The sequence below is a fragment of the Amphiura filiformis genome, chromosome 8, assembly GCF_039555335.1.
Source record: "Amphiura filiformis chromosome 8, Afil_fr2py, whole genome shotgun sequence".
Lineage (NCBI taxonomy): Eukaryota > Metazoa > Echinodermata > Ophiuroidea > Amphilepidida > Amphiuridae > Amphiura > Amphiura filiformis.
The window spans coordinates 18035339-18179517 of record NC_092635.1 but is presented as its reverse complement, the minus strand read 5'-3'; the positions used below and the strand labels follow the sequence as shown (position 1 = coordinate 18179517).

Sequence of the window (144179 nt, the reverse complement as noted above, 5' to 3'; positions counted from 1 at the left end):
ATAATGTTTGGATGGATCAATCCAGAACACAGGTTATCTACGAATGTTTCCTCTACGACTGTGAATGTAACATATCTATTGTAATATTTGGATAGATTAATCCAGAACACAAATGCTTCCTATACGACAGTGAATGTAACATATCTAACATAATGTTTGGATGGATCAATCCAGAACACAGGTTATCTACGAATGTTTCATCTACGACAGTAAATGTAACATATCTATTTGAATGTTGGATGGATCAATCCAGAACACAGGTTATCTACGAATGCTTCCTATACGACAGTGAATGTAACATATCTATTGTAATGTTTGGATGGATCGATCCAGAACACGAATGCTTCCTCTACGACAGTGAATGTAACATATCTATTATAATGTTTGGATGGATCAATCCAGAACACAGGTTATCTACGAATGTTTCCTCTACGACTGTGAATGTAACATATCTATTGTAATATTTGGATGAATCAATCCAGAACACAGGTTATCTACGAATGCTTCCTCTACGACAGTGAATGTAACATATCTATTGTAAAAAGAAGAAGGAAAAACAATTAAATGAGGAATTAGTATTTATCAAAGTAATTCGTCATTTAGTTTGTCATTCATTGATTTGTCATTACAGGAATACCGTATTAATCAATCTCAAGAGACTAATTTGTTATGATGAAAATTTATTTGATATTTATACTATATTTGTTCTCTCAGTATTACAAATAATATTCCAGCATGCATTACATGATAATTCTTGAACTCGAAACCCGTTCCATTTATAATTCATAATCATGATAATGATATCGATGCATCGCTAATGTTTTGAACGCACCATCGGATATACAGTATCTAATCAGAGCACTTTGTTTAATTTGTAATCTATTCATCTATTTTAGGTACGCATAAAAACGCACCCATGCTCTTTGCACATGAAAATATAATTGTAGATATCTAGAATATAAATGAAGAATAAGCTCCAGAATTATATATTTATGCTCACCCCCTGATAATACTGTATTGCAGTTTGTAAAAAATAATGTAGACTTAAAAACGAATCTGTTCCAACCGCGTAAGATGGTTTATAGAGTGCATATTCTATATGTTTAAAGATATTTTGTTTTCACTCAGATGGGCATGGTAAAAAAGTAAAGTAATTCAAATAGTTACCATGGCAACAGGATGTCAGATAAGAGGTATTGTTTTAAAGTAGGAAATAGGTACAGTACTTAATCGAAGTAAACCTCTGCGGATAGTTTTATGGGATGACGAGGGCTATATGATATAACAATTTTGTAGTACAATAAGATTTGATTTCATCGACCTTAAATCTAATTGTGCGAGTGGGTGAATTTGTTTCGGATATGGATGCGAGTGAAAATTAAACCAGAAGGGGCAAACAGACGTGTTATCAATGCAAGTTGAAGATGGTTTACAATCATTATTGAATAGCATAGGAAATACCTTAATGGACAGGCATATAGGCATTTATGCTGGGCGTACCATTGCCTTAAATGGAATATTTATGGTAAACCTCTTAAACCAAAGAAATGCACATTGTGTGATTTTGCGCTCATTACTGGTATTACTGTTGTTGCTTCTTGCTTAAAGAATTTGTCCTTTGTTTTCGAACGAAAGTGGTATTAATTAAAAATCCAACACCCTTGAAACAGATAGATCAAAACAACATTTAAGTGCTCCTTACGAATGTTTCCTCCACCAAATGTCCACGACAGTGAATGTAACATATCTATTGTAATGTTGGATGCATCAATCCAGAACACAGGTTATCTACGAATGCTTCCTCTACGACAGTGAATGTAACGTATCTATTATAATGTTTGGATGGATCAATCCAGAACACGAATGCTTCCTATACGACAGTGAATGTAACATATCTATTACAATGTTTGGATGGATCGATCCAGAACACAAATTACCATTGAGAGCATTGAATGTTATTTTATTACGAAGTACATCTGTCTGAATTTTAAAAGGTGTGATATAAAAATGTAAAATAAGCCCTAAATTGTAATATTCACATCAATTATTACGCTCTTGTTCAATTAAATTTAGTGCAAATACCTCAAACTGAGCCCAAACTGGGAGACAGTAGGTACCAATTCAGCAGATCTATAACTCAAGCCACTTAAAATAAATGTTGGCATTTATACAGCGCTTAGTTTCACGTGTACCAAAGCCTTTTACATTTTTTCCACTGTCGTTAGAATATGTCAGCTGTCATGCAGTGCCCAAGGAATGTTCACACCATTGGGCACCTGAATATTCATAACAGCTCTCCATTTCACACCTGGGTAGAGAGATGCAAGTGAAGTAAACCGCCTTACACAAGTGCACAACACGATGGCACCGCCGCGCCGGGGCTCGAACTCGCAATCCATCAATTGCAAGGTAAACCGTACCGCTGCGCCACCGTGCCCCCAACTTATCTTAAGAAGCTCTAAGATACCCGATACTCTACCATAACTCCTTGCAGCATGCCCCTTAACTTTATACTATATGCCCGTATTCCTAGCTGTATCAAATCTACCTGTAATGCTGAGGTATCAGACACCTTACTTGAATCGTAACACCATTTCCGTATACCGCATGTCTTGTCAATCCAACAGTCAACAGTACCACGTGACCACTGGTCTTAAAGTGACACACCGTTATATCCCAATCCTATATAACTTTATTATATCCTAATCCTTAATCATACTCTAACCCTAGGCGCCAGACATGCTTAATCCCAACTAAATTGCATCTATAATCACTTATAAACCTCCACTGAACATTAAAACTAAATATGTCACGTTTGCCATCACAGGAGGAGGAACATAAACATAATGAAAACTAAAATTATTTTACACGGAATGTTTGACTAAATTGATTATTATCAAGTTTGTACAGCCTGTCTCAAAAAAAATTGTGCAAGTGAAAAGCGCCCTCTATGGCAATTAGAAACTACTGATGTGACATAATGCTTACATCACCGTCAAGGGCGTAGTCTTAGCTCTGAAATGCCGTTTGTTCTGTTCAATTGGCTTGGTTTAATCTCGAGATATGTTTAGTTAAAGACGAAAGGGTAAATAAAATCACAGTTGTGCCACTTTTACTAGGTAAGAGGGTTTTACCCCGGGGGGGGGGGGCACTTCCATGACAGATATGCATCATGTGCCTCAGGATAGACCCCTTTTTCAAACCGGCTTGTACCCAATGACCCCTTTTTGTGTTATGGTCCTACATATTACCCAATGACCCCCTTTAAAAAAATTCATGCACTCAATGACCCCCTTTTTCTATTTCCTGCTATACCCAATGACCCCCCTTTTAATTCCCAAATTTAGGTGGTATTTGTATTCTCCTCCAGAAATAATGAGATTTTTCACATTTCCAAGGTGGCCAAGTTGTTTTTACGCAGTTTGGCACGCACTTATTTATGTGTACTTAATGATATTCTTTTGGCAATCCTGTACTCAATGACTCCCATTTTACTTTTTGTTACCCCAATGGCCATCCTTTTTCAACGTTTCATACCGAATGACCCCATTTTTATTCAGGTTGTGTACTGAATGACCCCATATTTTTGTAATTGTACATTTGACCTGAATGCCCTCTACTTTTAACATGGCCGAGGCACATCCCTGCCATTTCAGATAGGGAGTGCCTCCCCCGGGGGTTTTACATGTAACAGTGATAGCATCAAGTTTATCAGGAGTTCCTTCGTGAAATCAAAAGAATGCATCAATTACACAATACAAAATTTTTTGACTGTTTTGACTGTTTTATCATGATGCATGAATAATGATTCTCTTTTCCACTTAAAAGAGATTAAAAGATAAATAAATATTCTGCTGTAAAAATTAAATACATGTGCATGTCAATGATTTTATCATGGTAAATACTGTTCTCTTAGTAACTTAAGACATGTTAAAGACAAAATTGCGCACCTATACATGTTATAGGTTAATGAACGCGTATTACTTGTTGGGAGAGATATTAGACAAAATAATGCACGCGTGCTGATGTTGATGCGTCTAATGTATGCGCCCCGAAAGGGGAATGCATTAGACGCATCAGCATCAGCTATCATTGATTTACTATTATACAGCTCCCTTCCCTAGTAAAAGTGGCACAATTGTGATTTTACCCTTTCGTTGTTAAATAAACATATCTCGAAATTGAAACAAGCAAATTGAACAGAATCAACGGCATTTGAGAGCTAAGACTGCACCCGTGACGTTGATGTAAGCATTATGTCACAACGATATTTTCTAATTGCCAAAGAGGGCGCTTTTCACTTGCACAATTGTTTTTGAGACATGCTGTATATTTAATCCATGATCCTGGTTACAATAAATGTTGAAATATTGAACACAACAGATATTACTGTTAATGCAACATAATAATATACTATTCTTCTGCACAATAGTGTTGCTTGAAAGTTATGGGTCGAAAGTATCAACAAACCTTTGGAGAATCTTGCTTCTTTTCTTAACAATTGCCTCTAATAATATATTTTGCAACCTTTATTTACATATTGACAACCTCGGTAAAATTCAATTTTCAGCGTTTTCAAAAACATCCCCCCAATACAACTGACCGGTTCCAGATTGACTCGCAAAATACATTTACAGTATTTAGATCTAAGACCGTCATCTGCTCAAACACCGCACTGGTTCATCTTCATTTATGTACCTTGACATCTTTTACTCAGTAACAGAATGTCGTTTTCTCACGACAAAGACGTTAATCCGTTAACTTCTCCGCTAAGAAAGTGCGACATTGAAAAGTCTCCAGATTCATTTTGCCCTTGGAATATCAAAGCTCCTCTCTAGAACCAGTGCTTTATGCAATTCAATGTATCTATTGCTATTCTGTTAACACAATAATTCATTTAATAACGCAACATTATCTCCTTTGTGTATTGTTCTGGGCATTAAGGGAAATGAGGGTTAATGCACGCGCACAGCATGTTAACGTAAATGTTACTCTAAGGAGGGTTTTAGTAGAGTAAGCTATAGAAAGAGACAATTGCAAATGTTTGGACAGTAGCAACATATGGAGGATATTAAGTGCAAGGAAGACACTTGGTGACCTGTATCCCATTATGGACGGATTGCACTGTAAATGGGTTGAAATATAGTGATTTTGAAGGAAACATTACAATATACGAGATATCTCATCTGAAGATGTTTGAATTGAGGAGAATCATTTTACTAATCTGTGTACATGTACATTAATGTCTTGCCATTGAATTCTCGCAGAAGGTTCCTTCTGAATCAAGTTTGTTTTCCAAACTAATATCACTTACAATTTATTACCGTCAAGTTAAATGAAAGAATGACACATTACATTTCCCTTTCATCCGTGTATTTTTAAGTCACATCAATATTACACTCTTGATTAATACAACTATTTGAATAGCATGAATCATGTGAATAGTGGACCAAAACGGCATCGACGAAGATTCAGAATGAGCTACCTAATCATACATCTTTCAAGTATATTAATGAATGAATGACACATTACATTTCCCCTTCATCTGTGTATTTTTACTCAGAAATAGAATGTCGTTTTCTCACGACAAAGACGTTAATCCGTTAACTTCTCCGCTAAGAAAGTGCGACATTGAAAAGTCTCCTGATTCATTTTGTCCTTGGAATATCAAAGCTTCTCTCAAGAACCAGTGCTTTATGCAATTCAATGTATCTATTGCTATTCTATTAATTAACGCAGTAGTATATTTTATATAACACATTATTGAAATTTTCTCCTTTGTGTACTGTTTTAGGCATTAAGAAAAAATGAGGGTTAATGCACAGCATGTTAACGTAAATGTTACTCTAAGGAGGGTGTTAGTAGAGTAAGCTATAGAAAGAGACAATTGCAAATGTTTGGACAGTAGCAACAAATGGAGGATATTAAGTGCAAGGAAGACACTTGGTGACCTGTATCCCATTATGGACGGATTGGACTGTAAATGGGTTGAAATATATAGTGATTGTGAAGGAAACATTACAATATACGAGATATCGCATGTTTGAATCGAGAAGAATCTTCTTACTAATATGTGTACATGTGAGTGTGCACTGCGAATATAAAATTGTGTATACATCAATAATGTCTTGCCATTGAATTCTCGAAGAAGGATCCTTCTGAATCAAATTTGTTTTCCAATCTAATATCACTTACAACATATTACCGACAAGTTAAATGAATGAATGACACATTCCATTGACCCTTCATCCGTGTATTTTTTTAAGTCACATCACTATTACACTCTTGCTAATACAACTATTGAATGTGGTCCAAAACGTCATCGACGAAGATTCAGAATGAGCTACCTAATCATTATTCATCTTTCTCATCACTCCGAAAATTCCTAACAGCTGCACTGTTATTAATATTATTTTATAAGTTGCCATTAAGGGCTGGGGTATGAACGTTTGGACAGTATTTATTTTGAGACATCAGAGCACATCAGACATATCGAATTCCATTCTGAATACGAAGAATGTCATTCTGATATCAAATAATTTTGATTTTTTGAAATTCGCAATTTAATACACATTTTATGACAAATCATTAAAATTGATATTTTTGATATTTAACAGTACTCGAAGTAAACTTTATAAATCTGATGATTTATACTTAAGGTGTATGTAGGTGGGATGAAAAGCCGACGATCAATTGAAAATTTTGACCTTTCGTATTGAAGATATGGATTTTTTTCCAAAACACCAAAAAAATTAGGTCTTTTTGGGAAAAAATCCATATCTTCAATATGAAAGGTCAAATGTTCAATTGACCGTCGGCTTTTTCCTCCTGCTACATACACTTTAAGAATATATCATTAGATCTATATAATTTACTTCGAGGACTGTTATATATCAAAATTTGAAAAATATCAAATTTTTATAATTTGTCATAAAATTTGTATTATATTGTGATTTTTAAAAATGAAAATTATTTGATATCAGAAAGACATGCTTCGTATTCAGAATGCAATTCGATAGGTCTGAGGTGCTCTCATGTACCACAAAAAATACTGTCGAAACGCAATAAACGCTCATTTTGGATCCCTTAACCATGTTAATTGTTAATGAAGATTATAAGCAGAGCTATGCAATTTTCTTTCGTGCAATAATTCAGGGTTCATCTGAATATATTGTAATGTTTAACCATCAGCGCGGAAACGCACTTGGTCCTAATGGGTGCATTCTTACTTCACAAACCAAATGAGCATTGTTAACAGTCAGTGGATGGAATGGACACATGACAACAACTTTCGTTTTGCTTTCAGTGCAATGTTAGCATGTTAGTGGATTGGTGACGGAAATGTTATAAAAATATGGATCGTATGTGTAGCGTTAATATCACGTTGATGGTTTGATAGGTGTTTAAAACTGAAATTAAATTGCCACATCGATGGGTGATAATCGTTCTGGTACACCCCGTATTCAATTTTATCTCAAGTCCGTGAGTGCTTTTAGCAATCTAACCCTGAAATGAGTAGATAATTATTTTATGAGGATGAAGTACTATTTATATTGATACCGGTTTAATTGATTTCATTGACAAAGTTCATCATTCATTACAAACACAGGTTGCTAGGTCGTAGTGGTCTTCATCTGGATCTGGATCTGTAAAATACTCTCAACGCCTTCGGGGATTTTATCCGTTTCCATATCTCAGCCTCATTTACTTGTGTTGGGTCACCAATATCCATATGGCAATCTACTTATTAAGAAGAATTACATGACAGTACCTGTCATGTCGCGAATTAAATTAGTATTATTAGTTCTACAATAAAATAAATTGCAATTACAGTACATGATAATTGATGGAGCAATCAGATTTAACCAAATGGTTAGTCAACCATTCCGAACCATCAACAGACCAGAACTGTCTGATCAGGAACATATGTTTTAGACGTAATGTTGGGACGTCAAATTGCGGCATGCATAATAATCATACAAATTATGATATCTCTTATTTGTACTGCATTGTTTATAGAGCTACCGTAGGGTACGAGAACATGGTGACTTTTGTTATATTTGTTAAGATATAAATGGCATACTTTTGTGCTCTACTTGTATGACGATTCACTGTTGTATAATGTGGTTTTTTTTGGACATAACAACTAATCGACATCTATGTTGTGTATAAGACATTGCAAATGGTCGGATTAAAAGGCTCATAAATTAAAATGACCACAAAAGTCCACAATAAATATCTACATTATAAACGGAGACGCTTAAAGATATATCACCCTTTTTCAGGCAATTACTAATCGTCTTGAACCACCCGTGAGCTTAATGCGGCTATATGAATTTAAACATCACAAGCACACAATGTTTACAGGTGTCATACCTGTTACAACGATACGATTATTGCCATCCCAAAATAGCTTCGCTTTTATTCTAATCAAGTTTATTAAACAGCGATTTTACTTTTTAAAACCATAATGTATACAATTTGCTTAAATTACTGAACTAATATTACTAATAACTGCAGGAAAGCTTTCTGACCATTTTAAGCGAAAATAACAAGGTAATAATAAAAAAACCCACCTTGTTGAGGATATGATATTAAACTTGCTCTGTTTCGCTGACAAACACAGCGAATTTGGCTGATTTTATTTTGGTGCACGTTTGGGACATATGTAAATATTACAAATACGCTAAAATATCAGGTTTAAAAAAAAATACCCCATTTCTTATTATAAGATTGTACATTATGGCTTTAAGAAAACTATTGTTTATCGAAAAAATTAAAGGGAGCATCCTTAGGAGATACGAAATCTTCTGTTTTATTCAACAGATCGTTAAGAATTCGGAAGAGTATTTTGAACAAATTTGAATTATATAGATAAATAATATATAAACAAATACATTTATTGTATGCTTGTGATTATGTTTCATTCGATATTTAAAAAAAAAAAAAAATTAATGATAAATCTTACCTCCCGACGTGGATATTGAAATTGTGATTTGGACGAATCGCGCTTAAGTGCGATTAATAAATTTGACCAAAAGAGGAGCTTTACAAATAGGTTGGTACATCGTACATTTTCAAAATATAGACATACATTCGTTTTTGTATCAACCCAAATACATAGCCTATTACACACGTGTATATCATCATGACCTACATATTACATCGCATTTGGCCTATCTCAGTTTTGAAACGGAAACATTATGCACCAACTGTCCTCCCCAAACAAGAATGAAAATTTAGTAGTGTTATTTCAATGCATTGGAACAGGATTTGAATTGAATTTGATTTTGCCCATTTTTCAGTTCAATTCAATGGATTCAATTAAAATGGTGTGGTTTTTTTTTCAATTCAATTTTAAATGCATAGAATCGAAATATTTTTATTCTTTCATTTCAATGCATTGAATCAAAATGTGTCTTTTTTTTGTTTTTTTGTTTTTTGCATTTCAATTCAATGCATTGAATCAAAAAAGTTTTTTTTTTCATTCTGCCATTTCACTTTATTGTCAGCTTATCAGTTACAATAAACTTTCTCTCCGAACTGCTTTTAGGCAAATGCACGGTAAAATGTATTAGTGTTGGCAATAAGAATTTAATTTTAATATGAATTGAATTTAAATGCTGTGGATTGGAATTGAAATTGGTTAGCAGATAATTTCAATGCATTGAATTTGAAATGAATCAGAGAAGAATTGAATTGAAATTGCATCAAAATGATTTTACAAAATAAGAATGAATTTGAATTGGATCGAAACATGTTAACTACAAAGAGAATTGAATCTGAATTGAATTGAAATTCTTTTTCTGAATCGAAATAACACTACGTTTTAGCTCCTAATTCCTGTGTTGAATTATTCTTAATTTCTTTTTTTAAATGCATTTAAAGCTGATAGATTTATTTGAAATTTATTACGGTTTGCTTTTATGAAACTATGATCAGGATTTCTTTTTTGTTTATGGTGATATACATGTTTATACATAACATAACAGAGGATAGGTTGGTGATCCAGTTGCGTTGCGTGGGTCATCATGGGGGGGGGAACAAGCAGTTTGTTCGGCAAATTTCCTATTGGATTTTTTTCAGATCGACTTGGTGGGCACGTGCCATCCAAAAATCCCACCCCACCCACCCCACTCCGGCTCGTGCCCTCTTTTTATGTTTTAATATTATGATGTGCATAGCTATAAGTTAGTGTACAGCATTCTTCAACATAGAGGTTTTTTTCATGGCAATGTATAAATCTATTAGTCCTACATATGATACGCGATTAAATCAATCTGCTATAGTCATCGAAATGTAAATAACATAATCCATTTGTATATGATTGGAAAAATATCTGATAGTTTGCAGAGGTTGACCAGTATGTGTTTCTTAATAATCATCCGGTGTCCCAAAAAAGATTACATGTAGATGTTTTAAAATGATACCAAATATATGTCCTTAACATAGCATAATCTATGTACCCTCTACTAGTACCCATGTGAATGTCAAGTTCACAACTTGCGTACTTAGGGTCTTTTTATCTTTTCAGTTTTCGTAAGTCTATTGTTCAGACACGAAAACATAAGGGATTAAGTGAGTTGATCTGTAACTTGAATTCATTGTTAACTTTGAAGTACCAATCAGCTTATTTCAAAAGAGGTTGATGCCGATGTCAACAAAGGCTGGAGAGACAAGATTATGAAACACCGGTGTTTTAATGGTCTAGGACCCTCTCGTCTTTGATGTTGTTAAATTGATTCACATTAATATGACAAAATGCCAATCCGAATGAAAAGGTCCACCTTTTTCTGTAAAAACGTTGAAAAAAAAGCCTTAAAATCACAAAAGGTCCACGTATAGGCTCTGCAAAAATATACATTCAAAATAAACCCAAGTCTTGCATATAGGCCCAACCAATTATCAGATTAGCTTGCCATTATTACGAATAAATAAAATGAATTATCTTTGCTCCAATGCAATTCTTTTGTATTGCATTTCAATATAAAACATGATTACCAAATCGCCACTTGTACGCGCCTCATTGGGATATATTTGGCTATTTCAGACACTCGTTTCATCGCCAATATGAAAGACATTTGCTTATAACTTGGCAACATGGTTAGTTTATTTCAATGCTACACTATTTTTACGAGCCACTCACGCCTAGGCGTAAGTGCATTATACACCAAACGCAAGTCAGTTGAAGCCGCGCCGTACAACTTATCGCGAATTTACGACCGTAAAATTTAGACACTTTTTGTCTAGATTGGCACCAACCCTCTCATCTCACGTTTTCATATGTCTGAAATTAAATAACTTACCAAAACGAAAACCGAAATTCACTTGCTTCAAATTATTAGTAACTAACAAATAGCTAGAATAAAAGATTGGTCACACCTAGCAGGCTAACACTTCAGAATAACAATGACTTACGAAAACGAATACGGAAACAGAAACTGAAAAGATAAAAAGGACCCTTAGTCCGAATTCCACGCATTCCTGAGCAAGGTGTTTACGTAACATGTAACACCAGGTTCATTACCACCGTCACAGCCATTTGGCGGGACATTTCAGTAGGCTCAGCCATAGCATGGCAGATGCAATTTTTCAGTAGTTCTGTAGTTCAGTTCAGTCAGAAATGTACAATATTCTTTACAGTATGTAACACACAGCAGCGATTTCAACTAAAAAACCCACACAAAGCCTAATTGCAAAAGATTGTTCTTAATTTTACTATTACTATGTTGATGACAGAAAATACAGCGTTCTGAAACGCCTTCATCAAAACTGTGTTCTTCTCTAATGACCATATATTCCTCTTTTTTTTATTCAATTTTAGAATGTTCCCGGGAGAATGTTTCTTTTGTGCAAAAGTTTGGAAAAATACTTGAAAAATAAAGAGTAATAAACACAAAATATAAAACAACAGGTGTGAATGTGTTCAAATTTCGTTGTGCGATATTTTGATGGTTAACCAGTCGTGACACTCCCATAAGAAATTGATTAAAATGAATTAAATGAAACGACTGATCAATCGGTAATAAATTAGGGAGTTGGGAAAATTGTTTGCAATAAAAATCAGAGGGTGGTGATGCATTTGTAAAATTGCATTTATTTACGAACCGCGAAAGACGGGTGACCGCTAGTAAGTTAAGTTGAGCAGACAGTTACAAGAAGGATGAATAAATAGTATCCGGAAAAATACATTGTTATACTGTCTATGGATGTATCACTACAAAATGCGGTTCATTTTCTATATGTAATAATATGGGACACCTTGTACATCCACGACATTTTCATCTAAGATCGTGTTTCTTTGTGATTTAAAAGATTCAATAGACTTACATAAAACAAACTTGTACCAGGAGTGAGTCTTATTAATGGGTAAATTGTTGCAGAATCTCAATTCAATAGCAATACAGATTATATTTATGATAAATTTTCAAATAATTGCTGGTGACATAGACTCACTAAATTCCTCTCAATTTCTGACCGAACGCGGATGTACAAAAACATGGATACGAGACAATCCCTGGTACAAAAGAGACGCGATTCATAGAATGTGTTATTGTGCTTTGTTCTTAGCGGTTATTAACCTCTGTGATTTTGACATAATGCAACATGGAATATTCAAAGTATTAGTAATTATGCGTGTCAATATTGTTTGACATGTCGCCCAAGGCTCAGACACTATAAATAGATAATATTATGTAAAATTTAAATTAAAATAAAGTTTGGTTTTGATAATGACATGTGCACAAATTTCGTATAATAGTTAATTGTGTGTTGTTGTGTCATGCATGCTCGCGTCAAGCTAAAACGTGTCCGTCATCATTGGTGAACGGAAAATTACTTTTTTGTTTGTTTGATTGTTTGTTTGTTAGAGTCGCTGATGACTTTGGCTACAGAATCCAATTGGCGAGTGTTGCTTGGCAAGTAGAGGTCTAATAATTTGCATTAAAAGGGCATTTCATGATCCACAGCCTCATCCCCACAATTTTCTGAAAAAAGTTGAGATTTTTACACCACTAGAAACCTCTGGCTACATAATGTTTATGTACCAAATATTTCTTGCAAATTAATTCGTTTTGTAAAAATATCGTCAAATTTGAATTTCAATTATAACACATTGTCTATGGACTAGTGTAATACACATAATCATGCATAACTCGCAAACGCAAAATCAGAATCAACTGATTTTTTGGTAATAAGCTTTTTTCGTGGATATCTATACTGAAAAATGTCCCGGGGAAAATGTCATAACACTAGTCACACTATATTTTTAAAAGATTGTATGCAAGTCTATAGATTAAGCGAAATAATAATTATTATTAGTGCTTAAGTTGAATGAATTTGGGATAAAAGCTGTCTTAGTTTCAGAATTAGTCAAGTCTTATCCGATGTACGAGGGTGTAGATTAACCTTCAAGAATTGGGTTTGACGTGACTGGTAGTGGTAAAGGATTGAGGATAGTGGTAGCAGTAGTGTTGTTACGGCTTGAATTGCGAAGATCATCGTTAAAAGGGCATTTCGTGATCCACAGCCTCATCCCCCCACTTTTCTCCAAAAAAAATTGAGATTTTTATACCACTGGAAACCTCTGGCTACATGTTTATTTACAAAATCTTTCTTGCAGATTAATTCGTTTAGCAAAGATATCGTGAAATTTGAATTTCGTTCTGGTATACCAGAACGAAATTACAACACATTGTCTATGGAGCAGTGTAATACACATAATCATGCATAACTCGCAAACGCAAAATCGGAATCAACTGAAATTTGGGGAATAAGCTTTTTTCGTGGATATGTACTGAAAAATGTCGTAAAAAGAGGATGCTAGGATCACAAAATAAAAATAAATGTTGGTATTTATACAGCGCCTTTCACATGTGAACATGTACCAAAGCGCTTTACATTTATTCCGCCGTCATTAGAATATGTCAGCTGCCATACAATGCCCAAGGCATGCTCATACCTTTGGGCGGCGCTCAATGGACAGTATTCATAACAGCTCCCCAATTCACACCTGGGTGGAGAGGAGTAATCGAGATAAAGTGCCTTACTAAGGGCACAACACGATGGGGTCGCCGGGGCTCGAACCCGCAACCTTCCGATTATGAGTCCTAGCCCGTTCCGCTCGGCCACCGTGCTCCCAATACTCCTTTAAATAATTTCAGGCAAAATTTCAACACGTGAAATAAATTCAATATAGGTCCTACCTACTGAAGATTACAATAACTATTATTACTCAATACTTATTATCATACACTGCAAAATTGTGTCTGTCACAGTAAACCCATGCATCTAGTGACCCAATATATACCAAAGCAAGAGACAACGCAAGGTAATAACAAAGCTGAGATATATTTAAGCTGTTTAAGAAACAAGATTCGTTCAATATAACAAATAGATAGATTAATTAATTTTAACAAAAGTTAACTTACCTCAACATTTGTCATTTTCTGTTCACCTTCCATGGTTGTCATAGCAAGGTAATATCACCGAATGTATAAAAATAGATGTATAAATTAATTATAAAATGGACGCATCACTTATATTCCAGCTGGTAGCTATATAGTCCTGTATGGTAATGAATCTTTGATTTCCACAGGGTAGTTAGTCTGCTATCTTTCAAACCTAACAATATTGCGACACACTTGTGGTATACACAGTTGCCGGTTTTGTGGTTTTCTTGATTTTTTTAAAACCCACATGATCCATTCGATAATTATCTTTCAGCCTTTTCCCGGGCCTTTTCCATACCCGTTTCCATACATATTGCAATGAATGCCTGTGAAAAAGCGTTATATACCATTACTTAAATATTCAGTTTTATGTATAACTTCAATAGAATTGTGTATCGTCAAAATCGCTGACCGTATCTGTCAGGAGACGATAATTAATTTGTTTTACGAGGCTTTGTTCCAATTAGATATATCACACGTGCAATGGCGAACTCAATCAGACACCAGGTTTGTGGTTTTCATTTAAAGAATACTTTTTGTGGTAACAATGAAAAAAACTTTCACAAAGAACTCAGTTCGGCCATATATTCCAACAACAAAATGTCATCTTTCAAAATGAAGCTCTGATAAAAAATTGGGATATGCAGTCGAAGCAGAATTTATTTTTGCACATTATGACACCTCATTTGTTAGAATGGCCCCAATATTGATGCCGTAGTCATGGTAGTATCGTACATTTAAATGAAAGTATCTCAGGATTTGATCCATTGAAGGAAATCTGTGCAGCTCTCATTGGGTTATTCTTTTTGTTTTGGTTCATGCATTTGGAGGGCCAGGGGATCAAAACATGTGATAATCAATAGCAATTATCATTTAATTCACATCATTATTTACGTAATGTCAAATTGAAAACTGAAGATTTTCTGTCCAACAAGGTCCTAAATGACTTACAATTCCAAGTTGCCTTTTTAGCATGTTTACTGGTAAAGTTAGAATCAAAATTTCCTGATTGGGAGGTGTTACCAACAGATGTAACCATTACTCTTCCACTTCTTGAGACCTTCTTGGACACAAAAAAACATTGAACTTGTCATGTTTTAATATGGGATTAAGCAAATGACCACTGATTTGAATAATGACATTTTGTTTTATTGATTATCACATCTTTTGAGTTTTGAAACAAGAAGAATAATCCAAATAGAGCCGAAAACATTTTCCTTCCATGGATACTAAATACAAGTTTTCAAATCTCGGGTTACTTTCATTTAAACCAGGATCTGTGTTTAAACATACGTTGCGACATCAATATTGGGTCCATAACAACAAATGAGCTATCACAATGCGCAAAATAAATGTGCTTCAACTGCATATTTCACATGTTTCATATTATGGCAAACCGTTTTGGAGTATTAAATGGTCATCCATTATTCGTTACATTGTTTTATATGAAACAAAGGCTTATTTTCGATATTATTATTGAGCCCAATTCGAAAAAAAAAGAACGATTTGAAGTATTTTTTGTATAGTTCTCTTATTGTATTAATAGCCAAGACATTCAAGACCCAGTCAGTGATCCCATCGCAAGTGTAAAAAAAAATTAAAATTGTTTATAAATTGCTTAAAAGTGAAGGATAAGTCATTCAAATTGTCATTTGGTATTTTTGAAATGACAAATTGGGCAAGAAACGAAGAAAACAGCAGTACTGACGAAGTTGAAGCCCCATTCAAATACAAGTAGCTAATTTAGATACTGTCAGTATCTATACAGATTCGTGCAAAATGTCTTATTTTGTCTTAAATACACGGCTTTCGGCGGAACCACTCGCAGGCTATGTTAGCACATCTATGACAATGACAAAGGTACCAAACTCTGAATTTTGATGATTTTTACGATCATCCGGATGAGCAAATCACTGAATGGGCCTTTAACCAATTTTCGACTAATAATATGAGCAATAATGTTTCAGCTCAAAGTGAATAGAGAGAATAAAGAACAACTTGAATAATTGCCTTTGCTATAATTAACATTAGGACAAGTTGGATGGAAGCATACTAATAATATGCCGAGGTGATTCTTCGCAATAACACGAGCAAAGTATTAAATCTTTAAAATTGAAATCCAATAATTTGTTGTTTGTTTGTCAGTTTGTGTTATTTTAGGAACTCAAAAATCCGTCTGTATTAACTATTAATTAGTTTCTGCTTTCAAAACATTATTAACTTTTATCATTTACCACCAAATTTTATTTTACTCTTTATTCCTTTGTAATTGGGCGCAATGTTGAAAACCTCGGCAATGGTACTCAAAAGTTCACTACTATCTTTGTAATGATCATGTTGTTTTCAATTGTTTGAAGTACCGTCCAACCAGTTTCCTCTCACTTTCAAGGCTAACATCGAGTATGTATCGAACATCCGTTTGCCAGCGTTTCAGATGTGTAGGTATACTATTATACACTGTTAAAATTTAATTAGTCAAAAAAGGTCTAATTCGACTAATTAAAGATTAGCCATGTAAGATATAATTTTGTTATTCAAGAAAAATAATGTTGAAATGATGTATATCTTTAAAGCTAAAAGAACATAGCATTTCATTTTAATTTGCATCATGCTGAAAAGCAAATACGGAAATCGGAACAGTCTCTTATCTTTTCTTCCTAGTTAGTCTTTCAAGTTGTTAAGTGATTTCACGCGCGTATACAAAGAACAAAGTTAATTAAAACATACATTATTGACACAAAACGAAAATTAAAAAAATATTTATAAATCATAATACTTAATAGGAGCAATTTATGTTATCGCTGAAACCAGGCACTTCAGACTTACAACAAATCGACAAATGCAGAGTGCCCCCCTGACAAAAAAATGAAAGAAAAAGTGCCCCTCTGACAAAAAATGAAAGAGAAAATCAGGAGGGCAAAGGAAAAGATTCTAACAAAATTCAGGGCCAAAATAGTGTAAAATACAAAAATTTTCCGCGCTACGCGCGCACATTGTAACAATAAAGCCCTTTTTTAGCCGGATAATGGGCGAAAATAGTGTAAAATACCTTTTTTTCGCGCTACACGCGCACATCATCCCAATAAGGCCCTTTTCGGGAAGCTCGAAGACATACAGTCTCTATGTATTGTATGATGCAACTGCAATTTTTTTTCGTCTGTGCCCTCAAAATTTTATTTTTGCCCCCCCTGACCAAGAAAGCTGGCTACGCCCCTGCTTAATATGATCAACAGCAAATGGAAAACCTCCATCGACAACTCGAGAAGTTTTTCTAGTGCATATGTTGGGTCTGACCACCAACTGGTCATAGCCAACCTACGGCTCAGATTCAAGACAAAAGCAAAACCAAATTATCCCAAACGATACGATGTACAAAAGCTCAAAAACTCCTATGAAGATGAAATCGGAGGAAGATTTCCCCATTGATGAATGGTGCTGACACGGATGTAGAAACTCTATGGGAACGCATAAAAACAGCATTCAACGAGACATCCAAGAAGGTTCTTGGCAACAGAAAAGCCCAGGTGGTTCCCCAATTAGGTGACGAGCAGCAGGTTAAGATAGAAACATGAAGGATTCCACCAAGAGTGATCAGTATAATTTCCTCAACAGAGAAAATTAAAAGGAAGATTAAGGGATGCAAAGATAAGTGGATCAAAGATCTATGTAAAAAGGTGGATAACGCACACCAAGCTGCGCAATCCAAGGAGGTCTATGCAACTATTATGACGGTCACAAGGCAATCAGGTATCAAAATGCAAACAGTGAGGAGCAAAGATGGACAAGTCCTGACTGATATATCTGATGTGAAAGATAGATGGAGAGAAAATTACGAGGAACTGTATAACAACACAAACTATGTCAATGTGGATGCAATTCAAATATCCCAGATGCCTAAGCTAGAAAATGTACCAGACATCCTAAGAGATGAAGTGATTAGTGCTGTTTTAACAGCACTAATCTTCTAAAAGAAGTTAACAGATGGAAAGGCACCGGCTTATGATAACAGCGGAAGAACTGAAAGCATCAGTAGAAACTGGAATAGACATTCTCTATAACCTATGTAATCAAATTTGGAAGGAGGAAGTCTTCCCAGCTGACTGGGGTAGTGTTAATAATCCCATCTTTAAGAAGGAAACAAGCGTGACTGTGGCAACTACAGGGGCACAAGTCTACTGAGCCACGCAGGAAAGGTATTTGCTTTAATTCTCCAACGTACAATCATAAAGAGGACAGAAGAAATTCTCTCAGACTCCCAGTCAGGCATCAGACCAAGAAGATCAACAACATCAACAGTACTGTTCACCCTCAGACAGATAGCAGAGAAACACCTTGACAAGAAGAAAATCATATTATGTTGTTACGTCGACTTGAAAAGGCATTTGATACAGTGTGGCAGGAAGGTCTTTGGCCAGCGAAGCAGTTCTTTGGATACTCAAACAAGCACATACAACGTCTTCATGCAATGTATAATCAGTCTACAAGTGCAGTTAGAGTGAATGGCGAACTGACAGAGTGGTTTAGAACAACGGTGCAGTGTACATCAGGGCTGTGCACTGTCTCCGCAACTCTTCACTAACATTCTTCTGCAAATCGTAATTCTATATGCAACCCATGATAGTACAATTGGCGTCAACATACAAGGACACCTAAAACAATCTTCGTTTTGCAGATGATATTGTACTGATAGCCCGAAATGAAATAGATCTGTAAAAGTGAACCTATACAGCTCAAATTTTGGCTTGAAAATTAACATCGCCAAGATAGAGGTACAAGTTATCAGCAAGTAACCACAGGACCTAAACATCAACATCAATGGGGTAAAACTTCTTCAGGTAGACAAGTTCATATATACCTTGTAGGTGCCATACTCAGAGAGGAACATGCTACGCAGACATCAGGCACAGAATTAGAAAGGCGCTAGGAGCAATTCAAAGTCTCAACAAAATCTGGTCTGCTAAAGATATCACTTGCTCAACAACAACAAAATCGAACTCTACAAAGTACTTGTCCTGTCCATCCTTATGTATGGCTCAGAAACATGGACACTGAAAAAAAGACAAAAATAGGCTGCTGACTTTTAAAATGATTTGCCTCAGGAAAATCATGGGTGCTAGACAAAATCAGGAACACCATCACCAGAGAAAATCTAGGTTTAAGGAGACATTGACAGAGTGACCACAAAAGACTGAAATACTTTGGTCATGTCAATCGGATGCAATCATCAATATACCCAAACATATTCCTGACCTCCAATATCCATGGAGACATACCACGTGGATGACCAGCCAAGAAATGGACAGATTGTGTAAAGGCAGACTGCGCAACTAGAAACTTGAGATCCCTTGTTGTCCCTATCTATCACATGATCGGAGGATCTGGCAAGCCATCCTGAAACAGAACCCATCACACATTCCCAAAATGGTTTTGACGGCTTAGGTCAAGGTAGGTCAGGTTTATTTACAACATTGAACATTTACATTTTTAAGATCTTTTAATAACCAGATATTTGATATTATTAAAATGTTTTATGTTATAACATTTAAAAAAATGTTTTTTAAAACATTAAAAAACATTTATAAAAAAATATGTGTTTGCTGGGACCCATATAAAGTGAAGCATGAATGAAAGTAAAGCATTATATTGAAAAAAATCATGTTCAGGTCAGCCAAGTATACGCTTAGAGAACTCTGTCTGTCAGTTCGCCGTTCACTCTAACTGCACTTGTAGACTGATTATACAGTGCTTGAAGACGTATGTGCTTGTTTGAGTATCCAAAGAACTGCTTCGCTGGCCAAAGACCTTCCTGCCACACTGTATCGAATACCTTTTCAAGTCGATGTAACAACATAATAGGCTTTTCTTCTTGTCAATGTATTTCTCTGCTATCTGTCTGAGATTGAACAGTTGATCTGTTGTTGATCTTCTTGGTCTGATGCCTGACTGGGAGCCTGATAGAATTTCTTCTGTCCTCTTTGTGATTCTACGTTGGAGAATTAAAGCAAATACCTTTCCTGCGTGGCTCAGTAGACTTATGCCACAGTCAAGCTTCATTGTCTCCTTCTTAAAGATGGGATTAATAACTCTACCCCAGTCAGCTGGGAAGACTTCCTCCTTCCAAATTTGATTACAGAGTCTATGCAGAATGTCTATGCCAGTTTATCCTGATGCTTTCAGTTCTTTCGCTGTTATACTATCGTAACCCTGTGCATTTCCATATGTTAACTTCTTTTGTTATACAGTTCCTCGGAATTTTCTCTCCATCTATCTTTCACATCAGATATATCAGTCAGGACTTGTCCATCTTTGCTCCTCACTGTTTGCATTTTGATACCTGATTTCCTTGTGATCTTTTTAATAGCTGCATAGACCTCCTTGGATTTTACAGCTTGGTGTGTGTTATCCACCATTTTACATAGATCTTTGATATACTTGTCTTTGCATCCTTTAGTCTTCCTTTTAATTTTCTCTGTTGAGGAAATTATACCGAGCTCTCTTGGTGGAATCCTTCATGTTTCTATCTTAACCTGCTGCTCGTCACTTAATTGAAGAACCACCTGGGCTTTTCTGTTGCCATGGACCTTCTTGGATGTCTCGTTGAGGGCTGTTTTATGCGTTCCCATAGAGTTTCTAAATCCGTGTCAGCATCATTCAGCAATGGGGAATATCTTCCTCCAATTTCAACTTCATAGGAGTTTTGAGTAATAGTGTCTTTGAGCTTTAATGTACATCGTATCGTTTGGGATGATTTTGTCTTGCTTTTGTCTTGAATCTGAGTCGTAGGCTGGCTATAACCATTTGGTGGTCAGACCCAACATCTGCACTGCATGGGAAGACATCTCGAGTTGTCAATGGAGGTTTTCCATTTGCTGTTTAAGCATTACCAGCTATTACCCAATTATATACCTGGGTGGAGAGCGGCATTGGGATAAATTGGAGAACCTGAGATAATGTTCTCAAGTTATTCCAGATAATTGGTATTACATGATTACATGCAAGATTCTGCATGCATTCAGAAATATCTCAATTGTTCCAAACCAGTTACAACTGCCATGACACCAAATAAATCACAGAAAAGATAATTACAATTTAGTCCCCAGGCCCGTACGCAGGGGGGGTGCGGGGGGTGCGACCGCACCTCCCCAAATTTGCCAAAGTATACAAAAAGTCCCAAAATTTAAGAATTTGCGAGCGTAGCGAGGAAAAAAAATCAGTTTTTTAACGGTTTTTTGGTCAAAATAGGTCCACATTTTTGGGGAAAAGTCCACTTTTCACAAAATCGCCCCCCCCCCTTTGGAAAAAAGTCCACTTTTTCAAAATCAGCACCCCCCAAAAAAAAATCCTGCGTACGGGCCTGCAATTTACCATGTTTACTGGCAGGCAAACCAGTACTTTATTAATAACAATGTACAGTTGGTATATTCTTGCAATCAACCTCAACAATAAAGTCTTCACCAAGAAATCTGTGCCAGATCATAGATAGTGGCCAGATTAAATATACACTATCTTCCTCTCACACCTAAATCATAACAAAACGTGCGGAAAGATAATAAATTTTTCACAAGATAATATCTTAAAGATGACAAATTGTATCCCACTTCCTTAAAATAACCTATTGAAAGCAATTGAAGAGTTGACTTAAATTAGAGGTATTCACATGAACATTTGTTCCAGATTGAATTGGTCCACATGAAACCGAAGTGAACTATTAAGCATCCGCACAGGCCAAGGCATCCATAGAGCAAATGCATCATAGTGTACTAGACAGAACTACATTAGCTTTGGATACATTGAAAATCTGCTTTATATTGTGAGTTACAGCTTTCTGGTTCTCAACCCTCAACATGTTACACACTGCACTATAGTTTGCAGAGTTTTTAAATAACACACACCAACTCATTTCTGATGTACATTGTGTACACAGTAAAAAGAGGTATAAGTGTTGAGTAACTGCATTTTCTATCCATTAGTATAGTACTATTAGGCTAAACTTGGACCAAAGTGGGTAAACTTTTGTACAAAACCTTTACAAAGTTTCTCAACATTGGGTAAAATCAGAAAATTTATGCAACGTTTTTGCAGTGTATAGGCATAAATAGTGTATGTTACCGGGTGATAAAACAATTGGCTTTCTCCTCATTCCACTTCCCACCTGTGTGGAGGCTAGATAAATATCAAAATTTGACCAGCTTTGGCTTATACAATAATAGCCGGGGTGACAATTTTAATCTCATTTTGTACCACCCATGCATAGAACACACCTACATTGCGCTGCCACCCAGTGTGTGTAGCTTCATAGGGCAATAGGAAAATTGCCGAAAAATGGCTTGTGCCCCCCAATCATGGTCGGTGCCCCCCCCATGTGATGACCCACACTACGCCACTGCTGCCACCAGATTATAGACAAACTCAATCTTCCAAAATTCAACCCAGTCCACAAACAACAACATCTTACATGGTTGCTATAATACATCAAAATAGCATTTCTCATTCAAAAACAGAACATACATGTTGACAGTGGACTGAGGGAGTTTTGGGAACACCATAAAATAATCTCCAATTTGGTCCCTAGTTTTGGGCCATGCATGCATTTCCAACATAGTGGAAATCTACACTGCCCTTTTCACAGCTTTGTTTACTGTGAATGAAGCCTTAGGTTCAGATTAGGTTAAAACTGGGGTCAAGTAATTGAAGGGTTATGTTAGAGTTGGGGATAACACATCTTTATGAGTTTGACTCTTATGTTAGAGTTGGGGATAACACATCTTGATGAGTTTGACTATTTGTTAAATGTATGTTACGCACAAATTCTCTAATCTTGAATTAGCGAAAAAGAGAGATACTGCTATACCACAAAGCACTGTTAAATAATTGATATGCTGCCCTCTGGGTCTAAAGCGCTAATCCCCTTTTCACTAATTCAAGAAATTTGAAGTGTAACATAAATTTAACAAAGAGACAAAAGGATGTGATCTATATAATTAGGGATAACATTGTGCCAGTGGGCAGGGTCTTAGCTAGAAATTGAGGTTTGCCTGTCATTTGAATAAAATTGCCTGTCCTAATTTGACCTTTAAAACATTACCAGACTTCTACAGCCCATTTGGGGTTCAAAAAGTTCAAATGGGTTGCTATGGCTTTGTTTTGTAAATCTAGTCTACTAAAAAGGTCAATAGCCTTTCTCAACACCTTCAATTTAAATGTAGCATATGTCAAAGGCATAAATGTTGCCCATCCCAGGAGCAAACTTCTTATGGGCAGACTAGCTAAGACACTGACAGTGGGTGTAAAGTGTATGGGCCAATATCAGAAAATATTTACATAATTTGAAACAACAAAGAGAAAATACTTACATGTGATATTTATTATGAAACACCAAATTTATTATTACCATGTTTAGAATACAATGATTGAAGTAGACAAACATAGTATCTCCAGACACTTACATCATGTACATTGTACATGCAACTTGGATATTTATATATAAATACGACTTCACAAATCCTGCCATAGTGAGCACCAGAAATCATGAAAATTGCCAATATGAATGCTACTTCTCTTGAAAATCAGATCTTGATCATTGTACAGGGTGATTTAAAATTAAATGTACCCAAATTCAAAAATTAAAATAAAATACTTACCGACATTTGTCTGTTTGTAAGCTGTAACAGGATAGCATGTTTCCTATTATTGGTGAAAAAATCATGTCTTTACCTCAAATGGATTGAAGAAAAGTACATTTTTATAAAACACACCAATTTTGTTACTGCAGTAGAGAACACGAATAAACTTAGTTCCATGTGTTGGTCTAAAAATGGGATGATAAATTGAAAATGCGATATCTTCGGACTAAAACCACTTATTATCAAAATCAAAATTTCTACTACAGAACACTTTATCACTGCTTTCTATGATAGTTTTTTGATATGTACAATCTCCGCGAATATATATAACAAATGGGTAAAACTGGGTGCAGTTCATTATAAATCACCCTGTACAGCTACACAATGACTTAATACCAATTTGAACATTTTAGTGCATTATAATTGATAGTGCACATATCAAATCATTTCTAACAAAAGCATCTCTTTGTAATAAATTAGTGTTTCGATGTAACCACACCATATGCTGCAAACATTGTCAATGACATGATAGGGTTTTATTAGCTTTAATAGTGTAACACAGCTGTCACATTGTTTTGAAGAACTTGGTACTGTATCAGGAGCAAATTTATATAGATCTGAAACATACTATGCAGCAGTCTTTTTTTTTACATTGAACTGGCCAATGTTATGTTATTTTGATTGGTGAGAAGCACCCACTTGTATCATTGCATGTTTTTAACGACGACCCTCAACTTTGTGACCTTTATTACTTTGCTTCCAAAACAGGTACTATATTCCCCAGGTGCTTTTATGCAGAAATGGCTGACTTAAAAGTCAGTCATTTCTCTGGGTGCTTATTATTGCGCAATGAAACCATCAAAACCAGACATTGCATTTTCTTTCGCAACACATGTCCAGATTCAATGCTTTTATTGTGCAATTAAGGACTAATAAACTAAACTGAATTGAAATTATGAAATGAAAGATACAAATGGGAATCTCCACACATAAACATTCAAACCAGTGAACTTGAAGTAAATATCATCATCCTAGACTCAAGTTTTGAAGGTATTTTCATTCAGCCATTTGATCGAATTTAGTTGTCCAGGTACATTGAAAAAGGGATGCTTAGGCAGCAAAATTGTGTAGAGAGGGGCCTTATTAGAGAGGGCTAATTACAATAATTACAGTAGAAAACAGTAATTGCTTCAACTCATTCATACTAATACTATGATCATCAATTTAAACAAACAGTTCAAGCCTGATCACAAGCATCACTGTTCACATTCTATTCGCTTTAATTTAGGCTGTCTTTAGGGTTTGCAGTTTGCACAGGTATTATTGGCCTTCTTCACACCGCCAACATTTCACTTGTCTTGCTGTTTATTGCTGTAATTTGGAAATGAAGTGGACATGAATTGATTCTAGAAATTCTCAAAAATGACCTAAATTTGGACAAAAATATGCAATTTTACATCGAGAATGACAATTCTCGTGATCGTGTTTTCACTGCATCAAAATTGCAACACATCCTCTGAGCGAACATCAATGTCCACATCTGTACACATTGATTGGTTGGTCACCTTACCTTCGGGTCGCAGGTTACAAAGGAACTGAGCTTTCTTTTATTCCTACATGCAGTGGTCATAAACTTGGGTTACAATATGCTTTCACTTAAGTTACTACAGGATGTCAGGTTTGTGGTTAACTGTAAATAGGGATCACATGGATAAAGCTGTGATCCACAGACTGTCCAAAGAACTTCTGTCCATAAATGAAACAAGTGACAAGAATCACAGGTATGTTTGAAAAAAATTTGTGTTATTATTTCTCACTAAAAGTAAAATGTATCTACTAAACTGGTTATGTGTTGTTTCACATTTCAGTTTAACATACTTTAATATGAAGAGAATTTGATCCCTAAATAACCTTGTACAATTACTTAATGTACAGCCCTGTTTTCAGGTTACAGATTACTCCATATAACAACAAAAAATATATGAGGATGAAACCAAACTGCATGGTTGTAACAATAGCAGCATTGTCAGTTGGTGACTTCTGCAGTGTATTTCACTATTCTTTGGTTCACCCCAAGTTTAGTAGTGACATCAATGCTCTTTCCTGGTTGCGCTACAAGCGTTCTGACAAACCGTGTACGCTCTGCACGCTTAACTAAGTGCATGATTTTATACTAAGACGAACCAATGTATAACATTTACAATGCAATGCACCATACGACCTTTAACCCATCATAAGTGCAAACCCATTATAACTCCACCATATAAATTCTATGCAAGTTACTGCATTGTGGGCTTACAATGGGTTTAGCACTTACAATGCACTGAGCTATAGGTAGAAATCCATACAACCTCTATTGAAGACATGACCTTAATTTTCCACACAGGGAGTGTGAATTTCAAATGGGGTAACCTTATGGTTGTCTCCATTTGATATCTACACCCTGTTTGACTAGTCCGACGAGTAGGACCTTTTATTTCTAAGTTACCAGACTATACACTTTTCACACTATGATCACTATCTCACATGGCGCAAGAAAGACGAATCGCGAAAGTCCAGTGACCGCGCCCCCCACGAGAAGGACCTTTTATTTCTAAGTTACCAGACTATACACTTTTCACACTATGATCACTATCTCACATGGCGCTAAGAAAGATTTAATCGCGAAAGTCCAGTGACGCGCCCCTCGGGAGGATAGTGGACTTTTGTGGTTAATCTTTCTTGAGCGATCAGAGTTAGAGTATAGTTGGTAAACTAAGAAAAAAACAGGTCCTACTCGTCGGACTATGTTTGACAGAATAAGTTCATCTCTTCCATTAACCCATTTTGGCTATTGGTGAAATACACCCTGGTGTTATTTTCAACTTAGTCCATTGTCTGACTTAGGTGTAGAGGGCATATCATACTAAGCAATCGCTAGTAGCGTACGATATTTTTTACGTCACTTCATTCGCTGATCGGCAGAGCGACTGCTTATCTAATTGATAAGATGCTAGCATCCTTGAACATCAATTCCCTAGCATGCCCGAGCATTAAATCACAAACAACCTGTCAACTTTGACGTTATGACGATTGCACACTGCTACTGATTTTTGAATCTCATGCTGACTGCTAGTATGATACAAAGCTATCATATAAATGCAATTTGGTGCAAATATTCCAAAATCAAAAATACTGCAGCATCTCATGCAACCTCTTTTTATGATGATTCTATTATCCTTATGTACAAATTAATTGGTCCATTGTCATTTATTATTTCCACTAACTTCAAAGTCACAATTAAAGTTGCATTGCACATGATTACATGTTCAATCTCACTATAAAAAGGTGGTAATCATAAATAGTATGCTGCATCCTTCCTGGGTGAATAGCTTACCCTCAACCAGAAATACATGGGCTCAGCAGTGCCTTGCTTATCATTTGAAGTTTGACACATTCATCTCTAAATTATAATGTACCAACCTTAAAATTTTTATTAACAACCTGGCAGCATCATAACATAGTGGGTCAAATAAATAAAACATCAGCCTTGTCAGGTAATACTAACTATTGGCTACATACAATAAACAAATCTTTTGTAGTGGAAATTTTCAGTTTAGAAAGAATTACCAATTAGTGTACAAATTTCACCTGAGAAGATATACCTGATGCTTCTTATTAATTTAATATATTGTGACTAATTTTATCCACTAAAAAAAGGAGACTTGAAAAAAATTGAAATTACTGATTTTGAAAATTTCCACTTCAAAACTGTAAGCTGTTTTAAATGAGACAAAAGTTGCATGTGATACTTGTATGATGAAAATCAAAATCTGATTTAAAAAAAATCCTAGCAGACTCTTTGTGAAAGGCAAAATGGCGAAAGATTCTGCTGGGATCATATTCAGGACACAAAATATTGAATGTTACAACACATGTATATGGAGGCATTGAAATCATTTTTGTAACTTGTGTTCCATACTTTTTTAACCTAAGGCCTAAAGAAAAAAAATTGTTTGATTGGCGTAACATGAACAAAATTAGGGTAGGTCGGTCGGCATTTTTTTTAAATAAATTTTTTACACACATTTTAAGCTGAAAATTGTGAATTTTCCTTCTTTTGTTTAATTTTAATCTTTTTATATTTTTTTATCCATTTTTGCAACAAAAAAAAGAAAAAAGACTAGGGTCGGGCCTATTTTTAGGGTCGGTCAGGTTACGCCAATCAAACAATTTGTTTAGGCCTAAGGTGCAACAGAATGATTATCATTTTAAAAAGACACAATTTAGCACCCCAACTTGTATTGTATCACAACAAGCAAATTTTAAAGTTGCAAATTGACTTCATTCAAGCTCTGAATGTGAACGTAATGCTTTCAACCAACCCAACTAGAATACCAATTGTTTAATTTACAATAACATGGTTTTGACATAATTTCTTACACAAATCCTAATTTTCTACGTAATAAACATACTTCCTATGTGTACATATTAACAAGTTTTCTTCCAAATGGTTTTCATATTGTTCCTCTGATTTTACTATTTCCCCCAAGCTACAATTCACTGTCGAAGTGACATAATAATCGGATTAACTATTATAGCAAGAGGGTAAAACAATTTTTGAATGTATCACGCTGCAGTACAAGTAGGTTGTACTCATCACCTGTGTATGTCTACAATCATAGATTGAATACAATGCCGCTTCAGCTTGTTATGGTTCAATGCAGTGGTATCGTGTGAACGTACTAGTGAAGTGCGATATTTTCAAAAATTGTTTTACCCTATTGCTATGGTAGTTAATCCGATTATTATCACTTTGACGGTGAATACTCCCATTCCCATTTAATCATTTTTGTTATTTCCCATAATGCATCATTCCATGGGGTACTTCCAGTCCATGTTCCAATATTTAGTCTTCTTGCATGTCATTCAAACTTGTGTGATGCTATGCAACCCAGTGGAATAATGTAAGATGGGATATACAACATTAATTGCTCAATGCTTCTTTGCAACAAACAAAAGTACAAGAATTAATTTTTGTGAAAAGATTGAAGCTCTCAAAACGTCTTAATTGTTTCTTAGCCTCATCAACCAATAACATGTCCCACTGATATGAAAAACAGTTATCAGTTTTAGAATATAGGTGGCTGAACCTGAAACAACATTATTATGTTGCCTTTAAAATAAATTTCCATACATGACATACCAAGTAAATATAAACAGTATGAGATCAGGCAAACAAGTCTATGGTCACTAAAATCAATTGTAATTTATGGCGGAAAAGACCAGGGAAAAATATTTCTTTGTATTTAGAGAAAATATCCAACATAATGTGGGCAAGAAAAATTGAAAAATGACTATTGATTTTGCATGACCAATGACTCATTTTGTTTGATCACTTCCCAGCAAACACAAAATATTTTGTTTTAGGCCAAATTAAAATAAAGGATTGTCTCAAAGTTTATTCACCTGCATTAGTAAAAAACCAAAAAACATTTTTTTCTTCTTTTCTTCAGAAAAAGTGTAAAAAATATGATCGAAATGCCGTTTTGACAATTTTAGACCCCTGCTCTTAGATAACTTCACTTCAATACAATAGCAGCATCACTTTATTGTTCAATACAACACTTCATACAGTCGAATAGGACTTTGAGGTTATTTCACATTTGAAAAAAAATCTTTGGGAAAAAAAAATAAAAAAAATAAAAACGCATTTTGCATCAGTTTTTCCCTGTTGGAGAGCCTTGAGACAAACCTTTTAAAATTGTTTTAACCTTACAGAAAACGTTTAAATGTCAGGTTTATACAAAGGGTGTAAGACGTTTTCATAACATTCAAAAACATTTTGAAAACTTAATGCAAAACATTCTATCATAATGTTATTTAAGTATTGACAAAATATTTTGTAATAATCTTAGCTAAGCAAAATTTTACAATAACATTTTAATATATTTTTTTAAATTGTTTTTGTAATGTTACTGGGTATTTAAATGTTATTAAAACATTTTGATCAAGACCAAAACGTGCTTATAAAATATATTCTGTTTGCTGGGTTTATTAAAATAGGACACTTTTGAGACCACTTTTTACATAATGTCCCTCACATCTCGTCCAATCTCAACTGTTGCATCCAAACCAAGTTTTCTTGAGTTTATAAATATCCTTTTTTAACTGTACATAATATTCTAACTTCCTACCCAGTTACACATGCATAGGCTAAATAAGTTGGAAAGGAAAAAAAAATATTTACACTTTAATATGGGCTTCCAAATACCAAATGTCTCTTGTTTTTAAATCACTTCTGGCAGGCAAATAGTTTGACAGTCCCCGAGAAAAATGCTTTATATTCCAGAAAACAGGTAGATTATTTAATTAAGGCCATACATGATGTCTGTGTTTAGCAAAGTGGATGCTGCTGATGTACAAAACCCTCTATTCATTCAAAGCCCTTGGAGATGTGTTCATTGCAGATGAATAAAAGAATCTGAGAAGAGAGATAAATGAAAAGACAAAAATAGACATTAATTGGTGACTGCTGCAATAGTAAATACCGTATTTCGTCAAATAAGGGCCCCCGGGGGCATTACATTTTCCCAAGGGGGGGGGCGTTTATTCAAGGTCAATTTTAGAACGATAATTCCCGTTAAAATCATTAGGTAAACTTAAAACTCGCGCTAAAATGACGAACTATGAACTAGAAACACTGACTTCTGGTTCACTTCCGGGTTTCTGATCCAGATTTTCGCCAATTATTGACGCTATTATCAACTATGTGAGCAACTTGGTAAGCTTACTACACAAGATAGCATGGAAATATCGGCATTTTTGAAACATCTTGGTTGAAAAAAGTGGTGGGGGGGGGGCGTTTATTTGAGGGGGGCGACTATTTAACGAAATACTTTAGTATGTGATGCATTGTACTCTATGGCTTAAATTTAAGCTCTGCAAGATCTACATAACTGGATATGTGTGATATTATTTGAATGCCTTGATCAATTTAATTTAGGATACTGGGATTAAAAAGTATTCTTTCTTTCTCTTAATTTAAAGAATATGCCCAAAACCTATGAAAAGGTTCTTGGACTGCGCATACCATATGTAGATATTTATTATGTACAAGGTATACAGTCAGGACAAGTTTCATACTTAGATTATTATAGATAAATATAAGTTATACCAAAAATATCTTGGTTTTTCTTAGGAGGAAAAAAGATGAAAAGGCAAATATCAGAAAAATGTCTTGCAGAAGCAAAATGTCAACTCTGGCTTTGGGTTTACACTAGACTTCTCCGTAGTCCACTTGCCCATTGTGCATACTCTGGCTATTACATTTAAGCATAGAACGCTGATTTGTATTAATTTGTGTGCAATTGATAGATTTTCACATCTGATATTTTCAGTCACCATACTCCCTCTGTTTGTTAGCTTCCCAAGTGGACTACTTTGGGTTGCGGTTAAGATTCTTAATACAGGACTCTATGGAGAGTTAGGCCAATTAGCCATGATGTAATGCATCTTTAAATGGATCTGGCTTGTGATTGGTCGTCCAGATCTCGCTATTGTTTATATCCTCCGGGTACGTGCCATTACCATTAACTACATCGTACACATCATTGATGGGATTTTCGGCACGTTTGTGGTGGCGCGAAAGTTAAACTCTCAGTGGGGCATGGACTAGACTATGCCATAGTCGAATTTTGATTTAAATAAAAAGATGTTGTTATTAATCATGATGAACGCATCCTGTTGGAACTCAAAATTATACTGATGTGTATTATAATTAACTAGGCGGTTACCCGTATTTCGCGGTGCTCGGCTGTCATAGTTATTGGCTTTTGCAGATCTCAAACCTGGGCTTCCTTGGCCAAAGTTACACCCACCGACCAAGTTTGAGCTCCAATGAAATCTTTGTTTTTTGACCTATGACCTCTCAACCGTAGGTCTGACAAAAAGGTCACAATGGAATTGAACTTTTGTTTGTTAGTCCAATTTCCACATACCCACCAAGTTCGAGGGGCAATTTGAAATGTTGACCTTTCTTGACCTATGACCTCTTAACCGTAGGTCTGACGAAAAGGTCACCTTGGAAACTTTTGTTTGTTAGTCCAAGGTCCACCCACCCACCAAGTTTGAGCTCAATGGGAGCAATTTGAAATTGTTACCTTTCTTGACCTATGACCTCTTAACCGTGGGTATGACGAAAAGGTCACCGTGGAAACTTTTGTTTGTTAGTCCAAGGTCCACCCACCCACGATGTTTGAGCTCCATAGGGGCAATTTGAAATTTTACCTTTCTTGACCTATGACCTCTTAACCGTAGGTATGATGAAAAGGTCACCGTGGAAACTTTTGTTTGTTAGTCAGAGGTCCACCCACCCACCAAGTTTGAGCTCCATAGGGGCAATTTGAATTTGTTACCTTTCTTGACCTATGACCTCTTAACCGTGGGTCTGACGAAAAGGTCACCGTGGAAACTTTTGTTTGTTAGTCCAAGGTCCACCCACCCACCAAGTTTGAGCTCCATAGGGGCAATTTGAAATTAGACTTCAATTGAACTTGACCCCGTCCTTGACCTTTGACCTTAAAAAATATAAACTCGTTCGGTCTCATACCAAGCTGCACCCACCCACCAAGTTTGAGCCCCGTATGACCTACGGCGGCCTCACATTAGCAGTCACAGACAGACCAACAGATCTACAGACAAACAGAGAATAGCGTATTATTATATAGATAGATAGTAAAATGTTCATAAAGAGCTTATATAATTAGTGACAGTAAAAGTAAAGTATACTTATGTTATTGAATGCAACATATCTTGCAAAATGGCTCACTTTAATACTGAACAATTCTAATTTTGGAATCTACCAGTTTATTCGCGAAAGCCTGAGTAAAAAAAATGGACTATGTACTTTGACTTTTAAGCAGAACTTTACCTTGGGACTTCGTTCTCTAAAACACGCTGTCAATCATACTTGTTTATCAATCAAATTTAACCACAAGCACTAAGCATGGTGGTACAATACGCGCTAGATGTACGTTCAATCGTTCATCCACCAACTTTCGCGCCAGCACAAAAGCGCTGCATTCCATAGATAGTTGTGTACCATGTATAGTTAATGGTAATGGCACGTGCCCGGAGGATTTAAACAATAATGAGATCTGGGCGACCAATCACAAGCCAGATTCATTTAAAGATGCGTTACATCATGGAAGAAAGAGATAAGAAGGAACCACAACGAACGCATTCACTTTGTACACTCCCTTTACCGACATTTAATTGACATTGTTATTCATGAGGATTTACTTTGATCAATACCCGCGTTAAATAGGTGATTGGTATTGTACTCCATGTATTTGCATGTCTTCTGGAGCGTGTCTGAAGGATGATTTGAACTAATGACCTTCCGTGCAAGCACTCTATAGGATTTTCTCTGGTGACGTGATCATCGGTCATTGATGGCCTACATCTTTTTCTTCCATTTCGCCCAATTTTCCGAACTTTGATGACTTTTTTCTCAGAGTTGGCAGTCTTTGGCACTGAAACGAAAGTTAGCTAGTTACGATTATACACATATAAACTATTAAATTAAACAGGTTTCATGTACCGGACTCAACCGAACATTGTACATTATTTAAGAATATTTTGCATCTATTTTCATCGAAAAAAGTCACCAAAATCTTACCTTATTTGCTAAAGATGAAACTCAGCAAAAAAGCGGCCGATTTTGATGACCTTTTCGATGTTTTAAAGACATTTTCTACATAACACGATCAAGAAAACAGTTTGACTGTAGATCCCAAAACAAAGCTACTATTCAAGTTCAGAGCATCAGTGAAATTCCATAATCTTACTTCTGGGTAGCGTTTGTTTGTTCTTGGATGGGTTTGTTATAGTTTTTTTTTTTTTTTTTTTCGCCAAGCATCGATCGCGGTAAATGGATCATACATGAAAGTAAGTACCATTGATAGCTTTTTCTTTTCATGCGTCAATAGATATGCGGATTAAAACTTGGCCGATCGAAGTCGTTGTGGTTCCTTCTCATCTCTTTCTTCCATGGTTACATCATGGCCAATTTTAGTTAGGCCAGAAATTGGCCTAGCTTTACATAGAGATCTGTGTTAAAAATGTTAACCGCAAGTCAAAGTAAGTAGTCCACTTGGGAAGCTAACAAACAGAGGGAGTACGGTGACTGAAAAGATCAGATGTGAAAATCTATCAATTGCACACAAATTAATACAAATCAGAGTTTTATGCTTAAATGTAATAGCCAGAGTATGCACAATGGGCAAGTGGACTACGGAGAAGTCTAGGCATGGACATACATTTAGCGCGTCATGAGCCATTATAATTATGCAAGATATGTTGAATTTGATAACTTTTATTGTCACTAAAATGACTTATCATCTAAACTCTTTATGACCATTTTACTATTGAACACTTTAATTTTACCATGTTTAAACATCAATATAATTTTGAGTTCATGAGTTCAACGGAATGCGTTCATCATGATTAAATAATAATAACATATATTTATCAACATTTGACTATTGCATAGTCTAGGTTTACACTTACCGATCGAATGTAAAGATCTGTGACCCCATGTGCCATCATCATACTGTAGGAGCATTTTTGAGTTCTTCAGGGAGGGGTGATTTAGGATGTTTGTTTTCAAAATGTTGCCTGTATGTCTTGGGATCAGGCATCAGAGTCTGAAACAAACAAGCAAAAAATAATATTTGTTGGACATTACAGCACTGAATTGTTACTTTGTAGAAAATCATAAGAAATTCTTATTCAGTGGGTGTGGCTTGTAAAGAATTCCATGTACATTGTACAATCCGGACCTCTTTTATATGGATCTCTCTGTTATCCGGCTGTGAATGTGTTTTTGATGATTTAACACCTTAATTCCATGCTCTGAATGCTTAGAATGGCATATCTATGTTGCATTTAAAGCACTCTAAAGCCATCTTTTAGTGCTATTATCCCATATTAGCCCAATCTTTTGTTGTCACAATTTCAGTTCTTGGTACTTTCAATACAGAATTACATGTAATTCACTTATCCGATTTTTCACTTATCCGGACAATGCTTGGTCCCATCATGGCGGATAAAAGAGGTTGGACTGTAATTTGATTGATTTTCGGGTGTATAAATTCACACAATAGTGGATACTGAGATGAGATAAGACAGCTCACACCGCCACACAAGCGGCGGCACCCTTTTCGATTCTCAATGATCGGGTGATAATGCGTTCGCTAAATACACATGCGGCAGCATAGATGTTTGTGACGTGATGTCCTCACAAAAGTAACTTTTATTTTCTCCTGGGAAAAAACCCAGTTTTCTTACAAATATTATACATCAACTGAATAAGTATGAGAATAAAAGATAGGATTTTGTCTTTTGCCTCAATGGATGTGCTGGCCATGCAATATTTTTATCGTAGTGGATACCGGCTGCGCTGGCATCCACTACCCAATTATTCTTTTATTCTTTAATTAATTCATGGCCTGTTACTGTCATTTTATCACAGTTTCTTGTCAAACTTACACTATTGATGGTTTGGCAGGATTAGCAAGAGTTTGTGACCATGTGTTTTGAACTCGCTATCACAAATTATGAATTTTTACACCAATTAAGATTCAAATTAGAATATCTCCACAACTACCAACCCTAAACTAGCAAAAGTATACATTTTTGGAAAGCTGAAGGCAAAAGCAATTTCAATATACACATTTCAACTCATTGTACAGGGTGACCTTGAAGTTATACAGGGTGGAATAAAAAAATTCCAAATAAAAAATGGGTTACTTGATGCATTGCTTATTACTAACTTGCAGTTATAAACTGAAAGTAAACAACATTGATTAGGTTAGGTTAGGGGGAGCCTACTGACTTTGGAAGAAAAAAAATCACAGCTGTTTGGTAATCGCGGAATACAGGGTGTCCCAAAATATGTTCACATTTGTTTACAATTCAACATATTTTGAGCTGAAACATTTTACCTCTAACCCATACAGAAAAAGTAACACCATATTTAGATTCCTCATCAAATGTATACTTTGACTACATAGGATAAGTAATTAAAAATTTACAGCAACTTTTAGATTTTGAAGACATCCGTATTGCTTACTACAATGTTTAATATGAAAACAGGTAGTTTTGTACGTAAAGGTTTGTATTTTATAGACTAAACCAATCATAAAGAGTTCAAAATGATTAAAAATAATGAGCAGAATTAATAATCTTTCAAAAGAGCTCTTAACCATGTCTGTAGCCCCTATGGATGCAATGATATGATCAGGTGATTCAACGTGCACACACAAAATCAATATTTCCTATAGACTTTGTACATACCGCCACCACCTCAACCACCACCGCCACCACCTCAAACACCACCGCCACCACCTCAACCGCCACCGCCTCAACAACCACCTCGGCCATTCTGAACTCAAACAACTGTAACTCCACTATTTTAGCTGATAAACTTGTCTGTTAGGGCACTTATTTAGCTACAAGAAGACACCAAACACACTACAATACCTTTTGTTTAAAAGCAGAGATACAACAATTTGAATGAGTCTCGATTTGGAAACGCGTAACAAAACCACCATTTTTGGGTGGTGAGTTCAAAACGTGTGGCCTTATAAGCAAAGAAGTCTACTGGTAATTCTACTGGTAAAGGAACAACACTGTACAACAAAGTAACAATATTGTTAGGAAGAACTTTCATACCAATCCTTCTGAACTTATTTTAGTTTTTATGTTACGGAATGGGCAGGCCAATTTGTAAATTGAACAATATATTACATGTTTTGCTCATAACATGTATTGAAATGGTATCTACATGTATCAACAATAGCAAACTAAAATACCAAAATGCTAAAAGAGTAATTTTTATGCTAATGACATTAAAAATGTTATTGATTTGCTTCTCACACCAAGATACAGATCTCTCAATATAAGCCTCATTTTATGTTTATGAGTCACATTTGCATGTTTGGATCACCTGATACACAAAACACACGATTGAGCAATACAGTATTTTCAAAAATCATTCTTAACTTTATCTATTCCCCGATTTCTGACGTTTTCTGGAGTTGTTGCATATTTGTTTTCTTTGCACCAATATTTTATCCCTGGGATGTTTATTTATTGAAAAAAACTCTCTCTTAGACACTAATTATATACGCTTTCATACATTTGGGCTTATACATGTACCATCACTTTGCTTCACCAGGACAGTTGGCTGTCCCATCAGAAGCAAACCATCTATGCCATGACAATCTTACTTTGCAAACGGTACATGAGAATTTGAGAGCTACTTTTGCTGCACTTTTCCCGTCTGATCCCTTTTGTTTTGCTAGTTTGGCTTTCTTTTCTGCAGCTTTCTGTTGAGACTGGATCTTCTGTTGACCACGGGCCATGGTGAATGAAAATTCTGTATTACAAAAAATAAAATGAGGTTAGAATCATGTTTGACACTTTTCTTCTTGAGCCCCTAGAAATACTGTAAAAGTGGAAATTTTCACACGATTCACTTTTTGTACTTTGCCAATTTTGGACTGTTTCCCTTGTTCTCAAATTTGTGACTCTAAATTTCATTACATTGACCTGTACACAAAAGGAACATGTAAGTTGTTATTTTCATGGTGACAAATTGGAACGCAAAAATAAATGTCGTGCAAAAATTTCCACATCTACAGTAAAATAATTCTTACTGTCTGTAGACCAATGTTGAAGTTGTGGTTTTTTAATTTGTGTGTTGTGTTAATTTTAAAGTACACCAATCACTCGTTTATTTCTACATGTACCATGTTTCCTATTTAACACCAGGCTGTTTCAAGTTGACCAGAAGCAAAATATGACTTACTTCTGGGTTCAAAAGATGGATTGTAAACATTGTTCATTTATCGGAACATTATCACTAAGTCTATAGACGCAATAGCATTAAAATTGTGCATTTTGATGCAAAAACATTTCTTTATAAATTCATTCTACTATTAGCAATGAACTGGATGAAAGTTGAAGATTACAATAAGTTTTGTCTATGCAAATTCACAATTGAATTGAGATGTCTAGCAAACATAGCATGTTCAAAAATTAAGCTTTATTCGTATGATAATTGATGATATGGCATCAAATTGACATGATCAAAATGTCTGTATAACACTTAAGTCCAGCTTAAGGTAGGAAACTTGGTTCCCACATGTCGGCAAGGAAAAAATTATATAAAAAATTGGCAGCAATTACTTAAATACATGCACACAATGTCAATGAGACGGCCAAGTCAGTTTGTTTTTTACGGATTAAGTGCGATTCCAGTGATGCCTCGATCTAATTTGGGGCATATATTTATTACAGGATAGGAAACAATTAAGAAAAATTTGAGGGAATTCTGTGCATGACATGATAGCCAACGATTCTACCTTAAGTGTAAAATCTTTATTAACAATAACAGCCTGCACATATCAAAAATAATTACATGTAACAGCTTGTATAAATAATAATAGCCAGATAACTGACTGCCATCTTATTGACTAGATCATGACTACATGAGTATTGTTTTATAGTTAAGGTGGTACTACACCCCCTGATGACTAATTTTGCATTTTTCTTAGTGTGTAGTTACTTTTGTTACCAGTGCAGTGTGTCTATTATTTTTGAGAACTTCATGTTAGTTCATGTATGTTAAATAACTTGCAGACCTGAAACTTTTCCTCTTTTAGCGGATTTCAGCTTTTATGTTGATCAAATTTATATGTTTTCTTTTACAAATGTATTTTCAGCCCAATTGGATCCATTTCACCCCAATTTTACACTGTTTTTCAACTTTTTTTGAGCATTGGCAGCTTTTTTTTCTTTTTTATATTCAGACCCTGCTTCAGGTGTGCACTGAACTTGAAGTTAGTTTTATTAAATCACATGTGGCCATAGTTTAGTGAGGACATGATTTACAACTCCTTGTTGTCCAACTTTGGGGAGAGTACCGTAGTATTCTGTTTTAAACAAAATGTCAGTAGTCAGTACAATGATAATGTTCAGTCTATAAGAAAAATATTTGAAAATCTCCTAAATAATATATATCTGTGAGGACAGGGGACGATATATATGTAATTTATTTTACTATTTATACTGTATAGCTGTCATCACATGATTTTAATAGACAAAAAGTATATAAGTTTGTAAATTTGGGTTCATAGGCATATACAGTAGTGCACGTTAAAATATGACCGTTGCTAGGTCAACCGGCTCACATTTTGTTTGTTACAAACCAATGATTGAAGTGATCACAACACCAAGCCTATGGCATCATAAAAAGCTGAAATCTGCTAAAAAGAGGAAAAGTTTCAGGTCTGCAAGTTATTTAACATACATGAACTAACATGAAGTTTTTATGATTTACTTTATATTGTCATTTATTTAACATTGTGACTTATGTGATTATTTTTTATTGTCAGATCAAACTGTAATATTTTTATATTTAATTTAACTTTAATTCCATGCAGCTTAATAATATGCATGGTGTTAAACTTGGTCAATCCCTGGGGAGTTGTCGATAATTTATGCACATTTGCCTCACTTAAAGGCATATATATTGGAATGTCATCAGAATGCAGTGTTTTCACCCTAAAATCAAATATGTTACACTCATTATATATACCTCAATAACACTTTTGATGTTATTGTTAAAACATAATTCTGTATTCTCATAAGCTTTTCAAATTATACATATATGTTTATTTCATGTCAATTGGATATATAGAATGAAAGTTTATATGTTCACTTGAATCAGAAATGGTGACTTTTCTCTCAATTTTCAACATGTAACTTTTTTTTTTGACCTTTCGTTTCAATGAAGACATTTTTTTCACCCAAAAGACAAACATTTTCGGTCTTTTGGGGAAGCTACATGTATGCACAAAGTACATTTATAAAGACAATTTACTTTGAGGACTGTTAAATGTCAAAAATATCATTTTTTAATAATTTGTATTATCGCCGCTCGCAATTAAAAAAAATAAAATTTGATATCAGAAGGATGTTCCTCAAATATTCAGAATGCAATTTGGTATACATGTCTGATGTGCTCTCAGGATAGGTCTCATAAAAATACCGTGCAAAGTGTGTGACACATTGCTATCCGAGCCCTTAACGTCAAAAATGAGTCAATAAATGTGTGATTAAAAAAAAAATATAACAGGAGACAACCCCACAGCAACCCCTTCCCATCCCAACAACCTCATTTCTGATGGCTGATCTTTAGATTTTACATTTGCTATAATTGAAGACCAAATTAAAAAGAGTAGTTTGTGTCTGACGTCAGGTCAAGGCGCGACGTCATTGGTTGCTGACCTGCGAGGCTGCGCAGTACAGCATTTTTGGTCTGGTTGACAGGACATCACTGTCGTCAGACGGAATTTCACGCAAACTAGGCAGTCTTCACATGTTCAATCATTATCATGTCAATTATAACGTGCAGTGACTTTTTTCTCCTAAAATAGCCCCTGCTAAAGTATTATTCAGATTTCCTTTTACAAATTAACCATCGTGTATACATAGCCATCAATCCTGCTCAGTATGTAACACCTATGCTAGCAACCAATACCTGACAGTACCACCCTAGCAGATATCAGATAATACCAGCCCGCATCCAACTCTACCAGAATGCTTTCTTTCCGCGCACCATAATCTGGTGGAATGCGCCACATCCTTCATCTAGACTAAGTGGATCCGGTTTTTTACTTGCACGATGGCTGTCATCACCATGTATATATAAGCACCACTGCACAATGGACTTTGCACTGCACCTGAGCATAAGTCACAATTCCTTGGCCGCGCGTCCAAATGGATCCTGCCAAGTATCAACGTAGACGTAGACGTACATGTAGACGCGACGTCAAGCGTGTGCATTATTGGACCATGCATGCATGTGCAAAATAATACGCGCTGGACGGCTAGCAGTACGCTTAATTTGTAAAAGGAAATCTGAATAATACTTTATTGCACCACCCTTATTACATGCCCGGGTAAAATGCCCAGTGTTATGACTGTGGGTTGTGCATACATGATCATCACTCATGCATTCACTGCTGCAATCTGCATTGCATTTAATTTGATCATGCATGCATGCCACTGCCAGTTCATGAGTTGATGCACACACATGCATAAAGTATTAAATTTTAAGTCTGTGAACCTCATTTCTATGCAATATTTTGTCCAAAAGTACAGTGATAACTAAAGTTAATTTTGACATTGGTATGAACACAGATCCATTGAAGAAATGGTAATTAACACTTACAAATTTTTCGCACGTTAAAATTGTCAACACTTCGTTCACACGCCGGAACCTTCTGTTTCGCAAACCGGAAGTATATCGAAAATACTATATCGCAATCACTGTTTTGAGACGCTAGAAGTGGCGCTGTGGAGGGAGGTGAATACACTGCTGGTACTCGGCGGCGTTCTAGTAACGAGACTATACAATAAGCACAGGAAATGACAGACGGTGCTAGACATGATCATATCCTGATCATATTCCAAATAAAGATTGAAAATGCGAAAATGAAAGAAACAGAAAATAAATAAATGAATAATAAAATTTAAAAAATCACAAATTTAAAACTGAAAGTACCTTTCCAGGATCTTTTGATCATTTCCATAAAGATTGCCCGAGGATAAGTGGGGGGGGGGGCATAGGCGTCAATCCAGGAGGGGGGATGTGTCCCCTGCTCCACCTTTCGGCAAAATGGCACATTTTTTGTTCTTTTCAGCCACTTTTTGACAATTCAGGCCGATTGTCCCCCATTTAAAAAGACTATTTTGAGTATGACACCCGGTCTACCAGACCAAATATGCGGCGGCCGTACTGCGCAGGTCAGCAACCCAATCAGTCGTCAGATGCAAACTAGGCTTTTTTATTCGGTCTTCAATTATAGTACTCGTATGAGAGTTGTATCCATATCAATGCTAAACATTTTCCACCCTGATGTGGCAGTGACTTCAATGCGCATTTCATTGGGTGCAGCTACAAATCGCTAGTGTTTGCTCAAAGCGCTAGCATACGCACACACTTAAAGACGCCGCATAGATGCACGCGCGAAACAGATGCCTCAAGGCCTTGACGTCACTGCCGCATCAGGGTGGAAAATGCTTTAAGTCTGCCAATTTACATACTCGTACCTGTGGTTCCAGACCCCCGTACTCATGGACTGGGACCCGCACTCACGGCCTGGGACCCATACCCGTACCAGTAGGTCCTACTCCCGGGTCCTTCTAATTTGTTATAATATATTTATTTGAGAGTAATTTGTATCACATGCTACTATCAGTTGAGGCTCTTTATACTTTTCCCACAGCTGACAGCTCTCAAGATGATATGGAACCAGATGTTCAAAGAGTTTTACCAATGGAAAATAAATTACAGGGGTGCTTTGTGATCAACAGCCTCACTCCTCCCAACTTACTCCAAAAATTTTTATACCATCAGAAACCTAGGACTACAAAAAAAAAAATTGAGACCCAAGTTACACCAAAAAGCCTCAAAATGCTCCCTTAAAATCTTGCGCACATCCCTGTACTCACAACCCCCCGAACATGACACAATATTATAACAGGAGACCATGCAGTTTGTTTCCACTGCAGAACATTTATAATGCTCTGTATCTTTTTAATATTACAATTGCATCCAGTTTTAATTACTTACTATATATTCAGCTTTTAGCAGTTAGTTACACATTACATTATACCATAAAAATATAAAAATACATTGTTAACCAAGGTGAGATTTGTACATAATATACATATGAATACATAGACTTGAAAATACAGTAATTTGGTAATGCACTTATTCAGAGTAACAAAATAATACATGTAATATACTTGAAGTAAATAGGAAGTTTCATATATAAGGCTAGAAATTTCTATTTGGTGGTGATATTTGACTTCAAATTTACAATTATCATTAATATTATTAATCAAGTACTTTGTACAAATTTACTTTTTCCAATGAGAAATATCATTCAGCCTTGAACTTTATGTACTGTTGGTATACCAAATAGTACTCTTGCATCATCATATAGTTTTATCAAAAGTTCAGTTTCACTGTAGAGCTACCACGGTGAATTAAATGGCCATTAAAATATATCATCATCCAATAATATTTTCACTACATCAAGTATTTAATTTGAATATTTGGGAAAAAAGCATTGCTAGGAAGAATGCCAGCTCTGCTTATGAGTTAAGAAATTATCACATTTTATATACTGAAGTAATGTCTAAGTAGTACATAAGTGCCCTAGAATGATGGGGTGCACATTGAGCTATGTCTCCCGGGTATGTCTCTGCATGCAAAGTGAATGTTTATTGTTGTTGTTGTGTGTGTACACGTGTGCACAGGTACGGTACAGCCACTCAATGACCCACACATACACGTGTACATTGTACGTGTGCTCGCGTATAAAAAAAAAAAAAGCTCAACTCGATCGTAACGTCAATCTCGTTTTACTTTTTATAATGCATACAAATGAAGTTTTGGAAAGGATAAATACATCTAAATTCTCAAAATGTCGAATTCCATGCGATTTTATTTGGAACTACTTTCTTGCTCCAGCTTACTGATGTCTGGTGAGTTGACCGGTCATGTTTACTTCTTAGTCTCAACCAAGACTGGCATTACTTGCCTTCGCAGATTTTTTACATGGGGAGCGAATATTTTTACATGGGTAACGACTAGTCACTATAATGGCGTCACTCTCTCGAGCAAGCGAATCGGACCATAGAGCTCATTGGATGAAATCTTACTGTTTTTATTCTTGGTGAGTCAGTGACATTGGCACATTGAGGCAACTATTTTGCACACATTATGTATGTGGCTCCTTTTACCACTTCTTATGTATGCCGGTGCTTTGAGGTTTCCCCAATGAAATATGACTCTTCAATAGGTAAAATAGTGTAGTCATTAATGTTAGGAAGTGACCGGTCATTTTGAAACCAGGCTTTCCACAAGTTCTTATTATCATTGCAGAATGCAGAATACAATTAGGACTAATCAAAATAAGATCCTATATGTTATACAAATATACCTTTTCATTTTGTACATTTAAAATATCAATTTAAAATTGGAATACATACGATTAATTGGAATACAAGTAGTACAGATTTGGTTGGTGTAAAACAAAGTAGTTACAAGCTCTAATTATTTTGTTAAAAAATTGATAAAACATTTCACTTACACATGATAGGAAGAAAAGAATGTAAGGTCACATGATATGATGGTCACATGATGCAGGACTTGCAGGTACGCCAAGTAAAAACTATATATCAAGCAGCTTAGCCTAATAGAATTATACCTATAGCAGACCTGCTAACCCCTGAAAGTCAGAATGAGGGACACTAAAAATGGTAGTTCGCACACACGGGCGAACGGATGGGGTCCAGGGATTGCCTTGGCTTAGCCCCTGGTAGGGGTCTATAATACAGATTATATCATTTGGTGAGTGCAAAAAATTTGTGTCCACCAATTTTGGTGAAAATAGATGCAGATACATGTATATGATTTATTATTAAGACATGCTTGAATACATGGATGAATTAAGTCATTAGGATTGGTGGAATAATGTCCATCACAATGTTCTTATTTGGTATCCAATTGATTGGTTCATAAATAAGAACCTTGCGATTGACATAATTGAATAAATATTATATTGCACTACAGTGTTCCCTCTAAGGATTTAATTGTTGAACCAATTTGAACATTTATTGAGATATTTGACCCAAGGCTTGAAATCTCAATAGATGGTCAAATTGGACTGAAAACATTTTTGTCCTTTTTCATCCCAGGAGGCTTTGTGCCAATTCTGGCAAGTCATACGCCAATTATGTACCCAGTCTAGGCCTTAGTGGGAACACTGTTGTACCAGCCAATTTATCATGTACCTCATGCTCAATGCTCTAGTCTTATTGGTGGGTGATGCATGAGGTGCACAATAAAACAGGTGACAGCTGCTTGAAATGTTTCAGCCGGGTTTGCATTTTAGTGGCAGATACAGAGAAATACCACTTGGTAAACAGATGCTGTATAAGGCAAACCTATAATCCTGGTGGAAATTTGTTGCCACATCTACACGTGCCATGCAATTGCCAGAGCTAAGTATGTGACAGTTCCCCATTATCTTTGTATAATAGTTGCAAATGCACATTCAGTTTACACTCTCCCCTTCCCATCCCCCATTTTTCAATGTTGGGAGACTGTAATGTAGATATGATGACGATGTTGTCCAAATCAACATTGCAATAGGGGAGCGGGGAAGGATGTTTGCCAATTAATGCTTTGGTGTGGTAACATTTTTCGCCAGGATTGTAGGTATACCAGCTAATCATCTTGTGAACACTTATATCAATATAAAATAAATCTTGCATAATATGATAATCTATAAACTTTAAATTTCAAATTTCTCTCAGATAAAATTTGGTTTTAAAAAAATCTGCAAAATCTTAAAACAAGTGAACAGCAAACATTTCAATAAATTAAACTACAGAGTTGTTTTAAGTTCATAACATCAGTCTTACAAATCAGATGGGAAACACTTAGTTTGGATATATCAAAAAGTCACAACAAAAATATGACAAGATATGACTGTGACCATTTCAATGGATGCTATGCAGAAAATTGTACACATGCATAGAACTCAGTAACTAGGATAAGTCTTTCTTGCAGGGTGGAAGTGGTAAATGTATTTCTTACTCTATTACTCCAGTAATGAAGCATTAATTCTACAGTTTAATCAGCTCATAATCAACGGGCCTCATAATGTCGCGGATTAATATCAAATTATTTTATTTAAAGAATCGCCTTGTGAAATCTCGCCAGAAACATCACAAATTATTCTTTCAGTCTTCTACTTTGTCTACTTTCTTCAACACACACATTATAGACCATACAGGCAAACTATATCACTCTAAACGTGGGTCTACTTTTCAGCGTAGTGGTAAAATCCTAACAATTCCGGCTGATTGCAAGCTGATCAAACTACAGACAATGCAAACCATTCCTGGCATCAGACCAATTCTTGGCCTGTGGAGCTTCAAATTTACTACATCCATTTCCACTGCACATGGAACACTTTATTAGGGTGGTCTTAACCCTGGAATTACGGAAACTTTTGGGTCTCATTAAATTGTTGATCTAAAGTATATAAAAGTATACATATTTTGAGAAATTTGCACCCAAAATGGTTGAAATTTGGGCAAAAATCAGGCTTTTTTTATAACTTTTTTGAAAGTTGAGCATTTTTCAACTATTTTTGGTGCAAATTTCTCAAAGTTGGTCAAAATTCAAATAAATAAAAAACTGGTCCTAGATGGTTTTATCAAGTTTTCAAAAATTAATATTTTTTTTTACTCAAGAATTGTTTTGTTACATGGTCTGAAAAATATTTGTGCAAAAAAAGTTTTTTTGGATTTCCCCCCAAAATATGAGCATTTTTGCCAAATTTGACCTCACAGATGAATTCATCAAAGTCTTTGCCATTCTAAATATGTATACTTTTATATATACTTTAGACCAATAATTTAGCAGTTATGAGATCATGTCCGTATTTCCAGGGTTAAGACCACCCTTAACTTGGTTAATTTTATTTTACTTGAACAGTAAATCTTGGCAAATATCTAAACATAAAATTTCAAGGTTATATGAAATAGTGCTTTGATTTACATACATGTTAGTAACACAAGGAATGACTTTTAACAAATAATTTGACAACTGGTATATATGAGTCTCCTTACCATCCAAATTACCAAAACTAAGAAATAATCTTTTTTTAGATTGGCGCAACTTCATTTTTCTGTAACTTCATTTATCAAAAATCTAAATGCTGGTTTCATTCTTTCCTGCTGCTTGCCGCTTCACCACTCTGACAACAATTTTGCTTCACTGTGGCAAGCCGATATCAATCACTCCACCGCTTTGCCCGAAGCTGCAAATCACTTTGACTACAATTAAACTCGAAAGCGGTGGCGCTCTGACGTAAGAGAACAGGTGTCACACCACGGCAAGCAACAGAATGTATGAAACCAGTATTACATTTTGACATGATTTAGTTTTCAAGCATGGTTGGTAATATGGTTATGACATCCCCAGAATGGCTCAAAAGTATCTCTTGGGTAATCACAATCTACACATATATGGGCTTTTTTCCAAAAGCATTTAAGATTTCTGAACTGGTTCTGTGCAACTTTGGTATTGAGACGGGGATACACAAGCATATAATATGTATACATCCCACAACCTGATATGAATCACATTATTTCAATATAACAAGCATTCAGAACATCTTATACAATCAAAACATTTGAGTGAAGCACTGAAATAATATACACTGGGCTCCGATCATATCCAAAGATCTTTCTCCCAGAAATGCATTTCTGCACAAATCACACCACTGCAATTATCACATGCCTTAGCAGAATACAATGACTGGCAGCGCACTGCACTGTCAACTTCTTAATTTGTACAGCCCATTGCACATATTCATTATTGTTGCAAACATGCAGAGCAGTGGTACAGCCAGGACTTTTTCAGAGTAGGGAAAGGCAATTTTCAAGAGGCAAAATTTGATGGGCTAAAAAGTACAAACAAATCCTAAAAGTCTTACATATCAGATGTCCAGCATCCCTAGGGGATGGCAAGACTTCTTGTAGGATGAAGCTGCCACCTGACTATGCCACTGAATGAACTGCAGGGTGCCACCTGTTTCACAAAGTGGGTGAATTCTTAAATCTGTTACCCACTATGTGCTCAATCTGTGTCTGTCTGCTTGTTCAATCTTGACCAAGTGTTCTGAAACTGGGAATCAGGGATTCAACATGTTTGAATATCATGTACATATGCATATATGCATATGTATACACTGCATTCTGTAATTACAAGCACTACAAGTGTGATATTATGACATGGCCATTGGCCAAAGTGATTCTGACCTGGCCTTGACAGCCAATCCTATATTAGCTACATGATACATCAATGTAAAAAGAAATAAAAAGGTAAAGTTTCTACACAAATTCTCCATACAGTGTATATTTACAGCATTCTAAAAATAAATAAAACTAGACAATTTCTTTATTTTTTATATCATTTGTGTCAAAAAAGAAAGAAAAAAAGTTCAAACTCTTCAAGTACTACATTGTATATATTCAATCAATTCAAGCGGAAGTCAGGAATAAGTTTCCAAGCTTTCAGAGTTCAAAACTTTTAAATACATAAACCACCTTCAGATGCCCAGGCTCTGTAAGTCTTTAGATTACCCACTTTTTAAACCAATGGGTTAGGGTTTAGGGTTAGGGTTACATTAGGGATAGGGTTACATGATTCAGCATTCAACCACCCTCCTAGCTAGCCATGTAGGCAGCCTGAGCTTTGACCTGCCCAGTGTACTGTAATGTAATTGAGCAGACTAAAAGGCTATACAAACCAGTTGGGCTGGTAATATTTCAAGTCTGACAGCAAATGTTACCAGCCACTGGCTGTCAGGCTGCTGTTAAAGCACATCCCTGCCAGGTTCAACCTCTTATCTGATTGCTAACTTATACATTGCATAAACCTCCTGAGTGTCTGCTGAGTCTTTGTTTGATGCACACATGCACATGCCAGTAGAATGTCATTTGTGAACTCCACTATGTCCTTTTGTGTCCTATTCGCAAGACATACTACTGCCTTGCAGAATGCCTCATTCAGAATTATACTACTGACTTGTACAGGTGCGTATCAAATAAAGAACACTAGTGCAGCAACCAAGAGTACCAACTTGCGACTTTACAATCATTTTGTGGAAGCAGGTTACAGTATGCCTTGACCCAGTTTGCAGCTTCTTCATAAATTATGACACAGCTGGAACAATATTCTTTGGTGTATCCTGTAATCCTTTTGCATATCTATGTGCACACCATTACAGCACACATTTGACTGGCCACGATGAGAGTGTGCAGCGATGATGTGCATCTTGCATGACTATGTGCCCACCATTACAGCACACACTTGACTGGCCACGATGAGAGTGTGCAGCGATGATGTGCATCTTGCATGACTATGTGCCCACCATTACAGCACACACTTGACTGGCCACGATGAGAGTGTGCAGCGATGATGTGCATCTTGCATGACTATGTGCCCACCATTACAGCACACATTTGACTGGCCACGATGAGAGTGTGCAGCGATGATGTGCATCTTGCATGACTATGTGCCCACCATTACAGCACACACTTGACTGGCCACAATGAGAGTGTGCAGTGATGATGTGCATATTGATGATAATGATGGATTTTCGGTTAAATTTGCAAAGGCTTTCAGGAACTACCAAAATGGTCTACTCCTAAATAGAAGAGCAGGTTGCATGACATACTCTACAGATTCCACCAGCAATAAGACTATCCTTGTCATTCATTGATGCCACTATTAAACACTGCATTTGACATACTAAATTCAAATAAGATGCAGCAGCCAAGGATATTGCAGTCATGTACTGTGGTTACCTGTTGCACCTGTAGTTGAAATAATGGTAGATTCTACAGCTACTGACTTCACACACAATGCAGCTAATCAAACTCTAGTTAGAGTGTCTTTTGATGCTGATGGTGGTTGCTCCTCATCAGATATCCCTTCATATGCCTGGTTTGTTGCAGCGTAATTGGTCTGCATTAAATCATCATCATTTTCCTGAAAGTTAATGTTATAAATACATTGTTAATGTTGGAGGCATGATTGTGAAAGTTGAAATTACTGATGGAGGAGAGAGCCAGAAATCTCCCACTTAGAGCAGGCGGAAGCGCCAGATTCCCACTACCTGTATGTAAATAGCATATTTAATTAAAATCACAGCAGGATGTCCTGCTGTGATTAAATAATTTCGAACCAACATCATTCATGTGTATTGGTATTTCAGTAAGAACCCAGAATGTTTATACTCCTGGTTAAAAACATCAACCCCGTCTAAATGAGTAGAACATTAAGGTCTTCAGTAACCATGTTATCTTCAGTTTGCAGTGATCCTTTTTTTTTGTAACTTATTCAATGTAAAGAAATTCTTAGCTATGCTAAATTTAAAATTTCATAAACATCGGTTGTCAACTTTTGGAGAAAAAGTAACATTACCACATGCCTAATTGTTTATAAGTACCGTAACCACTCGGGTATAAGCCCACCCCCTAGATGGGCAATTTCACTTCAAAAATGGTGGTGGGCTTATAACCGAGGAGGGGCTAGTACTTGAACTTAAAAATAAGAACAATCATCCTCATTTGTATATGCCCGATGTACCAGTAATTTTTTATCATCTATGTCACTTTTAAAATTATAAGTATGGAATGTTAATTTGATATCAACTGATATTTTTTATATGCGATGCGATCAAGCAAAATCAGTCGGAAATTGGAAATATTGATTTTGTTTCCTGCTGTTTTGGAAATTCTTTAATTGCTCATATCTTTGGAACTGGTTGTTCAATTTCATTGGGGTTTTCTGCAAAATGCAGCATTGTAAATGCTGTTTACTATCCTATAAGAAATTGAAAATTTAATATTGTCGAGTTCCGACTGAGTTTGCATCACATATTTGTTCTTAAATGTGAGACAAAAGCATTGATTTGATCTAAGAACTTAGCCAAAATTACAACTGGGCTTATACCAGAGTGCACCCTTGTTCACAGAATGTTTTGACATTGTTGCAGTTACGGTAAATATGACAATTATACAGTGTTACATAATCCATTTATCTCCAGATTGCACAAGCAATTGCACTGCAGTTTGCACTCACTAAAGGGGCAGTTCTGAGCTTTACAACCACAAAATTGCAGTCATGAACTTCTGGAGGCACATTTGCATTTGGATCGAATACATTGTATGCATTGTGCATGGAGTAAATAGTATCAGTGTCGCAGTTACAGAATTGTATATAGCTTCTTTTTCATATTTTCAATAAGACTGTGATCATGATATGACTTACCTCGGGGACAACAATCCGTGTACTCATTGACTCCAGTAATAAGCTATTTCTCCATATATCTTTGGGATCATTGCTAGTACTGCGTGAATAGTCTATTGTCACATTGTGTATGCTGTATGTAGGCTTGCGTTTATTATTAGTTCTGCCTGCTTTTAGAAGCCACCATATGATCACACCTGCAAGGAACATAATTATGTTGTCATCAGTAATTATCACCCCTTTGTGCTGATTAATTTATGCTTGTAAAACACGACTGAAATATTTTGTTGCTTGTGATGGCCATTGATTGACCAGTTCCAAATACACTGGGAACCCAAAGGCGTAAACGCACCAATTCAAATCTGCCACTGCATAATTCAGCATAGTTTCACTCTCAACTTGATACAAGACACACTATACATGTAGTATAACCTCTTTGCCTCTTGAACATCTTATCTGTATTCAAGCTTTTCCTTAAGTGGGTGCCGGGCGATATTTACCCCGTGGTTAGAGAGTTATAGTGTGTGCATGCTTTGAATGAAAATGACAGGTCCAGGCACTGGAAAAAATCCCCAGGGGGGCCACTTATATGCTTTTATGTGTTGTCATCATCAAGCAGGCCCTCAAATTTCACACCCTAAACACGGATCTCGAGCAGTGTGAAAATACCTACCCTAAACACTGACCTTCTTGTAAAAAAAGGGAGGCTTTTTACTGACCACTAATATTTAGGCACTCTTTTCATCAACCACCATAAAAGGTACCCTTTTCACTGACCAGAAATGCCAGAAAAGGTGGTCAATAAACCGGCCCTTCATGTCCTCCAAATCCATACCCTCAATCGCCGACCCCATGTCTGTGAAATCCATACCCTAAACGCTGACCTGTGTTAAAATGTATACCCTTTTTTCCAAATGGGCATGAAATAGCTACCCTATTCGCGGTCCGCGACTATGCGTGAAAAAAGTACCCTTTCCCGTGGATTTCTGCTCGGTGATGACAACACATATGTATTGAGTGGCCCCCCCCGGGAAAAAATCTTGCACAATACTGATTTGTGAAGGGGAATTTGAACTCAAAAAGATTGAGAAAGATATGAAATTGTCACAGTGTGACTAGCCACTGATGTGATTCATTCAAGACTGACAGAGGGCAGTATTTTTGTATTATTAATTAATATTTTGACCAGCAGGAGGTAGATAGATTACCAGGCATTGAATTGAAATGAAATGACAAGAGAATATGAAAATGGCTTCTAGTCTTGAAAAAGTAGCTTTTGGTTCTGGCATAATTTTGAGGGCCAGGAGCTCCTTTCGTCAGATATTTAGCTCCTGGTCGGTCTGGGCTTAAGGAAAAACTTGTCTGCATTGTATATGAAGCCACCTTGGAACACATGTGCTTTGCTTAGAAAAGATATCCTCAACAAATAGTGAAAATACTATAAATTTGAAACTTACACAATATAATAAGAGCAACAAATGTAGCTGCAAGAGCAACACCAATCCACTCAGCCATTGTCAATGGACCACCTTTACTCTTCTCCGTCGTTGGAGGACGACTCGATGGTCCAACTGTTGGTGTTGGCTTTAATATAACTACTCTGGATGAACTTGGCAATGAAGAAAGATCTGGCACTGTGGTGGTACTTGATGTCCTTGTTGGTATGATAGACGGAGATGGGCTAGATGATAAGACACTTGGGTATATAGCTGTTGGCACTGATAGTATATCTGATGATAATGGAGGAGTTGCTGTGGTAACACCAGCAGATGATGATGATGATAGTGATGATGACATTAAAAACTTGGTAGCAGATGGAGTGGGTAATAATGTTACCAAGGTACTCTTTAACATCATCTGGGTTGATGCCATATCTGGTATAGCTGAGTCTAGTGTTTCACTGGAAGAAGGAAACACATAACCTACTGATGTTGTCGGTGATGCACTAGGCATAAATATAGTTTCACCATAAGAAGTTTGCATAGTATAATGACTAGACATAGGGAATAGACTTTCGGAAGGTGAAAACATCATGATAGTTGGAGTGTACAAAATTGATCCTGGTATTTCTAGCGTAGGCATCATTGTTTGTTGCGTTGTCATAGAAATAGATGATGAGGATGCTGATGAGGATGACAACATTGATGAGGATGACGACCCTGATGAGGGTGATGGGAATAGCGATGCACCTGGTGTGGATACCAACATCATTTGTTGGGATGTTAAAATTACATAACTACTCATACTACTGTATAGATGGCTTGGGGTAGACATAATGGAAGAAGTACGGTTTAATACAAGTGTTGCAGCAGATGTTGCATTTGGGAGTTGTTGTACTGGTGTAAATGTTAGCGATGAGGGCACTGATGTTGTAGGCTCCAATATCTGTGCTTGCACCATATCACTGCAGAGCAGTAGTAGAACTGTATAAAAATGGGAAGAAAAACAAAATAGTCACCAGTTTAGTTTTTAAATATAACCAGATAAGTAAACATTTAAATTCAAAATGCTTGGCATAATAACGCAGGATTTGTGTGTTTATGATGTGGTCTCATGATGAAAATTAATTTTAACTCTCTCCACGCGGGTGTCGAATGCAGACGACAAGTTAAAAAAAAATTCAAATTAAAAATTTCAGAATTGTAAATTTTCATGACCATATTTGGAATCAGCATGAAAAATGCATTAAAATGAGTACAAACAAGCCTAGTATTGGTTCAGTGGTTCTTAAGATAGCTCTTGATATTTTCAGAAAATATCTTAAATCTTTGATATTTTATGTTGAAACCCTTGGCTAGCACGCAGAGCATTAAGATATTTTACTGTAACCTATTCTATAATGATCTTGATTTTAATATACACAATGTATCAACAAAGTAGGGAAAAGAAGTTTCAACCGCAATGGAAGAAAAGCAAACAAGTCCAAAGGACTTTAATAATTTTGACAGCAGGATAAATCTTTTTTTTTAAAGTACCAAATACTTTATAGTAGTTTTAGCACCACAGCACTGTCTGACTGATGCACCCCATTTCTAAAAACATGTCATTTGCCAATTAATGTATTGCCAGAATATTGACATTTTTATAGACTGATTTATGTAATACAATTCATAAATAAAATAAATATACACTAAACTAACAGAAGAATATTTGAGCGTGCACAAATTGGTGAATGTAAAACATATTACATTTGCTCGATCAGGCACCACACACTGAAGATATAGACCCTACATGTACATGTATAAAAAGAGATCTTAGAAAGTGGTTCAAGTTCAGCTCATGGTTTTATTTTGATTTTCTCAGCCAACTAAATATTTAACAATGAAGCACAAACAATTATGTTTCCTTACAGCCAGTCACGTAAAGGTCACGTCAAAGGTAAACAAAAACTTATCCTGCTGTCACTTATGCAGCCGTCAAAGGGAATCTTGACCCTACCCTCCTCAAGACGTCACCATGTCATTGGTGAAAATGCGTCTAATCTTTAACTTACAGGACAAAACCATAGGGTGAATCTTGACCCAATGACTTTTCAGATGCTGTGAATCTTCAACGAAACATATGATTGCAAAAGTGAATCTTTGACTAATCTTTACCCTTGTGTGGATTGTTATATATGCTTTTACATAGAACTAGCATTCACAGATCAGGTGAATCTTGACCTAATAATTTTTTTCTTGTGGTGAATCTTGAACTAATATTTTTGGACAAAAGGTGAATCTTTGCCTAAAAATATTTTTTGAAGGGTGAATCAAGGTGAACCCCTTGAGGAGGGTAGGTTCAAGACTCCCTTTGACGGCTGCATTAGTCAGAAAAACACAATTTATTTATGATAATAATTTAAGGAACTGTGACATACCAGTAGTGCATTGAGGTCGAAACCAAAGTGACTGCCATCAGATGATCAGCTCATCTACTGAGTGTTCCCATTTCAAGATATGACTGATTTCTAGCCCATTATTACTTTAACTTTTGTGGGAACTTGTCTTTGGGAATTTTAGTATAAATGCAGGTCTTCAAAAGATAACAGTTTTTTAATAGAATAGAACAATGCACATTGATAGCCAGATTACTGTACAGGTATTTTCAGGTTAAGCAGGGTGCAAATGCCCTAGCCCATCTTTATTTGGTACCCTGAAACTGCAAATTGAACTTCATTATAGGCCACAGAGTGCAACACATCCAAGATATTAAAAATAAAATCTTACAAATTTGAAAATAAAAACAAACATGAAGTGCTAAACTGGTATCCAGAGCAAGATGTTTAAAAGGTGGTACTACACCCCTTGATAAATTTGTGACTATTTTTGCATTTTTCTCAAAAAATAATAACACACTGGTAACAACAGTTATGTATATTATAAGGGCAAGGAATCCAGTTACTACACTGGAATTTCAGTGACTCAAGACAAGCGGTACGTTATTTATGATAAGAAAAGAGGTACCGCTAGAATGTACCTCATTTCTTAACATATATAATGAACCACTTGTCTTTTTTTTGAAAAAATGCAAAATTAGTCACAAAATTTATCAGGGGGTGTACCACCTTAAGGAAAGAAAATACTTGTACTTACCTTGAAACCATATTAAGCATGAGTTCCAATCCCTGGCATGGATTTGCACCAGTTGCCACACTGATGGCAGTAACTTGCTCTGCAGCCAAACTTGACCAGCCATTGTGTTTTGTCATAAAGTAATCAACATCATGGTGTAATTCATTTATTTTCCTGTAACAAAACCAAAGTAAGAAGTATGAATTAACAGGATTTTGCTTAACTCCTAGATATCCATAGATCTATTAAAAACAGAATTTATGTTCAGTCACTGAGTGGTAACAAGCCTTTTTCTTGTATTGGGAAAAGTTTTAACTTTTAAAAACTTTTCTAAATGCACTTCATATTCTAAGCTAGGCATCTCAGCTCATATTGAATTCAGGAAATAACTGAAAACTTATGATGCATCATTCATTTTTGTAATTATTTATAAACTTAATGAGTGATTTGCAAGATAAAACTCTGACCAGTTATATCCAACCATATCAACATGTATGATATAACAATTGAATCAGCAGTTGATTATCGAGATCAGTTCATCCACAACAAAGCCAGTACATGTATGCTCCATCAACAGCTCAATTTGATCATAGATTAGGATTTGATTCACTTTAAAAGTTCATGCCTGCATCACCAGTGTTGATGAGAACACCTGTCAACACCTGCCCAAACAAGTCTAAATACAGCAGGGATACCTCTGAATACAGGTAGTATAGAAACAACTGTTCTGCATAACAGTCCTACAAATATCTAGGGCTTGGTATGCAGTTGAACTTAGGATCATACACTCAATTTGCTTAACTTTACACTTTTGACACTATAAATTGGTTTCTATGGCAACTGGTTTTACTTCTGCAGGTGAAAAGGACTTTAACAATAGCTTCCAAGTAGGTATTCAAACCAGGATTCAAACATTCAAAAGTCTTTGCTGCTAAAAAGTAGAATGGAACCATTGCCAAGGTTAGGAAAGGATGGGTAAAGGTATTTTGCGAGTTGTGAGTTGCGAGATCGAGTTGCGAGTTGCGAGATGCGAGTTGAAAATCTGCGAGTTGCGAGTTGAAATTTGCGAGTTGCCAAAGGTAGTTGCGAGTTGATTTGCGAGTTGCGAGTTGGTATTTGCGAGTTACCAAGGGTAGTTGCGAGTTGATTTGCGAGTTGCGAGTTACCATTTGCGAGTTGCTAATTTGCCAAATTTTTGCAGAAATTGTTTTACCCCTATTGGAACTAGACCTTCATTGCCTGTGCTCTAGTTCCATGCACAACATTGGACATTACGTTGAGAGTTAAAATACGACCAGCATCTATATGATTCCCTGTTCAAAGCATACCTCAAGCTCAACCACATTACAGTGTTATATTATTTTAGATTGTAATGAGATGTAGTGGGGTATCAAATTTTCCAGACAAAAGGATAGAAAAGTTCAAGCAAGTTCTGCTGTAAACATTGCTTTAATTGAACTGACTAATGTGATGTCAATTCCAAACAGTTTCCGTTCTCAAAATTAGACAAAATATAATGTTCACCAGTTTTGTTATAAAAGAGAGCAGTCCTGAGAGAGTAGGGAGCTTTTTAAACAGAGAAACAATATCAACACACTCACAAAAATGTGAACTAAAGATTCATTTTGATCAAGTAAATGTTAGTGATTTATTAAATGTGTGCTTCAGCTAGGCATGACCTAATTATCAGCACACTTCAACAATTCCGCTGCCATTAGGATATATCAGAATATTTCTGCTTCACCAAGTCCGCAACTGATGCGCAGGTACTGTCAGCGACTTAGATTGTGATTACCCCAGCAGCTCCCCATTTTATACCTGGGTGGAGTAAAGCAATTGGGAATTAAGCTATCTTGCTCAAGGACACAACACACTGGCCTCAGTGGGGCTTAAACCCACAACCTTTCGATTATGATGCTCGCACCTGAACCATTGGGCCACCGTGCTTCCCATACACTATAGCCTACATAAATAGGACTGGTTGAAATTCATCTCTATTTGGAGTCTTTGATATAATGTTCATAATTTTAATTTTGAACATGGACTCGGACTGAGTCAGGACTTGAGCTGGACTCAGTTCGTATAGTTTTGCTGGACTCGGACTTGGCTCAGACTTGGCACCCTGGTCTGGAGTCCGGATACAAAAGGCCGGACTTGGCTCGGACTCGGATTCGAATCAACTCGGCTCCACTCAGACGAGGTAAACTCGGGCACAAGTCGAGGTAATTTATAACATGTTTGTGCAGATGTGAGAGAATCAATGATGCATGACACCACTAGAGCTCTTTCCTGTTATAGGCCTATATGTAGCACAGGCTCTGTGGTGTACTCTGATACTTATGATGATCCAAGATATATTCCACCAATAGTAGCCCTCGCTAAGCTCGGTGCTCGCTTCACTTGCAACCAAGATGAACGCAAGTACGCAACCCAGCTTTATAGTATACTAAAGCAACAGAGCCTGTAAGTAGTGCTACACTACATGTGTACTTGTAAAACATCACCCCAAAGTCACCTGCAACATTAACTTTAAAGATATCGGCCTATCATACATCATACGGAGAAATATTTTCAATACTCTCATGTGCATGTAGTCTTTAATTAAATCCCCATATAAGTAATCCAATTGAGGTGATGTGATTTCATTTCAGAATGTGAAGAATATTATGTTGACATGTGTTGAATTTGTGAACAATCTCGAAACTCTTCTTAGCAACTCGCAAAATTTCAACTCGCAACTCGCAAATTTCAACTAGCAACTCGCAAATTTCAACTCGCAACTCGCAAATTTCAACTCGCAAATGTCTACTCGTAACTCGCAAACCAACTCGCAACTTCTTTTGACAACTCGCAAATTTCAACTTGCAACTCGCAAATTTCAACTCGCATCTCGCAACTCGCAAAATTGAACTCGCAACTCGCATCTCGCAACTCACAACTCGCAACTCGCAACTCGCACATTATCCACACCCGGAAAGGATAAGGTCGTAAGACTGGAATCATAGGTATTTGAGGAACCTCAAATACCTATGCTGGAATCAACACACTGGTGGTAGCATGCTGGTAGCTACTGGTACCAAAAATATTCTAAATGAAAAGTTGGGCAGAAACCCAAGTTTATGCTTCAGGATGATCAATCTTTTGCGAAATGTTTATAAATTACATCATGCATTTTCTGTAGTCCTAAAAACACATAGCCTGCCAAGCACCTTCTTTCTCTCCTCCTTCACTTCCCTCCAGTCCACCTTTCTCTCTCCTCTGCATCTCTCACACTCTCTTTCATTCCCCCATCTCACTGTCACCTCTACCTGTCTGTCTGTGTCTCCCCTCTCTTGATATCTTTCCCACTCATTCACTCGATCTCTCTCTGTAAAATAACTGGTCCTAGAATAAAATACACACACACCCAGTAGGAAACAAACATTCACTTTGTCTTTGCAGAAGTGGTAGCGCTATGGGGGATCCCCAATTAAAACTTTGCAACAATCCCCCAAAAAAAAGAAAGAAAAAGAAAATCACTTGCCCATGAAAAAATAATTCCTGGCACTACTACTGCATTATTTCAGTTATTTATAATTCTAAGTGAGAAAGTCAAAACAAAATGTTCATCAGATGAGTTCATTGTCTATCTACATGTATGGTGAAGAAAAATGTTCAGCAGCAACATCGAAAGCCTAACTCCATAGAGACATTCTAGTTGTAATGGTTTGTGACGAGGTCATGACCTAAGGATGGGTTTCTATTTGGTTTCAAATCAATCTTGTAATAAGTAAAACGTGACAGCATTCTATGTGATCTTGTGTCAAATGGTTTCTTGAAATAAAATGAACATCAAAAGCGATCAAAACTTTTTGCAGTTGAAAGGGAACTTATACTATTGTAGCTAATTGTCACACAATATCATGTACTAAACTTGTGTCAACCTATAGACAATGTAGTTCTAGCAGGTGTATATATTTGTACAGATAGTCCGGTGGCAGACCAAGGTAGGTTGGTTTTGCCAGTTAAAGTGTTTTTGTTTCTGGATTATTGTTATGTGGGTAGTACAAAATGAGATTCCGAGGGATGTAAAATTGTCACCCCTGGGCAATTCGAGATATCCAAGGTCAAAGTTTATACAGGGGTCAAAATTATAAACTTGTCTAATTTTGTCCAAACATATGTCAAATTATTCCTCTTGTCATAAGGATTCAGAAAATATATAGTTTCACATATCTACGACTTATCGTTGCGGAGTTATGAGTAAAAGGTCAAAGGTTAAATAGAGAACTCCCACAGGGGTTGAAATTGAAAAATGCTCAATTTTGATGAAAATGGTCTCAAATTGGTCTTTCAGTACCACAATTCGAATAATGAATAGTTTGAACAACCTAGAATGACTTGTTGCCTTGGTAACACATCAAAATAGGTCATTGTCAATTGAGTCCTACTGATGTTGACCTACTGGTATTTCTCTGAATGCATACCAAGGTAACGAGTCATTACAGTTGTTTATAACTATTCTTTATTCGATTGAGATAACACTGCCAACAATTTAAGACCATTTTCATCATTGGAGCATTGTAGCTCTTTCAGCCCATGTGCTGCTTCAAAGTTAACCTTTGACCTTTTGGCTTATAACTCCGAAGCGATAAGTCGGAGGTGGGTCAAACTATACTTTTCTGAATCCTTAGGATCAGAGGAACATTTTGGTATGGGTTTTAAAAACATTGTGCAATTTTGAATTTTGACCCCTGTATAAACTTTGACCTTGGAAATCTTGAATTGCCCAGGGGTGACAATTCTACATCCCCCATAATCTCATTTTGTACCACCTATAGATTAACAATCAGCAAAGAAAAACACTTTAACTGGCAAAACCATCTAACCAAATAAAACAATAGTTTGCAGCCGGACTAAGAAGGGTTTTTTGTTCTTAAATTTTCAAGAGATGTTTATTCTGTGACGTATACTTCCAAAAGTGCTTATTTTTCCCAAAACCTCTAAATTACATAATTTGCAAGTTTATACACCTGAAAAAGATCTATGAAACTTATAAATTCAGAGTTGTATTACTTAGGAGCCATGACTTGTGATTTGAGGTCAAATGAGGCGACAAACTGGAGTGATATTCAGCTGACTCAACCCCATTGACTTTGTACAGTGACTTGACTTTAGATTTTGGGTGACTTATTACAACCCTAAATTTATTAAATGTTTTAAAGATCAATTACAAAATTCTTATGAACAATAAAAACAAGAGTTTTTTTTTTTTTTTAACAAAATGCTAATTTTGCAACTTTAGCAGTGCCAAACATGTTCTTGAAGTTTAGACCTGGTAAAAGTTATTGGAATGGGTCCACAATTCAGGGGCGGATCCAGGAATTTTCAATAGAGGGGGCGCCGAGCCACCGCCGCCGCTGCTCGGCGCCCACACAAAGTCAGGCGCCACTCTGCAAAAATACACAGAGTCAGGCGCCGATCTGCACAAAATAGAGGGGGCGCGCGCCGCGTGCGCCCCCCTCTAAATCCGCCACTGAATAGCTTTTGAAGCAGCAACAGACAATGCACGACCAACAAACATTTTAAAAATATTTCAAACAGAGCAATCTGTTGAATCAGGGGGAAAATAAGTCTCTTTTTTAAACCCTTAACTTGCCAGTCTTGCCTACTGTAGCCCGCCAAGACTCACTTTTCCCCAAAACTTTAATATATATTAGCCTTGGTAGAAAAGCTCTTACATGTATTTTCAACTTTGTCTGTTTACAAGGACTTTCTGTACAATCATGATCTTGGGTGCAACCTTAAGAATTACTACACCCTGTAGTAAATTTGTGACTATTTTTGCATTTTTCTCAAAAAATAATAAAACACTAGTAACAGAAGTTATGTATATTATTGGGGCAAGGAATTCAATTACTACACTGAAATTTCAGTGACTCAAGGCAAGCGGTTCCGTATATATGATAGGAAATGAGGTACATCCTAGCGGTACCTTATTTCTTATCATAAATAACGAACCGCTTGCCTTGGGTCGCTGAAATTCGATTGTAGTAATTGGATACCTTGCCCCAATAATATACATAACTTTTGTTACCAGTGTGCTATTAGTTTTTGAGAAAAATACAAAAATAGACACAAATTTATCGAGGGGTGTAGTACCCCCTTAAGATGTTTTTATTTTTACTTTGTAAGGGCTACAAGCTTGTCACAGTGCACCAAAAGTTTTCTGTTATGTTATGTTATGCTATAATCCACAACCTGAGATCAACTTTTCAGGAGTAATGTGACTATGCCATTTAGGATTGGGACTAGTTTGACTCAAAATGACAACAACAAACTCCTCAACTTTTCAGACACAATAATACATTGTGGTTATCAACCACTTCCACTGCACCATCACTATCCAATGCATGTTTCTTCTCATGGTTTTGTGGTTCAAAGCCCTGCAGTACTAGGCTATAGTTTCAAGATCGTTGTTCCTGGCATTGTGATTAAAGCAAAATTGCAACATTTCTATTTTTAAAAAATGATTCATAATTTTTCCAACAAATGTTAGTTTTCACTATAAATGTCTAAGTTTTAATTTTTATTTGGTGGTTCATTAATCACAATCATGTAAAAATCAGAATTTTGAAACAAATTGAGGGCATCCTCCTCAGCTGGTGGAATCATGGATATGGGGATGTGCAGCAGATTTGGGATGCATTTTCAGCCTTATTGATAACTTTCTTTGGATTGCAATTTTCTGGATTTAATAGAGATGGGTGTTTTGAACAATTTTTAAGAATTTGGAAAATTTCCAGTAATTTTGAACAGAAATTCTAAATCCCCCACACACACACACAAATCTGCAAAAATTGCAAATTCAAAATTGCACAATTTTTCTAGAAAATTTCAATTAATTTTGAACATAAATTATCGAAAATGATTATTTTTAGGCTCTCTTTTCCCCCAAAATAGGTATTTTCATATTTCAGGGCATGGTTTCAAACTCCAAATCACACGTCCCTACCCAAACCAAAATTGCTAACCCCAAGCAATCTACCCAAAAAGCAAACAGGAATAAAATGGGAAATAACTGAAAGTTGACACCCTTAATTAAAAAATTGGTTGATTAACTGAGGCAAAATGGATGGCAACCAATGTTGGCAATGAATGTAGGTTGGAATGGTTCACTGACCACCATTACAATAACAGTCTAGTTTGGATACCATTGTCTTTTTGACATACTAGAGTAATATTATGAAATACTTTTGGACCTACGTCACAATGGTGTGGGCTAGGTCACAGGATTATTAAAATTGAAAATAGACAGCAGAGATGACTGATAGTATCAAATGTATTAAAACCTGGTTTATTTTAAAACAAGAACTGTCATTAAAAAAGACAACGCCATAGATGAGATCATAAATAATTGAATAAAGAATACAAAATGTATAATAAAATAATCTGATCGGGTCACATAGGGTAAATTGTACAAGCCCCTAACATCAGCCGTGTTCAGACGGGCTTAGAGGCAAGCAGCTACATGTATTAACCTTAAATTCATAACTATCACTATTCACTTTTTAATTCAATTTAAAACAAAATACATTTTTAGCTGTATCTTTCATTTTCCCTACAGGTAAAAAATCAAATACCAGATTAGGGAAATACCACTAGCAACCAATCAGACTAGCGCACAATCATCGATGTCCAAAATACGAAATATGTTCGAATGTACATTACACAAGCATACTTTTAGCAATATATAATATAAGTCACCAGATGCGGTCATTATACTTACATTATAATACTAACATGCATAAATTTGTGTCCGCATATTTCAAAATTTTTAACGGAAGATACATTTTCAATGGTCTTTTCAGCAAAAAATTGTGTTATTTTCATATAAAATGGTGAGATTTTGTCTCCGTCAATAATTACTGTGAAAACATAGATACAGGTACATCGGTTTTCTCAGGACATGACAGGCTAAAACAAGTGCTGCAGGCGCTGGATGTTGAAAATGTGGAACTGGTGTGGTCATTAAAGCAGACCAAGAATAAAATCTTCTTGGATATATATGGAAAACACCAGTGAAACCGGATTTGAATGTTCGCGCTACCACAGTCACGTGTGAAAACCCACGGCAAAACCCACCATGTCAACATGTTTAATTGAGCACAACTGGTGCGGAAAATGCCACGCCTGCTCCATTTAACTCCTCAGATGTCACTGGGAATACTATTACTCTAGGAAGAAGAAAAAAGAAAAGAGACCGGAAAAGGTTCAAACTGCATGGAAAGCTAGGAAACTAAACTTTACAGGAAGAAGTCCCCTTTCCCCTTTACCTTTGAGGTGGTAAACTTGCAAACCCCGTCGGTGAAACCTCCCAGAGTTTCTCCAAAATCGACCAGACAGGAAAGTCTGTCAGGCGAGATTGAGATAACACCTGAACCCTCACCAGGCTTCAAGTTTGGTAAGCCTATTCCTCGTGAAGAATTTTCCTCTCCTTCAATTCATGAAGTTGATCCTGAATTCTGCCGCGCTGACAGTATTTGAATCTCACCGCTTTGCTGCCAGATCTGAACCTGAAACCACCTGAAAAGATCCCAGAAAGCTCCCCAACAAGCAAGTCTTTGCCAACCCCTCCCAGAACTAAGCCTGCTACCGCTTCACTTGAGACTGATTATATGTACGTGACTCCCCATATCTCCAAGACAATTGATCCAGATTTTGATCCTTAAGCGGAATACTGCCCCACCTGCCTCGAATTTAGAGTAAGATTGACTGTGATACCCGATGGAATGAGATGGCCCCTACTATACATTAAAACACTTCCTGATTTTGAATCTGAATCATCTGATACCGATAGTGATAATGATAAGGCCGATACTGATATAAAATTGGACGGATTGATTACCTGAATTTATCGGTCGAGCTAGAGTTTTCAAATATCATGCGAGACGAAGTCGAGCGTGATATTTGAAAACTCTAGCGATCGAGACTGATAAATTCAGGTATCATGCGAAATTATCCGTCCAATTTTATCATTATTATGTCTTCGGAATCTTTTTTTGGTCAAAAACATGATTTTTTGGTCAAAAATGTGATTTTTGGTCCAAAATGTGACTCTTGGTCAAAAAATGATTTTTGATGTGATTTTGGTCCAAAATGTGATTTTTGGTCCAAAATGTAATTTTTGGTCCAAAATGTGATTTTTGGTCCAAAATGTGATTTTTGGTCCAAAATGTGATTTTTGGTCAAAAATGTGATTTTTGGTCAAAATTGTGATTTTTGGTCAAAAATATGATTTTTGGTCAAAAATGTGTTTTTGGTCAAAAGTGTATTTTTTGGTCAAAATGTGATTTTTGGTCAAAAATGTGTTTTTTTATTTTTTGGTAAAAAATGTGATTTTGGTCAAAAATTTGATTTTTGATCAAAAATGTGATTTTTGGTCATGGCTTGTCACATCTATACTATTAAAGAGGAACTTGCCGATAATCGATACTTTGAAGAGGAACTGATCGATTCATCGGTATCATCTCGGAGATTATAGATAAATTATAAATTAATAAATAGATAAATAAATAAGTTCTAGCATTTCCAGATGAATGGTAAATGCATAGATAGATAGATAAATTAATAAATACAAATAATTATTTGGATTTATTCGGTAGATCAACCAATGGTGGCCCGCTTATTTACGGTCCGTTGCTGCGTTGCTATACGCGGATTACGCACAGGTCGTGGCAACTTCCCGACGCGCTAATGGTAACAAAACTTCCAGTTTCATCTACAGACGGAAAATATCACATCTCTTAGACGGAACTAACAAATTAATGGCTGAGACAAAGGTGGTTTTAAGTTACGTATTTTGAAAATAAATGGTCCAAGTGATCTAATAATTTTGAAAGTGATATTAGTTTATCCGTTCGTGGTGACTTTCGACGGAGAGTGGGCATTATGCGGCATGGTAACCGCAACGGCTATAATAATAAATCAACTGCATTCGTTTATGCAAATTATGACTTTCGGAAACTTCTTTTGTGATGACTTTTCGAAGATTTTAAATTCAAGGTAGGCCTAGGCATTATACGGTTACGCACAGGTCGTGGCAACTTCCCGACGCGCTAATGGTAACAAAACTTCCAGTTTCATCTACAGACGGAAAATATCACATCCTTAGACGGAACTAACAAATTAATGGCTGAGACAAAGGTGGTTTTAAGTTACGTATTTTGAAAATAAATGGTCCAAGTGATCTAATAATTTTGAAAGTGATATTAGTTTATCCGTTCGTGGTGACTTTCGACGGAGAGTGGGCATTATGCGGCATGGTAACCGCACGGCTATAATAATAAATCAACTGCATTCGTTTATGCAAATTAACTTTCGGAAACTTCTTTTGTGATGACTTTCCGAAGATTTTAAATTCAAGGTAGGCCTAGGCATTAGACGGTATTGGAAAGTAATTTGAGTTTATTCGTTTGTCATGTTGTGATGAATTTCGATGGGGAGTGTGGGACATCATCCAGATTATAGCATGGTATAAAACCGCAACCGCTAAATATCCGTGGCGTAGATTTATTTTTGACAGTAGGGGAGGGATGAAAACATTTCTTGAAGTAGGCATATTAATAGTGAATCCGGCATCTTTTGGCAACATTAACAATGGCGTAGATTTCTCTTGACATGGCATGGGGGATGGGTCCGTTTAAATCAATTTCTTGCAATAGGCCTACAGTGAAGCCAGCATCTTGGCGACAGAATAATTTATGGCAAGCTAATTAGGCCTACTGGTGAATTATATTGTGCAAAAGTGGAACAAATTCGCACGAAGGCCATAAAAATTGGCACTTTTAGTTTGGCCAAAAATGAGGTTAATTTTGTCAGAAACCCACATCTATTATACATGTGTGAACTTGGGGTGATTATACGGACCATTGACCTTATCAAAACATTGGGGGGTTATACCCACCCCAACACCGAATTTACGCTATGTAACTCAACCTTCTTGAAACCCAATGTTGCTATAGGCCTACTTGATGAAACAGAACACATATAAAAAAAGAACGAACGAAAGAAATAAAGGAACCCACATACATGCGTCAACATGGAGGCGATTCAGTAGATCATGCCCCTTATCGAAATATTGAGGAATTTATTACTCATCCCGGGATTTATGCCTATGTAAAGAAAGAAGAAGGAAGGAAGGAAAAAAGGAAGGAAAGAGGGGAGGAAAGAGGGAAAGAAGGAAGGAAAGAACGAAAGAAAGAAAGAAGGAGGAAAGAACGAAAGAAAGAAAGAAAGAAAGAAAGAAAGAAAGAAAGAAAGAAAGAAAGAAAGAAAGAAAGAAAGAAAGAAAGAAAGAAAGCAAGAAAGAGAAAGGGAGAGAGAAACGAAAACAAAGAAGAAATAGACAGAAAGAAAGAAAGAAAGAAGAGAGAGAGAGAGAAAGAAAGTGAACAAGCAAGAAACAGAAAGAGAAATGGAGCAGGAAAGAGAGAAACTGAAAGAAAAAAGGGAAAGACAAAGAAAAAATAAGTAAAAAGGGAAGGAAAGAGGGAAAGAAAGAAAGAAAGAAAGAAAGAAAGAGGAAAGAAAGAAAGAAAGAAAGAAAGAAAGAAAGAAAGAAAGAAAGAAAGAAAGAAAGAAAGAAAGAAAGAAAGAAAGAAAGAAAGAAAAGCAAGAAAGAAAGTGAGGGAAAGCAAGAAAGAAAGGGAGGGAAAGCAAGAAAGAAAGGGAGGAAAGCAAGAAAGAAAGGGAGGAAAGCAAGAAAGAAAGGGAGGAAAGCAAGAAAGAAAGAACGGAAAAGCAAGAAACAAAGAAGGGCAACGCAAGAAAGCAAGAACATCGTCTGCCAAGCAGAAGCAACAAAAAGGGAGGGAAAGCAAGAAAGAAAGAACGGGAAAGCAAGAAAGAAAGAACGGGAAAGAAAGAAAGAAAGAACGGGAAAGTAAGAAAGAAAGAACGTCGTTTGCAAAGTAGAGGCAACAAATGGTAGGCCTACCACATCACTAACCGCGTAATAATTGAGCTGTTAAAAGCGATACCAATTGACATGATTACCATTTCCATCGTTTATACTAACCGATCCCGTTTACTAACCGCTCCCATTTACTCATCTAGCGGGGGCCCGCGCGAAGCGCGGGTACCCGCTAGTTAACAACAAAACAAGAGCGATAACCGCACCTTAGCTGAACCATGTGGCTTCGGCAGTATATTGTGGTAGGCCTATACCACTGGCATCATTGCATTTAAATTTCAGCTCAATTGAAGCATTTTGAAAACTTGACATTAAAATTCATTTAAGGTCATTAAGGGGCAATAAAGGGGTCAAATTTTGACCCCTTTATTGCCCCTTAATGACCTTAAATGAATTTTAAAATATTTTAAACATGTTTAGAATGTCATAAGGATCATTTGCGTTTAAATTTCAGCTCAATCGAGCATTTTGGAAAACTTGACCTTTGACCCCTTTATGACCTTAAATGAATCTTAAAATGTTTTTAAAATGTTTAGAATGTCATAAGGATCATTGCATATAAATTTCAGCTCGATTGGAGCATTTTGAAAAACTTGACCTTTGACCCCTTTATGACCTCTTAATGACCTGAAATAAATGTTTAAATGTTTTAAACATGCTTAGAATGTCATAAGGATCATTGCATTTAAATTTGAGCTCAATCGGAGCATTTTCAGTTAAAATGACCTTTTTTACCCCTGTGACCCCAGGATGACCTCTGACGTTTGGAAATATTTTTATTATATTCTTTATGTTTTCCTCTTTCATATGACACCACTCATGGGGTCATACCTTTGTGGCATTTAGAGATATGTCCATTTCAGACCAAATGGTTAGACCCCTTAATGACCTTAAATGAATCTTAAAATGTTTTTAAAATGTTTAGAATGTCATAAGGATCATTGCATATAAATTTCAGCTTGATTGGAGCATTTTGAAAAACTTGACCTTTGACCCCTTTATGACCCCTTAATGACCTTAAATGAATTATAAAATATTTTTGCTGAACCATGAAATGGTATCAGCCTATAAGAGTGTATGTTACTAGCTTACTTACTAGCTTACTTACTAGCTTACTTACTAAGTTACTAGCTTACTTACTAAGTTACTAGCTTACTAACTAACCATTTGGTCTGAAATGGACATATCTCTAAATGCCACGAAGGTATGACCCCATGAGTGGTGTCATATGAAAGAGGAAAACATAAAGAATATAATAAAAATATTTCCAAACGTCGGAGGTCATCCAGGGGTCACAGGGGTCAAAAAGGTCATTTTAACTGAAAATGCTCAGATTGAGCTTAAATTTAAATGTAATGATCCTTGTGACATTCTAAACATGTTTCAAACATTTAAAAATGTATTTAAGGTCATTAAGGGGTCATAAAGGGGTCAAAGGTCAAGGTTCTCAAAATGCTCCAATTGAGCTGAAATTTAAATGCAATGATCCTTATGATATTCTAAACATTTAAAAAATATTTTAAGATTCATTTAAAGTCATTAAGGGGGTCAAAGGTCAAGTTCTCCAAAATGCTCCGATTGAGCTGAAATTTAAACGCAATGATCCTTATGACATTCTAAACATGTTGAAAATATTTTCAAATTCATTTAAGGCCATTAAGGGGCAATAGAGGGGTCAAAGGTGAAGTTTTCAAAATGCCTCAATTGACCTGAAATTTAAATGCAATGATCTTTATGACATTCTTAACATGTTTTAAATATTTTAAAATTCATTTACGGTCATTAAGGGGGTCATACAGAGGTCAAAAGTCAAGTTTTCAAAATGCCAGCTTCTCACGATCAAGGTATATTAAAAGCGGCAATTAATGAAACAGTCTTATTAAAATTAATACTATCCTGCACAGTATTGCTGCTTGATCAGATCGTCACAGTCATCCGCCTAACTTACCTCGTGCCCTTGCAAAGGGCACAGTTGCTCTAGTTTATTTTATATTCTTTACTTTTCCCGATTCATTAACACCATTCGGGTGGTCATACCTTCGTAGCATTTCGAGTTATGTCCATTACAGACTCCGGGTGACAGTGGTATAGGCCTACCACAATATACTGCCAAAGCCACATGGTTCAGCTATGGTGCGGTTATCGCTCTAGTTTAAATGTTTACAATGTCATAAGAATCATTGCATTTAAATTTCAGCTCAATTGGAGCATTTTGAAAACCTTGACCTTTGACCCCTTTATGACCCCTTAATGACCTGAAATAAATGTTTAAATGTTTTAAACATGCTTAGAATGTCATAAGGATCATTGCATTTAAATTTGAGCTCAATCGGAGCATTTTCGGTTAAAATGACCTTTTTTGACCCCTGTGACCCCAGGATGACCTCTGACGTTTGGAAATATTTTTATTATATTCTTTATGTTTTCCTCTTTCATATGACACCACTGTGGGGTCATACCTTAATAACATTTAGAGATATGTCCATTTCAGACCAAATGGTTAGTCAGTTAGTAAGCTAGTAAGTAAGTAAGCTAGTAAGTAAGTAAGCTAGTAAGCTAGTAAGTAAGTAAGCTAGTAACATTCACTCATATAGGCTGATACCATTTCATGGTTCAGCAAAAATCACACCAAAAGACCTTTACACATAAAGTATATGAACTATGCACTCTATGAAGAGGCTACAGATATGAAACTAGAGCGATAACCGCACCATAGCTGAACCATGTGGCTTCAGCAGTATATTGTGGTAGGCCTATACCACTGTCACCCGGAGTCTGTAATGGACATAATCTCGAAATGCAGGTATGACCACCCGAATGGTGTTAATGAAAGAAGAAAAGTAAAGAATATAAAATAAACTAGAGCAACTGTGCCCTTTGCAAGGGCACGAGGTAAGTTAGGCGGATGACTGTGACGATCTGATCAAGCAGCAATACTGTGCAGGATAGTATTAATTTTAATAAGACTGTTTCATTAATTGCCGTCTTGATCGTGAGAAGCTGGCATTTTGAAAACTTGACTTTTGACCTCTGTATGACCCCCCATAATGACCTTAAATGTATTTTAAAATATTTAAAACATGTTAAGAATGTCATAAGGATCATTGCATTTAAATTTCAGGCCAATTGAAGCATTTTGAAAACTTGACCTTTGACCCCTTTATTGCCCCTTAATGACCTTAAATGAATTTTAAAATATTTTCAACATGTTTAGAATGTCATAAGGATCATTGCATTTAAATTTCAGCTCAATCAGACATTTTGGAAAACTTGACCTTTGACCCCTTTATGACCCCTTAATGACCTTAAATGAATCTTAAAATATTTCTTAAATGTTTAGAATGTCATAAGGATCATTGCATTTAAATTTCAGGTCAATTGAAGCATTTTGAAAACTTGACCTTTGACCCCTTTATTGCCCCTTAATGACCTTAAATGAATTTTAAAATATTTTCAACATGTTTAGAATGTCATAAGGATCATTGCATTTAAATTTCAGCTCAATCGGAGCATTTTGGAAAACTTGACCTTTGACCCCTTTATTGACCCCTTAATGACCTGAAATGAATCTTAAAATATTTTTTAAATGTTTAGAATGTCATAAGGATCATTGCATTTAAATTTCAGCTCAATCGGAGCATTTTCAGTTAAAATGACCTTTTTTGACCCCTGTGACCCCTGGATGACCTCCAGCATTTGGAAATATTTTTATTATATTCTTTATGTTTTACTCTTTCATATGACACCACTCATGGGGTCATACCTTCGTGGCATTTAGAGATATGTCCATTTCAGACCAAATGGTTAGTCAGTAAGCTAGTAACTTAGTAAGTAAGCTAGTAACTTAGTAAGTAAGCTAGTAAGTAAGCTAGTAAGTAAGCTAGTAACATTCACTCTTATAGGCTGATACCATTTCATGGTTCAGCAAAAACCCTGTAGCTCCAGGTGACCGATACACAAATTTATCAGACAGCTGGGTTATGTACAAAGGTATAGGAGGCAAGATTCTGAAGACATAATAATGTCATCGATCTGGAACACGAAATAGAGCTTGATCCACTGTTTTTGCACCTGTGCTGCTGCACCTACCATTATCTTTGACTTTGTATAAATATAAAATATACAACAACAACAACAACAACAACAACAACAACAACAACAACAACAACAACAACAACAACATCAACAACAACAACAACAAAGATGTTTATGGTCATTGCATGAAATCGTACGGGTTTGTGTTGCTGTTGGGCCTCCATTGGGGAAAATTACCTCAGCCCAAAACAATCCTCTACCCCTACAACTAAGAAAAACTGCTGATTATCATCAGCAGGGGATGTCATCAGACATTTTGCGAGTTTCAATTTTGATTATTTTTATCTCAATTTTCAGATAATTGACTTTTTTTTATGAAAATGAAAGTTTTGGTCAAATTGAAAATTAAGGTGATGCGGGCGGGTGACGGGAAACTAATAATTTCATTACATACGTGTATAGGCCTTACCGGGTATGTGACACGATCAAGGGAAATGAGTCGAATGTCGCTAATATTGATTTTGAGATGTTGGCAAAGAAAGTGTTAAAATATTCTTTTGTTAAATATTGTTTTCAGCGATTGATAAATTGACATAACTTCACAAAGAAAAGTCGTACGGTACATGTATCAACATGGGGTTTTCAGTTTCTGAAAGCTCTACATTTTTTTGTAAAATTATGTCCTCTTTAGAAACATATGTGTAAAACTCATATTCGACCAGGGCCGACATGTGACTCATTCCCCTTGATTGTGTCATATTACTTTTCTAGACATGGGGTTGACCCATAATTTTCATGTAAAAAAGGGGGGCCCTGAATTTTTTTAGATCTGAAAGGGGGGGGGGGGCAAAAAAACCTAAGTGTTTGTGAATGGTCCTATAAACTCATGATACGCATCAGCTTTAATAGCCTTACATGTAGCATTGGTACACATAAACTGGGTATCTCAGTGGGCACACCTGACGTTGAAATCACATTGAAATTTCGACATCGAAATCAATTTCAACGTTGAAATCATGTTGTATTTGCAAATGGACTTCAACCTAGAAGTAAGTTGAAATCAGGTTGAAATTTCAATGTTGTATCAACATTGAAATTTCAACCTGATTTCAACTAGTAAACCTCCAGGTTGAAATCAGGTTAAGTCTGTGTTATGCACTTTCAGTTTCCCATGCGTTTGAATGGGAATTATTTTGCCTACTCGCCAAGTTTAGGGAGCACATTTCTTCAATATTTTGACAAGTTGACATCAAGTGTTCTATTCTATTTTGTTTGGGAATGTCTTTTGCCAATAGTACGTCCAAAGTTGTAATTTTGTGTTTTTTTGATCGCAAAGATCGGATATTTTTATTCCCGATTCCAATTCTACACTCTTCGCAAGGGTGGAGAATTCGGCAGAACTTTACAATAATTTTGCCTTTTTGGACACTAAAATGCATTCGATCCTTAACTTTGTTTCAACCGAGTCTTGATTTAGCAAGCACAATAAGGTGGGTATGGTACCCTAATTTTATAGGCCTACCTTTGAATTGATGAAATTTTGAAAAAAATTTCGAATATCTGACCTGCGCAAACCGTTAAGTGTGTATTTTCCACAGACAGACAAAATGGGGTGAGGTACGGTATGTATCGTATAGGACTGGCGACTGGCGAGCGAGTCTAGTTAAAATCAGGTTACAATGTAGGTTGAAACTTCGACGTTTAATAATACGGTAATATATCAACGTTGATTCAACGTCATAATTCTAACCTGTGCCCACTGGTATAAACATATGTACATAATTTAATGATAATACATGTAACATTACAAAATTTATTTTCCCATACATCATCATGATGAGACCTATAATACTAGTATTTCAGCATATTGCATGGACCCATTCCATAGCCACGTCGCGTCAAGGAATTCAACACCCCACCTTCAGTCCCCTGGCCTGCCATGTACTGTGTGTGTGCACGATCGATCAAACAACTTCACTCAGTTCAGGCAGATCGGCATAAACATCTTTACAGCTCAAAATCTAGCATTCTTGTGTCTTTCAAAATCCCCAGTACTCACCTATCATGGGTTACTTCTCTCGTTTATCAAATGGCACGAACTTCGGGTTTATCCATTTTCTCCACGATTTAGCATCACATCTATCACTGACTCCACTCCTCAGCTACGGAGCTACCTGGCTTTTTCAGTGCACCTGCCAAATCAACTTTCACCTGCTGCTCTGTGCAATGACAGAGGGCGGGCATCACAATACCTGGAAAACGCAAACCCGGAAGTGGTATAACCCGGAAGAAGTCTTGTGATGTTGTAAACAATGCAGCGCAATGCCAATGCAGCAGATGAGATCAAAGTCTAATAACAAGATTTTGTAGACAGAGGTTATTGACTTGTAAAAAAAAAAAACCATAAGAACTAGCGTCGGAAGGGACACTATCTTTTCCCCTGCATAATAAGTAAGTAATCCCGTGCTTTGGACTTGGTTGAGGAGTGATTTTTGTATAAAAGTAGAGATTGACTTTGAGAAACCGAGAAACTCATCTCATTGCTCATGTGACTGTAGACTGCGGAACTCAGTCCTCAATGATAGTCAGTCATTTATCTTTTGGTCGTTATATGACTATCATTTGAGGTGACTGTTGAGTTTGTAAGACATCATCATAATGCTATTCTCCCGGGGCTATTCTGTCGGTCGGGTTGTTGAATTTGACATGCTCACTCACTATAATTGGAGTGAAACTTTTCTTGGGGTGTCTATGGATGGAGTGGTCCTGAAGTTTACAATTATAAAATGTTTTGGACTTGATAGTGTTCAGTTTTCTTCAACTTCAGAGAAGATGTAAGGAAGAGGAGGTTGATCCAGCTATCCTCAAACAAACTATGTGTGAGATGAAATGATGAATCACCCTATTTAGCCGCTTTCAATAGAATACTACAATGGGGTTTGAACCCGGAACGGGTGGGATACACGCAACTACTTTTAGGGATAGGTCAGTGATACCATGCAGGCCCTGTCATCCAGTCAGATTTCAGATAAAATATGACTAAAGTTCCATAACAAATTACAATTTTTGTCGCTTGTTGTCACTTTCAGCCTCTATCATTTGTGATAGAGGATGTTGTCAATTATCAGAATATCTTTATTAGGTTTACAGGAAATGACCGGAAAATACATAAAAACTTGAAAATAGAAATGATCAACAATCACCACTATTCTAAAAAAAATCCTAAAAATTTCTTCTTTAGAAATGTATAATACTAACAAAAAAAGGCGGATTTTGGGGGAAATTTTAAAACACTCGGATTTATTTCTTGTATTATCCACATGTGGTATCCCATCCAAGCAGGAGATCCTTTAAATACATGTGTTTCATACTTTTCAACAAACTCTCTATAGAAACATTCAAAATATTTCCAATTTTGGAGTGAAAATCGGTCGACTGTGAGCGGTCTCACACATCACATCAAAGGCTAATGCAAGTGGATGTCTAACTACTTGAGAATAAAGGACTATGAATAGGTGCAACCGGATTACCTACGGGATTATCTCAAGTATATAATTCCGTTAACCCTCCTCTTCCTTACATCTTCTCTGGTAATACTGACCAGGGATACCCTGTATTGACGATATCAGCTCCAAACAATATGTAATTTAGCTGTAAAGAGAAATTTTATTGACTTGGTCATTCACTCCAAAGGTAATCATTCACTCCAGAGAGTAACTTGGAACAGCCATTTCTGACCAATCAGGAGCCAGAATTCCAATCTGTGACGTGTCCCCGACCGATAGAATTTGTCAGACTTCCTTCATACATAGTGAGCGTGTTTGTGGCTGTATGCGGAAAGATTATACTGCAATATTTATAACAATGGATTTCGCAGTACTTACGCTAAATAATGGATAACCTGACTCACTGTAAACAACTTCAGGAAAGTAACAATAAAACCTGGTTACATTTGCAAAAAAGAAAACTGTGAATATCCGATCCGTGCATTTTTAGTGGAAAATCAAAATCAAAACTTTCCTTCCGAAGAAAATGATAGCCCCTTACTTTGTATTTTGTCAACAAAGTGGTCACTTGCTCTCAATTTTCAGGAAATTTCTTTCAATTTTCAGGAAATTTGACTGAAAAGTGGGCATCCGGGGATGAAATGGGTTCAATTTACAATGTACTTCTAAATTTGTGAAATATGGGCCGGTACACTTTTAAATTTTGGGGGCACTTGAAAACTTTCCTTTTCCTCCCTTTTCAATTTTTTTCAGGAGGCACTCTGCTCCCCTATCATGCATATCCCCACTGGCTATGCAACTGCTCTCTCACTCCCTCTCCCTCATTCTCTTCCCTCCCTCTACATTCTCTCTCTTTCTCTCTCGCCCTCTTTCTTCACTTCTTTTTTTAAAGACTGGGGGCTGCAGCCTCCAAAAAAGCCCCCCCCCCCCCGACAAAGGTCGGTTCTTGATGCCTTCTGAACACTTGCATAAGACAAGGAAAGTATTGATATAGCTACTTGTATATAGAAACTACTAGAGTGAAAACAGGAAATCATTGGAGAATCCCTTGCAGGCGCGGGTCATCACATGAATTGTCAACGGAGGAGGTTCGGTTGTCGCATGGTTGTCATCTCTCAAAAAGACCTCCCTAGATATGTTGATTAGAAGTTGATTTCGAGGGTGCATGCTAGGTCTTCATTCAACAAAACTATTCATAATTTAGTAGCCCTAGAAATACCTTACTGTACATGAGAGTGGAATGAGCATAGTAACTAACTGGTGGAGTCCAGGGGTAATGTCCTGTGGCCTAGGGCTCCGGGGGAAGCGCCCCAGGAAGATCATGGATTTGAGGAGTTTTTAGTGGCTTAAATGGGCTATCTTAAACGCAGTCAAGTTAGCTCAATCAATAAGGCGTTCGACTATGGTGCGAGAGGTTGCGGGTTCGAACCCTGGTGGTGCCTTGTACGCTCTCGTGTAAAATTGAGTTAGCTTGAAATTCCCCTGGACAAGAAACTCACTGCTAATTTGTCTCGTTGTAACCCGTACGAAACTCGGGGAGCTGATCCTGGTTGCGATGGTTATTTGTGGAATGTCTAGGGTGTGCGCTCTTGAAGCAGCAAAGTCCCTGAATTGCTGTTTAATGGTTTATGGAATGATGTGAGGCCGTAGTGGTCAGCGACAACCTGTAAAGTGTGCTGAGGCTTGTGGATCAACGTCTAGGCGTTGTGCCTGTGCGCTTTTTTTTAATTAATTTTTTTATGTGCCAAATGTTGAGCAAGTGTTTTTGTTTATTTAGTACATTCTTATTTTCCTCTTTATAAACACAGTACGTATACCGGTACTTGAACCATGGCTTCTGACTTACCGCCATTACCCAAGACCTTTGTTGGGTCGGCCATCCTGCAGTTGGTTGCTGGTGCAGTAGCCCTCAATGCTGGTTCATTAGCACTCATCTGGGGGTGTACAAATGGTTACATTGCTACTGGCATCTGGGTCGGAAGTGTTGTGAGTATTTTGGGGTATTGGGAAGGTGAAGAAAACCTTTTTGTCATCCATACAGACATGTGCTGTGATTAGATGGCTATTACCGAGGGCTAGCTCAGTGTAACACAACATCATATTCATCTCCATTTTGAGTGACTTGAGTCTTTGTTGCACTACAATGTAGAGACTACAGGCTCATTGGAGATAAGTCTATGTTTCACTGACGACTGGTCTGTGGCTTTATTGGGGTTAGAAATGGAGTTAAAAAGTTTTGATACTAAAATTTCATTTTGCCAAAAATGGAGTGTTTCACTGAGCCTTCATTGTCTATCACCATCATTTTAAATAGAAGATTGACAACTTGATAAACTACTTCATTTAAAACAAGTAGTTACAAGACCACATTGCCATAAGTAGTCAATTACAAGTAGTTGAGCCTGGAAAGTAACTGATAGTGAAATATAATTCAAAATAAGCAGGCAAGACCAAATTTGCATACAATTACTTGAAAGGAGCATGATCACTGCATGCAACTGCCATTTTGTATCAATATTGCAAGCTCTTTCCACAGCATGTTCCATATAATACTTGGCATAAGGTTTTCATGTTCTAAAATTATCAAAATCTAAACTTGGATGAATTTATCACTGAGTGAATCTTAACACCTAAATAGTGACACATTAAATTGAGACATACCGTATTTCTGTTGATTTTTAAACAGGTGTTTATCACATCCATCATAGGAATCTTGACGGCCGTGTATCGGGAGAGATCTTGGGTAAGGCAATCTCTAATTAAATCAGAGATCTGTTGAGGACCAATAAATATACAAGTTTCTGAAGTCGCTTACAAATTAATGAATCAAACCATTTTCTTTTCAGAAATATCAACAAATACAAAGAAAACTGAAAGTTTACATCCATCTTTAAGACGTACCGCATCCCCTATTGGATTCACAAGGCATTCCTTAGTTTTTTAATACCCCGGCCTAAAGAACTCAAGATTGTCTTGATTTCTTGACATATTCAATATCTATCTTGTTCATCGTGGGGGTTACATTTATATTCTAAATGTGTGACAGAAATGACATGTATGTGGGATAGTGTAGTGTGGAAGCCATAGATCTCTGAATGTTCCTTTTTGTTCAGTCAATAATTATAACATATTCATTTTTTGAGTGTAAATATGGTAGCATAATAATTCCCTTGTTTGTACCTAAAAGCCAAAAAAGGTTATAATGTACACCCCTGCAGCAGTGGCATAGCCAGCACTTTTCCAGAGGGTGGGTAAAGGGGGGGGGGGTAAACAACTTTCAGGGGGGGCAAATTTGATGAATATTGTCAAAAATGGGCTAAGAGTGGGCTAGACTTCTTTGGCTAAGCCACTGCCCTGCAGACAAATGCCAAGACATATGATATCATTTATTGCTGACTGTTCTTTTTCAGGTGATTTCCTACCTTTCTCTCTCGTTATTGGGTGCTCTCCTTGGTTTGACCCTGGTTGCCATAGAGTTGAGTGCGTTGTGGACTGACCTCCAATGCAGAGATTACCCCATCACTTGTGATGTAAGTGCACATTTAATTTAAGTTTATGTTTCCTTTAATTTGATTATCAAAATAATACACCAAGTTATTTAAGGGATTGGATAGCGAGGTTTACATAGTATTTTTATGGGACCTGAGAGCACATCAGACACCCCAAATTGCATTATGAATACAAGGAATGTCCTGAAATCAAAACTTTTTTTTTTAATGTTATCTTCAATACGAAAGGTCAAAATTTTCAAATGATGATCGGCTTTTCCTCCCAGCTATATACATACACTTTAAGTACATATCATTAGATTTATAAAGTTTACTTTGAGTCAAAACTTTGAGTGAAACATGACAATAATGGGTGGAGCACATATTTGAAGTGTTTACATTCAATCTGTGGCATGGGCAAGGGAGTAGTGTAAATGTCCCACTTGATGGTCAGTCTGACATAGTTAGGAGAAAGTTTTATTCAGGGGAATGGAAGATTTTGTAAGTTCAAGATCAAGAAAATAGAAGTACTTTGCTTCTGTTTTTGCAAGTATAAATGTCATCTTTACCCAAAGTAATCATCAATTATGTCATTTAACAGAAACAAACTTCATCTTGTAACTTCCATGTGTAACTTTGTCATTTTGTCTTTGATTTACAGACCCAATGCATTAGAGTGCATGAATTCAACATTGGATCTGGAGCAGTGGAGATCTTTGGTGCATTTGGGGCTGTAGTACTGTGCTTGAAAAACCTGTGGGAATTGGCTCAGGGTGTCCCATACAGCAAACTAGTCAAGCATACCAACATATAAGGAAGGAGTGATGTTTTAGCTTTTGGCTTTTGCCCAACTTCTTTAATAACAATCTCATTAGTATAGACCAGTACTAAATAACCACAAAAGACCAAATTAAACTTCCTATATTTTACAGTTATTGATACTTTCTGACAATAACCTCTATTGTACTCATGTGTATATACTCCAATTTTGTAATGAACCAAAAAGGGTCCAATAATGGTTCTACACAGGGTTAAAGAACCATTAAAGAACCAAAAAAGGTTCTTTCAGTTTTAAAGAACTTTTTGCTTGAGCTGAGGGTTACATATAGACAGAGGATAAAATATGGTTCTTTTAAAGGCCTTTTAGAACCTTTATTTCTGAGTGTAGTATTGCCAGAATTTCCTATTATAATGCAAATCCCATCTTCCAGATTGGACAACTCATAAATATTATAATCATCTAATAGAAAATATAGTAGATTAATATACATTATAAACTTTCAGCTTCATAATTATATTAATCCCTTAATGCTCTGCGTGCTAGCCATACGCTTCAACGGAAAAAGTTGAAGTTTTGAAATATTTTCTCAAAATATCAAGCTCTAGCTATCTTAAGAACTACTGGATCAATACTAGGCTTGTTTGTACTCATTTTAATACATTTTTCATGCTGATTCCAAATATGGTCATGAAAATTTACATTTCTGAAATTTTTGAATTTCTAAAAACATTTTGAAACATGTCGTCTGCAGTTGACACCCGCGTGAAGAGAGTTAAAATGCATTTGTATGTTTTTGTTGTGAAATAATAACAAGAATATATGTGCGCTTACATGTTTATGGTGCATCAAAATTATGTTGTATATTAATTTGATTATTAATTATTTAATATATTAAAAATTGCCAATCAATGCCAAAATTTGCCAGATTATGTACTAAATTCAACCACCAACTGTTTTTTTTCCCATGTAGTATTATTAGATTAAATGCGGATGTAATTCGTTACAAGGTATATTGCAGCTCATAGTTTAAAAAACTCAAAATGTGTATTTATTTTGCCCATTGGCGCATTGCTACTATTTTGTTCACTTAAAATGAAATATTTGACATTCTTAAGCATCTGATTGATTTGCTGAAATTTAATTGTTATTTTCCTTAAAGTGTTTTATAGTTGAATGAAACAGTAAACATAAGAAAACAAATCAAATAAATATCAATAACAAATCTTGTATGCCAAGAATGGTATAATAATATGCAGCTGATTTAACATATTTCTTCCAGTTGTTTTGTACTTCCTGATGGAATACCATCCTTGACACCATATTAGGCTAAAAAAATGCTGTCTCAAAGCGCCTGAAATGGCAAATCTATTTTATTATTTTTTATTTATCTTTTTCAGGTTTTTGCCACAAAATCAAATTCTGAGAAATATTTTGAAGAACATTTATTTGATTCAATTATAAGTATAAAACAATTGATATTTGTACTTCAATTGTGTAAATAAGCCACAGTTTTATGCTGTGTACTTTTGAACACTAAAAAATAACATAAAAAAAACCTTATTCTTTATACGTTTTTGTAACTGCCAAGGGCTTTGAGATGTAGCATTTTTTATTTATTTTAGCCTGATAAATGCAACATTACATCACTGGGGTATGAGACCTTGTGTATCTAAACAAGTGAAATGTTTGAGGGCCTTGAAATTTGAGCACTACTAAAAGAAGGACACAAATGTTTATAGTTACATGGTTTTGATTTTTTGAGATAGGTTTTTGCACTGTACTTTGTACATCAATTTGAGGTGTTTTTACTAAAATTGTATTAAAGCGACTGGGAGTTTATTTTTGCAGATAAACATACATTTTGTCAGTATAACATATGGCTTGCTAGCTACAAGGTCAGTAAAAAAATTATTCACCATATTGAGATACAAGGTTTTGTCACCCCAGTGATGAAAGTTGAAAAAGGTAATTGGGGAATTGATAATCAGTAACCCAGGAAACACAAAAATGTTTTTAAAACATAAACATGTTATAAACACATTTTGGTTTTGGTAAAAATGTTTTAATAGAATTTAAATATCAGGTTTATAAAGGGCATTAAAACATTCTACATAACAAAATACTATAATAATTTTGAAATGTTGTGAAAATAATATTGCAAAATATTTGTGGGCACATATTTTTGCACAATATTTTGTCAACACTTAATAACATGTTCAATGTTTTTCATGAAGTTTTCAAAAATGTGTTCGGAATGTTATTATGTTTTATACGCTCTACGTAACCCAACATTTAAACACAGTTTTCTGTAAAACGTTTTGTGTTTGCTGGGAAGCTACAAATATGTAAAGTAAAATATATGGAAAACATGAACAAAACAAAGTTTGTAATAGATTAAAGTTAAAGGAACAGAAATTATTATATTGGTGTTGTGCATTATTTAAATTGTCATAGGCATAGCAAATAACTAATTAATTTACTTTTTGGATCTGTAAATATTTGAATAAGTCCTAGGATGACCATTGAACCTAGGATCTTACAAAAATATTTAGTTCATTAAGGGCTTGGATAGCAATGTTTGCACAGTATTTTTTGTGTGACCTGAGAGCACATCAGACATCAAATTGAATTCTGAATACGGAATGTCCGGATGATATCAAATAATTTTGATTTTTTGAAATATGTAATATAATACATATTTTATGGCAAATTATTAAAATTTGATATTTAACAGTCCTCAAAAGTTAATTGTATAAATCTAATGATATGTACTTAAAGTGTATGTAGCTGGGATGAAAAGCCATCCATCATATGAAAATGTTGACCTTTCATATTAAGATATACATTTTTCCCCAAAAGACAGGTCTACATTTGGGGGGGTTTAGGGGAAAATCTATATCTTCAATACAAAAGTTCAAAATTTCATATGATGGATGGCTTTTCATCCCAACTACATGCACTTTAAGTACATATCATTATACAATTTAATTTGAGGACTGTTAAATTTAAAAAATATCAAATTTTAATCATTTGCCATAAAATGTGTATTATATAAGGAATTAAAAAAATCACAATTATTTGCTATCAGGACTTTCATTATTCAAAATGCAATTTGATGTCTGATGTGCTCTCAGGTCCCATGTATATGTGAAAACATCGCTATCCAAGCCCTTAATTATTTGAATTGTATCATCATAGCAAAACAATCAGGTCAATGAACATTTTGATGTGTAAAATCAGTTGGCTTCAATAGCAAGTATGGCTGTTGACATGATATGACACCGAGTGCAACAAGGCGCTTTCCTGTGTTCTTGAGTACCGTATCATACCTGATAAATGCCCCACTCTCATAAACGTCCCCTTCATTTTTGTGACCGAAATGTAGAAATTTCCATGACATATGTGACGCAGTATACCAAAAAGAGACACTTTTGGGCAGGTTATCAATTTTGAGTGTTTTCGTACTTACTTCATACTTATGCCGTCCACACCAGCAGTGGGCTGTGTGATGGCTTCTGCTTCACAATGTTCTGCCATCTGCCTCGGTTGGTTGTTAGCCTGCTCATTTCTGTTAGGGTTGGTATTCCTCTTGCTTGCCCATCTGCTTTAGCACACTCCAGCCATCTTTTACTTGGTCTTCCTCTTGGTCTTGTTCCATGTGTTTTACCCTCAATGGTTATCTTTGGGTATCTGTTTGTCTCCATCCTTTTAATGTGGCCAAAGTACTTCAATCTTCTTTCTGAGATAGTGTCTAAAACTGTGTGTTCTTTGCCTAGGGTTTCCCGGATAGCCTGGTTACGTATTTTATCTTGTCTGGTGACTCCAGCAATTCGGCGGAGGCATGCCATCTCGAAAGTCAGAAGCCTGTTTAAATGTTTTACATTATCTTAAATATAGAGATATTTTGCTCCAATGAAATAGGACATTCCTAAGCGAAGATATCGATTTTGTAAGTTATGGTATTATAAAATTGGATATCAGCCTTTAAAAATATTATTGACAATTATGTACATGCATATGTACATTGAAAAAATACAAGATGCCGGTTATGTTCCGGTCTGAAACTATCAGACAATATTTTCAACATTAACATCACAAATTTGCAAGAAACCCAAATTGTGAAAAAAAAAATCACCCCGGCAGATCTGTTGCTATTTCTCCATTTACGATCCTGCCCAAAAGTGTCTCCTTTCGATGTATAACATCACATATATATCATTTGAGTAAGCTTGAACTGGTATTTGTTGCATGTCCGATAAATGAAGAAAGGCCGCCTTCTAAATACCAAGACAAAAGTAATGGTTATTGATAGAAGTGGAACTGGAGATGGTCAAAAGATTGAGGTTAAAAAATTTGAATACCTGGGTTCAATGATAGACAAAGGTGATAGCACATCTGAGATCAAAAGAAGATTAGCTATGGCAAGGACAACAACTCAAGAGTATGTCAAAGATCTGGAAGAGTAGTGGTTTATCAATCAACCTCAAGGTACGGTTACTTCGTGCAACAGTCTTCTCAATTGCTACATACGGGTGCGAATCCTGGGCAAAGACAAAGAATGACAGGAAGAAGATCTAGGCATAAATGTTGTGATTGCCGGAGTGTTCCATTAAGGGGGTACTACACCCCTCGATAAATTTGTGACTATTCTTGCATTTTTCTCAAAAACTAATAACACCCTGGTATCAAAAGTTAAGTATATTATAGGGGCAAGGAATCCAATTACTACGCTGGAATTTCAGTGACCCAAGCGGTTCGATACTTGTGATAGAAAATGAGGTACTGCTAGGATGTACCTTGTTTCCTATCATATTCACTGAACCGCTTGTCTTGATTCACTGAAATTTCAGTGCAGTAATTGGATTCCTTGCCCCAATAATATACATAACTTTTGTTACCAGTGTGTCATTAACTTTTGAGAAAAATGCAAAAATAGTCACAAATTTACCACAGGGGTGTAGTACCCCCTTAAATCACTGCACTTTGGCACACACATTTTCCTCTTTCATTCACATAAGTATGCACTCCACAGACATTCAAATGATACGCAAACACCACATCATTTGCAATGGTATCATCACTCATTTATTTGTAATAAATAATACTTTCATGTTATTTATTTATACATTGGCAAATAAAAAGTAGTAGTAGTTGATAGTAGACTTAGTCTTTGGAAACAATCCCATTATACATGTTTGTCATAATTTATCTACTAGTACATTTCTATGGTACTAACATACTTCCAAATATCAAGCAGGACCCTTTGGTAAGCTAGCTTACCAAATAATTTACAATTGGCAAGCTTAGTGAATTGACTATTTTGTTTACTTTGGTATCATGGCACACAAGGACATAACACACTACTAATATATTTACACAGATAACTGTTTTTATATAAGATTTGTGCTGGATGAGGACATCATTGTGTGAATACAAAAATACATCATGTATGAGACTGCTGTAATAAAAGTTGTAACATGATTGGGTGATGAGGTGTCATAATAAGATTGGTCAAAACTGTTCAAAATTGTTATAAAATTCTATGTGTGTGACCAATATTTTAAAGCTTAATTTATTGTTAAATTGGTCCACTTCTGCTGACAGAAATGTTATGCGCATAATGAGGAAAATATTCTTTCACAGAAGTAACCTTTTGACAATTATCCCTCTCTGATCTGCTCTTCATGTGTGGACCGGTGGATCCATTTAACAGGATAAATATCTATAGACCCTATCAAAACACTATCCACCAACATGGATTTTAGGGAACAATTATACATCATATTTATTAATGTCTTTTTATACTCACACAATGTGTTCATAATTTCCCTAATGCTTGTAACACGTTTCAAGGCTTTATATTTCATCATGTATATATATACATATCAAATTTGATAACTAAAAAACAAAAAATTGTATCTATATCTGAAATTTCTATTAAAATCCAATATGTTTAATATACGAGTTGTAATTGAAAATGAAAACACTGCATTTGATGCAAATACTGAAATAATTGTCTTTTCTAAAAGCGTACAGAATTTTTTGTGTGGATATCAGCAATTAATCGCTAGTTATCGCTGTTGTGTGATGCATGTGATCCTGCACGTATGCTTAGTAGCCAGTGCATAACCTAAGTTATGCTTGTTTTATATCCTAATGCAAATAAAGCTGATAACAAAAACAAACATGCATCAACTTTTAATCGCATTTTTTAACCAATATCAAAAATCAGAACATGATTCAATTTTCAAGGTTTATGATGAATTTGAATATTTATTTCACCTCATTCACTGCATATAACCCACCTAATTTGGGAAAATTTGAAATTTGAACTATAAAAATTAACATCATAAATTTATCCCATGGGTAAATTTTCCATTGTTGCTTATCATATCTGGCGAGTAAAGTTCATGCCTGTTCATGATATTTATAATAAGTCATCATTTCATCAAGGATGCACAAATGACAGACTACCAGTAGAGCCTGGGGCTTATGATTGCCCAAAATGGAACAATTTAAAGCGATTTTGCACAAACCCGGAGGTGGGGGGCTTGGTCCGAATCCCAAAGACAACCCATGAGCACAACACTTTTATTTTGGCAAGTATATCATTGCTGACATTGTGACTGACATGGTTATGCCGAATAGGTCCCATTTACTATTGAGCATATCAACATGTTTGCTCAGTAAACATTATCATCTCAAGCACAAGTTTTTGCATGATTTAATCATAAAAATAGGGCTTGATCTACTGTTTGAAATAAAATACATGATTTAGTTTTCAATTCAGTGACATCAAATGCTTTTTCTTGGGTTTCCATCAATGTGTCACCATGGTTATGCTATACTTCCACCTGCACAATTGACGAGTTTGGCTAAGTGTATTCAATTCAACACCACATCATCAAAGAGGACTATATAGGACACTTTATATGTCTATCACACACCTTACAATATATATCAAGAGTCTTTGCTTAAAAAGTTACCTTTATCAGAGCCATCATTGAGCAGCGACGTAGCTTGCGAAACCATCACAGCGTCTTCATTCAGCGTAGTGATGTTTTGTTTACAATCCTCCGGTCACATAACCACCCGATGCTACGTCGCTGCTCAATGATGAGTCTGAAAAAGGTAACTTTTTAAGCAAACGTCAAACATGACAGAGTCCAATATCAGTAGTATCCATGCTGCTATCAAGAGTCTTGTCAACTTCTTCACCATCTAGCACAATTACTTTCAGTATTACACATTTTTCAATGTAAGCAGCTTGCATTAGTTGTGGCCTTATAATTATTATATATGTATGATGCAATGATGATACACTGCAATATTAATGCAATTGGTAAATTTGTCAAAATATTTTAATTACTAAGTTTATAAACAATTACAAACCTTAGTTGACAACCATGTCTTATGCAAAATCCTTCCTGAATGGGTTCATCATTTTGACCCATTAAGTTAAAATCAGCAAAATATATGAAAATAAACCAATTGTTTACAATTTACATTGTGAATCTAAAATACAGGAAACAAGTCCGTATCAAAATAAAGTACACCTAGTTGAGTAGAAAAGTGTGTGGGGTCAAAGCATGCATCAAGCAAAGCACATAAATTGGGCATAAAATACATAGTATCTAGATTCTAAAAGCAGTGAAATCTTCCAGCACAGACACATTTATTCTTCCCAGTCAACCGATGTTGAGCCCACTGAATCTAACTGCCTGGCCACACAATTTTCCATTCAGCTTTGTGTATGTGCGTATATATGAGTTCCATACATGCAAAGTGTACAGCTTTAGTTATTTTGTTTTCAAATGTTTGTTACAATCACAAAAATAAAAAAAGTTACAATGTTATAATACAGTTCTATACTGTGACATTTTACAATGTACTGTTATTGGAGGGGGTTTTGCACAAAATGTACAGATATGTGCCTACCAAATATTCAAAAACTGCCAGTACCTCTAGGCTTTTATTTGCCCTTATGAGACCCGTGACAATGAGAGTTTCTGTCGCTAAGTCAACAGGTTATCTCCATTTTATTGGAATTTCTTTACTAATCAATATTGCTGAAAATGTAGCCAAAGGCAGGCACCACAGACAACAAAATATACAGATCATCCTCCAACAGGCAAAGTCCCTGTGCTTTGTATGCTGTGAATTTTCGCATATTCATGAGGGCTATTCGTTTGTGTCTAAAAAATCATGCCAGTGTTGAATGCCTTCGCATTACATGATAGAAAGCATTTTGTGTTTTTGTGTTTACATGACAGACCATAAAAATATGCGAACAATTGCCCTGCATTAACGGATGATGCTTGGAATTTTCCTTCTGGTGGTTAGTCTGTTTATTTTCTCGTCTGTAGCAGGCACACACCTGTACAACATTCACCCCCCTCTGGTACTTGGTACTGTGCACCTGATGATATTGATTGCTTCAAAGCATTTATGCATAAAGTTCCTTACAGATGAGACCAGCTCACCAACTTGTGCGTTGTCAGATTCTTCACCACCATCCAATCTACATATCAATTGTACACAAGTTCTAACATCTGCACAAATTTACTGAAGATATAAAAAGGACAACCAGTGATTTACCCAATTTTGGAACAAGCATAATGTGCTAAGAAACTGTGTATAGCAAAAGAGAACACCATTTAATTAGATAACTTTTAACATAAAGGTAGTTTGAAAATACCTTAGTGCTTTTATTCTCATGCAAGTGATCCTTTGGATTCACAAACCATGGTTGAGATGGAAATGTAAACAGTTTATGCTATGGATAGCCATTAATGCTTACTGAACATGTCATTGCGATGTTTTATGAAATAAGCATTCAAAAGGATGGAAACTTTGGATTACCAGCACAGGTGAGAGTGTTTACTTCTTGCTAACACATACTAAAAGTTGATAAAATAGAATTCAGCCAATTATATCCATTACAACACTTTCTATTCCTGTAGGTAATTCCAATAAGGCCGAAAAAAAAGGTTTGTCTTAAAGCTTGCGCGCGCATATTTGTAAAATCGCGCAATTTGAAAAACCATTTGTGAGCTTTGAGACCTAACCTCTCAACAAATTCAACTGCACCAAATGCAACTAACCATTTGTTACTTCAAAGAAATAATGCAAATACCACCTCAAAGATAAACATAAAACATTATATTAAAAAGTATCACATCATAAATATAAAAGTACTCTAAATGATAAAGTAATTCAACTTCATGGTAACGTAAGAACTGTATCTTGTACAAAGAAATTTCTTTGGTAAGAAACATACTTTGATTCACATAACTGGAGTATATCATTGTGACACTTTTCATATGCATACACAAAATGTGACAAGCTGTGTGACATTCTTTGAATTTCTGTGTGATCAGGTTATGAACTCAGTTATCAATTTTATTCTTCATACCTCAAATATTCAGTTGCTTTAGAACAATACAGCACAAGATAATCACATACAAGAACTGGTTTTTTTAAAGACTAGCCTTATCAAGTTGTGTGATGAACTACTACCATTCATGATTCATACCTAAAGTATGGGACAGCATGCTTAGGCCAAAAAAAATTGTTTGATTGGCGTAACCTGACCGACCCTAAAAATAGGCCTGACCCTAGACTTTTTTTCTTATTTTTTGCAAAAAATGGATAAAAAAAAAAAAAAGATTAAAATTTAAAAAAAAAGAAGAAAAATTCTTGATTTTCAGCTTAAAATGTGTGTAAAAAAAAAAACATTTTTAAATTGCCGACCGACATACCCTAATTTTTTTTTTTTTTCATGTTACGCCAATCAAACAATTTTTTTTTAGGCCTTACTTCATTCAAGTAAACACTGTTCATCAAACAAAATAAACTGTCAATCATACATTAGAGTTGCTCATTCATTATAGCTTTAAAATATGCTGAAAGTCTTTATATCAAAATATATTGTTTAACAATATTTGCAATTTATTGAAAATAAAATGAACACTTAGTGGACATTGAGATTGACCAATCGCATTTAAAAGTAATTTTCAAAACAAAAAAAGTTTTGGTTGATGATTCATAATGATCATTCACTTCGTTATATAGTCTATATATCTACCTCGAGTCACCGGCACTAGATTTGAAGTTCAGCGTGTTCTGTGTTAGCTTAGCGTTACTTGGTACATGTACATACTTTTATGCGTGTGATCAATGTGTCGCATATGTACACACAAGAAACCATGCTAAGCCATCGCAACACACGCTGAACTTCAAAGCTAGTGCCGGTGACTCGAGGTAGATATACAGACAATAGTGGAGGAGAGAAATGGATGGATGTTGGTAGACTGGAAATGACTGATCGGTGGTTTGTATCTAGAGAGTTACACTTCTCTGGGAAAGTTTAAATGTATCTACCTGATGAACCAACAGTCATAATCACAAATGCCCACAACATGAATTTCAGATACTATAACCTGTTTTCTTGTTTATACATCAAATGTGGCACTCTCTGATTCTACTGCATCCTTGATATAGGTACTCCTGTGCTTGGCTAGGATTCGCAGTAATGGTCTTAGCTTCATCCACCACTGATGTTTTGGAATTCGATGCCTGTAGGAAAGACAAACATAGGAATATATTACTTACTGTGTGTCAATCAATAAGATGGGTGAAGCATTAACTAATTATATGCAGAGTCACACTTCCATTGTGCTTTACATAATTACTTGGCTGTTTAAGAATTAGGTACGGTAGATCCAATATGAACATAAATTGCGAGGGCGAGGTGGCCTAGTGGTCTAAGGCGCTGGACCATTAGGGAGAGTTGAGCGAGGGGTCCGTGGTTCGAAACCCCATCCTGCCCGATCCTTGTTGCTCACTCTGAATAGTTCCAATAGGTCGGAAATATCATAATCATATTCTCTTTCAGTCTAGTAGAATATAATTGTAATATTTCTCCTTGCTCCCATCCACCGTGTAGAATGTGCAGGTGTACACGGTGGGTGCCCGGCGTCTCGTGGTTCGAATGGTCACGTAAAATGGCGGTTCCGTGTGTCAGACGAGTCAAACCTGAGCACATAAAAGTTGAAGGCCTTATCGAAAAGAGTAGGGGGATCATCCCCGGGCTTGTTACCTGCACCCTCCCTATGTCCCAGGGCAGTAGTAGTTGTGTATACAGTGATGGTAATAGATTAGTTGTGTTAATGTAATGTTGTGAAATGGTGATATAGATAGATGTTCAAAGTACACTGCTGAGCAGTGGTGCGCCTGAAAAAATAGGCGGAAATTCCCAAATCCAATCCAATCCAATGTACCACTCTCTAACTTTCACTACAAGCTGTATCAAAATGATTGGTACCCATCAGTTTTCATATCTATTGAAATGTCTGATGAGCACCAAACATTTTGAAACAGTATGTATGAGCAATAGAAATGAATAATACAATAGTTGCCTCACTTATTTTCTAAAAATGTGTGATGGGCAAACTCAGAATTGTTATTATTATTTATTATTATAATAACATAATGACTTACTCAAAGTCTGTCTTTACTTTGAGATCCACACAAGGTGTAAATCCTACCACTCTCTTCCTGATTCCTAGCAGACATGCTGTCTCCTTAGTATTTGTATATACTACATCTGCAAAGAAAACAAGCAACAATATTCATGCTAATAAGCTTACTGTTGTTAGATGTGTAGAACTTAATTGCAATGTGTTTATCTTTATCCCCTGGTAATAGTATGTGTTTTTATTGAAGTACACAATTCCAGCTTTTGAGAGAAAAAGGTCCAATAAATACAGCTCATTATTGATATTTATCTACTTTTTGCCTGAATGAAATTTCTTTCCCCTGGCAATTCTGTGACATTTACTCTCAAATAGTAGACAATGCTTTGACATTAGAAACCGACACAATACCGTCAATGAGCGAGTACATGCACTACTGTCAGTGCATACATTTAATATGCACTGCCTGCAGGTGCATTCAGCAAGCATTTTAATGATAGAAGCGGTGTCAATCAGACAATTCAATGGCATTCATTACAGTAGAACCAATCCCAGTGTCAGTTATTTTGCAAATTGCACCTCAAAAGGAATGGTACCATAAGATGTACATGTGTACAAATGCTAGGCTTTATTGGATATGCATCTTCCTTAGGCCTTGGTGTCATTTTTAATACATGGATTTTTTGCAGAGATTTTCCACTTGTCAAAATTCACCAAGGCCTAGGGACGATGGATATGTCAGAAAATTTACAACTGCACTTAACAATAATAATAAACCAGGTATGGGTAAACAGCTTTTGGTAAGAGTTGACACTCCAACATTTCCTCTCCTACAGTTCAGATATTTTCATATTACAGACAAGCATCTCAACATCTTGCTTGGTTGTGTCACATATTATAAAGATATCATGTTTATAAAGTGCATTCTGTCAAGTGACACAATGCGCTGTACAGAATCTTTAACTATAACCTAAAACTACATAAAATATATGCAACAAACAAAAAGCCTAAATGTTGAAAAGTTGAGTTTTTAGTGAACTCTTGAATTGACTAAAAAAATATTGAAAAATTATTGGGGAAAAAAAAAAAATAACTAAGAGACTTGGTATGAAGACGACTTACTGTCTTTAGCATTCTCCTCTACGATTCTCTGCAGGTATTCAGCAGCTTTGACGGCAAGTTTGGTTCCCATGTTACGATCAAACACAGATGGGCTACCACCCTGAAATAAACATAGTACACAAATGAAAATAATGAAATAAGGTTAATAAACAGTGTTTGAATTTAAGAAAAATAAATGGTTGTCCCACGGACAACCAGATTATAATTTCTGGTTGTCTGTCTAAGTTTTTGGTTGTCCGTAGGCCTACAAATATGACTTTTGGCTAGATTTATGGTTGTCCGGCGGACAACCGAATCAGTATTTTTGGTTGTCCGGCGACTTTTTTAGTTGTCCCGGGCAACCGGACAACCAAAATTTCGAACGCTGTTAATAAATAACAATGACTTGGTAAGATATATTCTGTGCAAATTATGAGCAAAACCAATACATACAAATGGCTTTACCATGGACTTGAAGAAGTACCTGGGGGAATACTGGGCCAGAATTGAATTGTTTATGCCCATTTCCCTTTTGGCCTATTTTAAGCCACAATTATCCTCATTTGAGCCCATTGGAGCTTTGAAATTGCCAATTTTTATACACTTTGTGCACATTTGTTGCATTAGTCATTTCAATAGCAGCTCAGTGGGGCTATTTTGAAGTTTTGCCCCCTTCAAAATTTTGTCTGGTATATGCCACTTTTTTCACACTTTTGGCACTATAGCACACATACAAAATGCCATTTGTTTTGTTCTCTCTTTGCTCTATCTACTTAAATACAGTATTTTTTTATCTGTTTGAAGTATGTCTGTTAAGTTGAGCTTTTTCAGGTTGCAATTTTAGCTACCAGCCATTGGTTATTTGGGATGGTGCTATAGTAATCCCTGCATAACACGTATACACTGTACCTGTTGCATATGTCCTAGTACGTTAGACCTGGTGGTGAACAAATTCTTGCCTTCCTCAGCATAGAGCTTCTGGATGAAATCAGTTGTGAAGTTCTTGCTTGCATATTCATTCCTATAGTATCCAAAGAGAGTCATCACGAAATGTACTTAGTATCAAAGTTAATAGTTTGAATACTGAATGATACAATTTAAACAATTATCGCAGAGCTATACACCTACCACAAAAAGTAACAGTTTTATGAGCCGTCATTGTTCGCAAGTTGTTTAATTCAACAAAAATCCTAAATATAAATTTGGTTATGTTATATGCAATTTTGACCACCAGAAAAAGTCCATCATCCAAATCAAAAGTTGCACTTTCAATGGACATCGTACAGCACAGAACAATGGGGGCTTATGAAACTGAGTAGTTACTTTTTGTGGTAGGTGTATAATACACTGTATATCATACATTGTATAAAACATGGCAAAGGGGTCAACTTTTGCATGAGTTTGCTTAGATAAGCTTAGAGAGGATATGGGAATATGCTTAGGAACATCAGAAATTGAGCAGCATTATGTACAATTACAGGTTTGCATTGACTTTTTCCAAGAATTAACTTGGCTAGAACCAGAGATCTATTTCACTTACGTATAACATTTACAACGCTTTGAAAGTCTCAAAATCACAACGCATTGTAAAATCCATTTCACTAAAATGATTGGCGATCGATACTCTTTGTAAGTAATAGGGACTACATCCAGGTATTCTCTGTAAAGTTACAACTAATAAATGGTATTCAAATCTTGCAAATGGTTACTTGAGTTGCGGAGGGTTAAAAGTTTAGTCAAATAATACCAGCTAGCTTTGTCATAATTTTTCTACAATTTATGCCATGCAAAAAAATAATTATTAAATGCATAAATCACCATTCCCTACAACTTGTCTTCTACAATTGTGCAAAAAAAGGCGAAATCAACTTAAAATCTGAACTCTCTCACATCCTTTGTGCAGGTGAGGGGAGGGGGGCTGCTGGCAGCTGTGGAATCAACATCCCCATTCCCCAATATACAACCACAAAAATATAACATTGTATTTTATTTCGGAGGAAAATAAGAACATGCTATTTACGCTGTTAGTAGCATTTGATTAATAAAGCGATGTAACAGACAATTTGTTAGATTTTGCTAGAAAATTGGAAAACAAAAACTTGTGTCTAACTTACACAAAATGCAAGTTCATAAAATATCACAATTTTATCAAAAATTGAGATGTATGTTTGTAGACAAGAGTCTCATTTTAAAAATTGTATGAATAGTATCATTGTTTTTGTGGGTAATTTGGGTTTAATTAAAAAAGCATTTCTATTGGACTCACTGAGCTTTATTTACAATCCAAGAATAAAAATCTCTGAATGGTTTTAACCTAACATGACTAGAGGCCACAAAATACCACGAGGATTAGCACTGTGCATGCATGAATCCCACGTGATCCGATGATGCAATCACCCTTTTTGCTATATGCTCAGGGAAACCCCTGTAGCTACTGGTCAGAGATCATGTGCTTGGCATGCGAGGGGACAAGGTTTGAATTCGGGGGAACCAAGTTACTTCTTTGGTCATCTTCTCTCCTTTTTTCGCTTTTTCTTTAACTTCGATAGAAAAAAGCAGTGTTCAGTGTTAGGGCTAAGTTTCCAGCAACATTAATACTAGACTATGACTATAAACTCTGATACATAATGCTACCATGTAGTTGTTTTTGTTATTTCTACTAGACTAGTGCAATATTTTGGCAGCAATTATTATTCATCAGCAAGAAAATTCTCACATGCTTAAAAGAGTGACGACATCACTTTTGTGAAGCTCTATACCATGCTAACAGATAAAGCATTCAGGGAAGGATATGCACCAAATGCATTCAGATTACAACACAATAAAGTAGCTTGGGTTTGGGGAAAGATATGCACCAGATGCATTCAGATTACAACACAATAAAGTAGCTTGGGTTTGGGGAAGGATATGCACCAGATGCATTCAGATTACAACATAATAGAGCAGCTTGGGTTCGGGGAAGGATATGCACCAGATGCATTCCGATTACAACACAATAAAGTAGCTTGGGTTTGGGGAAAGATATGCACCAGATGCATTCAGATTACAACACAATAAAGTAGCTTGGGTTTGGGGAAGGATATGCACCAGATGCATTCAGATTACAACACAATAAAGTAGCTTGGGTTTGGGGAAAGATATGCACCAGATGCATTCGGATTACAACACAATAAAGTAGCTTGGGTTTGGGGAAGGATATGCACCAGATGCATTCAGATTACAACACATAGTAGCTTGGGTTTGGGGAAGGATATGCACCAGATGCATTCAGATTACAACACAATAAAGTAGCTTGGGTTTGGGGAAGGATATGCACCAGATGCATTCAGATTACAACACAATAAAGTAGCTTGGGTTTGGGGAAGGATATGCACCAGATGCATTCAGATTACAACACAATAAAGTAGCTTGGGTTTGGGGAAAGATATGCACCAGATGCATTCAGATTACAACACAATAAAGTAGCTTGGGTTTGGGGAAGGATATGCACCAGATGCATTCAGATTACAACACATAGTAGCTTGGGTTTGGGGAAGGATATGCACCAGATGCATTCAGATTACAACACAATAAAGTAGCTTGGGTTTGGGGAAGGATATGCACCAGATGCATTCAGATTACAACACAATAAAGTAGCTTGGGTTTGGGGAAGGATATGCACCAGATGCATTCAGATTACAACATAATAAAGTAGTTTGGGTTTGGGGAAGGATATGCACCAGATGCATTCAGATTACAACACAATAAAGTAGCTTGGGTTTGGGGAAGGATATGCACCAGATGCATTCAGATTACAACACAATAAAGTAGCTTGGGTTTGGGGAAGGATATGCACCAGATGCATTCAGATTACAACACAATAAAGTAGCTTGGGTTTGGGGAAAGATATGCACCAGATGCATTCAGATTACAACACAATAAAGTAGTTTGGGTTTGGGGAAGGATATGCACCAGATGCATTCAGATTACAACACATAGTAGCTTGGGTTTGGGGAAGGATATGCACCAGATGCATTCAGATTACAACACATAGTAGCTTGGGTTTGGGGAAGGATATGCACCAGATGCATTCAGATTACAACACAATAAAGTAGCTTGGGTTTGGGGAAGGATATGCACCAGATGCATTCAGATTACAACACATAGTAGCTTGGGTTTGGGGAAGGATATGCACCAGATGCATTCAGATTAAAACACAAAGTATAGCTTAGGTTTGGGGGAAGGATATGCACCAGATGCATTCAGATTACAACACAATTAAATAGCTTGGGTTTGGGGAAGGATATGCACCAGATGCATTCAGATTACAACACAATTAAATAGCTTGGGTTTGGGGAAGGATATGCACCAGATGCATTCAGATTACAACACAATTAAATAGCTTGGGTTTGGGGAAGGATATGCACCAGATGCATTCAGATTACAACACAATTAAATAGCTTGGGTTTGGGGAAGGATATGCACCAGATGCATTCAGATTACAACACAATAAAGTAGCTTGGGTTTGGGGAAGGATATGCACCAGATGCATTCAGATTACAGCACAAAGTAGCTTGGGTTTGGGGAAGGATATGCCCCAGATGCATTCAGATTACAACACAATTAAATAGCTTGGGTTTGGGGAAGGATATGCACCAGATGCATTCAGATTACAACACAATTAAATAGCTTGGGTTTGGGGAAGGATATGCACCAGATGCATTCAGATTACAACACAATAAAGTAGCTTGGGTTTGGGGAAGGATATGCACCAGATGCATTCAGATTACAGCACAAAGTAGCTTGGGTTTGGAAATGCTTCAAAATATGCACAAATTTGCATGCTGCAAACTAGCATAAATGTGCATGCATAAGGTAGACAGTCACTTCCAGAATTTGCATTATAATGTAATGTGCAAATACATGGATTTAGTCAATTTGTGCCGAAATTCCTTCCCACAAGGCAATAGGCGTATTGCATAACAAAGGAGATGGATTAACCTCCGAACTGTATCTATTGTTATGCAATACGCTTATTGCATTGTGGGGAGAAATTTCGGCACAAATTGACTTCCGCTAGAGAAACCCTGAATCCGTGTATTGGCAAATGCACTTTGCCAAATTTGCATCAGTACATAGATTGCATGAATTTGATTAAATATACCTGTATAAATTTGCATTTAGAGGCAGAATATAATGCAGAGATTTCAACAGCAAGATTTGGAGCATATTATTCATATGCAAATTGGAGACAGCTCTGATTCAAACGAAATATAGGTATGTGTTGCCTGTTATGTCATTTTATCCCTGTTTTTTATTTCTCTTTATTGAATGATTATAATCCACATAAATGAAGTCATCCCGCTTTTGATGAAGTTTCCATTCCATGTTCACAGGAATGAATCAGATCTGTTCTTAAAGAATAATTTGAATAGCCACAGGAACGTAAGATATAGACGGCTAAGTTTGTGCATAATATATTAGCTTACCAACATGCCCAATACACATACACAATTCTCTGGTATATCATGGCTACTTGTTATATCTTCCTTATAGCATGTGTTTTATGATGACTGATCTGTCGTATTAATCAAGTTTTACCTGAAAATGACATTCTGATCATATCAATGTTTCAAAAATGATAAAAATCCATATACAATCCCAAAATGAGATCCAAGAAGTATAGCAAAGAAAATTGGTCATAAAATGGTCACAGCCATGGAAGTTTGACACTTAAGACTCAATAATAAACAATAATTTTGTTTTTTAGTTGTAAAATATCCAAAACAATACAGTCTCAATGAGGCTACGCTCTCATCAGTCAGCTTAAATTCAACAACATGCAATAACAAGTAGTCATGGACCAAGAGGAAAAGTGACTGTTACCATGGTTACATCATGCTTTATTATGGTTAGAAAACTTGCCTAATTATTATTCCTCTTTGGATTTGGTCATCAATCTTAGCACCTAGATGGACAACATCACCCTTTGTTAAGGGATGAAATATAAATAAATCACAGCAAGACAAAAAAACAAAAAAATATTAATATGATAACAACCCAGAACATCAATGTTGCATCATCACCATAAGTCGCTGAATACTGGGTGAGGTTGCCGTAAGAATACTGCTTTTACTTCACTTTAGTATCTTTTGATACAAATTACACCTAAAGAAACCTAGTTGCATTTCATAATTGATATACAACACACAAGAATCTTGTCAAATTACATCAGTTTGCTTTTAATGAAAAATCACAGTACAAGTCGGTAATTGAATATATAGCAGTAAAATACTTATTTTGAAACAAATGAAAATAGTTGCAATTTGTACTATCAAACTTGTCATATAGTGTCAGTGTCTATAAAAATACTATTCATAGTTCAAAAATTTGACTATACAAAGCAGTATTCTTTCATCATTTGCAAGCTGTACAGCTGTAAGTGTTATAAGTATTGGGGTGTGAATGTGGGTCCATGGCTATGTGTACAAATGTGCATGCCTAGCTTTTTGCCGGCAAATGAGGACACACATGACATTTCACAATTACACCGTGGACCTCTCTGTGATGGGAGACTGTCCTCGGTTCAAGGTCTGCAAACATCCACAATATGCATGTATAATGCATTTGTGAGATATGTCCTCTATCTTATATTATATCTACCGTCAGCTTTTGCTAGGCAAAATTTCATATTTATACACTTTCACACACAAAATGTGTCAACTGAGTACGGATGCAGATGTCTGCGTTTGCATAATCCTAAACTGTGTCCATGTTCGGAGGAGATTACATGTGGGGTGGGGGGGTTGGTTGTTGTGAGTATGGATGCATGCAATAGAAACAGCATAACTGCATCAGTGTACAGCTTGCAATATGTCCAGCTTGCTTTATTCTTGGAAACAACAAGAGCAGTTTAAGCAGTAACAGCAGCAGTTTGAGTCAAAGGGAAATTTTCAAAGTACATTTGCTAGGTGTGAAATATATGACGGTCAATCAAAATGTTTTGCTCAAACCCTTCTATCTTTGCTTACGAAATATGGTAGGGGTTGAAGCAGAACTTATTGAATGACTGTCAAATAAAAAACATGTTCAAAAAACAGAATGTACAATTTGGAAATGTTCTTCCTCCTTTGTAAAGTGATGGGGCAATTGAAAATTGTCCTGAAAGATACAGGAAAATGGTACATTTTTATCTTATTAGTATGATACTATTATGGGGAATCTCAATAGTATTATTCATTGAGTATATGAAGGGTATGGGAAACCGGTTTTTAACATAACTATAGCTGCTGCTGCCTGCCTCTGCTCTTGTCTTTGTTAAGAATAAGCACTGCTTTGATCCAGCAATTCCCCCTAACGTATCATGCGTATAACAAACCTCAGTATAACTCCTACAAATATTTCTGCATCATGTTTTCTCTTGATATGATCCATGTCCCCCTGTGAAGGAACAGGTTGGATATGAAAAAATCCACTTCAATGATTAGTATCCTCTGTGTGGATGGATACCATGCCCATGGATTATGTGGTTATATCAATGAGGAAGAACCAAAGAGTACTCTGCCATGTTTGTGTGTTGCTCATGGAGGGTAAAATATTGTACCTTGGGTTATTTCGCTATGCAACCAGCATACACCGACTCAGCGTTCTGCATGTAGCCAGAGATGGGCATTAAGTATTGCATGAGCATCCTTTGTAATGCTCGATCTTAAAGACGCCAATAATTATTCCATGTCAGGTTTAGGATGATAAATGCCTGTGGCACACCTTTTTCTCTCCATCAGTGATAAACCACCAAAATGGCAGATTTACCATAGCATAACACACAATTTTGAGAGGTACTCTTTAGGTCTAATCTTGGGTGGGTTATATAAAGATCTGTAGTGTCATGGGTTTTGCTATCAAATCATGTGATGTTATAAACCATATCATCAGTTGAATACAGCAAGGTTATGAGTACTTATCACCTTCCTGCATTTAACTGATGATGATTACCATGTCATATGGCCAAATTTTAAATCATTGTAAAAAATAATACAATTTTAGAAAACAGAGAAAGAAATTAAGCAAGAATTTGCTTTTAATAATGAGAAATTCTATTGAAATTGTATATACGAAAAACAAACAGAATGTGGAGACTAGTGCAAAAATGATTACATTACAACATAAATCAACCAGATTATAAATTCCAGAAGTTATTACTGATTGAGTGAAGTAAAAGTTTCATTATTCATGGATAATATCAAAACTCTCCATATGGAGGACAGACATGATGTTGTGTGGTTTATACCTCCAAAAATGAAATGTCTGAAAACCCATGAGGGTGTATAATTTAATGTGGGTTAGTCTAACACACAATTGACTACATAAAGATAAAAACGTTGAACTAAATTAACTAAGAATTCACAAAGATCTTGTTGATAAAAATTAATCTTTGGGAGATAGGACAACAATATTTCACAACAAAATCTTTGCTTCGTCACCTTGAACAAAATATTAAATCGAACTGTTAAACATTAATCATGTTAATATCATGCGGAATAAATCCTGGTGCATGGCATCCAACAGAGGGCGCTTTTTTGACACACACAATAACGCACCTGATCATCAAACCTCGCTGTACATTGTCCTCAATCTTGTGTTTTAAGTGATCCACATCAGCCTGTAAAAGGGAATGCAACGGGGTACACAGTCGCCACACACAACTAACAAATCTTATCAATTTTTTATTTATCTTTAAAAAGTTTTTTAAAAAAAAGAAAAATTCTGATGGTAAGCAGATGAAAATGAATGCTGTTATGTCAGCGAAAGAGGTTCATGGTATGTATGACCTATAGACAGACATTGAATATAAAGAGCACCATCAAATGAGATTACAAGTGGAGTTGATGTAATAAATCTGTAATTTCATCTTCCGCTATATTTAGAAGGCCATATCTCTGTCATTTATTCTGATATCTTTAAACACTTATATTTTATGCAATAAATGAATAGATATTTATCTAAATTGATTTTTTACCAAAAATAAATTATAAAATAGCCTTTTTATTAATTACTTAATCGGAAAATTGATTTTGAACCAAAAATGTATTATAAAATAGCCTTTTTTATTAATTATTTTAAGAAATATTTATCGGAAAATTGATTTTGCACCAAAAATGTATTATAAAATAGCCTTTTTAATAAGAAATCAGAAAATTTATTTTGTACCAAAAATGTAATATAAAATAGCCTTTTTATTACCGTATTCGTCCGAGTATAGTCCCACATTTTTCACAATTGGGGGTGGGATTATACTCGAATGAATGATCCTAGCATCTAGGTCTAGGTCCAGGGACACTCCAAAACCGGAAAAAATAAACTTAAAAAAAAAAAAAAAAAAAAATTCGAGTATAATCCCACCCCCCAATTGTGAAAAATGTTCACATAAAAAACGGGTGGGACTATACTCGGACCAATACGGTAATTACTTTAAGGGCTGGGGTATGAACGTTTGGACAGTATTTATTTTGAGACATTAGAGCACATCAGACATATCGAATTGCATTCTGAATACGAAGAATGTCCTTCTGATATCAAATAATTTTGATTTTTGAAATTCGCAATTTTTAAATTAAAATACACATTTTATGGCAAATCATTAAAATTGATATTTTTGATATTTAACAGCACGCTAGTAAACTTTATAAATCTGATGATTTATACTTAAAGTGTATGTAGGTGGGATGAAAAGCCGACGATCAATTGAAATTTTGACCTTTCATTATTGAAGATATGGATTTTTTCCCAAAACACCAAAAAAAATTAGGTCTTTTTGGGAAAAAAATCCATATCTTCAATATGAAAGGTCAAAATTTTCAATTGACCGTCGGCTTTTCCTCCCAGCTACATACACTTTAAGAATATATCATTAGATTTATATAATTAACTTCGAGGACTGTTATATATCAAAAATTTGAGAAATATCAAATTTTTATAATTTGTCATAAAATTTGTATTATATTGTGATTTTCAAAAATGAAAATTATTTGATATCAGAAAGACATGCTTCGTATTCAGAATGCAATTCGATAGGTCTGAGGTGCTCTCATGTCCCACAAAAAATACTGTCAAAACGCAATAAACGCTCATTCTAGATCCCTTAAGAAATATTTATCAGAAAATTGATTTTGTACCAAAATGTATTTTAAAATAGCCTTTAAAAAAAAAAAAAAAAATCAGAAAATTTATTTTGTACCAAAAATGTAATATAAAATAGCCTTTTTTTTTTTATTACTTTACGAAATATTTAGTAGAATTTGCCAGATGACAGCTTTCTGTAAAGAATTTGAAAAAAACAAATGGCTACATCATATTGGGGCTGTGTGGTCTGGTTAAGTAAGTATTCAGATGTTTAATTATTTACTTCTGAAAATAAATTATTCATTAATGAGTGAATGCTTTTAGTCATCCAGTAGTTATAAGGGTTTGGACATAATTCTAATATGCTGGAACTTACTTTTTGCAACTTTGCTATGTTGCATCTGGAACCACCAGACTTCACTGACCCGCTGGACTGGTCACATGATAGACCAGTGGGTCAGTTGCCTGGTGAAGTCTGGTCATTTCCGAACAGATACAACATAGCAAAGTTGCAAAAAGTAAGTTCCAGTATATTAGATTTAAATCCAAACTCTACAAGTAAATTATTTATTGTTAACCAAATTATTTACACATGCTTTGGGGAAAAACAGGTAGACTAAAGCTAACAAATAAATTACAATTATAAAGGAAAGGGGGAACACTTTTGAATAATTTTATGATTGAACAAAGGGAACAATTTATGCCACAAAGTTGAAGCTATAAGATACATTTCACAATTGTGTGTATGATGCAATCAACTAACAAGACTGTAGTAGGCCTAAGTTCTGTTTTTCTTTCTTTCTACAAAGCTTGAATCTCAGAAAAGACTAATTCAATTCCCAAGCAGTTTCCAGCAAAATACGGTTCATAAAAAATGTGATTAAGTAGAAAAGCTAATATAGCTGACATTCAAGTCTTTTTGTTTGATTACATCACATAAACATGGATCAACAATTGACAAACATATAAGACGGTGTACATGATTGGAGGAGATGTCCATGTATACATATATATGTACAATATGTGCAATAATGCAATATAAATGGTTAATATTTATATAATTAGTTACATTTACAAAGGTTGAATATAGTGCTTATGTACAAGCTGCAATTAAATCTTTACAGATAAATACTACTTTAGAAAATTTTCAATTTTACAACATCAGTTCTAAATCGCCAAAATAGTATTCCCTGGTATCAAGGATTTCTATCTTTACTTAGGCCTGACGTTGAAACAAATCCAGTAATGGGTTAGGGATATCCATCAAGTGATGAAGAGTGGGCATTGACAAGCTCTACTACTCCACAAGATGTTACGGCCAGTTGATAACAATCGCTCTAATTGGGTTGTCTGCATAGTCATCTCAAGCGGCTATTGGCATACACCTTTCATGCATGCTTTAATTAATGTGTACACTTTACTAAATCATTTTGGCACTAAAAAAGTGTGAAAAATACCCTTTATGCACATACATGTGCAGGGAGAAGATGGTGGATCTGTGAAAAGGGTCGATTTTGTCTTATCATTCTAACTTGAATATTAAACTTCCAGCTACAATCCAAACCTGTGTACCAACCAACTAAGTTTTAAGTTTAACATATTAAAATTTCACTCAATGGATACATGTATAATATTAAGATTTCACTCAATGGATACATTTATATGCTGTCGGATATCCCTAACATATTACAAATTTGTTTTGGACGCCACACCTTATATTTCACTTCAATCAAGGCAAACATTACCAAAAGAATATATTTCATGGTTAGATTTGAGACAATTTTACTAAATTCTGGTGCAAGTTACAAATTGATTTTGTTCAACAGTTTGCATTTTTTAAGAAATTCATCTCTATCACTAATATATACAAATAAAATATGGTGCACTCTTCATGCAAGTATTTACCTGTAAATCTAAAATAGTAAACTCTTCTTCAAAGATGTAAGCTGCATCAGCACCCCCAGCAAGACCACTCATTGTTGCTAGGTAACCGCAATATCCTCCCATAGTCTCTACCACAAACACACGCCTCTTAGAACCACTGGCAGACTGCTTGATTTTGTCTATAGCCTTAAATATAGAGAAGCAAACATGTTTTGTTTTGTTTTAAAGTCACAATGAAGCGATTGTGTAAAGACAGTCTATCCTTTTTAATTTGTTACAATCAAGTGTATTGTGTAAAGACAATATATCCCTTTTAATTATTTAATCAGACTTGCTCCCAGAATGCAACATTAGGTGGGCCCTAAATGTCCACAAAACTTACTGAAATTTTGATAAAGCTAACGTTTACAGTTTTTTCACTTCCAACATCAATTCTGCTTTCACAAAAGGATCAAAGTTACCTTTTTTAAATGGAGTACTTTTTGTACCTGATAGTTTTTAAACTGTGATATATTTTCCTGGCTTACCTCTGTGATAGCATTGAGGGCAGTATCACATCCCAAGCTGAAATCTGTGCCTGGTACATTGTTGCTGACAGTAGCAGGTACAACCACCATAGGGATACAGAACTCACTGAATTGATCTCTTGCTTCACACATTAATGTCACACTAATATATGCCTGCAGGATGCAAACAGCAACAAACACAAGGATTTGTTAGAACGCAAATGAATTGCACACTTATATAAATGCATCTGATGATATATTTTAGTACTCTTTATTGAAAGCTGAATTAGCTCAGTTATAAGCCCAATTAAATCCTCAATAAAGTTTTTTATCTTAAAACTATGACCTACCCTCTCTGAGGTGTACTAACCAGGCCAGTGTGTCTGGATGGCAATCACTGAAATGTTGCAATTATTATAGGACTTGTGCCATAGGGGGCAGTCACAGGACTGCAGCAAGCAGAGGGTTTGTGCCCTAGTCACTTATACATCCCCTATGTAGACTTTTATAATTTGGTTCACCTCAAGATTGGTAGTGACATCAATGCTTCTTTGTGGTTGCACTGCAAGTGTGCTAACAAAACGCTCATGTACGCGCACAATTTGATCCTGCGGCACAGGAAATATGCACATTCCGTCACTACCAAACTTAAGATGAACCAAATTATAGTGATTATTAGACTGGTGTCATCACCTCTGATCACCAAGGCCTAAGCTGAATGGACCATCTAAAATGATTAAGTATGTGCCACTGTAAAACATGTTTTTCTTGAAATATTTTAAGTTCCTATATTTATAACATGACATAACATTCAGTCTACAATTTAGTATGAAATTTAAAAAAGCCATATGGCAGACAGTGGAAAACCTAAACGTTTCTAGCACTGAGCCATCTGCCATGACCCATTCATTCACATCCATAATGATATAACTCACCTCAAATCCACCAACAATGAGGAGACCATGAATATTATGTTGTTTTAATTTGGCAGCTACTTCCTTCAGCTGTCCCTTGGGAGTCATTCTGTTAGTTCCTAGTGCAGAGCCGCCTAATCCGACCCATTCACTCACATCCATCCAGCCTAAATGATTAAGCTAAGAAAAAAAAAAACAGAAATACCCATAAATTCTTGAATATTCAGTGCATGTGTAGTGTGTAAGCCACTATAATGTATACTTACACATGCACCTTATCAATTGCATGCAAAGAACCAGGTCACACAAAGCTGCATAGCTTGTTCAACAAATGAAATGCTAATATGTCAAGGTGTGATTCAATTGGCCAATCAGAACCCCACTTCCATATTCGCCCAGTTTGAAAGAACTCTGATATCTTCTTTATTGCAGATATTGCCTTTTACTTACTGTGCAGACCGATTCAATAAACTCAAATTATCTACCTGAATAAAACAGCAGTATATCTGCCATGTTGTTTTAACTTGTGCATACCGCACTTGACTTTAGGTGATTCAGACCTGTCTCCTAACAATATTATCTAATTCCAGGCAAATTTGTGGTGTGAATTTTGATCTTCATCTGTGAAAATGTGATGGGTTTTACATTTCCCAATTTGTTTTTAGTTCTACCATCAAATTATTTCTGATATACACTCACATTGTCTTGAAGGAGTCCCTCAAATCCATCATGGATACCATACACTCTGTAACCATTGTATAGAGCTATACGCACAAATGACCTGCCTGCAGCATTCATGCCAGCTGCTGGAGCACCCACATTCATCACCGCAAAGTTGAAATTTTTCTGCAGTGGAAAAAGGACATCAATACTGTTATGAGATTATTGAAATAAAAACAATAAATATTATTTATTGTTTTTGTACCCCGGGGTACTCAGTACAAATGACCATACGGGACGTGCATAAACATGGGTAGCATTTTCAGCCTTCTGGTATATCAATGACCCCTTTTCAAAGCCTATTTTGGTATATGAATGGGTCCTTTTTTCAAAATTTTCTCAATTTTTTTGGAAAACAGCCCAATTTTTCCTTAATCTAGCCAAAATTTTCCCAAAATTTTGGGAAAATTTGTAAAAACTAAGACAATTTTGGGTAAATTCGGCCGAAAATTTTGCCTTTTGGTATATCAATGGGCCCAAATTTCTTTCAAAATTGGTATATTTATGGGTCTACTTCCAAAATCTCAGCGGCACGTCCCTACCAAAACCAAACTTGAGTACCCCCCCCCCAGGGTGTTTGCCAGCAAACAAGGACACACACTTTCCATTTCAACCATGGACCTCTCTGCAACAGGTGATCGTCCTCGGTTCAACAAAGTTTCCAAATGTCCACAGTTGCATGTATAATGCATATTTGAGATACATCCTCCATCGTATATTGGATTTATATACCATCCACAGTTGCTGGGTAAAATTTAATATTTATACACATACCCACCACAAATGGCCAAAAATATCCTCCTGTAGTGTATTGATTGTGTACAGATTCACAAGCAGACATTTTAATAAAACAAAATTTAAGTGGGCAAAATCTGATTGCCCTTTCCTGGCCAGTGTGTCTATGTCAGTGTTATATATGTTTGCAATAATTTATTTCAAATTATATGCATTTGTACAAAAGCAAATTTCATATGAGTCTGCAATGTGCTGCATGGTAGGTGTATACATAGCACTTCTTTTGGTCACAATGATTGGTATTGAGATTTAGGCAAAATATTGAGGCCAATAAATGAGAATCACATGCATATACATACAACAGCATGTTCTGTATAACATCAAACTAGAAATAGAGTCTAGGGAAAACAGTGTTTAATAATAAAATTGGATACTTCACAGCATCATTCAAAAATGGGCTATTATAGTTGAAATCTATACACCCCTATGGAAGACATGACCTTACTCTTCCACACAGGGAGTGTAAATTTCAAATGGGATTACTTGAAATCACTGAATCCATTTGAAACCTACATACCCTTTGTGGGAGATTAAGGTGACATCTTCTATAGGGGGTGTATGGATTTTAACTGGAATAGCCCATGAGTTAATAAGGGAGATACGTCTTCTGTGGATTCACTACAAAAGTATGGGAATGGTGAGAGATTCTATGGTTACAATTAAGAATGCAAGTAGTCACACCATGAAGAAATTCATCAGAAAAAGGCAAGTACAACTCCGGTACTATATAGAGGTATCATATCATGGTGACAAATTGCCCAAACTGACTATCAAAGGTAAAATGTGTAACTATTTGTGTACATCCATATCAAAAGGATGCACTTGTGGGCTGCTACATGTGTCTCTTTTTACAAAAAAGCTAGGGATTAATACCAAACCCATATCAAATGGACGCACTGGTGGGCTGCTACATGTGTCTCTTTTTACAAAAAAAGCTAGGGATTAATACCAAACTCATCTCAACTGAGGTCACTTAAATCACCCTAAAGTCACATGGTTTAGGAATAATATCTGTGAATCTATACCATGTGACTTGAGGATGATTTGAAGTGACCTCCACTTGAGATGAGTCTGGTATTTAGCTTATTACGTAAAAAGAGACACATGTAGCAGCCGCCAATTGCATCGTTTTGATATGTATGTACACATTTGTAAAATACACAGCAAACCAAAGCTATATTGCATAAAACTAGCTTTGTGAGTTTCATAACCTATATATATTTCAAATTAAAAACAACATCTTTGATGACTATAAAAGTGCAGTACTGAAAGAAATATCAGCAAATCAGTAACAACAAGCTCTATGCTGTATCATGCAAACAAATCTCAATTTGTATACAAACTTCCATTGTAAAGGTGATTTTCAACAGGCAACGTTGTAAGTATGAAATGTGCCGTTTCATTTTGAAACATTTATTGCTTATAAGCAGTCAAATTAGCTCAATTGGTAATAAAGGCCCGAGGCTCTTCTGGTGTTTAGCGATGCAAGTTGGAGCCCTGGAGTAGTCCCTGTTTGTTCTTGTGGAATCATTGAGTTAACTTGAAATTTCCTTGGAGTTTCAAGGAACTACCTGCTTGTTGTCTTGGTTAACTGCATTTTAAATCAAAGCGATGACTTTGGTGCTGTGCTTCATGAGTAGTGAACAGAACACTTCATTTTTAATTCATAACATGCCATGGACTTACAAAATGTAACACATTTTTAAGTTTAAAAAATGGTGCAAACTTAAGCTTTAACATTATATGACATGGAGTAAAAGTATTCTTGTACACTGTAATTGCCTATTACAGTAGGTTTGCAGTTCCACAATTGGTTTATGATTTTAAACCAATTTAGATTATTCATCTTGCATTTCATGAAAATGCTTAACAAACTTATAATTGTCATCATTCATAATTTTTGATTTCATTTAACCATACTATAAACACAATTCTATCAATATAACAAAACATTTGAAAGCTTAAATTAAACTTTTTTGCCTTTTAAGATTTGTTAATCATTACTACTTGGTGCAAGCCATGGATTCTCACATACATTAGTTACAAATGATAGCTAGAGCAGGACTGTAAGTTCACTTTGCAACAATGCATTAATTAATTTTTTAATGAAAATGTGTTGCAAATGCAGTGATATATACAGCAATATATGTGGTAAATATTTCAGGTTGTGCTTCATCACATGGTCATTATTTTACAGTCATCTACGGTAGAAATGGCCTGAAAACGGCAAACACTGAATGGCCATCTGAGCAAAACCAAATATATGTGTGGCTCTACCCTCTGGATAAAACTATTTAGGCTATAAACCTAAAGAAGATGTTCAGTACAACAATGCACCATTTTTTGCAAAACACCCCAATCCTTGTAATGGGAGTAGGCCTACGCAAATGAATGTCACTTCTGCCAACCTATATGAACTGTAGGCCTATGCAAAGATATGGTCTTAAACGATTTTCACCCGACTACGCTGGCATGCCTCTATGCATGTTGCTGCATTCGCCTGCCAATATCAGAATTTGTTTCCTTCACAATGCAGTCATACTGATATTGTCAGAAAAGGCTTAATTGCAAGAAGACCATCAAAACTGCAACAAGATTTCCTTTCAATCGTCGATCACTTGTGCCATCTTGGCATAACCACGCTTTGTTTATGCGTGTCAGTGGATTGCTTTCCGGACTTCCAGGTTTTCGGTAAAAAGCTGTTCATTGAAGAATTCATACAATTTTTGCTCTCGCAGAGTAACGGTGTTCAGCATTTCTGTACCCAAAAAAATAGCGGATATGAAGATTGTGCAATGGCGTGTCTTCTGTGGAAACACACAGAAAAACTGGGGTCTCATGCACTCATTACAAGTGTTAAGAAATTCAGAGCTCCTGAAAGCAAGACTATAAAATAGAGTTATAAAATTTGAAATGGAAAATTGTAACTAGCTATATGTCACCGATACTTTTGTACGGGGACCATGAGTTACCACAGCAGCAGAGTACCTCTGGGGTGTTTGATCTGGCTATGCAGTGCATAGTGCATTCTGGGTATGCTGTGAAAATCTTCTTTGGGCTAAACCTGACGCCCGGCAGCTGACAAGCGTGTTTAATTCATATTCATAAATTTTTCCTGTTCTTTGTATCAACAAAACAAAAAATGTAATGCTTTCATTCATATTTTAAGATTTATAATAAGAGCAATGATGTCTATATAACAAGAAAGAAATGGGTAAATACAGACCTTTACTCTACTCAAAATAAAGTTCAAAAGCTGTCTAAAATTTAGCTCCATACCACAAATTTTAATAGCTGCTATTAACAGCACATCACCATGTGGCTGTGCAAATGCCACACCTACTACAACACCAGAACTACTATAAAGCAACTTCATTTCACCAGCACTAGATTTTCGCAATTTCCTTGCTATGATGACCCTCAAATTATGCATGCCATAAAATGATTCAAAATGGAACAAACTTGTTAATCAAAGTTTTGTGTACAATTGTTCTCGTGGCGTATTTGCGAAAATTAGTTGCCGTACCAAAATTAAGTTATTTTACAGTGACTTACCCCTTTAAGTTTCTCATTGTTTGGCTGATTGATTGATGTATGATTGGAAAAAAGGCACAAATTGACAACAAAACACAATTATAGAGAGATGCATAGCTAAACTAATACTCTTATCCAATATGTACAGACATATAGCTAGATTACATGGTTGGAGGTATCAAAACAACATGTCATCGTCAAGGCACTGGGACATCTGGGAACAAATGACATGTAATTGAGCACTGGGTATGACATAAACAATAAGTAATAATGTGAACTTTCAGACATCAGGTAATAGTGGTTCAAAGGGTTCACTTGTTATATTTTTTAGTTAAGACCCTGAAGTTCATATTGCCTCCTTTTATGGTGCTGCTCTTAAAGTTTGGGTAATCCTACTGACCCCATCAAAATTGAGATTTTTGCATTAGTAGAAAGCTTACATTTTTCTCACACCCACAGTAAAATGTTATAATTCGAGATTGAATGACTGGGGTCTCATGAACCAGCCTCATCCCCATGGTGGTTATATCACCTATACTGTTCTGTGGGACATTGTGATCCACAATCTTGTTTCTAATAACCAAACTGCTGGATGAATTTAACTCGCAACTTAGATTCAGAGATTATTTTGGTGATAGGTTTCAATTAAGGTATGAAACAACATATGAATACAAAATTGGACCATCTACCTTGAATTGGTTACTTTATCAGGGTGTCTGACCTATAAGCTTTAATTCCTTGTAATAAATTATATCCAATTGAATCTTCTTGTCATTAGACCAACAGAACCACTACAATCAGCACAGCACTTCTATACATGGTATTAGTCTCAGCTTCTATCTAATGGTATCTAACTAATAGAAAATGAAAAACCCTCAAACAAATGTGACTCACTCAAGATCTACACATGGGACTTCCTTTTCAATTCAATTTTACAGTTACATAAATGAGTTGTGTTTCTATGTTAAACTAATGGTTAAATATAATTCTATCACATATTAAGTGTGAGTGAACCCTCTAAATCACAGCCTACCTGTTAATTTTGGACATTGATATTGCACAAATTCAAACATTCAAAGAAAGTGTGACATAAGTGTAACCAGTTGTAAATATATTCATAAGCTGCAACTGCTGAATTATCTTGTGCTCTGTGCTTTGAGAGTTACAAATAATATCACACTTTCTTATCATTATTATTAGTATATACACAATATAAATGTACACACACAACAAACGATATTAAAAAAACTTGAGGGTATGGGGGAAAAGGATGGTATAAGAAGCTGATGCAATATGTACAGATGCCATGTCAGTAGTAAGGATCTGGGTAGTAGTCAAGCCAAGAGACTTACATGATCTGCATGTGAGCTTTGGGAATCCTGAAAATGTAAAAGTTACAGCAACAGAGCAAAGAAACAAGGAATATACAATAACAAAACAAGGTTCAAAAGGTAATCAGGATAAGAGAGAATAGTACATTGAAAATGTTAATATACCATATACTGAAGTTCTGTCTAACTAAACATATAAAAATATTTCTTGGTATCACAAGTGCTTAGAATGGGTTAGTAATACATTGATACTTATGTGAACTACCAAAAAAAAACCTCCATCAAAAATTAAACGACTATGAATTTGCAACACATGTGACATAACGTTTGATGTCTAATACTGCACAAAAATTGAAGAATCTAAAAATCACTAGTTTCCTTTGGCCTAGCCTTCAATAGTGCAACCAAAATCAACCTTTAAACAGAGTATAATGATAATATAAAACTATTTTTCAGTGTTATTTGTTTTTGGATTGCTGAAATGAATTGTAGATAGAGTCAAACATAAAGCGACACAATACAAATCTTTCTCTTTACAGTTTGACACAGGGCACCTGCTATTGTTTGGTTCACCTCAAGTTAGGTAGTCACATCAATGCTTTTTCTCGATTGTGTTGCAACCATGACAAAAATCTGAATTTTATTCCTTCTTGTCTTTGATCAAGCTATATAGAATAAATCCACGAAAAGTGCTACTGTTGTAGGTCAATAAACATGAACATTCACTGTGACTGGCTGGGCAAAGGGAACTTCCACAGAGGAGAAAGAAACAGAGCGTGTGCAACCAGTCAAAGTCTCAGCATCACCCGCTACTGAGAGCCGATCGTTTCATGAAATGCGACAGGGGAGACTGCTACGCAATTACTGCATATTTTCACAGTCTATCGCGTAATCGCGAAAGCACGCAATGCTGATGTGATTGTTAGACACGGCACGATCGAACAATCGGCCCTCATGAATATGCGAGAACTTACATCATATAATACACAGGGACTTTGACTGGTTGTACGCGCTCTGTTTCTTTCTCCTCTGTGGGAACTTCATGATCTTGTGGCAACAAACTTGTAGGTAAAAAATGGCAGCTGATTCTGCTTATCTTTTCAACTTACATCTATTTTTGTGTTTCTAATAACATAGATCTCCTAGAAACAATCAAATCTTCAAATAAAGTTTATGTATGCATACTGACCACAGAACAAGGTTCCTGTTGGCATATCAAAATCCATATCAGACAGAGGAAAATTTGGAGGGAGAATCAGGGACTACCTTTTAAGGAGAGCAAGAGCAATCACTCTCTACTGCTCTCCTTAAATCTGATGTAGGAGAGTGATTTTAGCTCTCCTTAATTTGCCATTCTCTCCTTACATTCTATTGTAAATGCTCTAAACAGTTCTCCTTGAAGGTTCCAGAAGAGCTAATTAATGCTCTCCTGCAAATTCCAAAAGACAGTCCCTGGGAGAATGTGATTATGGACCACAAAGTGCCCCTATATTTAATCTGTGCACACATCCAATCAATATAAACATTGATTTATTACCGAGGAGACTCTCCTCATGACTCGCATTAGAAAGAGACTTTATCTGCTACCAATACTTACAGCACAGATCTTGCCATCTAAAGTACATGTGTCTGCTGGAGGCTTTGTCCTCGTCAGAGTCATGTATGTCTTCAAATTGTTATTAAAGCTCCTGAAATTGATGAAAAATTAAGACATTGTATGATGTCAGGTTAACCTACAGACACTAATTGACAGGAAAATAATATCAACCACTCAAGTGAAGAAGATTTGATTACTGTGTCAACAACCATGAACTGTAGTAGCTTAGAGACAAACCATCAATGACAGATGGTAAGACATTTTGAAGCTCATCAGGTTATGGAAAGAATATGCTGTATCTATCATTATAATGAAGAGGAGCAGCTGGTTACTTATAAAGCACTCCATATGGTCTAGGAGACTCATATATAATGGAATAGAAAACAAGCTAGAAGAGGGTGACCAGGCAAGGCTGTGAAGATACAACTTCACATTGTTACGAGCACAACAAGACCAGGAGAAAACATGGAAAACAAGGTTTTACACAAAGCAGTGGGTGAAAATTAAAATATATTCAGATTTTGTTCATTGTACTTACTTTCCTCTCAGTTCTGCTGCTAGTTCAAAGTTCTTGGCTGCAAGTGCTTTACCTACTGCTTGAGTCTGTAACATGAAAATATGAGGAGCAACTTTACAATAGTGGTCACTAACCATGATCCTAACCCTATAATATCTGCATCCTAACCCTTACCCTAATCCTAACACTAAAACTTAACATGAAGTTATTCGAGTGGCAGCGTTATTCTAAAGTCTTGGCAAAATATTCATTCACAAATACACATCACCAAATGTACAAGTACTCAAACTCTCTGGAGCTTACAACTCCTTACAATATCAGAGCCAGATAGTTATGGTCCGGCGGTCAGACTAATACCGAGCATCATTCACCAGTCCATTAACTGAGTGAACAAGGAATAGTACTACATTCAGAAAGCTCTCATGACCTTATGTTATGCTATGTTCTTCACCATCCAATGTACTTGTTTGATTGACATAAGTAGGCCTGTACAGGCAGGTCTCATAACATGACAAAGTGACACCCATCTCAACATATGCAGCTATGTTAACATGTAATATAACCCTGGTGGTATTTGACACAGGTACTAAGTGGGATTTCTTCTCTGCGAAGATGAAGTGACTTTTTGTCTACCTTGTTCACTGGATTTTTATCTTAAAAGAAAAGGAAATGGGATACAAAGAATGTGTAGATCAGTGGCAACCACTTCTCACTTTGAGAGAATATGTCATGATTTTGTCTTAATCAAAGTAAAATTTTTCTTTTTTTGCCACAATTGAGCCATCTTTGAGGAAAAACAAATGCATTTGACTGACCAAAACATTTCTACAGAGAGTGAACATTAATTGGGACAAATCCTTAATCTTTGAAAATGTGACTTTGTACCTTTTTAACACATTCCATGAGTGGTACTCTGACAGCTTTGTTTCCATCAAGTGATACCACACTAGCCGTTGTGTTCTCATCAGCTTCTGTCAAAGCTAACACAGCTTCAGCACCCATACGACAAGCCTGCAAAAAAACAACATCACAATGAACAGAAGTAACAATAAGCTTATTCAACATTGCAGTATTATGCTCTAATGTTTTAAATAATGTTTACAGAAGTAGTTACTGTAAATTATTAATATTCTTATACAGACTGACTTTGTATAGACATTTAATTACCATTCGCATTTAAGGTCATGTATTTTTGGCAGGTTTTTGAGGAATCTTGTCAAAACCAGATACATTTACTGACCTGACAGTTTCAGCCATCTTGGACAAAGGCCATCATCGGAGTGATGGTAGTTGATCCTTCCTTCCTTGATCAATCAACCAGAAGGATCAAGCACCATCACTCTGATGATAGCCTTCGTCCAAGATGGCCAAATCTGTCAGGTCAGTAAACATATTTGGTTTTGACAATCTGAACATTTGAATTATTCATTGTATCACACAAACCTTTTTCTTTAAGAAAAGTTTTTGATAATTTTTTAAGGGATTTTTTAAAATCAAATAGCTACATCTACCATAATTGAAAACAATATATGCAGTTATGCAAGTTTAGTAATCATAGATTTATAGAATTAATATTTCAAATTGTTGGTCGTATTTTGTTGAGGTGAAAGTGCACCATTTGAATTCAAGTACAGTATTGTTTTTGTGCTGCTACCATAAACTTCAAAAAACTTCTCAACTTTCCAGAACTGATGACCCTGAGCATCAGCTTAGACAACCTATTCATATTGAGTGAATATTTAAGGATTTGACATCTGCTCTCATTGCATTTATTGTTTACTTACCAGAATCCTGTCAAAAGCGGAGGGATTGCCACCACGCTGCACATGTCCCAAGACAGTGACACGAGTATCAAAGCCAAGTCTCTTTACAATCAGCTGAAAACACAAACAGAATAATTGCTTTATTTGTCAAATTATGAACTGTTGATCACTCATAAGCCCCAAGCACAATATTTTGCTAAACTTACTAAACCTGGTTAGAGTCAATAATTAAACACTTCATTACTTTTGTTTGCTTGACCCCATCAAATGAAATTATGCTGTTTTCCAAATCAATCTCTTGAATCTCCAAGAATACCATTTACTGAAAGTCTGTAACTTGCTAATATTGTTTTATTCCATGTCTTGTTGGTTTATCCATTATAAATATGAAGTTGGCTGATCCTTAACTTGGGCTGCCAGTCTTCCGATGAAGGTCAAAATTGTGAGGTACTTCTATTTTGAAATTGCCATCAAAAGTTTAAAACCGTAAATTATGATGTCTACCAATTAACAAATTAACTTTCATGCTAGTAAATGTCTACATGTACATACGTTCTTGACATGATCTGTTGTGATTTCCTTGCAATGTCTATCTATAGCACCTTCTGCAATGATGATGATGTTCAATCTACGACCAAACTCTCTTGTCTGCAAACAGAAAAAGAAATATAGTGAACATTATTTAAAAAGTTCAGCTACAAAATGCGATATACACCACTTTCAAACTTTTTGTGTTACGGCCACCAACATCTGTCCTATGCGCGCTAGTTTTAAATTGACATTCTACTTTAAAAAAATCCAATGTACAGTTTTGAAACTATGATAAAAAGAGCACATATTTCTTATGTTCTCTATATTTGACAAGTTATATTTGCCTAGAACTCAAATTGAGAATGATGGATATTGGTTTTTGCATGGGAACTCTTCATTTAATTCCTGTCAAAATATTGAATGTGGTAACATTCACAAGTGTCACACACTTTAGCTTCCCTGTTATCTTCTAGTGGCACTTCTGGTATCCAGTCAATTGCATTAGCTAGACCAGTACCCCATTAGGGGTTAATGATTGCAAATCAGTTTTCTTGAGGGTATTGTGAACTATCAAAACATTGTGCTTTACACCTCGGAATATCCCTTGGGGTGCAATTTCACAATACCCGAAATAACTGATGCTAAGTCATTAACCTCATTCATAACCATCACTTTTTACTTCTTTAATTACATCAGCAACACATTTTCATCTTTTAACTTTCATTTTCTCTGTATAAAACTGAATAGCCAATAAAGAAATATCATAACAAATCACACTAGCGCGCTATCATGCAATGCCCAAATATGACGGCCAGCGCCCTCGTAAACTATTCAAACGCATAACAAGTCTCAAAACGCGGTCATTGTAAAGCGTACTTATGTACTACGCCACAAGCCACATTATACTTTTTCAATATCTTGCATTTGTGTCTGCATATAAAATCTATTATCTGCATAATTCATGAGGTTATGAATGTCATGTAACCACTATAGTATAACACATCAGTTTTTGTCTGCATTCCTTATTATACATACCCTTGATAGTTTTTTCAACAGTTTATCTTCCCAGTCATCTTCTGGTGGCATTTCTGGTAGGAACACCCAGTCAGCAGCACTAGCCAGACCAGCAACCAATGCCAAGTAACCACAGTGACGACCCATTACCTCCATCACAAAACACCTCTGATGGCTGCAAAAATGAAATAATTTGACTTTGACGTGCACATTGGAAAACTTGACACATTCTTCATTCCCATTCAGCAATTTACTCTACAAAAATTTTTGTCTAACTGCACCGCTAAATGATCAACAATTATGTATAGGCTGGTTGATCACAATATGTCATGTCATGTCTATTGCATAAAACATGTAAATAAATTGCTCTCAAAGTGTAAAATGTTATCGTCTATGTCTCTGTCTACTGCTAGCTCTGTGCCATGTTGAAATCAATAGCCTTGCCATACAATAAGAAACAAACTGAATACAATTGTACTTTTATTCTTTCTCCCTTTTGATATCCCATCATTTTAGCTTTATCAGATGCCTTTCACTTTGCCATTTGTCCGCTTCCACAGCACATGCTTGTTCCAAAAATGGCAAAAAACACAAAAATCTGACTTTTTATGAGTTTTAGGGTGTTCTGGTTCAGATTTTTTCACTTGTTATATCTTTTTAAGTCTTATGCTTAAATGATAAATGCAAATATAGGTCACCACAGTCATCCGGGTAAGTTGTTAACATCCGGGTTATATGCCGTTGACAACAAACAAAATGTAAATGCCGATGTTGTGTTGTTGTTTGGGTTTTGCGCCGCGCTGTGCTTTGTTTTCAATGGCTCCTGACCGGAAGTAACGTAGCTCCGGGGTCACATATATTGCATTTACAAGTATTGTCAATCTAAACAATTAATTAATATTTCTGCAATATTAACCGGTACATTTCCATAGCTAATTAGTGCAGGTTTTTATAATGGCAGTTTGATAATAAAAACCAATGACCATCTAATATCTCCCATTTATAATTACATACACTTGGAAGGCAATACAACAATTTTTTGCCTAATGTTATTTTACTTTTAGCTTACAAACATTGAACTTCAAATGAGATGGGGGCAAGGTGAATTGTCTCAGTAATATTTAACAACAACAAAAAAAACCCTGAATGTTGTAGAATTATAATAATAAAAAAAAACATGACAAATATCTTTGTGTCTGCTTTGCATTTTCTGCACATATTTTTCTGCAATTAATGTCCTATATTTTTCAACATTAAAACAAAAATCAATTTGTCATACTAGTAGCTTGTTCCAAACAGGGCCTGCAATTTAACAATAAGGCTGCAATTTATCATTCGCATTGAAATAAAAGTGAAACCCATTCTATGTGGTAATTACATACAATAAGTACTGTCCCTTCCAACATTAACACATCTAATAGCTGCACCTGCCTAATGATAATGGCTTGCATCATTTTGGCTACAAATTGTAAACTTGTTTTTAGGCAATAGAAAAGTAATAAAATGGTTGCAGTACATGCTGAATGGACTCAAATTGAATTTTTGAAGAAATACAAACACTTTAATGGCCATGGCTGGACCCACCATGTATTTAAATTTCCCTCTCAGTTTTATCCCATTTATATCTTATTTCCATTGTATACATAGGATATAAAATAGAGTGAATGAATGACAATTTACCTCTGTGCCGTTGTCGATATAGCATCTACAGCTTCTATGATCCTATGCAGGGCTGTATCTGTGCCTATTGTCATATCAGTACCACAGAAATCATTGTCAATTGAACCAACCTGAAACAAACATATGAGACAATTGGAGAAATGGGAAAAGAGAACATATGCTATATCATAAAGTTTTCCCCTTTCTTCTTCTTCCCGACTGTTCTGCACTCTTAAAATCTCAACATTTGTAATGTCAAAACGTTTTGGACTGCTAATCTGCTTGTTTGAAGTGGACCCCAACCCTCTCCCACAATATCTGTGATCATAACCAATCATTATCAATTATTCAAAATTATCAACCTATTATGTTCAAGCTACTCCACAGAAAACAACATTGTAAAAATGTTTTATCATTTTTGTTTGGAGATTGTAAATGTGACTAAATTCTATTTGCGCTGAAAAATCACACTTAAAATCCATCCATTTCCTAGTGAAACCATTAATTTGATTATATGAAATGCATCCTCTACCGTTTACCTTGACCTTGTACAGCAATGGTGTAGAGATTCAATTCAACACTTGGTCAGAAAATTATCAGGAATAGACAGGGTTGCCAAAAGATTTCAGCCTGAATCGCGGGTCAAATAATCGAAAAGTCGCCCAATTTTTCTCTTTTACCATTGGTTTCTACGGGGCAGGAAACTTCCGGAAGTCGCGGGAGCCAATGTTGAAAAGTCGCCCAAATTTGTTCTTAACCATTGGTTTCTATTGGACAGGAAATTGTCAAAAGTCACGGGGAAAATCTTCAAAAGTCGCCCAATTGGGCTACCAAATCGTGGGTTTGGCAACCCTGGGAATACATTTTGTTGCTTGTCTTCACACTAAACTTACCATTCCAACAATATGAAGATGACTATTGGCAGTTGCTTCTTTGCTTGTAATTTGTCCTGAATTGAAAACATGTGTACATGTATTACATTAACATTGTATTATAATATTAACAGATGGGTACGTTTATGATTTACAATGGCCATTATGATAAATGAACCGTTCCACATAATTTCGTGGTATAAAATGTATACATTAATAATATATTTCACACCATTTAGAGAAACAATATGTAAATGTACCATATCATTTCAATGTTATTATTATTTCCTGACTAAAGTTTCTCGGTCATCAGAAAACTATTTGAGGAAATTACTTAATGCTCTGCTAGCCATAGGCTTCAACATAAAAAGTCCAAGTTTTGCGATATTTTCTCAAAATTTCAAGAGCTATTTTAAGAACCACTGAACCAATACTAGGCTTGTTTGTACTCATTTTCATGCATTTTTTATGCTGATTCCAAATATGGTCATGAAAATGTACAATTCCGAAATGTGGTATCATTCACGAAAACAATACCAATACTCAATTGAAAAAAAACCCACCACCAACAATAATTATAAACTGACGAACTGGAACATGATATGCTTGCCATATTGCAGATATGCTTGCTACTTTTAATATTATTGATGCCAACTGCAGACATATCTATCAAATAACCCAGCTCAATTTCTTGGTATTGGTATATAGAAAGAATATAAAATTCTGGGTAAAAATCTATAAAACTGAAGCATTAAAAATATAACATCAATAACCAAGTCAATTACTTTTGCAAAAACTAATCGAACAGGTAAACATATAAATCCACTAAGGCCAAGTAAAATAAAAAACATGTTTCACATCCGGGTTTTTGAAAAAAAAGGAGGAAGAGGGGGCTTTTTATTTTTTATCCCAAAATCAGTGTAAATACCCATAATTAGAGCTGTTTTAGCATATACAATAATGCCTGGAAAAAGGAGGAGGCCTCTTTTTATTTGTTGTTCTGCGAGAGGGCCCCCTCTCGGATTTCAGATTGTCTGGCCTACATTTGTAACTTGTCTTTAAGCAATTCTGTATTTCCTGATAACTGGAAAAAGGCAAAGGTAACACCTATTCACAAGTCAGGTGATAAAAATAATGTTGGAAATTATCGGCCAATTTCAGTCCTACCCATTGTGTCCAAGATTATTGAAAGGGCTGTTTATAATCAATTATATGAGTACTTAAATGATGCAAATATTCTCTCAAGTGCACAATCTGGTTTCCGTGCCAATCATTCAACGACTACTACTCTTCTTGATGTCCAAGATTTTGTTTTAAATAATATGGATAATGGATATGCTACAGGTATGATCTTTCTTGATTTAAAAAAAGCGTTTGATGTGGTAAACCATGATATACTTATTGATAAACTGAGCAGATATGGCATAAATGGTAATGAACTATTTTGGTTTAAATCTTACTTAAGCAACAGATCTCAGGCTGTTAATGTAAATGCTACTCTTTCAAAATTTGAAGATATCAATATAGGTATTCCGCAGGGATCAATTTTAGGGCCATTGCTCTTTATAATATTTGTAAATTGCTTAGTATCCACTGTGGATTGCAAAATAATCATGTACGCTGATGACACAACCTTGATTTGTAGAGCTAAGAATGAGGTAGATCTTCAAGCACATTTGCAATCAAACATGTGTAACGTAGCAAAGTGGTTAACAGCTAACAAACTCATTTTAAATGTAGATAAAACTAAATTAATGATCCTTGGTAACAATCATATCATAGATAAATTTAGTAATGTAAATCTTATATACAACAATTGTATTATTGAAAAGGTTGATGATTTCAAATATCTAGGTGTTAAGTTTGATTATAATATGTCATGGTCCTCTCACATTGATTATTTATCTAAAAATGTTTCAAAAGAATTGGTATCATTAGGCGTTGTAGACATTTTCTTCCACATCACACTCTTGTTATGTTATCAAATGCTCTTGTAACCCCTAATTTTGATTATGCTAGTTCAGTGTGGTGTAACTTTTCTCTTGAATATCAAAGAAGGCTTCAGGTTTTACAAAATAGTTTAGCTAGAACGATTCTATTTGCTGATATTAGGGCGCCAGTAATAGACATGTTAAACTCACTAGGGTGGATCAAACTAAGTGACAGATGGAAAAATCATATGCTTATTCTTACATTTAAATGTTTAAGAAATCTTAGTCCTTCATATTTATCATCTCAGTTTGAATTTGTTCATAATACTCATTCTCATGTAACCAGAAATCATTCGTCTAATACATTGATTGTTCCAAAATACAACACTAATTCTGGATTACGTACATTTCACGTCAGAGCTGCTCATATTTGGAACAGTATATCACCAATGATTCGAACTGATATGGAAAATATGTCTTTGAGACAATTCAAAACAAATGTTCTCATTTCATGTTAAAATGTGTATATTCTATGAATTCATAATTGTGATTGCATTTTTTGTATATCTTATATTGTATCACTTTTGTGTACTATAATTATATTATGTTTTGTATTGACTGAGGGCCTGCTTGGAAAGCAGTGCTGGTCACTGAAGTTGTTACCCTCAATAAAGAAAGAATAAACTAACCCTTTAACTATCACAAAACCTTATAAAAGTGTTTCTTGTATATTAGCAAGGCTATAGAAAGCATCTCTACTTCCTAGACATATTTTGTGAAAAGTTATAACTGCATTTCAAAAAATAAAAATAAAATTGAAGAAACCTCAAAATAGGAAGCGGGAGGGGAAGTGAAACATGTTTATTTTTTTATTTGGCCTAATGTTAGTATATTCAGACTACTTGAGGCATAGGGCCGGTGGCTGCTGATAAGTACTTCCAATATGCACCTGCACGTCTCGGCAGATTTTACCCGGACTTGAGCAAACACAATATCAGCAATTTGAGATGAACATAGTTAGTGTAACTGAAGCCTAGCTACATTGTGTAACTTGGCTCAGTTGGTGCTGAGTGAGCAGAGAGCCAGACATGAGACATGTTCCAAGGGACACGAGCCTTTGTAGAATAGAAATAGATCATTTTTAGACTTTTTTCCAGAGGATTCATTACATTAACATTTCCTTCCTTGAAGAAAGAAATATATGAGTAGCAGAGGGTGTCTGGAAAATTGTTACATGTAAATTTTCTGTCTGGAATAATTTCACCTGGAATAATTTCACTTTTACATTTTTCTTGAAATAACATGATTGTCGTTCACTGTACTTGCATAGATTATCACCTATAGATATTTGGCCAACAGGGTCAGAATTTTGTTTTGCAAAATATATTTGCGGTAAATTATTTGGTTCTTGCAAATCAACTTCTGTGTTTTACAAACTACAAGTTTGAATTAATCAACTAGGTTTCACACAAATTTGAATACGAGAATCTTTGGGAGAATCAATTCTCGCCAAAATTCTGACCCTGAGCCAATAATCAACATTGAAAAAATGGTGCCACTAGCTTTCGCTTCCCTTCTTTAGCTGCTTTTTATGCAGCAACTGACCTATACTATTTACCTGCTTTGAGGAGTTCATCAATATGCTCTTTCCATTCTGTACTCAATATATTAGCTCCAGTGAGACTACCATCTCCTCCAATCACTACCAGATTTGAGATGCCCTTTTTGATGAGGTTACGGGCTGCTTTCTGTCTTCCAGCCTTGTCGCGGAAGTCTTTGCATCTAGCACTGCCAATTACTGTGCCTCCCTACAACAGATGAAAGATGAAAGCAAATAATACAAACAAGAAAACACACAATGTGGATTGTAGAAATATCAAGCATGATATTGGCCTCATCCAAATGAGTGTCCAAATAAAATATTGCAGACTCTGAAGGCTTGTTCGTTTGATCATTCCTTATGTTCTTCTTCTACTTCAGTACATGCAACATCATTGCATGATGGCAACAAGTTACATATATAAAGGAATGAACTGCAGTATGAAATATACACGTGAGATGTGCAATAAAAAGCAGCTTCTCAATACATGAAGCTCCTGGGATGTAGCTGTTCTCTGGAAGAATGACTGTCCTCAATCATACATTTCTCTGATCTTGACAAGTTTTTGCTCGCCCTATTCTGTTTAAAGAAATTTTTATTATTACCTGCACCCAAAATTTGAGACATGATCAAGGGGAATGAGTCACATGTCGGTAATTTTCAATTAAAACTTTTTTAATATCATTTTCTGGCAGTTTACAAATGCTACATTTTGATGCAAACCCCATCAAAATCGGACATCTGGTTAAACCCCATCAAATTCAGAAATATGGTTACCGAGTTATGAGCAATTTACCAATGGCTGAAAACAATATAAAACACAAGAATTTGAACACTGTTTTTGCCAATATCTCAAAAACAATATGGCATCCGACTCATTCCCCTTGATCGTGTCACATTTACTCTTTCCTGCCAAAGCAGTTAAAAATATACGCAATGGAGATTACAACGAATATAAAAGATTGATGTTGCTGTCAACACTCAAAATAAGTCAAAAGCTTGTTGTCAAGCTAAGAGTTAATTTAAAGATATCATTGATAGTACCAACCCTGCAACTGCCATAAGCAATGCATTGAGGGCTCAGAACAACAAAGCCTTATCTCCAATAGCTCCTCTGGGTAATGTTGTGCATAAATGCAATAGTGCTCATGAATAACATTACTCAGGGGAGCTAATGGGGATAAGGCTTGTTGCATGTTTTGCTCGATATGCTCCATATTGCACTATATCCTCTCAATCTAATTGCAGCGTGAAACCTACATACATCTGATACATACCAATTGTATTATTCCCGTCACATCTTTCCATGATTTTTCCTTTATGTGATCACCGCCATCACACATGCCTTGGTAACCCTGGATACAAACAAACATCAATTATATATCAGTATATAATGCTTGAAAATGGGCAGTTATTTATAACACAGCTCTAATCTTGTATACTATAATCCTACATACATGTATTATGATGACAAAACAGAATTTAAAATATCACAACACAAGTATTTATTGAATATAAAACTCATCTACAACTTTTTACCACACAAAATTTTGAAAGGCTGGGGGAGGGGAAATTTGCTAAGTCATCCCTAACCTATTTCAAAAATGTCTTTATACGATGACAAATTCATGCAAAGCTGCCTTAATTTGATTTGTTTTAAATTTGAGAAAATAATAATTCTGTGCAATTTTTTTTTGTAATCAACTACCGTAAAACCCTGTCTACAAGCATATAAAGTGCTTCTGATGAAAACTAAATTATTCCAGGCGCCATTATGGAGTTTGAACAAATAAATTACAGATTCAAGCATATAAAAACAAGTATTATTGTAAGACCAATCTATTGTATTGGTATATATACGCCTAATTAGTATTAGTTAAGTTTTCATAAAAAAACCCATATGCTTGTAGACGGGGTTTTACGGTATTTCATCACTTGACTCAATCATGTTTGATAGGGTTTTTTGGAATTTTTTGAGGATTTGTGATTCCCAAGGATTAAAAGCTCCTCCTTTCTAAATTAAATTGACACAGAGCAGCTATTTCAAACTTGTCAAGAGGAATTGTTTACAATTACATCTATAGATAGATCCATCCATTTTGGTTCATGAGAAATAAAGCTCGCTAAATGACGTCTTTGCACAGTAGTCTCTACATGTACTTCAAGAGAAAGATGAGCATGCAGTTAAGAGATTTTATCACTTTACTTCAACAGCTAGATGGTACTAGTGTCATCTCTCATTCATTGCACATTGATAGATATTTGTGTTACAAGGTTTTTAGAGTATCTATTCTATAATTTTATAATTTACTGACTGAAGGAAGAGGGAAATGTTTCCTTACTCAAAACAGGAAAACATGATTGCAAGATTTACAAGCCTTTTTTTTTTTTTCAGACCAAATTTGTTTTCTTTTTCCTGTTTGTTTTTTTTTTGCGCCAAATTAGTGTTTACAAAATTGCAAGCTTTATGTAATATCATGTCATAATGGATGGGCTAGCCAATATTTTTATCGTAGTACACCGATATAAACTACTCAAAATATTGGCCAGCCCATCCATTATGACACAATATTGGATATGCAAAAGACAAAATCCAATATTAGTAACATTCTCTAACTTGTTTTCATCTTCAATTCATTTTGATTCATGATATTGATACAATGTGTGATAACAATGATTACTGTTGATTACAGAAAACAAAAGAAACCAATCCAAACCTGATGCAGATAACATTGTATGATTCAATTTTAATAGTGATATTTGAAACTATGCTAGTTAAATACAAAAATATGAGCCTTTTTTAGTGCTCTACAATAAACACTAGAACAAAATGCTCTTGTGAGTGACAGACAAAAAATGACATTATACATGTATCTTTTGCAGTACTTATTACCTTGCACAAAAGACAAAATCATATCTTTTATTCTCATTCTTATTCAGTTTAAGTATAAGTAAAACCGCATTCTTATTTTGCGCAAGTGTGTTAAACAAAAGCATTTTCGCGCGATCATTGAGGACCAGCAATCATACCGCCTTTGCATGTCGCTGTCTTATATCAGTATCCACTATCACATCATAATTTATAGCTGAAAACCAATCAAATTATGTCAATTCTTGACAATTAAGACAAACCAACTGAATAAGAATTTAGTATAAATGTTGTTTGTATTATTTTGATCTGTACCCTGATCAAACAATCAAATCTATAATAACTGGGAAATAGCATCACTGGTTTCTAAGAAACATATGGCAAATCATATTTGAAATTTAATTGGCAATGAATTTTATGATCTAAATGGATGTACATTGGTTTTAAAATGTAAACTGAATATTGGTTAATGTAAACTGAACGTTGGTTTAATGTAATTCATTTTCATTCATTTAATTAAATACAAGGTATTTTATTTTTAGAATGAATTGATATATTTCTTATCATACATGGTAGTCTAGTTTCTGATGAATATCACAGCCTTATTTAAATACAGCACAGAACTTGTTTACTGAAGAGGACGGATTTATACTAGATGCATTATGCATTACTTACACAAAACCCACCTGAGGGCTATGATATACATCAACGCGGATTCAATAATAATGTCAACAAGTCTGTTCAACATGTTTGCTGATTATAAATATACCTTTAAAATTATACCTTTTATCAGAATCGGAAATTGTCAAGTTTTTTTCGTTTTTTGTTATTTAAGCATGTATATTTAGTCAAATTGATTTTTGTTATCTTCTTCAAAATGAAAAATTTCGCTAACAAATTCAGGCTTTTTCGTATTGAAATTGTGTTGCAGTGAAACAAAAGCTCAAGAAGGTTTATATTACATCCAAATCCATGTTCTAATGGTCCCTAGTGTGACTGACTGATGAAAGTATATGCTGGTTCCTTTAGGCAGATCAGACTCGGTGTCACTCTGTGCCCTTTCAACACATACAACTTCAATTATCTATGCCCGTGGAACGGTGGCATAGATATTGTATTTGTTGTGTTTAGTCTTCGACTTCTTCTTCTCCTCCTCCTTCTCCTTCTTCTTCTCAAGACCACTTCTTTGCTCTCCTCTAGCTCAAGAACTAAAGTAGCCTCGGGTCCCATACTTGGTACAATGATGGCCCATGATCCCTAGAAACATCCTAGGGTACCCCCGACCCCAGAGGTCAAAGGTCATGGGCTACAGGGGGCAATATGTGTAAAATTTCAAACGGCTCTAGCTCAAGAACTATAGCGCCCTCTGGGTTCATACTTAGTATAATGATGGCCCATGACCTAGACTAATTCCAATCAGCCGTCTACACTTCGCATGTACTGTGTATGCTTCGTAGTGACGACTGATTATCTTACAGCCAATATCATGACGGACTTCTGAAAACTATTCAATGCGACTTCAGTTGTGCGCCGTGAGCGCGATTGACTAGCGGCGCCCAGCGTGCAGCGTCGCTGTACCGCGCCGCTGTGACAAGATCGCGCTCTGAACTTCTAAAACAACAAACTCGGTCAAAAGGTCAATTTGGACACAACTGCATGCTCTATGCCACAGGAATCCTGTTGCAAAATCCGTCACTTTTTTTCCACGTAGTTTTCTCAGTCGTCAATCCAGACGGTTGACGACTGAGGGCAGCAGTCTACCCATGACCCCTAGATGTAACTTAATGTAGCCTCGACCCCAGATGTCAAAGGTCACAGGCTACAGGGGGCAATATGTGTACATTTTTAAAACTGCTCTTGCTCAAGAACTATAGCGCCCTCAGGGGTCATGCTTGGTACAATGATGACCCATGACCCTTAGATATTTCCTGCAGTAACATCGACCCCAGAGGTCAAAGGTCATGGGCTACAGTGAGCAATATGTGTAAAATTTCAAACAGCTGTAGCTCAAGAACTACAGCGCCCTCAGGGTTCATATTTGGTACAATGATGACCCATGACCCTTGATGTATTCTATATTAGCCGCATCCCCCAGAGGTCAAAGTCTAAAGACTTTAAAATGCAAAATTGGTACGACATATTAACACAGTGTAGCGCAATTGGTAGTATTTTGTTAGCTATATACCTGTGTTTGCAAACGGTCTGAATCGTACGTCAAGAAAACTGATCACTTGACAAAAACTCCCTTAAAAGGGAATGTGTAGGCATTTTGATCTTGGTTCCTTGGACCACTTCAAAAGGTTTTCATGATGGGACAAGGGGGGTGCTTGGTTAAGGGGTGGGATCACGGGCATAGATATTCGTGTTTGGTCAAACACAACTGTGGTTTCTAGTTATAAACTCTTCTTCAGGGATATAAACAGGTGTGCATAGCTTCTTTACTTTCTTCTGCTTTGAAATTATAATTAAAATGGGATGCTTTCCATTTGCTTGATGAAAATACATCTTACTTGTGAAGGTGCAAGTTTTAATGATTTTATTGCAATCATTGAGTATTACAATCTTGCAAAAAGTACAAATTCAAAATTGACCAATCGAGGGAGTCCTTGTGAGTAAATTGCACATTATTGTTTTAACTGTAAAATGATTGAATTCAATACTAACATCAATCTTCAAAATGAGGGGACCATTTATAAACATGTTCGAGTCAATTCAAAAAAAGAAAGAAATACATCATACACGTAACACTTCCAATGCTAAAAACACCACTATTCACACATATTTTTAGTCACACATGCCCGGGGTCACTCCCATTGTGGCCTGTACACCATCGCGATAATAAAAATGCGTAAAAAGGGTAGTTTTTTTGTGGGTAGGCATGATACGAGCGTATTGTGTTTAGGGTGTCAAAAACATGAAAAATTGGGGAAAAGGGTAGCAAAATTGCAATGGCAAATATACGTGGAAAGGGTATGAAATTTGATGTAAGGAATAAAATTCCAGATTAGGGCGTGAACCCGGCACGTGTTACCTGTTTAGGGTACCGTTTTAGCCAAGGATTAAACCCTTGTTTATAGGGTGCTTTTCTAAAGTTGATTATCGCGGATGGTGTACAGGCCACAATGGGATTGACCCCCACCCCCCCACCCCGGGCACACATGTAGATAATTATACTTGAGTGCCCACCCCCCAATCATACACCAATACTTGAAAGCGCCGTCAGAGGCTATTACTATTATGAAATTTATCAATAGCAAAAATTATGCAAGACAGAGCTATATGTTCTAAATAGCCCATCATAAAAAAAACCCTTTTTGAGCGGGTCCTGATTTTGTCCTTACCTCATGGATAGCGTACACCTTGAATCCGACATATATTCCCATGCGTACCACAGCTCTCACCGCTGCATTCATTCCTGTCATATAAGCATATACAAAATTGGGTCAGTATAGCAAATTATTTAATAGGATTATATAATGCACATGTATGTAGGGATGTGCTAGGGGCTGGGAACACTTCTACAGTGAAAGTGATGTGCCTTTTAACCTGTTAAAGACACCCCTCTTTCAACATCACTGTCATATTTTTACAAATGCATGGTCTGCATGTTAGTGTTTGATTAAATGCCCTGCGGGGCTAAATTTTTCCAAGCACAGGGAATAAAAAAAAATTAAAAAAAAAAAATTCCATCCTGATTCTGGCATTCCCAAAAAATTTGGAACAAACCCATCTGATTCAGTTTTTCTTGTATTAGATTTGGAAAAGCTTGAATGGATTGGGATGAGGTTCGGCCAAAATTTGGGTGTGGAGGACCAAAAATATTCACTAAAATATTCACTAGTAAATACTACAGAATGCCTCCCTGACAAAAAATGAAAATGAAAGAGACAATCAGGAGGGCAAAGGAAAAGAGGCAAGGAGAGGAGCCCCTTTTCTACCAAAATTCAGCCCGATCATGGGCCAAAAATAGTGTAAAATACAAATATTTTGCACGCTACGTGTGCACATAGTAAAAATAAAGCTATCTCCATCCTGATAATGGGCAAAAATAGTGTAAAATACCAAATATTATTTTGCCACCCCCCCATCAAAAAAGCTGGCTACGCCCCTGCTCTCATCTCAAGATCAGATCAAACTTTGTTTTTTTGTATTTCTATCAATCATGTTCTCACTCAATGACCCTCTACATGTAAATGAGGCTTAATCATCAATTACTCACCCAAAGACTCAGTATTTTCTTATTAATTTCCCTATTTCTTTAATTTTAGAAAGACTACGTCAATTAGACATTTACAATGTTTTTATTTGTTTTCTGTTAGAGCATGCTTCCAGCTTCCTAATCAATATAGATAAAATATTTAATTGTTACATTTTGTTTAATTATTTTGCATTTTCCCTTTGATAACTGATTTGTTCTTCATCATTTTTGCGACTGAATTTTTTCTGTGATTTGTGCATGTTTTGCCAGATCAACTTCAAAGTACCATAGTCTCTGTAGAATGCAGCTGTTGTTGTAACTGAATATTTAGAAGTGTGTAATATTACTATACAAAAACTCGTGGATTTTTCTTGGTTTTCTGGTTGAAAATCATCTGCAAAACTAGAATTGTGAGGAATGAACAATTTAGGTGTCTTTTAAGAGCTGAAATGATTAAAATCAAAGCATTTCAGTGCTGTTTTACTAAAAATGTGTGGGTCTTTTTGAGCTATGTGGTGCAAAAACAGGAGTCTTTCCAGGGAACATACCCAGTGTTCGATTTACCTGGATTCGCATCGCAAAATGCGAGTCATTTTTTACAAACTGCTACTCAACTACACAGACCAGTAGCAAAAAATGCGATCCCAAAAAATTGGGGAAAAATGCCTACTTGCGATCGTGAACCACGCTGATATACCATCATTTGCAAGTTGCCATTTGTCGATGTCAAAAATGTTTCCATAAATTCTATTTCCAAGAAAATAATCCACAAAAATATGACTCAAAAGTCCCTAAATCGTGATGTTTACGCCATTAAACTAAATACAGTATCCTCCCTTGTATGCAAATTTATTTCCATGACGTGTTGTGTTACAAACTTCCATGTATTACCAGATAACTAAAAGCGTGCATATTAATTTTATGGCGTCATAGAAGTAGCACTGTTTATATGGTGTATAGTTCAGTGGTGAGATGGAAATATCGTGTGTCCTTGGTGACAATCTTCCAAAATTATACAAGATTTTTAGGATTTCATAGATTCCTCACATTATTTTAATGCTTCAGCCCCGGGGGGGTCACTCCCATTGTGGCCTGTACACCATCCGCGATAATGAAAACGCGTAAAAAGGGTACTTTTTCGTGGGTAAGCACGATACGCAGCGTAACACGTTTAGGGTGTCAAAAACATGAAATATTGGAAAAAAGGGTAGCAAAATTGCAATTGCTAATACGCGGAAATGAAATTTAGGGTATGAAATTTGATGCAAGGAATAAAATCCCTGTTTAGGGTATAGTTTTAGCCAAGGGTTAAATCCTTGTTTAGGGTGCTTTTCAAAAGTTGATTATCGCGGATGGTGTACAGGCCACAATGGGAGTGACCCCCCCGGGGCTTCAGCTAATAAATTAGTGAGTTTCCTCTACTCAAAAATGTAGGACTTCTCTTGATTACTGAAGGAAAATTTGTGTTTAGAAAGGGCACACGATAATCAGCTTAGGAAGTTTAGGTGCCGAATTTTGAACCACATTCGGTCTGCAACACTGCAGTTGCATAACATTTTTTAAGCATTGAGTACTGGGATTGAGTAATCTGTGAGAAGATAATAAAATACAAAAAAATTGATAAAATATGGTGAAAACAAACTGCTACTCAAAATTTTGGAATTGCTACTCAAATCTGAAAGTGAGTAGCAATTTTTGCTACACAAAAAAATAGATGAAAATCGAACACTGAACATACCCATGGTCATTTGTGTTATCAAGTGCCATCCCTATTTTTAAACCTTATACAGGAAACTAAAAATTAATTGGGAAGGTCCTAAATATTCAATTATGTTATTATAACATTATAGGAATGTGAACTTCGAATTAATATTTATAATTAACCAGTGGAGTAAATTGAAATTGTTGATGTTCTTTTCCTCCTTTTTACAATACAATTTTAGACTGTTTAAGGGGTAAGGTGTATCTGTGCAGGTGGGGGGTCATAAAATATTTGTTGCTGAAATAGGGACAGGGTCGCAATTTTATTGATGTCAACTTTTTGTAAATTTGGGACCCCCCTTCCAAAGAAAATGCCAGTCCCCTAAATTGGTGTGAATTGGGATATTTCAGTCATGTAATTGCATCACATCATTCATGTTTTAAAACTGTTTAGAAGTGTATAGAAAACTGTTTAAAAATCGTTTCTGAATGTCAAAATTTCTGAAAGAAAAAAAAAAGATTTTTCTGGAATTTCCAAAATTTGGGTCAGCTTAAACGATTTAATAGTGTGGCCAGATGGAAACTACACAATTTTCTTTTGGCCTATCTTAAAAAGGAGATGGATTAAAATAATAATCATTCAACAACAGATACATGATCACCAATAACAATTGGCATATAAACCTGTCACTACTCATCATATTCTTACTGCACAGAATATGCTGATCACACTCAGCATGAATAAGACAAGCGATTTGTACGCAGACCATGTGCGGACATATCACAGCCACGCTCATGAACATGCACATTGTACATTCACTCTTCTGTAACCGAAATCTCCTATATTTACCATTTGCACTGTACGTGACCTTTGGTATTCAATACAGTGTACAGCTCAATACCTGTACAATTGACCTGACTAGCGTGTCCCATATTCACATCAGCTGAAGCTGACTTGGCACGTACACACTTGACACAAATATACCTGTATTTCAATACCATGGATCTATTTCAAGCCGGATTCTAGGCATGCTGTGCTCATATTATTAAAACAGCATACCGGTATACATTTTAAAAAAATGCCAATTTAAAAAAAAAAATGGGCTTTTTTTATTTTTTAAATATTGGCAATTTTTTTTTCCTAAAATTTTCTTAAAATTTTCCCCAAATGTTAAAAAACACATTTGAAGCCCCCAAAAAATGTGATCTGCACTGCAAATGATGCATATATACAAAAAAAACATCAGATTCAATAATGGTTAAAAAGTTCTTGTTGTACACATTTCCTACAGGGATAATCACATTCCTGATCAGAAGGTGATCTTGGTGGAACGTACACTAAAGGTAGGCTGCTCAAAATAAGCCACTTTTTTTATGGCGAGATGTTCCTGAACCTACATGTAGAGCCAAGTGTTACGATCATTCATGTTTGATTTTTTAATTGGAATTTAAAATGACCAAAAAAATAACAAAATTTTGATATAAAAAAAAAAACTAAATAAAAATAAAGATTTAAAATACACTAGTTTTGTATGCATTTTCTTTTTATTGATTATGAAGTGAATAAAAATTCTTATTAATCTTAATTTTAAAACTAAATCATATTTGGGTAAATTTATCGCATCTTGCATAAATTACAATGTATTATGCATATGACACTGTATTGATCCAATGCGACCTCTAGAAGGTCCAATTTTAAAAGTGACACTTTGGCTAAAAAAGGAGACAAGATTCCAACAAGCTAGCATTTATAGGGCAGGATGTTGGGGGAAAGGGGGCATCTCCCCTAAAAATCATAATAGAAGAAAAAATTAAGCAATAATTGCCCTGTGCATCTTACTTTTTAGCATGAAAAACACTGTTTTGGGCCCAAATCGGGTACAATTGCAAAATTAGCAGACACCAAATTGCAGAAAACACCTGAATTTGTGGCTAAAATAGTCCGAAATTGAAATTTTTTGTGCGCTTCGCATGTAAAAACAAGGCCCTGTAAAAGTATGCTCATTCCACAACCCCCTGTAAATTTTAATGCTTCCACCACCACTGCCTTTTGCACATGTTTCAAAAAGCTTCTAAAGGGTACCAGCTAATTTGAAGCAGCTCATGCTTCTGAGCATTTTGACACCATTAAAAAAATCAGTGGAAAATGAGACAGTGCAGGCCAAGAAACTATGCATAAAGGCGAGTGCTTAGGACCCGTCACCCCCCCACCTTCTTTTTCACCATTTTGACACAAATTGTATTTTGATGCTTATTTAGGATGCGAGGGTGCTGTTCAGCCTAAAAGCTGTTATGTAACCCCCTCCCCCACTGAAATTTCATCATTTCTTAAAAATAAAATCAAAGTTCCTGATAAATTACAGCATCTTTCCAAATTTGAACTGAAAGCTTATTTCACTTGTGCGTAGTGCCCATTTGAAAATGTGTATAGACGCTTCCATTGAATTACATGTGATACAAAGTTTGTTGACCCCTGTATATTCCTATGGACAGGGTACCCCTATATTTAAAAAAAATTAGAATTACGGCCACACGAAATGTGATTAAAGGCTGAGAATATCAGGATATGGATAATTAATTATTATCAAGTATGACTAAATCAACAAACAAAAATGATTGCCAAAGGGGGTCACTAAAAGGTTAAAGCGCTCTCACTGCCTAATTTGACCCAAAACCGCCAATTTTAAGGTCACCAAAAATATTTCTCTTGCCCCCCCCTCATTTGCCTCAAAACCCCTCCCAACTTGAGTAAATTTCCACTTTTTGCGACAATTTTGTGCAAAATTTGTCCATTGCCCCCCCTGAAATTCACTTTTCCCCCCACCCCCCTGGAAAAAATTCCTGTTGCTGCCACTGCCTTTAGCCTAATAGAGCCATTGAATTCATATGTTTTATGGGCAAGCACAGTGGGGTACTGTGGCTGTTCCTTCCCATCAGGGCCTTCAGAGAATGTAAATTTTGCCGCCCCCTTCATCAACAGCACGAAAAGGTTGACCCAATATTTTTTTGATGGTTTGAAAAAGAGCAGAGTATTTAGTGACCTAAAAGCCAAACAATTTCTGTACCGGGTATAGTTTTTTAACCTTTTTCTTCATTTTTAAGCCCTTTTTTCTTTCATATTTCTTTTTGCTACCCCTTCTTCTTCCGCCGCCCCTTCTTTTTTGCTGCCCCCTGATTTTACCCGGGGAGGAGCTTGCACTCCAACGCCCCAAAAAAATATGCGCATGATGCAACGCTAATCATTGCTCGCCATATTAGAAGCAGAAGCCGGATCCTTTTTACAAAATAGGTGTAATACTGGTACTAACTGCCAAGGGGGGGGAGGGTCTGGTTTTTCTGGAAACCCATGACTAGATGAAGGTAACCCCTTCTGCATACCTGCCAACATTGAAAACCTAGAAAACAGAGAACATGGCGAACGTAGGGCGCGAGGCGCCCGTAGTAACGCCTCTGACGGCGGGGGGTCGAGGGGCCCGCTTAAGGGCCCTTGGTGGGGTCCAGGGGCAAAGCTGCGGTGGGGGTTGAGGGGGCGAAGCCCCCCAAAGCTAGAGGATTTCTACACTGTAAAAACCCTTATAAGCCCCTTCACAGAAGACAAATTTTATAGAAAAACAACAATAAAGAACAAGGTGAAAATGAAGCCCTAGCCTTTATACACTTTGAGGAGGGATTTATACTCCATATCTACAACAATTTCAACACATATTTGATGATTACAACCTTTGAAAAAAATGTGAAAAAACATTCTGGGACCTGTTTTTATGAGTTTGAAAAATATGCTTCCTTCACACAGAAAATGTGCTTTTAAAAATGCAGTTTCCTATACTTTTGTACATAACGATCATTCGTTGAAGCAATTTTTTGGCTTTATAACAAGGCCTAAGTGACTGATAGGACATATAATATTGATATGATGCACAATACAAAGGTGAAAATTTAAAAAAAAAAATCAATTTTTTCTTATTTTTTCAAAGTTTTTGGCAACTTTAGAGACCCTCTAGACCTATTCTGAAGGTTTGCATTTGAGGAGGGATTTATACTCCATATCTGGCAACAATTTCAACACATATTTGATGACTGCAACCTTAGTATCGCCTCTGACGGCGGGGGGTCGAGGGGCCCGCTTAAGGGCCCTTGGTGGGGTCCAGGGCAAAGCCGTGGTGGGGGTTGAGGGAGCAAAGCCCCCCAAAGCTAGAGGGTTTCTACACAAATTAACTGTGAATGATCCTAGCATTTCAGAATAGGTCCAGTGGTTCTCCAAAGTCGCCGAAAACTTTGGAAAAGAAATCAAATAAAAATTATTTTAAAAAAAAAATTAAATTTTTTTTTCCAGAAAATCGGAGTACTCCGATTTTCGGGGGTTTAAAACTTGGGAAATCGGAGTAACTCTGCGAGTAGTTGGCAGGTATGCTTCTGGGGCTATATTTTAGTAAAAATATATACCCCTAGAGGGACCAGATTTGTATAAAAACACACATGCCTACCTGGCCCAGATTTAGACTATAAAAACATACCCCTAACAGGACAAGTTTTCACTTGGAATTTTGGTGAAAGCCCCCCATAAGACCAAGTGCATAAATATAACAATTATTGTACCAGACTTTTGCAAATCAAAAAGTCACACTTTGTTCTATTCTTTATCAAAAATTCCAAAAGATAACTTAAGATACGTAGGCCCGCATGGAATTAAAAAATTGGATACCCCTTTGAGACTAAAAGAGGTGCAAATGGGCCTACATGTAGCACTGTGGCGGTGCCAGGATTTTTTTTCAGGGGGGCATTGAGGGGCAAAGTGAATTTGGGGGGGCAAAATCAACAAATTTTGCATAAAATTACTGCAAAAGGTGGTAATTTGGGTTTTTTCTGGGGGCAACAGTTCTGACTGGGGGACATTTACCCCATGCCCCCCCCCGTGGCACCGCCACTGGCCTAGAACAAGTAGAAGAGTGGAATATGATTATGATATCCCTAGATAGAGTCATTTTTTGGTTTTGATACCCCTAGTGAGTGTCTCGATAATTGCACTAATCTTGCTATCAAGCAGCAGGCAGATGGGTACACTGTCAGAATCCAAGACCCCCACCCCCACCACCCATAAGCCTATGCCTGCTGTCAGGACCAGCTATAGGGCTGGGCCTAATGCCTAAATTGAGGCCTACACTGAGTGGCTTGATGGCTAAAAAAATGATTTGGTCTTCTTGTATAAAATTGATGTCATGCAAATCTTGTGATATTTTGACAACTTTGTAAGTGAAACCAATCAGTCACGTAACCCATGATCAAGTTACAGGAAGACATAGTTTCCTATTTGTTAGTATAGTACAATAATAATACCTTGTGAGTCTCCTCCACTGGTAAAAACTCCCAGCGATTTCCCGGCACCAACCATCCCAAAACCCTGGCCTCTAGTGGTGAACATAGACACTGTATCAACCATGTCGGCATCAGAGCTTTTCCGATTAAGCTGCTTCTTTGGTGATCCACCGTCATCCATGGTGAAAAATGTGGATGATCCAGCTAAAAACAGAGATAAATGTAGTAAATTAGATCCCTTGGTTTACCATAGACTACTGTGTGATCGTTATGACATTGCCCACATGCCTTCTTCTAAGCTTCCTCTGCATAGCAATGCATTTGCTCTTTACAGCAGCAAAACGCCGGGTCCCTGGATGTTGCAGTGTTACCAGATTTTCCAACATTGTTGTGTGTTGCTATTTTGGGAGCATATGATGGGTCCATCCATTATCTCATTATCATATAAAAATAATAAATGATTTAAAATGTCAATAAATGAGCAAAATAAAAAGAGAAAGCCAAACAAAAATAAAAAACAATAAAATGTAAATAAATAAATTAACAGAACAACAAACAAATAGAGATAGATGACAGGATTAGCTTTTTTAGTACAAAATAATAATCCTGTCATATAATAATAATGGAAAGAGGAGGAGAGGAAGAGATGGAGAAGCTAGAGGATAGGGTAGAGACAGACAGACAGACAGACAGACAGACAGATTAAAAATGATGGATAGATCATAAAAAGAATGATTCATTTGCTTTTTTAAATGTATAATATATAACCCGAATCAATCAAGTTCATCAACTAATTTACATTTAAAAGGCTTAATTAACCCTAATGCCTGCGGGGTAGTATTGTAGTCGGGGAAAGGGCAAATGCCCCCCAGAAATGTTTTCCTGTGAAAGTTACTTTGCCCCCAGCGACCAAACACATGCCACTGCTCGGGACATTAATCCACCTTTTGGCAAAATGACCCATTTTGTTTTTTTTCAGCCACTTTCCCTCCCCCACATATGAACACAGATTAACACCCAGCCTAGGGTGAATAGGGTTCAGAAACATTGAAAGAGAATGATGAGATGAGTTTATTTCCTTAAAAAACATACCAAGTGTCATCTAATTAGCTTACACGAAATAATTACATGAAGGATCAACCTAAATTCTGGTTGGAGGGGCTTTGACATGATCCTCCAAAAAAAGCTACTCTAGCCTCTTTTTTTATTATTGATTCCTCCTTTCCATCTTGATTTCACCATAATTTCTTCTTACAGAGTGATTTGCCTTATAGCTCTATAAAGCTATAAGGCAAATCATACCAATTACCAACGAAAGAGAATTGAAAGAAAGCATGCTATGGCCCTGCCAGTTCCCTGGCTTATAGTTGACTAATTTTGTTATCCTATCTTGGAGTTGATCAAATAATTACATTAGTTATAATAATTTTATGACAGAGGATACTAACATCATTTTGACCATATATATACAAATTATTTTATGATTAAGAAAAAGATCACTATCTCCCTTTTTGAAATTGATTTTCCTGTATATAGGGAAATAATACTTACATAATCACAAGCTATCAGAGTATATTTTTGTACTAATTTTAATCACAGACCCTTTTCCAGGGCAGGGTCTATGTTTTAATCAAAATCGATTCTGTGGCCGGAGCATGCCTGAAAACGTGTTATGTACTAGTATATTTTATGTGGTTTTTAGCAATATATTTGGGCGTCTATACAAGTGACATGGCAACCCTGTCATCCTCCTCATTATGACAACATTTCTCTGTGGATGAGAAGTGATGAGGGGGATATCTTATGAAAATAAGAAGGCGGGTGAGATGGTTTGTGATTTAAAATGGAATGCCGCATTTTATTTTACCGAGCACAATTGGCTTTTCCCAAATTTATCTTATCTCTTGAATTTTGACCAGTTGCTGAATTAATTATGAATATGATGTCTGAGCCTCCCGGCTGAGCATGTGGACAGAATTCGAGCTTGAAAAAATTGAAAACTCTTTGACACCACACACTCTTACAATTCACTTGAAACCTACCTCGTTGAAGTGTCATACGGAGTGGTGGAACTTCATCTGCCCATTCGTGCTCATGGTGATTATTAGCCATAATTATTAATTACCAAATTAATAAAATATAATTAATTAAGCTTTATGTTTTTCCCGGAGTAAATGATCAGTATGGCATACAGGCTTTTAATCTGAATGCACCGGGCAAGGTGTAGTTTGGCCACAGACAGAGTGACAGTACAAAGTCCAAAATGCTAAAAGAAGATGAGCTTTGCACGTGGTAATGTTTACAATGAACTTTTCACATCCCTGACACACATGTGGAATAAAACAAAATAATGGAAAGACAAAAAATAATAACAATAATGTTATTTACTTGTCCCTTAATTGTTATGTACATATACAAAACAAATAACATGACTAGACCATTATGATTGTCCAACGGTCCAACCAACTGAATGACCCCCTATATCTTGGCTTCCTCCTTTGTAATGAACGACCCCTGGGCAACCTGGCTGGTACAGCTGGTAAGCAAAAGCATTGCGCACTTCCAATTAAAAGCATGAGAATTTACACACATTACGTACAACTTCCAATTTTACACCTGGGTGGAGTGAAGCAATTGGGAAGAAAGCAACCTTGCCCATCTAAATGCTACATTACCTGCATTCATGGGCGCCTTTTAAATAAAGCGCTCTGGGCAAACTGGAGGGGTTAAAAAGTTTTAGGTCTCCAAAAAGTGGGTCAAGAATTTTTTTTTTTTTGGGGGGGGGGTAACTGTAAAAATGCTGAGGCCTACAGTGTGAATATTCTGAGACAAATGAAAATAAAAAGCAAGTTGTGGCATGAAATAAAACATGACAAAAGGGCATAACTGACCATTTTGATCATTTTGAGATAGTTGATTTTATTTACCGTGCTCAGCCCATGTAATGAAATTATTATTTTCCTGTCACCCGCCCTCATAACTTTTTCAATTTGACGGTTTTGACCAAAACTTTCATTATTTTCATATAAAAGTCAATTATCTGACAATTGAGATGGAAATAATCAAAGTTGAAACTCTCAAAATGTCTGACATCCCCTGCTGATCATAATCAGCAGTTTTTCTTAGTTGTAGTGGTAGAGGATGTGGGAAATAATGGAAATTTAAGGATTACCTAATCATGTTTCTTGTGATTACAAAAATTGCACATTTCTTTTCATTTTAATAAAAAGAACTTCAAATCTTTTCTCAATCTGTTGCAAAATGTCTGTAATATGATCTTAGCATTAAAATACCTGTTTTGAGATGGTCTTTTATCAACGATATACATGTAGTTAATAGCCATATAAATGAAAGTTTTGACAATAATGACATTTAGCAAAATAATGAATAATGAAATCATGACCTCATATTTCACTGAAAAAAATGTGACGGGAAACTAGTCATTTCATTTCATTAGCCTAACCCATCCTATAATTAGGGTATATATTTATTAGTGTTTGCTGGTTAGATTCAAAGTTTTTAGGGAGCAATCACTATTTACGCCAGGGGGGAACGGAGTATTTTCATCATTTTCGCACAAAGATTTTGCATCCCCCCTCATATCGAAGGAAAAATATCATGTCCTCCCCCTTGAATCCTCCATTCCTTGTATAAGTTCATGTCCTCCCCTCCAATATTATAAGGTCAAAATTTCATGCCCCCACTCAAGTCAATCAAAAAATTTAACTTCCCCCTAAAATCTTGTTCCCCCAGCGTAAATAGTGACCGCTCGCTCCCTTATAGAGGGTTTCTCAAAAAATGCCCTTTTGTAATTGTGAGGCAGTAAATGGGGGGGGGGTGTTATTCCGAAGGGTCATTACTCCGAATTTACAGTAAGGTTCATTATTCGAAGGGTAATTACTCGAAGGTTCATTATTCGAAGGGTCATTACTCAGAAGGGTCATTATTCGGCAGGGTCGTTATTCCGAAGGGTCATTACTCCGAATTTAAAACTAGGCTCGTTATTCCAAATTTAAAACTAGCCTTGTTATTCCAAATTTAACATAAGGCTCGTTATTCCGAAGGGTCATTACTCCGAATTTAAAACTAGGCTTGTTATTCCAAATTTAAAACTAGCCTTGTTATTCCAAATTTAACATAAGGCTCGTTATTCCGAAGGGTCATTACTCCGAATTTAAAACTAGGCTCGTTATTCCAAAGGGTCATTACTCCGAATTTAAAATGAGTCTTGTTATTCCGAAGGGTCATTACTCCAAATATACATCGAAGTTTCGTTATTCTAAAGCGTTTTTACTCCGAATTTCGGAATAACGGTCCTTCAGAATATTAATTCGAACGTAATCAGAACGTAAATTCATAGTAAATAGTAATGACCCTTCGAATAAACAAGCCTTGTTTTAAATTTATAGTAATGATCCTTCGAATAACAAGCCTTATTTTAAATTGAATAACGAGCCTAGTTTTAAATCCGGAATATTAAACAAGCCTAGTTTTAAATTTGAAATATCAAACAAGCCTAGTCTTAAATTCGGAATAACAAGCCTGGTTTTAAATTAGGAGTAATGACCCTTCTTCGGAATAATGAGCCTTATTTTAAATTAAGAGTAATGATCCTTCGGAATGACAAGCCGTATTTTTAATTCGGAATAACAATTAAACCTTGTTTTAAATTCAGAGTAATGACCCTTCAGAATAACGAGCCTTGAATAACGAGCCTTGAATAACGAGCCTTCGAATAACGAGCCTTGAATAACGAGCATTTCGGAATAACGAACCTTATTATAAATTCGGAGTAATGACTCTTCGAAATATAGGCTAAAGTAAACAACCCTTCGGAATAATAAAGCGTAATCACATAAATAGCTATAAGTTAAAGTATAAAATAAATAATATTTATACACTTACACCAGTCCAGATTATAAGGAGGCACTGTATCACGTTCTTCGTCATCATGGATAACATCGGGTACAAACCGAGTTTGTTTCATGACCGGACTTTGCTTCAACTTCTTGCTGACATGAACGTTAGCAGCTGCATTATTAAGTTGCTGAAGATCTTCGGGTCGATTCAACGCCGTAAGATCGTCCACGCTATGCTGTCGTTTGGTCGGTCCGCCGGAAGAAGCGGCCTGCAATTGCAGTCTCCGTAGCCTTTCGCCGCCCCGCTCCATGATGGATGTTACCAGCTTCAGAATGAAGAAGCACAAAACAATCATGATTGCTGCACGTGGATTGCTGGCTCGGTGATTCACCCTAACCACTAACACCCACTGACTCTTGGAGAGTCTTAGTTACACAAATCAGCGGAAGAAACTAATAATTTCACCAAAACAAGTCAGTAACCAGGGCACAACACACGACCACAGGCGAGACCAGTTTCCTCAAAACGTGCACGCGAGTGCATGCATGTAGGTTGGTTTCACTTGTACACAACTTTGTCCTTTCACATTAAAAATGCACGTAGATATTGGTATAATAGTGGGTTTCAAGTTTCAATAAAGTCGGCCTTGAAATGTATTATTTATACTGAATTGATGATAAATATTGAATTCAAGTTTTGATTTCCTTTTTATGATACGGTGAGATAATGAATAGGCCGAAAGGGGACGTTTTACTTGCTTCTCCACATATTTATATTCAATTTTATATTGGCCTCTTAATAAGAGGTCTTATCAGTATAGTTTTATCAACTTTTATATTAGGGAAAAAATGTACAAAATACTGTATAGGAACACTGATTTAATTTTATCTGATTTCAAGTATAGTCCAGCAAGTGGTTTACCATGCACGCATTTTATTGATGGTTCAGTGACAAGGGATGACACTTTAATTAATCAGTGATTAATATGATATACCAGATTCTAAAGATAAATGAAAATGATGATGCAGGATGCAGTAAGTTACAAAGTGTCTCACCACTACTCCCCATTCCAGAAAAACATAGCTCTAAAGGGGCCGTTCACAAACAATTGTTGGGGGGGCTGATGCAAAAAGGGGGGCCTGAACAATTTTGACCCTCTTACACCTTTGTTTCCAATGGACATTTTGATTGTAAAATGTCATTGTAGGCCTACAAGGAATACATAAAAAAAAATTCCACATAGCCCCCGAATGAAAAGTATTTAATTATCTTTGTAATCACTCAAAAAGCATTTTGTGTGAATTTTACATCCGAACTACATGTAGGCCCTCGGGTGCTATCGGCCTTTTTGTTTTACATGTAAAGTCTATGGGGATGATGTTAGAAATGGACGGCAATATTGAAAACCCTCATTTTGGGCAATTTTAGACACTAAAATGCCCATAAAAAAAGAATAGCACTTAGTTCGGATGTAAAATTCACACACAATGCTACCTGAGTAAGTACAAACATAATTAAATACATTTCATTCGGGGACTAGGCCTATAGCAAAAACAAAAAATGTCCAATACCCCGGTAGGCCTATAGGGCCTACCTTATGGCCCTGAAAAAATGACCACAAATTTTCCTGGGAAAATTGAGTTTATATGCTTTTCTATGGGGTTGACCCATAATTTTCATGTCAAAAAGGGGGTGGGGCCTGAAATTTTTAAGGTCTGTAAAGGGGGGGGGGGCCGAAAAACAAGTGTTTGTGAACGTTCCCTAATTTTCCCCTAATTCTCAGCAAAGATAAATAAGTAGGCTATAATTCCTCAAAGTTGGCCGCCAAATCATGGTAGTGTTGGTCTCAAACATCTCCCGCATCGCAGCTCAAATACCAACTTGATAAATTCCAATATTGAGCAGTGAAATTATAAGGCCAAGTAAAAAATAAAACATGTTTCACGTCCGGGTTTTCGAAAAAAAGGAGGAAGAGGGGCTTTTTATTTTCTATTTTGTACTGCAAAATTGGTGTAAATACCCTTACTTAGAGCTGTTTTAGCG

General features: G+C 35.9%; 6 protein-coding genes across 15 annotated transcripts in view; 1 reads left to right on the top strand and 5 right to left on the bottom strand.

Moving 5' to 3' along the window:
* The window catches only part of LOC140158740 (uncharacterized), a 92000-nt gene extending 77246 nt beyond the window's left edge, over window positions 1–14754 (bottom strand). The window contains exon 1 of the mRNA XM_072181946.1: window positions 14430–14754. Coding sequence (XP_072038047.1) covers window positions 14430–14471 — 42 coding nt within the window. The 5' untranslated portion in view covers window positions 14472–14754. The remainder of the gene's footprint in view (window positions 1–14429) is intronic.
* A 14804-nt stretch (window positions 14755–29558) lies between these two features.
* LOC140158738 (zinc finger protein 706-like) lies at window positions 29559–41474 on the bottom strand. Its single transcript, XM_072181942.1, has 4 exons — window positions 41358–41474; window positions 37348–37496; window positions 34625–34761; window positions 29559–30536 (listed from the first exon to the last, which is right to left on the bottom strand). Exons 2-3 carry the CDS (start codon window positions 37480–37482, stop codon window positions 34663–34665), a joined length of 234 nt encoding a protein of 77 aa, XP_072038043.1. The 5' UTR covers window positions 37483–37496; window positions 41358–41474; the 3' UTR covers window positions 29559–30536; window positions 34625–34662.
* Window positions 41475–47949: 6475 nt separating this feature from the next.
* Window positions 47950–73739, bottom strand: LOC140158736 (uncharacterized). Of its 3 annotated transcripts, none has more exons than XM_072181939.1 (5): window positions 73633–73739; window positions 55607–55759; window positions 52490–53455; window positions 51054–51229; window positions 47950–49769 (listed from the first exon to the last, which is right to left on the bottom strand). In XM_072181939.1, exons 2-5 carry the CDS (start codon window positions 55707–55709, stop codon window positions 49653–49655), a joined length of 1362 nt encoding a protein of 453 aa, XP_072038040.1. In that variant the 5' UTR covers window positions 55710–55759; window positions 73633–73739; the 3' UTR covers window positions 47950–49652. The 3 variants fall into 3 exon arrangements, with proteins under 3 accessions (XP_072038040.1, XP_072038041.1, XP_072038042.1); XM_072181940.1 differs by lacking the exon at window positions 73633–73739 and adding an exon at window positions 73401–73434; XM_072181941.1 differs by lacking the exon at window positions 73633–73739 and adding an exon at window positions 73096–73117.
* A 138-nt stretch (window positions 73740–73877) lies between these two features.
* Window positions 73878–81763, top strand: LOC140158735 (uncharacterized). The gene is made up of 5 exons (XM_072181938.1): window positions 73878–74024; window positions 76888–77065; window positions 77766–77822; window positions 78490–78609; window positions 79229–81763. The coding sequence occupies exons 2-5, from the start codon at window positions 76910–76912 to the stop codon at window positions 79379–79381; spliced, it is 486 nt and encodes a 161-aa protein (XP_072038039.1). The 5' UTR covers window positions 73878–74024; window positions 76888–76909; the 3' UTR covers window positions 79382–81763.
* Window positions 81764–82824: 1061 nt separating this feature from the next.
* LOC140159444 (uncharacterized) lies at window positions 82825–83196 on the bottom strand. Its single transcript, XM_072182922.1, has one exon. The coding sequence runs from the start codon at window positions 83194–83196 to the stop codon at window positions 82825–82827; it is 372 nt and encodes a 123-aa protein (XP_072039023.1).
* A 1214-nt stretch (window positions 83197–84410) lies between these two features.
* On the bottom strand, window positions 84411–142697 carry LOC140158734 (ATP-dependent 6-phosphofructokinase-like). 8 transcript variants are annotated; one of them, XM_072181931.1, is made up of 25 exons: window positions 142182–142695; window positions 137298–137480; window positions 129406–129479; window positions 124473–124550; window positions 123214–123403; window positions 119686–119741; window positions 118814–118923; window positions 117155–117308; window positions 116141–116236; window positions 115610–115702; window positions 114711–114836; window positions 113847–113911; window positions 113309–113399; window positions 111733–111759; window positions 110402–110425; window positions 106031–106177; window positions 105353–105511; window positions 104439–104591; window positions 103933–104097; window positions 100506–100567; window positions 92836–92947; window positions 91948–92047; window positions 90851–90956; window positions 89163–89926; window positions 84411–88903 (listed from the first exon to the last, which is right to left on the bottom strand). In XM_072181931.1, the coding sequence occupies exons 1-24, from the start codon at window positions 142489–142491 to the stop codon at window positions 89803–89805; spliced, it is 2805 nt and encodes a 934-aa protein (XP_072038032.1). In that variant the 5' UTR covers window positions 142492–142695; the 3' UTR covers window positions 84411–88903; window positions 89163–89802. The 8 variants fall into 8 exon arrangements, with proteins under 8 accessions (XP_072038032.1, XP_072038033.1, XP_072038030.1 ...); XM_072181932.1 differs by lacking the exon at window positions 100506–100567 and adding an exon at window positions 99284–99345; XM_072181929.1 differs by lacking the exon at window positions 100506–100567 and adding an exon at window positions 97831–97892 and having other exon boundaries at window positions 142182–142694.
* Window positions 142698–144179: the final 1482 nt, after the last annotated feature.

What these genes read in the sequence shown, in the direction of transcription:
- LOC140158735 (XM_072181938.1), top strand. Translation starts at nt 76,910, where the DNA reads ATGGCTTCTGACTTACCGCCATTACCCAAGACCTTTGTTGGGTCGGCC. An exon ending in TGTATCGGGAGAGATCTTGG is followed by an intron (nt 77,823 to 78,489) that starts GTAAGGCAATCT and finishes GTTCTTTTTCAG; the next exon opens with GTGATTTCCTACCTTTCTCT. An exon ending in ATTACCCCATCACTTGTGAT is followed by an intron (nt 78,610 to 79,228) that starts GTAAGTGCACAT and finishes TTTGATTTACAG; the next exon opens with ACCCAATGCATTAGAGTGCA.
- LOC140159444 (XM_072182922.1), bottom strand. Translation starts at nt 83,196, where the DNA reads ATGGCATGCCTCCGCCGAATTGCTGGAGTCACCAGACAAGATAAAATA.
- LOC140158736 (XM_072181939.1), bottom strand. Translation starts at nt 55,709, where the DNA reads ATGGCTGGTCAAGTTTGGCTGCAGAGCAAGTTACTGCCATCAGTGTGG. An exon ending in TGTTGCTCTTATTATATTGT is followed by an intron (nt 51,230 to 52,489) that starts GTAAGTTTCAAA and finishes TGTTCCTTGCAG; the next exon opens with GTGTGATCATATGGTGGCTT. An exon ending in CACGGATTGTTGTCCCCGAG is followed by an intron (nt 49,770 to 51,053) that starts GTAAGTCATATC and finishes ATTAACTTTCAG; the next exon opens with GAAAATGATGATGATTTAAT.
- LOC140158734 (XM_072181931.1), bottom strand. Translation starts at nt 142,491, where the DNA reads ATGATTGTTTTGTGCTTCTTCATTCTGAAGCTGGTAACATCCATCATG. An exon ending in ACAATGAGAAACTTAAAGGG is followed by an intron (nt 106,178 to 110,401) that starts GTAAGTCACTGT and finishes TTTCCACTGCAG; the next exon opens with AAAAATTTCAACTTTGCGGT. An exon ending in TTACTATTTTAGATTTACAG is followed by an intron (nt 100,568 to 103,932) that starts GTAAATACTTGC and finishes TCCCTTTTACAG; the next exon opens with GCTGATGTGGATCACTTAAA.
- LOC140158738 (XM_072181942.1), bottom strand. Translation starts at nt 37,482, where the DNA reads ATGGCCCGTGGTCAACAGAAGATCCAGTCTCAACAGAAAGCTGCAGAA. An exon ending in TCTCATGTACCGTTTGCAAA is followed by an intron (nt 34,762 to 37,347) that starts GTAAGATTGTCA and finishes TGTTTGTTTCAG; the next exon opens with ACTCTGATGCCTGATCCCAA.